The sequence below is a fragment of the Pan paniscus genome, chromosome 2 (genome assembly GCF_029289425.2).
Source record: "Pan paniscus chromosome 2, NHGRI_mPanPan1-v2.0_pri, whole genome shotgun sequence".
Taxonomy (NCBI): Eukaryota; Metazoa; Chordata; class Mammalia; order Primates; family Hominidae; genus Pan; species Pan paniscus.
Window position 1 is genome coordinate 110,503,439 of NC_085926.1, and position 144,179 is coordinate 110,647,617.

The 144,179-nt window shown below is 37.9% G+C and overlaps 3 protein-coding genes and 1 pseudogene across 9 annotated transcripts; 1 reads left to right on the plus strand and 3 right to left on the minus strand.

The window, feature by feature from the left end:
• Nucleotides 1-21,525: 21,525 nt before the first annotated feature.
• Nucleotides 21,526-29,123, minus strand: LOC106634594 (olfactory receptor 7E24-like; annotated as a pseudogene).
• Nucleotides 29,124-32,436: 3,313 nt separating this feature from the next.
• Nucleotides 32,437-61,217, minus strand: ATG3 (autophagy related 3). Of its 2 annotated transcripts, XM_003825094.6 has the most exons (12): nucleotides 60,721-61,217; nucleotides 57,647-57,688; nucleotides 53,232-53,281; nucleotides 50,132-50,202; nucleotides 48,468-48,575; nucleotides 43,999-44,048; nucleotides 41,734-41,815; nucleotides 38,064-38,098; nucleotides 37,653-37,808; nucleotides 36,409-36,536; nucleotides 34,201-34,269; nucleotides 32,437-32,707 (listed from the first exon to the last, which is right to left on the minus strand). In XM_003825094.6, the coding sequence occupies exons 1-12, from the start codon at nucleotides 60,790-60,792 to the stop codon at nucleotides 32,626-32,628; spliced, it is 945 nt and encodes a 314-aa protein (XP_003825142.1). In that variant the 5' UTR covers nucleotides 60,793-61,217; the 3' UTR covers nucleotides 32,437-32,625. The 2 variants fall into 2 exon arrangements, with proteins under 2 accessions (XP_003825142.1, XP_034812971.1); XM_034957080.3 differs by having other exon boundaries at nucleotides 32,437-34,269; nucleotides 60,721-61,119.
• SLC35A5 (solute carrier family 35 member A5) lies at nucleotides 60,234-83,040 on the plus strand. Of its 3 annotated transcripts, none has more exons than XM_024928471.3 (7): nucleotides 60,234-60,738; nucleotides 62,640-62,788; nucleotides 68,416-68,514; nucleotides 69,780-69,910; nucleotides 72,845-72,912; nucleotides 79,427-80,207; nucleotides 81,557-83,040. In XM_024928471.3, exons 2-7 carry the CDS (start codon nucleotides 62,659-62,661, stop codon nucleotides 81,620-81,622), a joined length of 1,275 nt encoding a protein of 424 aa, XP_024784239.1. In that variant the 5' UTR covers nucleotides 60,234-60,738; nucleotides 62,640-62,658; the 3' UTR covers nucleotides 81,623-83,040. The 3 variants fall into 3 exon arrangements, with proteins under 3 accessions (XP_024784239.1, XP_063458568.1, XP_008977045.1); XM_063602498.1 differs by lacking the exon at nucleotides 60,234-60,738 and adding an exon at nucleotides 61,282-61,528; XM_008978797.6 differs by lacking the exon at nucleotides 60,234-60,738 and adding an exon at nucleotides 61,303-61,494.
• A 21,063-nt stretch (nucleotides 83,041-104,103) lies between these two features.
• CCDC80 (coiled-coil domain containing 80) lies at nucleotides 104,104-141,906 on the minus strand. Of its 4 annotated transcripts, none has more exons than XM_014344334.4 (8): nucleotides 139,764-141,906; nucleotides 136,868-138,756; nucleotides 128,948-129,104; nucleotides 117,809-117,945; nucleotides 115,552-115,700; nucleotides 108,797-108,900; nucleotides 105,985-106,065; nucleotides 104,104-104,602 (listed from the first exon to the last, which is right to left on the minus strand). In XM_014344334.4, exons 2-8 carry the CDS (start codon nucleotides 138,743-138,745, stop codon nucleotides 104,256-104,258), a joined length of 2,853 nt encoding a protein of 950 aa, XP_014199820.3. In that variant the 5' UTR covers nucleotides 138,746-138,756; nucleotides 139,764-141,906; the 3' UTR covers nucleotides 104,104-104,255. The 4 variants fall into 4 exon arrangements, with proteins under 4 accessions (XP_014199820.3, XP_054966250.1, XP_034812973.2 ...); XM_055110275.2 differs by having other exon boundaries at nucleotides 139,404-141,906; XM_034957082.3 differs by having other exon boundaries at nucleotides 139,167-141,906.
• Nucleotides 141,907-144,179: the final 2,273 nt, after the last annotated feature.

The window sequence follows — 144,179 nt, forward strand, 5'->3', positions numbered from 1 at the left end:
ATGTTCTCTCTAGATAATAAAGTTCTAATCTAAAGGAGATCTTGAATATCAATTAAAGGAAATTTCCATTTTAAACATTCTTCATGCAGTTGTTGTCTCGATGAAGTAGAATAGAAACAGTAAAGGAAGAAATGGAAAAGTTCAAGATCAGATAGCACAGGCCACCATAGGACTGTTTTCTCCACATCCACTTGTAATAATTAGCTTAGCTTATAGTCATAGGAGCTAATCAAATTCACCTGCCATTTGAGACTCCAAATGAGAGATCTAGATTTGTGGCATTAGTGATCATTGACAGAAGTCGATTATGTAAGTTTTTTCCTCAGAGACTGATGATTTTATTCCAAGGCCAAACTTCAATGGTTTTAAGTTCAAGGAAAGTTTTAAGAGCAAGGAAAGTGTAGAGATTGCTGGCCATTTTGACCTGACATGGGAAACTGATGGGCAATACTTAATTCAGAGCTCCCAATTGAGTTGCCAAGGGTAAATTAAAATTAAAAAACAGTTATCATGTATTTATTGAGTCAAATAGACAATGTGCTATGGTCGGAGATGAATGATGAATGAGTTGCTATTGCTGATTTTAAAGAACTCGTTCAATCAGTATTACGACTTCCTCACATCCACCTTTAGTGTTGGTCTTATAATATAGTATAATACAGAGAGGGTACACATAGCCTTTTAGAATTTCTGTTACTAATCAAATAAACATCCTGGGAAATATTAATGCAGTATTTTCACAGCTCCTTCCTTTTCCTGTGTTCACAGTGAGTAAAAGCTTCTTGAGGCAGATGAAGCAAGGCTCATTGTCCCTTTAAAATGGCCCAGAGGTCAAAAGCCATAACCTTATGGCTTATGGGTTACATAAGCCCAAACCAGAGAGAGATCATATTAACTTTTTCTCAGCTTAAAACTGTTATGTCACTATTTTAAATATTTTTCATATAAAAAGTCCATGCTAATTAGACAAAATTTGGAAAAAATCTTATGTAGCATCTAATGTATTTTTAAAAGATTTATATATTTCTTGCTTTTATTAGCATGCCTAGCACTTTATCCCTCCACAGGTAGAGTCCTGAGTGTCCCACTGTAGATAAAACCCTGCCTCTGAACTCACTCCTGTCTTTGTTCTAGTTTAAAAAAAAAAAAAAAAAAAAAATGGAAAGAAGCCAGACTCAGAAATTTATTAGCTCAGTAACAAGTCAATCTTGCCTTAAGCTTATAACTTTTGTAATCCCATCATAATTATGTATATTGTTTGATCCAAAAATTACAATTTTCATTTATATTTGCAAATTTAAAGAGTTTACTACATTCTTGAAAGCGATGGCATTACATATTGAAACAATTTTAAAAACATGAACGTCTAATCAGTTTTATGTTGAAAGACAAAAAGGAAATAGAATTTAGTATCTTTAAACTCTCTTTACAAACATCTCAGGAACTACTTGGAGTGCAAATTTTTCAGTTCACTTGCAGACTCAGTTGCTTTCACAAATGATGAAGCAGCTATACTTTCTGCAATATTTTTCCCCCAGGTGATCAGAGAACCAGCAATCACAAAACACGACACAGGATCCTGGAAAAGTCTTGCCCCTGATGTTAGACAACCCCAAAGAGATGAATCTTGGTACTGATCTTTTTAACTTTCCCCAAAAACATTCCATAGCTTTACTGTAAAAGTAGTCCAGCATTTAAAATCTTTGACATTTTTCTATTTGATGTCATTTTTTCACTAATGTTATTGTAAGCAATAGTTTCTATACATTACTGTATTTTATAATCAACCTGGACACTTTTTATAAAATTGGTGGAATTTTTTAATCCTGTCCATTTCCACTGAATCAGAATCTCACAAGGTGAAGGCCAGATATCCCCATTTTCAGAAAGCTCCAAAGGTGATTTTGATATACTAGTTTGAAGGAATATTTAGAAACCAATTATGAGTTGGCAGGGGATATAAGCTTTTGAATCACATATGTGGTATCAAAGCTTTTTCAGTTACTAGCTCTAGAAGCTTTCATAGATTTTCTACGTTCTTAGAGTCTGTAGTAGACACAGAAATGCACTTCTCAGATCCCCCTTCAAGGATGTGTTTGTCCTTAGATGGGGGGAATGCAATAGGCAGAGTACATCCAACTGTAAACTTCTCCCAGGTCTGCTCAGTTGAGACACATCTTGACCAAGGTCATGCTTTCCCATGACAGCTTGCATCCAATGATGGAGCAAGGAAAGTGTACAGATTTCTGGCCATTTTGAGCTGACATGGGAAGCTGATGGGCAATACTTGATCCAGAGCTCCCAACTGAGTTGCCAAGGGTATATTAGGCCTGCATCACAGTTTCTTCCTCTGATCCCTTCCTTTCACAGTTGTTGATCCCTAATCTATCTATGTTTGCTTCCAGAGAACCAAATCTGCTCCATATTTCATTTTCCAGTTCTTTAAAACATAGTAACAATACCTATCTGTTTTGTTGGTTAACTGAGGTGATATATGCAGGGTAATCAGTAAATTGCAACTATGATCATTCTGCAACCAAGAAGCCCTGTATTAATAAGCCAAAATTTAATGATGGTGGAACAAGTTGAAAATGGAGCAAGTTGAAAATACTTGCTAATGGGAGTCATTGTTGCATAGAGATCAAGACTCTAAAGTAAATGCCATAATAAAGCTTTGATTAGGAGAGGAATGGTGTAGCTTAAAGATGGTCCAAATTAAAAAACATTCACAAAGGGCCTTAGGTCTATATGTAGCATCTCATAGTTCCATGTCTTATGAACTAAAAATCAAGTAATATGCACCCAACATTTCCATGATAGTGTTTAAAAAAATTTCATAAGAAATGTTTGATTGTTGAGTGAAGTATTATTTGTAATAATAAAACATAATAAAGTGAGGAAGCCTCACTTTTAGGACAATTGGTCTCCCCACATGAAGAAAGAATAGAGTATTCATAGTTCAAATTCTTATATAACAGTAATCAATTCCAATTGAATAATATTTAGCCCATTTTGATAAAAACTGCTATGGTTTGAGTGTGGGTGTCTCCTTGAAATTCCTGTGTTAGAACTTAACCCCTAAAATGATGGCATTAAGAGATAGGGGCTTTTGGAATGTGATTAGGTCATGAGGGCTCTGCCCTCATGAAGGGAGTTAATGTCCATATGAAAGAGCCTTCAGGCTGGGTGCTGTGGCTCACGTCTGTAATCCCAAACTTTGTGAGGCCAAGTCAGGAAGATCGCTTGAGGCCAGAAGTTCAAAACTAACCTGGGCAACATAGTAAAACCCTGTATCTACAAGAAACTTCAAAACTTAGCTGGATATGGTGGTATGTGCTTGTAGTTCCAGCTACTTGGGACACTAAGGCAGGAGGATCATTTGAGCCCAGGAGTTCAAGGCTGCAATGAGTTACGATTGTACCACTGCACTCCAGCCTGGGCAATGGAGTAAGACCCCATCTCTAAAAAAGGCTTCGGAGAGCTGCCTGCACTTCCATCTCTTCTACCATGTGAGGACACAGCATTCATCCCTTTTTGCCCCCTTCCACCTTGCTGTCAGGAGGCAATAAGAAGGCACCATTCTGGAAGCAGAGAGCAACCCTCACCAGATACTGTATCTGCTGGAACCTTGATCTTGGACCTCCCACTCTTCAGAACTGTGAGATATATATTTCTCTTCTTTCTAAATTACTCAGCTTTTATAGTGAGCTATGATTGTGCCACTGCTCTCTAGTCTGGGTGACAGAGCAAGATACTGTCTTTAAAAACAAAGGAACAAACAACAAACAAAAATTACTGTTTAAGGTATATTGTCTTACCAGCACAAATGGAAGAAGATAGTCACATAAGTTTCTGCAAAGATGTTTTCCAGGCCATGGTGCATCAATGGTCCCTATTAGAAAGCTACTTTAAGCTAAGGGCAAAAATGTCAATATGACTAATTTTCAGTTGTTAGGGAAATAATACATAGACACAAACACACACGTTCCTATTCAGAAAAGGGAATACAAGAAACATAGGTAGCCACTGGTCAATAGCCAGGGTGCCCTGCTGCAGCAGTGGGTGAAGTTTCTTAATTTGCCCACGCAATAGCCCCAGCCTCTGATCCTTGGAAGGTCTTTCTAGTTTTTGAAAATAAAGCTCAATGGGAAGCAGAATCTGAGGCAGAGACTAGTGTGCAGGAAGTTTATTAGGGTGTGCACTGGGAATCATTAAGCGTGGAGGCAGAAAAGAGAACCGAATTCAGCAGAGGGTAAAGGGAGACATTAGGATGTGATACAGTCTCAGCAAAGGCCTCAGCAAAGCAGAAGAAGGTCTGAAGCTGAGTTGATCCTTTATAGTTTTGAGTTTGGTCAAGGAGGTTGGGACTTTATATACCTGCAATGACCAGGCATTGGATGCAGGCTGTCTCCAGGAAAGGGGGTTTGCTTTTGGGTAAAGAACTTCTCTTCAGCAGTGGAAAATTCCCATACAAGACTGAAGGCTGAGGGCTCTTAGCCAGGAACACTCCCCACAGCTTGGGGAAATAAATTCTTCAGTCCTGAAGAGGATCTGAATGGTGCATCCATAGCTTCCACTACAGTAGCTCTCTTTCCTTGATGATCACAGCTGAGGTGGGCATTAGAGAAGATGGCTTTGGGGGATACACAGCTTCATCATTCTATTTCCTGGTTGTGCAAGTTAGGGTCCAGGTAGAGTTTTGGTGTTTAACATAGTCTATTATAAAATAGTCGTAGAGTTCTCTCAAACATCTGGTAGGATTTCTGTCTATTCTCTTTCAGTAAGTTCTGTGCACAAATAACCGCAGTTAAAGAACTTGTGCAGTCATGGATTTTTCGAGCCAAAGAGACTTACTAACCATTATGCTCTGCCCAGCCTCCAGTTCACATTATAATGATAGCTATCCTGAGACTATTTAAAATAGGACTTGGTAGAAAGGCAATTCTTAATCTTCTCTTTATGAGCGAGTTCCCACTGTCAGGCAAAGAACTCTTATAGAACTTTTTGGAAGAGAACTTGGGGTCAGAAACTTATCCTCCTTCTAAGGCTATAGTTTTACAATTGGGGTAAGGAAGCAGCTGGTAAAATAAAAAAATTTTATTTTTTAGGGTGGCTTTCACAGCAAAATTGAGTGGAAAGTACTGAGTTCTCATATAGTCCCTGCCCCCACACATGCACAGCCTCCTTCACCATCAACGTTGGCAGTAGTGTAATACATTTATTACAATCCATGAATCTATGTTAACACATCAGCATCACCCAAAATCCATGGTTTACATTAGGGCTCACTCTTGATGTTGTATATTCTATGGATCTTGACAGATGTATAATGACATTTATTCACTGTTATAGTAACATAAAGAACAGTTTCACTGCCCTGTGAATCCTTTATGCTCTGTCTAATCATCCTCCCTCCACCCTAACACCTGGCAACCACTGTTTCTATAGTATTGCTTTTCCCAGAATGTCATATAGTTGGAATCAATGCAGCCTTTTCAAGTTGGCTTCTTTCACTTAGTAATATACATGTAAGTTTCTTTCATATCTTTTCATGGCTTTGTAGCTCATTTCTTTTTAGTGCTTAATAACATTCCATTATCTGGATGTACCATAGTTTATTCATTTATCTACTGAAGGACATCTTTGTTGCTTCCAGATTTTGGCAATAATGAATAAGCTTCTGTAAGCATCTTTGTGCATGTTTAGGGGAGACATATGTTTTCAATTCATTGAGTAAATATCATAATTGAATTTTTTAACTGCAAGATACCAAATTACTGAAGTCTCAGCCTATTTAGATTGCGGACCACAGGCCCATAGCCTCTTAGCCAAGTCCTATTCCTTCTATCTTGAGTTTGAGTTGATCTCCATCTTCATCCTAACATTTTGGTTAATGTTTCAGGCTTAGTCAGCATGGGTTCTGCCATGTAAGGATTGTTTAACACCATATAACTAGGTTCACTAGCTTTCCAGGCTGAAAATTCAAACTTTTAGTATCTTTCTGCCTACTTCCTCCATGAAACCAAAGCCACAATTTAGATTATGATATACTTTGTATACAGTCCTGATAAAAATGACTAGTTCCTACAATAGTCTCTGACTAGTTTAATGAGAAAGGAGTCATTTTAAATTCCTTGAAGTGCCAGAAAATGAACTTAGATGCTATATAGTGAGAAGTAATACAGCAAAGAGAAATGTCCAACTATCCAACAGAGTTGCATTAGCAAAAATCATGCTGCTGCCTCTGTGCTCAGTTCCTATGAAGTCAGAAACTAAACCTTCACCCATACTGTTCTGGAAAAAATTACCTCCATGACAGTGCTATCAGAAAAGTCACAAGCCTCATGATGTCCACACCATATTCTAAGTCTTACCCAGCTGTGTGTTCAAAAGCTGTCACATGCAGACTCCCAATTGCAAGGGAGGCTGGGGAATGTGATCTTTAACTTGCCTGCTTCCAGGGTCCCAGAAGATTTGAAGATAAAAAGGAGTTGGAGTGGCTCTGAAACAAGGGTGGTTTTATCCCACAGGGAAATTTGACAATGTTTGGAGACATTTTTGCTTATCACAGCTGGTGTGGGGTTGCTATCAGCATCTAGCGGGTAGAGGCCAGGAATGCTGCTAAACATCTTACAATGCACAGGAGAGACCTCACACCAAAGAATTATCCAGCCCAAAATGTCAACGGTGCAAGGTGAGAAACCCTGGTGTAAAGTGAGCAGACCTACTGTATCTACCTCAAAGTCCCTCCCCTGATTGATTGATAGTCCTTGATGGCAGTGAAGGCCCTAAGATTCATTTCTGGAGACTCACAAAACAGAAATCTGAACACCACAGTCTTATGCTCTCCCCGCTGCCACCACTCCCTCTGTCACACACACACACGCACACACACACACACACAATCACTTATTTTAAAAAGCATTGAAATAAAGATAGAGACTATGTTTTATGACCACCTGAGTTTCAGTCTTCCATCCCACTTCCCACCTGCCCCTGTGTTATTGCATCTTGAATCTAGAAAAGCTTAGGATAAATATAAAACTCTTCTTCAATCCAAACTTGAAGAAATTGAGCATGTACCTACATCAGTCTCTCACCACACTCATCTCTAGTTCCGTTTTAGACTGGGTTCCCTCAGAAGCAACCCCCAGTTCAACGATTTGCATGCAAGTAGTTTATTTGGAGGTGTTCCTAACATAGTAGAGGGGTGAAAGAGTTAGACAGGAAAGAGAAGGAAGCTATTAATTGGTTTGTTCTCTAGCAGTGGATTACCATTGGTGGATAAGGCATTTAATCCCTACCTCTAGGACTCTGAGAGCCAACCCTGAACATAGGCTTCAATTATCCCACTCAAGGGCTGAGAGATTTCGCACATTTATGCATTTTATTAGTTTCTTAGAGTTCCTGTAACAAACCACCACAAATGTGATGGCTTAATGCAAATTTATTATGCAACATTTCTGGAAGTCAGAAGTCCAAAATGGGTCGTACTGGGACAAATTCAAGGTGACAGCAGAGCTGCATCTGAAGGCTCCATGGGAGAATGTTTCCTTGTCTCTTCCTCTTCAGCTTTTAGAGGCCATTTGCCTCCTTTTGCAAATAGAAGGTGTGTCCCCTTTATCTTCAAAGCCAGCATCAGAGTATCTTCAAATTTCTCTCTGACTATGACCTCCTTCTTCCACTTTTAAGGAAGAATCCATAGGATAAGATTGAGCCCATCTGGAAAATCCCTCAGCCCTTGAGTGGGATAACTGAAGTGTATGTTTAATGTTGGCTCTCAGAGTCCTGGAGGTGGGGATTAAGTGCCTTATCCAACAATGGTAATCCACAGCTAGAAAACAAACTAATTAGTAGCTTCCTTCTCTTTCCTGTCTAACCTTTTCACCCCCTGTTATGTCAGGAACACCTCCAAATAAACAACTTACACTCAAGTCCTTGAATTGGGGGTAGTTTCTGGGGGAACCCAGTCTAAAATGAAACTTGATATGAGTTTGGTGAGAGACTGATGGAGGTACCTGCTCAAATTCTTCAAGTTCGGATTGAAGAAGAAGAGTTTTATATTTATCATAAGCTTCCATCTCAAGATCATCACTTAATCACATCTGGAAAGTATCTTCGCCATGTGAGGCAACTTATTTAGATTTTGGGGATTAGGCTGTGGACATCTTTGGGTGGGCCTTTACTCTGTCAACTGCATATATCTCCTCTCATCAGTCATTAGTTGAAGACCGATTCCAAGGATAGCACTAGCACTTCAGCCTGCTACTCGGGTAAGTCAAGCAGGCTCTGGTAGTCAGGGAAAGCTCACAGGAAAAGAAATGCAGGTGCCAGCAACAGGAAATGAGGAAGTGTGCAGCAAAGTGAGAAGGTGAGGGATAGAGATGGGGATCAGCCACCATCTGCTGCAAAAGGCACAACACTTTTTTTCTTTTTTTTTAGCTTTTGTTTTGTTTTAAGAGAGGAAGGAAGGGAGACAGGACAAAAATCACAGGGCCTATGCAAAGTTAATGTTTATATACAAGAAAAGGTTATATAAGTGTGGAAGGGAGATGCAGAGTTCAACAAGCAAGCCACTGTATTTTTTAACTCTATAGTAAAAGAGAAACACAACTCTGAAGAATCAAAAAACTTTCTCCCTTGGAAAGCGATGTATTAAAAGAAACAGAAAATATTTTAGAAAACTTTCATGTTCTTAATATGATTCAATAGTTCACTATTCATTTTGAGAAGATGGTGGTGGCAGCAGCATAGTTTTTAAATCTTTCCAAATACTCACATCCAAATAAATAGGGTAACTATATAACAAAACCAAAAGCTCATGAATAATTTTTACAAAAAAAAAAACAGGTAATGAAGTATGTCACAGAGCACAATATACAAGTAGATGAAGACAAATTACCAACAGGCATAAATCTACATACAACAATTTCTGTGCAAGAGGAAGTAGAGGGATGCAATGGGACATCTGACAGAGATGAGAACAAGAGAACCCTCAAAATAGCTAAGAGGAACTCACTGCAGCATACAGTGGGCCAAATGGGTTCAGCAGCTGAACCTGGGAGGGGTGTTCCAGCCTCCATAAATTTTCAAAACTAAGCCACCATGGCTTCCTCCCAGGGAGCCAACACTGTATAGAAATTGCTGGGAGTGGCATCAAAATAGAAAAGAATAGTAATAATAAAGATGAAGAAAAGAAAACGTTATTAAAAGGTAGAAAGAAAAACAGTTCAAAAAGCAAGCTACTATATTTTTTTAACTCTCTAAAGAGAAAAAGCAAAACAGAAAATAGAGCCCTCTCAAAGTAGAAAAACTACCCTGTGTCATTCCACCTTCTAAAAGTTTGGAAAAAAAAACTAAGAAACAGGAAAGTGGTGAGGTCAAATCCCATACGAAGTTATTAAAAGAAAAGAGAATAAAGAACAGAATAATTTTCCTACAAACAATGAAAGCATGCCAAAAAGACATGTCCACAGAATAGATTCTTAAATTAAGTAACACAACATATGAAAGAACAACATAAGTTGGAATCCAAAAAACTCAAAACGAGGCAACAATTCAGAAAAGAATTAGAAATAAAGAAACTCATTTTAGAAACAAAGGCTAAACAATAAGGAACACAAGAATGACTCAACTCAACAGATAATGCCTTTATAAAAAGAGAAGGTGAAAATAAGACTTTTAAAAATGCACAATAAATTAATAGATAAAAAGGATTGAAAGTAACGAATATTGAAAGTAGGCCAAGAAGATTTAATATATGGTTAACAGAAACTCCTTATGAAGAAAATCAAAGCAGGAGAATACTAACAAGTATAATTTTTTAAAAAGCCTCGAATAAAAAAATAATGTTCTCCTAAGACCACTATGTGTGTAATGTGGAACAAAGTAATTGTGGAATCATCTACTTCTACCAATTGCTATGTCTTTGAGAATTATAATTCTCCAATTCTCCATGTAAAGAAAGGAAACACAGATAAAATATAAAGTTAGGTCAAAGACTCTGGAGAGTTGGATAGAATTGGAGACCATTAGGCTAAGTGAAGTAACTCAGGAATGGAAAACCAAACATCATATGTTCTCACTCATAATTGGGAGATAAGCTGTGAGGATGCAACAACAAAGGAATGCTACAATGGTCTTTGGGGACTCCGGGAAAAGGGTGGGTGGGGCATGAGGAATAAAGGCTACACATTGGGTACAGTGTACACTGCTTGGGTGATGGGTGCACCCAAATCTCACAGATCACCACTAAAGAACTTATTCATGTAACCAAGCACCACCTGGTCCCCAAAAACGTATTGAAATTAAAAAAATAGCCATTTAACACTGACTAGTTTCCTAATATCTATATCCAGCTGAACCACCCTGGGTAATGAAAAATGTCTATGTGTTCCTTCTATATCTGCCCTGATTCTTCTGACTTCAGGGAAAGAAAAGAGGTAGTATAAAAACCAAGTAGTAGTAGTAGAACCACCTTCTAAAGAGGACCCAAACAAGACAACAATTGTCCAAGGATGACAAAAGGTTTTAGGGCAGCCATAGTCAAAGACACAATTGACAAGGAAATTTGTTACCTCTGTGGCACACGACAATTTAGCATAACAATTGTAACTGTTACTGATAATGTATACCAAGTCATACCAGAATTATAGGAGTTTCCCATGATCTTGGAACACATATCAATAATACAGTTATACAACTACAGCCCAAACGAAACCAATCACCATTTCATATTTGACAACGCTTCCTGTGTAATTTTTATACTAAATATGCCAAATTATGTCATTTTTGGACTCTAGGGAACCTAATATCTTAAAGGATTAATTAGGTCAGAAAAATACATAATTTTTAATTTGATTTTGGAAAGTTTGTCAAATATCAAAGGTTTAAAACACTTGATATCACAGGTCATTGTAAAATAAGTCATTCATTTGACCAAAGTGATAACTCAAGGATTTCAAAAAAAAAAGGTAAGAACCTTTATTCTTTGGGAGAGGAGACTTAATTTTCAAAACAATAAACCCTAATGAAACAGCATGAAGCCTATTAAATTTGTTTTTCAAAATTTTATCAACAGTCTATAAAAGTTTAATCTTGACCATAAGATATAACTTCCATAAGCCTTTTATAAGCTTTATAACATTTATTAAGGAGTCAGTTAATGCTTTAAGAAAACCTTGTTAATCTGACTCAAGAGCCCATATGCTGGTCTTGCATCAGTGCCTTTGACATTAATGATTAACTTATAGAGAAACTGAACTTATTTTATCTCTCAAAATTGGCTATTACAATCTTACATCCCTACCTCTTCTGTGATAGTCCCAGGGCCTCAAGGAGTTGAATAGCTTTAATTTCTGGCCCTGTGTTTCAGGAATACAGTTTATTTTGATTGGCATCTTCTACTGGGTGTGAAAATGAGGCTTTCATTTTGGTCAGTGTTTAAGATTTAGCAGGACTTGGTGTCCTTTTTAGACCCAGGAGTCAAAGCCCTGTAACTCAATGTCACAAGGACTTTAAAAGAACATACAGAAAGATACATGAATGTAATAACCTTAATTAAAATTTTTTTGTTTCATTCTTCATCCTAAGCACACCAAAACTTAATAATAATGGCACAGGAATAGTTTTTATAAACCATAAAATCTGGTAGGCCAGTTACCAAAAGGCAAAAGAAAAGACCTTCTGCCCTCCACAGAACATTATGTTGGAAGAAAACATTTCCTTTAGATCTTTCAGAAAACATTGTTAGCATCAGGCCACAACAAACAGAACTCAAGGTAACAAATTTATATGAACTGAAAATGAGTTGAAGGGGAGTATTACTATTTTGCACCCTTTAAAAGGGAAGAGAAAACTGAAAATGGTGAGATGCAATAAAAGTTGAACTTTGAGTTTAAAAAATTAAAATATATTATAATTTATTAAGAGTAAAACAATCCCTTGGCTGGGTGTGGTGGCTCACACCTGTAATTCCAGCACTTTGGGAGGCCGAGGCGGGTGGATCATGAGGTCAGGAGATCGAGACCATCCTGGCTGACATGGTGAAACCCCGTCTCTACTAAAAATACAAAAAATTAGCAGGTGTGGTGGCAGGCGCCTGTGGTCGCAGCTACTCGGGAGGCTGAGGCAGGAGAATTGCTTGAAACTGGGAGGTGGAGGTTGCAGTGAGTGGAGATCACGCCACTGCACTCCAGCCTGGGCGACAGAGTGAGACTCCTTAAAAAAAAAAAAAAAAAGAAAGAAAGAGTAAAACAATCCCTTAAGAAAACTTCATTGTTCTAACCAAATATTTAGTGTATAAGTGTTTTTTTTTCTTACATCAAGCCTAATCTCTAGAAAGACCATTAGAATTTCCCTTTAATTATAGACAACTTTAACATATAAAAGTTTTTTGTAATATATAAATTCTCTTATTGTGACTTACACAGACTGTTCATGACATGTTTGGACTTTCTGGTTTGTGCTGAACATCCCTTTTCTTTAAACAACCTGTCATTTTATTCTAGGACTAAACTTACCATAAATGATTCTTTCTCATATAAAATTATGTCTCTTTAAGCTTTCTTACAGGAAAAAAAAAAAAAAAAACCTCTTTATTTTTAAAACTTTCTTTATATCTCTTTTATTTCCTGGTTCCTTTTGCCTTGTTTTATACATAACCTTTAAATAAGCTTTGAATTAGACAAAAATTGTTCACCTTTTAAAAAATGACACACTTTTGATTTTAGAAAGAATGCTTTCCTACAATATATTATTGGAAAATACCCAAACAATGGAATATCTATTATTTAATATAACTTTAGATTCTAAATTATAATGAGTTTGTCTACAAGTATTTATCCCATTACATTTGCCCAATTATTTTATTTTAATCATTTACCTAGATTGTTTATGAAAATTGCAATAGTCATTATTTAAAGTTATGGAACTGCCATTGCAAAATTATAACTGGGACAGTGAAAAAGATCTGACCTAACTGACTCCACCTTGCTTCTAACCTCCAACCTGTCCTTGTTTATTCCTGTGCATAGGCCAAACTAACTTTGGGAGGAACTTAGTTTATAGTTTAGCTTTGAAACAAAGATGGTAACAGTCCTTTTCCAAAACATACCTTACTGCCTGTGGACTAGACCTCCTAAAGCCACAAGACAAGAAGTTATGGGTAATCATACTAAATTCAAGATGTAGCTATTTTCATTAAACCAATATCAATGTCTTATTTATTAAAAATTACATAAGCAAAGATAATTCTGTATTAGGTCGGGTTTATAGTTTTGTAACCCCTGTGCCAAATTTTGACACCTTATAGAATTTGGCAGGGATAAGTAGGAAATTGCTTGAATAATAAACACAAACAAAAATGTATGCTGGCAATTTGTAAGACATTTCTAATATTAATTTAGCAATAATTTTAAAGCTAGCTTATTTATTAAAGATTTTACTTAAGTTATGTAAACTTGAAAAAGCATTTGACTAGTCCTTTTTCCTGATAACATATTTGATTCAAGCACTTTTATTTTCATAAGCCAATTAATTAGAGTTCATATTTTCAGTAGTGAAACATCATGTACACAATGCATAAATACATAGATGTATTAGGTATGCTGACAGAAGTACACTTTATAGATTCTTAAAGATCTTTTTTCCCTATCTTAAGACTTTCAAATTTTTTTTTGTTTCTTTGAGACGGAGTTTCACTGTGTTGTCCAGGCTGGAGTGTAGTGGCGCAATCTCAGCTCACTGCAACCTCTGCTTCCCAAGTTCAAACAATTCTTGTACCTCAGCCTCCTGAGTAGCTGGGATTACAAGCATGTGCCACCACACCTGGCTAATTTTTTTGTATTTTTAGTAGAGATGAGGTTTCACCATGTTGGCCAGGCTGGTCTTGAACTCCTGACCTCAAGTGATCCACTTGCCTCAGACTCCCAAAGTGCTGGGATTACGGGAGTAAGCCACTGTGCCCAGCCTCAATTTCTTGATAACCTGTTTTACTACCCTAGGCAGTTGTCAGCTAACTAGCCTTAAATTTGCATATTAAAGGAAACTGGTGAAAATCAAACAGCAAAATTTACATTATAAGGTACTGAAAGAAAAAGTCTCCTGTGCTAGAGGGAAATTAAAATGGATTTAATTGCCAATTCAACATAAAATTACATAAATTATAAAGGCCTTTTAAATATGCACGCACACAAACACACACACACACACACACACACACACACACACACAATCTTATAGCTTTTACTTCAGAACTTAAGCCATGAGGCAAACACAAATTCACCCGCTTGCAAACAAAAAGCTTGCTGAGTCCAAACAGTGCTTTGTATCTTAATAGAAAAATAACAGCAGATTTAAAGCTGGCAGAAAGGAAAATAGGGAAAAAAGAGAACTTAGGAACTCTATAGTTTGCAGGTTGACCTTAGTGCTCTTTTTCATTAACATATATATGCACAAATACCATATTACTTCCATTTCACATAAACTCTGGCAAGTGGAGGTGCCATAAAACCTATGGAGTGCTTGAAAGGGGATCATTCTCCTTGTTTTCTCCTCATTCTTAGATTATTATTTTCTCATTTTTTTTCTTAAAATAACTGAGCTGTGGCCTAGCGTTTTTGTGTGGTGATGTGGGCTGCTTGCACTCAAGACTCCACAGTGTGTTACCATTGAGTCATTTTCACCCTCTTAAGTGTTTCAGTTTCTCTCTCCAGAGGTCTATGACCTGTGAGAGGACTCAAAACGCCAGGTGACCAGCCCTTATATGCGTTTCCTGGATGAGCCTTTTTAAAAAATAATTTTTGTTGGGCATTTCCCTGTAGGGCTGCTGCACAGGGGTTCAACCCCCCTAATCCCTTGCTCAGATACACTCACAAGGCCTCTGGTCACTCAGCTGAGTCAAGTATGTACTACAGTTAATTTTGTGTAGTTTAATACTGCCTTTACATTTGTTTATATTTTTCTGAACTGCAAATGGCACCGTGTATGGTGTGTGTTTGCTTGTGTCAGTTTTGATAAATAACTTTTTATATTTTGTTATATGTTATACACTCATGACATAACTTTTTCTTAATTTTTTTGTTATCTCTAGGCTAAGTGGTTCATCTGAGTTTTTTCAAATCGTCACAAATCTCCAAAAAAATTTCCAATATATGTATTGAAAAAAATCCACATATAAGTCGACCTGCACATTTCAAACATTTCAAACCTGTGTTTTCAATGGTCAACTGCAATTTGGGTAAAGTGTATGGATTCCTGTAAATTCCTTTAAAATGCATTTTAAAAGATGAATTAATGGATGGGTAAAGGTACAGATAGAAGGATAGTTATATTGTTACTATAGTAAAATGTTAATGGTAGAATCAAGATGGTGTGCATTAGTGCTCGCTGTAAAATGAATTCAAACTTTGTTGTATGTTGTAAATAAAATGTTGGGAGAAAAGATGCTTTCACTTGTAAGTGCAAATAAAAACTAATTTTATTTTTAAAAATGCTAAATAATACATTCTAATATTATTAGTGACAGTGTAGATATATAAGAACTCATGTTTTTTTTATTTTTGTGGTGAGTGTATAAATCAGTATAAACTATTTAGAAGATAGCTTAGAATTATTGTACATATTAAAATAGTAAAGTGGCTGCCAACTTTGTATTCTTACTTCCAAGAATTTACTCCATGGGAATTATCACACAAGTGTGCAAAGATGTAATCAAGACATAAGTCTTGATTATAACAGAAAAAATATAAGCAAATTAAATGACCTGTTAGATGATTAATTGAACATCCATACAACTAAATACTAGGTAAGCATTGTTAATCATAATATAGATCTATTAATATATTTCTTAAAGAAGACGGTCCCCTCATATTGTTTAGTGAACGAGGATTACAGGAAAACATAAATGGTACAATCCCAGTTTTGGTTAATGCATACATATCCATATACTCATTTACATATATTCATGAACATATACATCTATATATGTATTTAGACACAAAGGGCTCATTAAAAGAATATTCATCAAAATGTCAAAAATATTAGCTCCAAGAGATAATAATGGACCTGATTTTTTATTTTCTTTTTTGTACTTGTTTGCAATTTTTACAATGAACTCATAATCCTTTACAAAAGCACTAATTATTATTTGAGGTTGTGTAGGGGGGAGTAAGACAGAAGGAGAAGGAAATATAGTCCAATAATGAAATAAAATGAAGCAGCCTTTGTGTGTTTGTATGGATTGATCTCCAAGATTTTTTATGTGATCATTATAGACTGAAGTGTGTTACACCAAATTTCATGCTGAACTTCTAATACCCAATACCTAAGAATGTGACTGTGTTTATAAATAGGGTCTTTAAAGAGGTAACTAAGTTAAAATGAAGTCAGTAGGGTAGGCCCTAATCGAATATGATTTATGTCCTTGTAAGAAGAGGAATTTTGTACAGATATTGACACAGATTCTAACTTGACCAAACTTCAGTCAGGCTCCCTAACCTTCTCCTAGGCCCATCTGTGCACCTCCTTGTAAAATCTGCTTTATCCAAAAACTCATTTAGCAAGAACCCCTCTCCCCCAGTAGCTGATCAACCATGATATCTGATCAAGTTCCTCATCCTCCACTATCCCACAGGTAATAAATCACCTTGTTCTGTTTTTAGCAAGAATCCTGTGAAGTTGGTTTAGCTGAAATCTTCCTCACCCCTGATGTTTCCTTTTAGTAATTTTCCATCCATTGACCCCCACACTGCTCCTTGGCTATAAATTCCCACTTGCCCATGCTGTGTTTGGAATTAAGTCCAATCTTTCTCCCACGCTGCAAAATCTCATTGTGGTGTTACCTATACCTATTGCAATGGTCCTGAATAAAGTCTTCTTCACTGTGCTTTAATAAGTATTATTATTATTATTATTATTATTATTATTGCATTTCTCATTTTCTTTGTAACATATTAAATGTGTTTGCTTTATGTTCTCTGTTTTACAATTTCAAGATCTGAACTTTAGTTTTTTATTTTATTTTACATTCCGGGGTACATAACCTGCAGGATGTGCAGGTTTGTTACATAAGTAAACACAGGTAAACATGTGCCATGGTGGTTTGCTGCACCTATTAACCCATCACCTAGGTATTAAGCCCAGTATACACTAACTACTTTTCTTGATGCTCTCCCTTCCCCAACCCCCACCCCAGGGTGTGTTGTTCCCCTCCCTGTGTCCATGTGTTCTCACTGTTCACCTCCCACTTATAAGTGAGAACATGTGGCCTTTGGTTTTCTGTTCCTGTGTTAGTTTGCTGAGGATAATGGCTTCCAGCTCCAACCATGTTCCTGCAAAGGACATGATCTTGTTCCTTTTTATGGCTGCATAGTATCCCATGGTGTATATGTACCACATTTTCAATCTATCCATCTGACAAAGGTCTAATATCCAGAGTATACAAGGAACTTAAACAAATTTACAAGAAAAAAAAAAACAACCCCATTAAAAAGTGGGCAAAGGACATGAATAGATACTTCTCAAAAGAAGTACAGCCAACAAACATATGAAAAAAAGCTCAACATCCCTTATCATTAGAGAAATGCAAATCAAAACCGCAATGAGATACCATCTCACACCAGTCAGAATGGTGATTACTAAAAAGTCAAAAAACAACAGATGCTGGTGAGGCTGTGGAGAAATAAGAACAGTTTTACACTGTTGGTAGGAATGTAAATTAGAACAACCATTATGGAAGACAGTGTGGTGATTTCTCAAGGACATAGAACCAGAAATATCATTTGACCCAGCAATTCCATTACTGGGTATATACCCAAAGGAATATAAATTATTCAATTATAAAGATACATGCACATATATGTTCACTGCAGCACTATTCACAAAAAGCAAAGACATGGAATCAACCTAAATGCCCATCAACAAGCATTATAAAATAATTTTTTCTTTAACAATATGCATAGAGGAAGAACACCATGTGAACATGAAGACAACCACCTACAAGCCAAAGAGAGAGGCCTCAGAGGAAACAACCCTGCTAACATCTTCTTATACTCTAGCCCCAAGAACTGTGAGAAAATAAATTTCTGTTGTTTAAGCCATTCTGTTCAATCTGTGGTAGTTTGTTATTGCAGCCTTAGCAGATTAATACAGTGATAAAAGCAAAAACTGTATCAATATATATAGCAGTGGCTTTCAAATTTTCAATATATATATAGCAGTGGCTTTCAAAATTTCAAATTTTTCACAATCTACAATATGAAATTAATTTTACCACTCTACCCAGTATGCATAGACAGACATAGCTGGAACAAAGAACAAAATTTTTTCTTGCTAATGTATGTTGATATTTTTACTTGTTTTATTGTACTCCATCATTTCATATTAAGAAAGACACAATAACTGATTTTGCAACTGATGAACTGGCCAAATGTTAAAAAATGCTAGACAAGAAATACTATTATTTGTTAAAACAACAACAAAGGCCCCAGCAAACTAGATTCTTTGGATAGAGGCAGAAGGGGCATTTGTGAGCATCTATTTTTTAACTTTTTTTTTTTTCAAAATAAAATCTTATGAGAAAATCCAATATATCAAACAGATAAATGCTGAGTTACTTTGGTAGACAGTGGTGGGGAGAGAAGTGGAGCCTTCCTACTTATCCCTGACAGCCCTGATGCAGCTCAACAGCACCAACGGCTCTTGGGTACAGGACTTAAAAACCAAATATTTATTCCACTCCTCTCATTATTTAGAAAGTGGGACACTGGGGTAAGGGACAAAGCTGTTAGGAGGGCCAGGTGCAGTGGCCCATACCTGTAATCCCAACACTTTGGGAGGCCGAGGTGAGAGGATCACTTGAGCCCAGGAGTTCTAGATCAGCCTGGGCAACATAGAAGACCCTGTCTCTATAAAAAATTTTTTTAAATTTAAAAAATTTGAAAGATGTTAGGTGATATGGTTTGTGTCCCCACCCAAATCTCATCTTGAAGAGTAGCTCCCATAATTCCCACATGTTGTGGGAGGGACCAGGTAGGAGGTAATTGAATCGTGGGGACAGTTTCTCCTATACTGTTCTTGTGATAGTGACTAAGTCTCACAAGTTCCGATGATTTTATAGGGAGTTTCCCCTTTTGCTTGGCTCTCATTTCTTTCTTGCCTGCTGCCATGTAAGACATACCTTTTCTCCTTCTGTGATGATTGTGAGGCCTCCCCACCCATGTGGAACTGTGAGTCCACTAAACCTCTTTTTCTTTATAAATTACCCAGTCTCGGGTATGTCTTTATCAGCAGCGTGAAAACAGACTAATACATTAGGAGATTGAGATTGCAAGTTCTAAGCGAGGATTGTACAGATATAGATGTACCATCATTCTTCAATAATTGGGGAAGTGAGAATCTCAAATATAAAAGAGGTCCATCAATAACATCCATCTCTTCTTTCCATTAAAATAAGAAATATAAAAGTAGAAATAATGCTTGGTAAATGTGACACATCTCCAGTAGGCTCATATACTAACTTAAATCTTGTGCTGTTCCATTGCCCTCTGCTGGATGTTCTTAGTATTTGTGGCCTCAAAACTAGAAGTTCTAGTAGTGGTAGTAGTCACAGCAATAGTGATTATTATCATTATTGTCATTTTAGCAGCAGCCCTGTCAAGGTCAAGCACTGTGCCACATGCTTTACATCCAAATCCTCCTAACAACTCTATGGCTAGATAATGCTCTCCTCATTTTGTAGATGTGGAACCTAGGGGTTCAGAGGTAAATAAACAAACCAAGGTTACACAACTAAAAGTAACAGACCCGGGAATTAAATATTGGTTCTAAAGCCTAGGCCTTAATTACTTGCTGTTCATTAAACTTTCAATCTGTCAGCTGTGTTGGTGATAAAACTGGAATGATATTACTAGTTGGGATCTTTTGACTCACTGATTATTAACAATGGAATCACAACGATCTTTATTCTAAAAAGCCAAAAATTATAATCTTCCTAAAATTACCAAAGAGGAAAAGCTTACTCCTCAACAGAGCAGGAGAGCATGTTTTCAGAGTTTCTCAAAGTGTGATTCAGGAAACTCCTGCATTGGAATCACATGAGGTGCTACTTCAGGACAGAAAATCCTATGCACCAGGATGTATTTTGGAGGTAGAGAGGACAGAGCTTGTTCCTGAGAGCTGGGATATGTGTTAGTGGAGTGAGTGTAGAGAGAAAGAGGAACAAAAGGTGGCTCCTAAAATTTTTGGCTCAGGACAAATTTTGAGGAGAGTAGTGGCATTAACTGAGATGAGAAAGATTATTAGAGGAGCAAGGGTTTTAATTGTTAGTTCAGTTGTGGTAGTTACTTTTTTGGCAGCAGATATAAAACCAGGAGTTTGGGTTTAGATATTATATTTATGTTGCCATATAGGTAACCAAATAAAAATGGTAGAGCTAACTACAAATAACTTTTAAAAATTCAGATCTATATTTAAGATCTATTCATGTTGTTTCACGTGTATCTCTTTCTAATTGCTGCATAATCCCTTGTAAGTCTATCAGTAGTAAGAGACCAGATTGCTTCCAACTCCTGCCACCACAACCAACACAGCAGTGAGCATCCTCCTATACAATCCTTTAAGGTCCTCTGCATGTATTCTTTTGTGGTATAAACTCAGGAGTGAGGTATACTCAATTGGATTCGATACTGCCAGGTTACTCCCTAAAATGGCTGTGCTGGTCTATACCCTATCAGCAGTGCACAAGAGTTCCTCTACCTTCACATTTCTTTGAATGCTAATAACTATCCAGCCTAATTTTTCACTAGATAAAGAGGCATCTTATTGTTTTAATACATATCTCTCTGAGAGGTTTGAGTATCTTTACACACTCGTTGGACTTTTGGGTTTCTGTAAATTGCCTATTAATATTTCATTGTTTTTCTTTCTTTGCCATGTGATAACTACATATTTATGGGATATATAGTAGTATTTCAATATATGTATACAATGTGTAATGATCAAGTCAGGGTAATTAAGCATATTCATTATCTCAAACATTTATGATGTGAACATTCAAAATAAAAATCCTCTTCTAGCTTTTTAAAAAATACACAATATTTCCCTTACAGTGCTACAGAACACTAGAACTTATTCCTCCTCTTTAGCTATAATTTCTTATCTGTTAACAAACTTCTCCGTATCCTCTCCTCCCCACTACTCTTCCTTCCCCACTACCCTTCCCAGACTCTAAAAACCACAATTATACTCTCTATGAGCTCTTTTTTTTTTGGCTCCTACATATGAGTGAGAACATGTGGTGTTTATCCTTCTGAGCCATCTTATTTCAGTTAACATGCCCTCCAGGTTCATCCATGTTGCCACAAATTAGAAGATTTCATTCTTTTTTATGGCCAAGTAGAATTCCATTTTGTGTATATACACCACCTTATCCATTCATCTTTTGATGGACATTTCATATCTTGACTATTTTTAACAGTGCTACAATAAACATGAAGGTGCAGGAATCTCTCTGATACATAGATTTTCTTTCCTCCGGATAAATACCCAGTAGTGAGATTGCTGGACTTTCTTAGCACTCATGTTAAAAATCATTTGAACACATAGGTGAGAAGTTATTCCTGGGCTCAAAAACAAACAAACAACAACAGACAACAGATAAGGATACAGCATGGGCCGGGCACGGTTGCTCACGCCTGTAATCCCAGCACTTTGGGAGGCTGAGGTGCATGGATCACCTGAGGTCAAGGGTTCAAGACCAGCCTGACCGACAGGGAGAAACCCCCGTCTCTACTAAAAATACAACATTAACTGGGCGTGCTAGCGCATGCCTGCAATCCCAGCTACTCAGGAGGTGGAGGCAGGAGAATCACTTGAACCCAGGACGCAGAGGTTGCAGTGAGCCAAGATCGCGCACCATTACACTCCAGCCTGGGCAACAAGAGTGAAACTCTGTCTCAAAAAAACAAAAACAAAAAACCAGCATGATTTCAGGAGCAGAAAGAGAATAGCTTAAAAACCAGCATAATGAGAAAGTTAGGAAGCTACTTACCAAAGCATCTGGAAGTATGCAAGAAATTCTTGTGAACTAAAATTTTCGTGCTGTACTAGCAAACACTACAACTCACTTATTCCATCCTTCTGTATTTTGGGACCCAATTATCCACTTCTCTTCATTCCCTATCCCACCCCTTTTCTTCCTAGCGTCTGCTAACCACCTTTATACTCTCCACCTTCCTGAGATTCCTTTTGTGTGTATGTGTGTGATGGAGTCTCTTTCTGTTGCCCAGGTTGGAGTATACAGGCACAATCCGGGCTCACTGCAACCTCTGCCTCCAGAGTTCAAGGGATTCTTGGGCCTCAGCCTCCCGAGTAGCTGAGACTACAGGCACGCGTCACCATGCATGGCTAATTTTTTGTGTTTTTAGTAGAGACGGGGTTTCACCATGTTGGTCAGGCTGGTCTCGAACTCCTGGCCTCAAGTGATCCGTGCAACTCGGCCTCCCAAAGTGCTGGGATTACAGGCCTGAGCCACCACACCTGGCCAAGATTTTCTTTTTTGTTCCTACATGTAAGTGAGGACATGTAATATTTGTCATTCTGTTCCTGGCTTATTTCACTTAATATACAGACCTGAAATCTCATCCATTTTTTCTGCAGTGGAGAGGATTTTAGTCCTTTTTAGGCTGAATAATACTTCATTGTATGTGTATACCAGTTTAATTGACACAAATTTCTAAAAAGCAAATATTTTTTAAATGTCTCAGAATGTGAAACTTTAGGGATACTGTGCCCATTTTATTCTTTTCTATTTCCCATTTTATGGATATGCAAGTGTATAATAAAACAGCAATCAATGTGTGTATAAATCTATAACTTCAACAAATGTAAAATGAAAATGCTAAGTGGTGGCTGGGCGCTGTTGCTCACACCTGTAATCCCAGCACTTTGGGAGGCCGAAGCGGGCGGATCACCTGAGGTCGGGAGTTCAAGACCAGTCTGACCAACATGGAGAAACAGTCTGTACTAAAAAAAAAAAAAAAAAAAAACAAAGTAGCTGGGCGTGATAGTGCATGCCTGTAATCCCAGCTACTTGAAAGGCTAAGAGAGGAGAATCGCTTGAATACGGGAGGCAGAGGTTGCAGTAAGCCGAGATCATGCCATTGCACTCCAGCCTGGGCAACAACAGTGAAACTCGGTCTCAAAAAAAAAAAAAAAAGAAAAGAAAAGAAAAAAGAAAAAAAGAAAATGCCAAATGGTAAGAAAAAACAGCATAATAAAAATTTGTATGGTGTTGAAGGACAATGCATTTGAAGATAATATTTGAAGAAATCGTATTACAATTAACTTCTGTTCTTACTCATTGGAGTTTGATGCCTCTAAAAACTTCATCACTGGAACCACCTCTGGTGCTTTAAAAAAAAAAAAAAAAAAAAAAATCCGCATACCCACACAGGTGCAAGTAAATCAGAATCTCAGGTCATGAGACCCAGGCCTCATCATTTGTAAGTGCCCCGGGTGATTTGATTCAAAGCCAAGATTGAGGACCGGTGACATGGATCTCTACACATAATCTGCCTAAATAGATTCTCTAGAAGCAGTTTATAAAGAAGTTCCACATGAACTCTGGAAGAGGATATGAATTTGATGTACAGTATGTCCTCACTTAACATCTTTGAAAGTCTCTTGGAAACTTCACCTTTAAACAAAATTATGGATAGTGAAACCACTTATTCCTCATCAACATTACAACTAAACAACTTTGAACAAAACAATGGTGTTGGAGTACCAGCTGTACATTGTTTCCATAAAGTCAATTTTCAGGGAATTCCAAAATGAAGTGAGGACTTCCTGTATATAAAAAGATGGTTGTGATTCCACATGGATGACAGGGTTATTGCTCAGAAACTAAAGGAGGCCGCCCAGGTATAGAGGATTCAGTCATAAGGTTTATGCTACACAAAGGATCCCAGAATACTTACCCATTCCAGTCAAAGACATAATGAAAAAAGCAATATTCACATAGGAAAAGTGGAAAGGAATAAAAGCCATCAAGCAACAAAAATAATGGGACTAAGGGGCAGGATTTGCAGATGTAGAGATTTAATGTGGTTGCCCTTTCTTACCCACACAAGAATAAGGATGGAACAGATCATGAGATTCGACTGTTCTGCTGCGCAGCCTCCACAGGGCGCTTTGAATGTCCCTGTTTCTCAGGCTGTAGATAAAAGAGTTCAGCATGGGGGTGCCCACAGCATACATCACTGACGCCACCACACCATTCCTGGGGGTGGTGACACAGCTGAAGTTAGGTACACGCCAATGCCTGTTCCATAAAATAAGCAAACAACTGCCAGGTGAGAGCCACAGATGGAGAAGGCTTTATACTTCCCATCTGACGATGAAATTCTTAGAATGGAGGCGACAATTTTATAGTAAGACAAAAGGATCCCTGAAATGGGAAGAAAACTGAACAGAATACTATCTAAATATATAAATATGCTATTGATGATGCCGTCAGAACAGGCAAGGTTGAGAAGTTGAGATGGATCACAGAAAAAATTAGAGATTTCCACATTCTTGAAGAAGGTGAATTGTAACACAATCCAACTGTGCAGCTGGGAATCCAACAGGCTAAGGAAAAAAGAAACCAAAACTAAGAAGACACAGAGGTGAGGATTCATGATGACTGGGTAGTGCAGGGGTGACAGATGGCCACAAATCAGTCATAGGCCATCACAGTCGGGAGCATGTCTTCTATACATGCAAAAAGGACAAAGACAGACATCTGTGTCAGGCAGCCCGCTTAAGAGATGACTCTGCTATGCGACTGCATGTCCACAATCATCTTGGGAACCGTGGCCGAGGTGAAACCAATGTCAGCCCAGGAGAGGTTGGAGAGGAAGAAGTACATGGGGGTGTGGAGGTGGGAGTCAGAGCTGACAGCCAGGATGATGAGCAGGTTCCTCAGCACCGTGACCAGGTACATGGACAGGGACAGCCCAGCGAGGACGGGCTGCAGTTCTGGATCCTCTGAGAGTCCCTGGAGGAGGAATTCTGAGACACCTGTGAGATTCTATGGCTCTGTGTGACTTGGACACCTCTTTTTTTGAGAAGAAAAGAGGATTGGAAAAATAAAAGATAAAAACCAGCCCTTAATGCTGTGTGTATGTTTTGGATACAAGCAATTCACAAGGAACATTTTCACATTTGAGGACCATACACCGTCAGCAATATTTCTCAGTTGTGACAAACCCAGAAATCTCAGAATTATTACATGATTTACTTTTTTGCTATTCAACTCTTTCTGTACATACTTTAGAGAAAATCCACTGAAGAATGTTAGAAGACCAAAATGTAATATATAACAAATCCATGATCTCAGTAAAATATGGCCTACTCTTTTCAGAAAAAATAAAATGCAAATAAAAATGTTCTTCTCTCTTTAAGAAAAAGATCTCAGTCTAATTGAAAGAAATTCAGAAGCAGTGAAATACACTTTATTTTATTCTGACACTGTGCTACAAATTCCTTTGATGTAGAATATTTAAAAGGACGATACAAGAGCTAGGACAGCATTATCTAAAAACGAAATCAAACCTTATACAGTTCTTAATCGGAAGACCTTTTAACATGCCAGTTACTTTTCATATTAATTATCATCCTTAGGTTTTCTGACGTCATTTCTTCATAAAAGTACATGCACACTCAAATATGGGAGCTGTGTTTCCAAATTAATTGAATATATAACTCTTGGCCGAGCATGATGGCTCACACCTGTAATCCCAGCACTTTGGGAGGCGGAGGCTGATGGATCACCTGAGGTCAGGAGTTCCAGACCAGCCTGGCCAACATGGTGAAACCGGTCTCTAGTGAAAATAAATTAGCCAGGCGTGGTGGCAGGTAACCCTAGCTACTCAGGAGGCTGAAGCAGGAGAATCCCTTAGAACCTGGAAGGCAGAGATTGTACACCCTGTGATATTATTTTTGATATCCTAGAGAGATATTGCTCCTGACATCAGAGTGGGCGTACACCCTGTGATATTATTTGTAATATCCTAGAAAGATATTGCTCCTAATATCACAGTGGGTGTACACCCTGTGATATTAATTGTAATATCCTACAGAACTATTACTCCTAATAATACAGTGGGTGTACACCCTGTGATATTATTCATAATATCTTACGGAGATACAACTCCTGATATCACAGTGAGTGTACACCATGTTTGTACACCCTGATCTTATTTGTAACAACTTAGAAAAATATTACAGCTAATATCAAAGTGGGTGTACACCCTGTGATTTGTTATATACTAGGTAGATATCACTCCTAATATCACAGTGAGTGTACACCATATGTGTACACCCTCTGAAATTATTCGTAATACCCTAGGAAGATATTACTCCTAATATCACAGTGGGTGTACACCCTGTGATATTATTTGTAATAAGCTAGAGAGATTTGACTCCTAATATTACAGTGGGTGTACACTGTGATATAATTTGTAATGTCCTAGGAAGATATTACTCCTAATATCAAAGTGGGTGTACACCATGTGTGTATACTCTGTGATATAATTCGTAATATCCCAGAGAGATATTTCTTCTAATATCACAGTGGGTGTACACTCTGTGATATTATTTGTAATATCCTAGAGAGATATTGCTCCCAATATCAGAGTGGGTGTACACCCTGTGATACTATTCATAATATCTTAGAGATATATGACCTCTAATATCACAGTGGCTGTACACCCTTTGATATTATTCATTAATACCCTACAGAGATATTATTCCTAATATTACAGTGCGTGTACACCATGTGTGAAGACCCTGTGATGTTATTCGTAATATCCTAGGGGGATATTACCCTTAATGTCACAGTGGGTGTACACCATGTGTGTACACACTTAGATGTTACTCGTAATACCCTAGGGAGAAATTACGCCTAATGTTACAGTGGGTGTACACCATGTGTTTATATTCTGTGATGCTATTCGTAGTATCTTAGAAAGTTATTATTCCTAGTGCCACAGTGGGTGTATACCATGTGTGTACACTCTGTGATGTTATTCGTAATATCCTAGGGAGACAGTTCTCATAACATCACAGTGGGTGTACGTCATGTATGTACACCCTGTGCTGTTACTGGTTATGTCCTGGGTAGATATTACTCCTAATATCAGGGTAGGTGCACACCATGGGTGTACATTCCGTGATGTTATTTGTAATATCCTAGGGAGATATCACTCCTTATGTCATAGTGGGTGTACAGCCTGTGATATTATTTGTAATATCCTTGGGACGTATTACTCCTGTTATCACAGTGGGTGTACACCCTGTGATAGTATTTGTAATACCCTAGGGAGATATTACCGTATACCCTGTGATATTGCTTGTGATATTTTAGGGAGCTATTTCTCCTAAAGTCAGAGTGGGTGTACACCCTGTAATATTCTTCCTAATATCACAGTGGGTGTACATCATGTGTGATATTTTTTCTAATATCCAGCTGGGGAGAGGATAATATTGCTTCCAATATCACAGAAGGTGTACACCCCCCCTGTGATGTTGTTCCTAATATCCAGGGAAGGAGAGGATAACATTATTCCCAATATCACTGGGGGTGTACCACCCCCCGCCGTGATATTGTTCTTAATATCCAGGGGTGGAGAGAATGACATTAATCCCAATATCACAGGGGGTGTACACCACCCGTTTGATATTGTTGGTAATATTCCGGGGGGGGGGCAGAGAATATTACCTCCAATATCGCAAGGTATGTAAACACCCCCTGTGATATTGTTCCTAATGGCCTGTGAAAGAGAAAATATTATTCCCATTATCGCAGGGGGTGTTCACCCCTGATGATATTGTTTTCTAATATCCAGGGAAGGAGAGGATATTACTCCCAATATCACAGGGGGTGTACACCTTTTTGTGATATTGTGTCTAACATCCAGGGAAATAGAGGATGATATTACTCCCAATATCGCAGAGGGTGGACACCCCCCTGGGATATTGTTCCTAATATCCCAACGGGGAGAGGATATTTCTCCCAATATCGAAGGAAATGTACGCCACCCCTGTGATATTGTTCCTAATATCCAGAGAGGAAAAGAATGATATTACTCCCAACAGCGTAGGAAATGTATACCCGCGCTGTGATATTTTTCTCAATATCCAGCGGGGAAGAGGATCATATTACTTCCAATATCACAGGGTGAGTACACCCCCTCTGTGATCTTGTTGCTAACATCCAGGTTTGGGGAGGACATTACTCCCAATATCGCAGGGGGAGTACACCCCCCTGTGACCCTGTTAGTAATTTCCTGGGTGGAGAGGATGATATTCCTCCCAATATCGCAGGGGTGTACACCCCACTCTGATATTTTTCTAAATATTCAGGGCGTGGGAGGATAATATTACTCCCAATATCACAGAAGGTATACATCCCTCCTGTGATATTGTTCATAGTATCCAGGGGAAAAGGGATGATACTTTCAAAATAGCCAGGGTTTTCCACGACCCCCGCGCCGTGATGTTGTTCCTAACACCCAAGTGGGCAAAGAATCATATTACTCCAAATATTGCAGGTGGTGTACAACCCCCTTGTAATGTTGTTCCTAATATCCAGGGAAACAGAGAACGATATTACTACCAATATCGCACCAGGTGTACAACCCACTGTGATTTCATTTCTAAAAACCGTGGGTGAAAGGATATTACTTTCAAAATCGCACAGGTGTACACCCTCCACCCCGTGATATTGTTCCTAATATCCAGAGGGAGAGAGGATGATATTACTCTTAATATCACAGGGTGTTTTACAGCAATATGGCAGGGGGTGGACACCCCCCTTTGATGTTGTTCCTAATATCCAGGAGGAGAGAGGATGATATTACTCCCAGTATCGCGCGTGATGTAAACACCCCTGTGATATTACTCCTAATATCCAGGCGGAGAGAGGAAGGTATTACTCCCAATATCGCAGCAGGTGTACAACCCCCATGATTTGGTTTTTAACATCCGGGGGCAAAGGATGATATTACCTCCCATGTTGCAGGGAGTGTACACACCCCTGTGTTACTCTTCCTAATATCCAGAGGGCGACAGGACGACATTACTCCCAATATCGCAGGGGTGCACACACCCCTGTGAAACAGTTCCTAATATCCAGAGGGAGAGAGGATGGTATTACTCCCAATACCGTACGGGGTGTACATAGTCCTGTGATACTCTTCCTAATATCCACAGGGAGAGAGGATGATACTACTGCCAATATAGCAGGGGGTGTACACAACCCTGTGATATTGTTTCTAATATCCAGAGCAAAAGAGGATGATATGACTCTCAATATCGCAGATGGTGTACACCCCTCCTGTAATATTGTTCTTAATACGCTGGGAGGGAGAGGATAAGATTACATTCAATATCGCAGGGAATGTACACCCTCCCCCTCTGATACCCTTCCTAATATTCAGGGGAAAAGAGAATAATTTTACTCCCAATATCGCAGAGGCAGTACACCCCACCTGTGATATTGTTCCTAATATCCAAGGGGGGAGAGGATGATACTACTCCCAATATCGCAGGGGTGTTCACATCCCCAGTTACATTTTTCCTAATATCTAGGGGAGAGACAATTATATGACAGCAAATGTCACAGGGTCTGTACATCCCTTCCTGATATTGTTCCTAATATCCAGGGGGGAAGAGGATGATATCAAATATCCAAGGGGGTGTACACCTCCCTCCCCCTACGATATTGTTTTAATATTCATGAGGGGAGACCATGATATTACTCCAAATATCGCAGGGGTTGTTCACACTCCCTGTGATATTGTTTCTAATATCCGGGGGGGGGGAGAAAATAATATTACTTCCAATATTGCAGGTGGTGTATACCCCACCTGAAATATTGTACCGAATATCCAAAGAGGGAGAGGATGGTGTTCATACCACTATCGAAGTGTGGTACACAATTGTTGGCGGGCTCATACTACTCTATTTCAAGGTTTACCACGCTAATCAAGGTGGGGTGAAGGGCAGGCGTGGTGGCTCATGCTTGTAATCTCAACATTTTGGGAGGCTGAGGCAGACAGATCACTTGAGGCCAGGAGTTCGAAACCAGCCTAGCCAAAATGGCAAAACCCTGTCTCTACTATAAATACAAAAATTAGCCAGACGTGGTTGCACATGCCTGTATAATCCCAGTTACTTGTGAGGCTGAGGCACGAGAATCACTTGAACCAGGGAGGCAGAGGTTGCAGTGAGCCGAGATCGCGTCGCTGCACTCCAGCCTGGGTGACAGAGCAAGATTCTGTCTCCAAAAAAAAAGGGGGGGGAGGGGGGTGATATAAGCAAAAGAATAGGCACATCAGTAGAACACTACAATAATAATTGTTTCAGGCAAGATTCATTGATGAATGCTAAAATTACTAAACGAAATTTAATGAGAAACTGGATATTTTTATTACCTCAAAATATCTCTCCCAAAATTTACTGATTACTGCTGTGGCAGTTTCTCGGTTTCTCCAGAAAGCAAAGATTAATTCTTTTCCCTTGTGGCTATAAACTTCTATAGACTTAGTGACTCACTTCTAACAATGGAAAGGAATAAATATTAACTATATAGAGTAGAGAAACCTAGCAGACACCACCTTAACTAAGTACTACAGACTTAGTAGTACTAAATGCAATGAGAAAGGCATAACGCAAAGGGAAAGACACGTAACTTCTGTGGTATGCTTCCCCAAAATTCATAACCTCAGGCTAATAATGAGGAAACAACGAACAAATAAATGTAAGTTCAGGAGCACTGTACACAATTTCTGACCATTACTCTTCAAAAGTATCAAAGTCATGAAAGACTTTACACAGAGAAACTGTCACAGATTAGAAGAGACAAAGAGATATGACAACTAAATGCAATATAGTATCGTAGTTTAGATTATGAAATAGAAAAAAAATAGTTGGAAAACTGAGGAAATGTGAATAAAATCTGTAGTTGATAGAATCAGTGTTAATTTTTTAGTAAAATATTAACATACAGAAAGCTGAGGAGTATACAGGACTCTTGTGCTACCTTTGGAACGGTTCCATAAATCTTTATAAAATTATTTTAAAATTAAAAGTTAAAAAAGTTAATACCATTTATTATGTATGTAAATCAGATGTTTTAAAATACTATAAAACTAAAATTAGAAATAAACTCAAAGTGAAAATTTGTAAGATTATCCATAATCTGAATTTCAAGCGTTTCCAAACAAATCTATTGTTCATCAAAACTCAGTTTTCAATGAGTGCTATAAATCTGAACTCATAAAAACACATTTATACCATCAACATACCAGCTTTTGTTTATACACTGGATAACCATACAAATATTTCAGTTGTAAAAAAGATCCTGAAATTTAAAAGGTTTGACCAAAAAATTATTTATGCCACCTAGTGGTGACTGAGATAAATATGACCACTTAACAACAAATGAATTGAGGGATTGAAGATGCCTATACTTTTGACAAATAAAACAACTGGGAGAAAAATGCCGACAATGTGATAACATTTAATATTTGAGATCATGTAACTTAAAGATACTCAAAAATAAAACATTCCAGTAAAATCGGTTTAAAACATCAATTTAAGAAAGGAGAGCAGCTTTCTGGCTACATGAGCAAGCACAATATTTTCAAGTATATTAGAGGATGATGTCCATGTTTATTATCTCCATATTATACCATATCAAACACACAATACCTCCAAATCATTATCTTCATTATGGAGATTTTCTTGCAATACAATAATTGATTGGAAAAGGGAGGAAAATAAAGAAAGCAAGGAGGGTATTCTTAAATGATGAGGAGAAAATAAAACAAAACTATGGACAAGATTAGCCATTCCACTTTGTGCAGACTACTGAAAGAACAAAGATGAAGCATGTAGTGGTATAAAGAGAATAAAGGGCTTAGGTTTTCCTCCTTGGCTTGCAGTATGTATCCTAGAGCAGAAAACTTGCCTTTCTAAACTCCTATACCAAGATCTATAAACTGACATGACAGAATAAACTTATTATCCCTTTAAATTCTAGTATTCTCCAGGCAACCACAATAAATATTCCCGAATCCTTAATAAAAAATAATTTTGGTGATATCAATATCAACTTAACACAACAATTAGGAAACAATAGTACTTAGAGTTCATGGCACACAGTAAGCGCTTCATAAATATTAACTATTAGCAGAACAGGAAAAGGTAAGAGAAAACTAGCACACAGTATTTTCTAATCCTAGTTTTGAGACTATTACACACTTAATACCTTCCTCATAAATGTAAACCAAAAATAATCTGTCATCATTCTATATAAGACAGATGTCTTCACTTATTGTTACTTAGGGGAAATCAAATCATAACCTTTTAATAAGACACAAGAAAAACTCTCTTTGCACTGATTTTTATTAAACAAGTAAGGCTGGTAGTGGAACATATTTTTATTTAATGCATAAACATATAAGTCCCTTATTAGAGAAACTGTATATATTGATGAATATGGTCAATGGTCACATCTATGGGTTAATTCTTTAAAAATCAGAACCAATAATTAGGATAGATTTTATGCTCTCTTCATTACATTGTGAAGTGTCTTGTGTAGTCATATTCTATTGTTGGAATGACAGCTTGTACAAATTTCAAGAAAATAAGAAGATACCTAAAGGTTTTTAGCTAAGGAAAATAAGATTTGTAAATAGTTCTATGTTTTAAGCCCATGTTGTAATTATCCATTTTATTAAGCCATTAATTTCTCAAAAAAACCCCACAAAATCTTAAATTAAGTCTATTAAAGAATTCAACTATGCAAATTTGTGTCTATTTAACATGAGGCTCTTTAAGACTACCTGACCACTCATTCGATTATTGAATTTGAAACTTCTTAATGAGTAGGTGTTCATATAAGCACAATTACTTTGACATAAAAAGGACAAAGCTATACATGTTTAAATGAGTACAAAATGTACTCATTTACTAGACTCCTTTAAGTTTGCTAGAGTTATGTCAGAAAATGAGGCAGAATAGACTATAATAAAGTACTATAGCAAAAGAGAAAAAAATTAAATAAAAATCCTGTATAGTAGACTGATTCTAGGTTAGTGTATGTATTTGCCAAAGACTCAGCTCTACTGGACTGTCTTTAATTAAATTCTGAAATTTTTTTATGGTCATTGCACTTAAAAACATTAGGAGCTTACTTTTCATTGGGGGAAACCAATTACTATTATGAATTATATATAGACAGTCTTCCAAGTTGCTACCTAGCATCCAGCAGAGATGTGCCAGTTAGGCATAATAGGACTTCAGGAGTAAATATGGTTTGGACTGGAAGTTTTTGGTTTGTTTCAATATCAAATCAGTTCAAAGTTCTTCTTAGGGACACACTTTATTAGCAATGCCCCACAGTCTGATTAGACGTGGCGCCTTAGTCTCCACATCTAATCTAACACATAGTAGCAGAAACCACCACCAAGTCAAGTATTAACCTAGCATCAAACTAATTCAAGCTATCTGGCATGTAAATCATTGATTTTGACTGTTTTTGATAAATCTATGCTATGAGTACACGTACTTTAGGATCCAACAGTTTGCTTGGGCATTAACTTGAATTTATTACTTTTGTCAATCCAAGAAAACTGAGTAGGAAAACTATAGTAAGATACAAGAAAGGTGCTACTGTCTTGAGAAAAATGAACGTACTATATTTTAAGAATATCTAAAGCACTTCACGTAGTACATTACCTTTTAATTAACGTATTTGTTTAAGCTGAATTATTTGCTTCAGAGACACCTCAGATTGACACAACCTAATTTTACTTTTACCTGATGGGAAAGTACATTTTTGGTAACATGTTAAACTGGAAATGTACATAAGAAAAAGATACTCATATTATTATTCTAAATTAGTAGTTACCTCTGTAACAAGGGTGAGCTACTGCTACACATGGGGACATGTTCTAATCAACTAAGCAAGGCATAACTATCACAATATAACATTTTCTAAATAAATGAAAGACTTCCACTAGGATTTTCAGATGAGAAGTTAAAACAAGTTATAGCTACTGTATCATTAAGGTTACACTAAATTTCTCAAAAAAAAAAAAAAATCGTAACAGCCATTTTGCCACTAATCTTACATACAGGGAAGGATACATATGAACTCCAAGTTCTCCCCCTCCTTCTGCAACAGTCTCAATGATTTTCTTCATCACCTCAGCATGCCTAGAAGCCAAAAAAAAAAAAAATTGTTTAATGTAGATCGATTAGACCAAAAGAAGAAAAACATATTTTCATTTGTAAAGAAATCGACCCTATTACTCTCAGTGAATTAATTTTTAATAGTTATAAACTATCTCACCCACCACTCCCCAATAACTATAAAATATTTATTAAAATAGTTAAATTATAAAATATCTCCCCTCCACTTCCGAAACACAAAAGATAATAGATTGTTATGCCATGCCAACAGTTTTACCAGGGGAGGGCATAATCTTAAAAAGCTATGGTAGTCACAGCAGACACCATGGCATTAGTTAGTGTTCTGATAATTGGGAGAGACAAGGAAGGCAGAAAACCAGAGAAGAGGAAATCATTCCAGGAGAAAATGTGGAATGATAGCTGTTTGCTCTAAGAAACAAAAGAGTCATGCCAGGCAAATTAAAAAAAAAAAAAAAGACACATGGTATCAGTTGGACAAAAAAGCAAAGAGGTATCTATAATCTTGTGATCTGGGCTGTTTATTTAGCTGAGAATAAGCCAAAACTGAGAGGGTTTAAGAAAAGCTAATTGGTTAGAGTTGAGAGGTTTGTATTTGTTTCTTTGTCCTAATGGGTATTCTAAAATTTATCCAATTCTATGTAAAAATAAATTTTTTGGCTTATAAGAAGAAAGGTATTTATTTATATGAAGTTTTTGTCCTATCTATACATCTTTTCATGGCTAACTGTTCTCTCTCCTGTACTATAGAAAAGAGTGATATCAAAGTTAGTATCTAGGCACAGAAACCAAGAAAAAGACAATTTTTAAAGAAACAGTCTTTTTAACATACCTTGGCTTAAATAATGCTGTTTCAGTTTTTACGACTATAACCTTCATGACAGAGACAGTCAACTTAGAATATGAGAGTAAATGTATCATTCCAGAGGATTTGAAGGCACAATCTGAGGCAGCCCATGGAATGGTCTAAAATGTCCTTGAAGTTTTATTTTATAGGCACTCAGATTTTTTTAAATACTTATGTCCCATTCCACAATACAGTCATCTATTTTATTAAAATGTTTAACATAATTACCAGTTAAATTATTTTTCCCCCAACTGAGTAAAGTTTATACCTCAGAGAGATACGCTTCAGTTTGATAAGCACCTAAGACCTTAAACCATAAGAGGAATCAAGAGAATAACTCTAAAAACTGAAAACTTTTTAGATTACATAATTCAACACTAAAACTAATGGCTCCTAAATTATTTTTCATAGTTAGCAAAGTTTCAGACATAATAAAACTGAAAAAATGAGCAAGGTCTTCCACGGAGTTAAAGTTTGAGAGTAAAGAGGTTGCAGAATATGAGAAGAAAATATTAAAGGTTGTTTTTAACTAGAGGGAAGAGAAAACAAAATGTTTCATCTAACTAGTCAACAGAATATGAGTTTCACTGAAAAATATTGTTACTAGTATGTTACCAGTATTTTCCAGTCAACTGGGAAAGTTATCTATTAGAAATAACCAACCTAAAGAAATTGGCATGTAGTAACTGTTTTTTAAGAAAAATTCTGAACTAATCATGTATATAGGTTCAGCTTCACAGATTTGGCTCTGTGAAAAAACACTGATACAAAGAAAATCCCAACTTATAAAATGCACTTGACTTGCTAAGGCTGACGAGCTCTCAACTGAAGAACATACATCCATATATCTCCCTTCACTAATCAATAAAAGAAAGCAAATAGGTCACCTAGAAAAATCACAAGGTTAACTCCACAGTCTACATTCACAGAAAGGCAGTCACAACACAGCAAACCATATCTAAATGATGACTATTTCTGAGTCAAAAACAGAATCTTCCAAACTGTTCTGGAAGCTAAAAAGTGTAGTAAAATCACAAAGATCCATCTATTCTATAAACACCCACAGAGAACAAAAAAATTCTTAACATATTAAACTTAAAACAAATTGGTAAGTTTTTTTTTTCCTTTTTCTTATATATTTAAGCACAAGAAAATTTCTAAGGAGGACAAGAGAGAATTTTACTTTTTAGTAAGAAAATTTTTTTCTGTTAGGGTTCTATGTTTAAAGATTCTCAAGTAATAAATCCATGAAATATACAATCACATCAAAAAATATATTTATCTCTACATATACAGACCTGCATGGGTGAACTGAACACATGGGAGGTGGTGGCAGATGAGGGTGATTTTCAATGGTCACTGTTTTCTTCACATGATCCTGACTGATGTCTTCATACATGTGCTCAACTGTTAAAGGCTGCCGTTGCTGAAAGCATAAAAAATGCTTTGAAATTACTATTTAAGGCCGGGCGCAGTGGCTCACGCCTGTAATCCCAGCACTGTGGGAGACTGAGGTGGGCGGATCACATGGTCAGGAGATTGAGACCATCCTGGCTAACATGGTGAAACACCGTCTCTACTAAGAATATAAAAAATTAGCCGGGCAGGGTGCTGGGCGCCTGTGGTCCCAGCTACTCAGGAGGCTGAGGCAGGAGAATGGCGTAAACCCGGGAGGCAGAGCTTGCAGTGAGCTGAGATTGCGCCACTGCACTCCAGCCTGGGCGACAGAGCGAGACTCCATCTCAAAAAAAAAAAAAAAAAAAAAAGAAATTACTATTTAGAAACTTTCAGCCTAAATCTCAAGGTTTATAATATATTTAGTTCTCCATCTCACATCACCTGCAATTTAGAATTCTAGACTGTTTAGAATGATTTCTGGGAAATTTTACAATTTATTAATATCAAGGGAGGGACAGGAAGGAGTCACAGCCAAGCTCTGTGACAGCTACCCCCAATGCAGAAAAAAAAACCTCACAAAAAGACAAGTTTGTGGCTATCAAAACATTTTATAACTTTGTGGCTCATCTTTTAGACTGATTTTATTTTCTTGTTTCCCATGTATAGCCATAAGAATGACAGGTTAAACAAGTTGATTTCCTGTCAATTATCCTCTAATTCAATTAAGTAGATGAGTTTTCTGTCTTAAGGGGAAAAATACATACATACAACAATCCACTCTCTTCACATGTGACATGGTCATTCTGTAAATGCCTATATATCCAACTGATGTAATCCCAAACAAAATTTAATAAAATAAACCAAGTTAAATTTCCCTCACATTTTGAAGGCATAAGCCTTCAAAAAAGGAATATGTAATAGATTATTTCTGTTTATGTCTTAGCATTATTGTTGTTACACTGAATAATTCATAGTTCATGCAAAATAAGAAAGAATCAAGTTCAACATTAATCATAAAACTGTAAAACAGATGATTTCCAAAATGTGAAACACTGCAATAAATACTCATGGACCTAATGAAGAAGAAATTAAAACCCAACAATTTAAAATATTGATATTAAAATATAATGCTTTTCATTTTTACCTCATCATAGCCAAACAACCATAATCGTGGAGTCTGGTAATATTTATCATAAGTGATGTAAAGGTCATAAGTTCTGGTTTGCAAAATAGCATCTTCACCGCCAGCATCAGTTTTGGCTTTACAGGCTTCTACTATTTTCCTTGTATCTAGGGTAGCCTGAAAATAATAAAAGAGAAAAATTTACAACCATTAAATCGGTATGAATGTGACATTCTAGAAAACCTATTTTTTCCATTCTATATTTTGTTTTCTTAAGAGTAAATGAACTTGGAACTCAAAGCTAAGTTTTATATGCTATAATCAATATGAACAAATTAGAATGTCTTTGAAAGATCAATATATTATTAGTAAGAACATGCATCCCCAAGTTCATCCATTAAAAATTAACTAAAGAAAACTCAATTTACAAACCTCATCTGTTTCCAACAATCCACTCTCTTCATATTCTGTTATAAAAAACAACAAAAGATTAATCAAGTTCAAGAAAATTCCCTAAACCAATTTAAGTATTACTTCATAGTATCATTCAAAAACTGGGGTTTTGCCTTTGTTTTTAAGTGAAGATATTGAATAGATAGATATAAGTGAGCTAATTCTATACTTCCAAAGGCAAAAGCCCAGAGAAAGCCAGCATGTTTAAGGCTTGACATAATAATACTGTAGAGTCCTCAGTGGCTCCACAGTGTACACAAGGCTACTTCTATAACTGCGTAAACATGTTCATTAAAGTCATCGGTGACCTCTTCTTTGCTGAATCCAGTGGTAAATTCCCAGTTTTCATCTTAATTGACCTATCAGGAACACGTGGCATGATTTAGTCCCTTCTCCTTGGAACATACTTTCTTTCCTTGGCTTTTAAAATATTTTCCTGGCTTTCCTCCCTCATCACTGAGTGCTGTTTCAGTATCTTCTATGCTGGTTCCTCTTCATCACCTCTACTTTAAAAAGAACCATAAAATCAAACGCTGCAGTAACCAAGGGCTCAGTTTCTGGACCTTGTCTCTCCTCTAACCACACTTATTTCTGTAACGATTTCATCCAGACTCAGTGACTTCAAATATTGATGACTTTCAAATTTATTCCCTGCCTGCGGACTTGGATTATTTATTTTACGTCTCCACTAAATAACTAATGAACACTGCAAATATCACGTCTGAAACTGAGTTCCTGACTCCCTCTCCAAAGCTAATCACTTTTGATTTTTCCACATCTCAGTTAATGGTATCTTTCTAGAAGCTCAGGTCAAAAACCTTGGAGTCACCCTTGACTATTCCACTTGTCACATATGACATCCAATCCAGCAGCAAATCTCTTTGGCTCAACTCTCAAAGTATTCCAGAATTCTACTGTTTCTCATCCCTACCAATGTTACGACCCTAGCCCAAGCAACCATCATTTCTTGCCTAGATTATCAAACAGCCTCCTGTTGTCCCTTTCTCCCTTCAGTCTATTCTCACCACTGCACAGTGATTCTGTTGAAATGTCACTCCTCTACTTGAAAAACAAACAAACAAACAAACAAAACCCTCCAATGGCTTGTCTCACTCTGAGTTATGTCAAGACCTTATAGAATCTGCTCCCTGGTTACCTCTCTGACTCCACCCTTTACTACTCTCCCTTCTCTCCTATCTGGACATAAGCATACCTTACAATATTTTACATAAGCCAAACATGTTCCCACCTCAGTACCTTTGCACTCTTCCCTCAAATACCTAGTTTCATTCACTTCCTTCCAGGCTTTATTTAAATGGCGTGTACTTTCAATTAGGTTTTTCTTGACCAATTTATTTAAAAATTGCAATACTCTTTCCCACCCCAAGATTCTCTATCCCCTTTCTTCCTTTATTTTTTCCTTAACACTTACAACTAATACAGTATATATTTTGCTTATCTATTTTTTGTCTCCACTGATTAGAATATAAACTCCATGAGATCATGTCTACTGCTTTATCTCCAACACCAAGGACAATACCTGATAAATACTGTACTGCCCAATAAATATTTGTTCAATAAATGAAAATTACCTTTATATTAGATACCATTAACACAATTGTTGAGCAAAATTACATATATAGCAATTCTTTAACTCTATCTAGGGGGAATATAATAAACATACTAAATGACTATCAGATATTTAAGGCAATCCCACAGCTTGTACTTTGAAAACAGTGCTTTACTCGAAGGGTTCTATGCTACCCCACCACCCCAACTTGGTCAACTATGTCATTCAGAGACAGATGAAATTCAGAAACAATATTTGTCCAAGAAAGTGATGTCAGTTTCTGACAACTATGAGACATCCAGGGGGAAATGAAACTGAAATACATCTGAAGTTGAGAATATCTAGGTTACCTCTAGATATGGAAGTCCCTAGCATACAGATGGTATGTGAGGCTGCTGTGATCAATTTTGGTTACAAGGAATTCATTCAGATTTCCTTAAGGAACAGCAGTTTACCATGAAAATAAGGACAAGAATCTCACTAAAATTTAGGAACAGACATAGCTAGGTTTCATGGGGAATTGAAAGTAATTTTGAAAACAAACAGAAAGGTACTTTTGATCTAGCAAGCATCACTTGCCATTACGGTGTTTCAACTCTACTTGGCACCATCTTCTACTTCTGCATGCTACAAAACACAATCTATCTCACTCTAAAGTCTATGTATTTTTGGCATTCAGCTGCCTTACAGCCTTCAATGCCTGCCTTTTTTTCATATTCCTTTCCTTTTTCCAACTTCTTACACATGCACCCTATTTACATATATAAATATATTCATATTTCAACTCTCACAAAGTACTGGATGTAATTTATACGCTATCTTTCTTGTTGCACAAATTTTCATGCCAAACTACAGAATGCCATTATAGAAGAAAAAATCTGGGAGTACAGAGAGTAAGCAAGGGAAAAAAAAAAAAGAAACCCATGAAACAGTAACATTTAATAGCTGAGGGAAAGAAAAAGAATCATAGAAGATGACTAGAAGAAAGAGTCCAGGAAAGAATAAGAAAACCCAGTGTTATAGAAACCAAGAGAGAAAAAAAAAAGAGGAAGATATGGTTAACAGAATCAATGCAGAAAAGTTAAGTGTAATAAAGATAAACTGGATTTAACAAAGAGGTCACCCTGGTGACAGCAATTTTTTCATCTACTTTTAAATATCTGAGTTTTCAAATGTATTGAAAAAGATTATCATGCTCATGAAATACAAAGCTTTGAATAACCATGTGCTCACAGACCCATACTGCTCTGTTCTAGTGGGTTTCTCTCTCTTTTAAGAATGATTCACTAATGCAGTGATTCTCAACTGGCAACTCTAGGAGGAGGACTTTTCAGAATCTTGGGAAACTGATGGGATTCTGTGTAGTTCAAAAGGCCCCATTAGCCGAGCACAGTGGCTCACACCTGTAATCCCAGCACTTTGGGAGGCCGAGGTGGGCGATCATGAGGTTAAGAGATCGAGACCATCCTGGCCAACATGGTGAAATCCCGTCTCTACTAAAAATACCAAAATTAGCTGGGTGTGGTGGCATGCACCTGTAGTCCCAGTTACTCAGGAGGCAGAGGCAAGAGAATCACCTGAACCTGGGAGACGGCGGTTGCAGTGAGCAGAGATCGCACCACTGCACTCCAGCCTGGCGAGAGTGAGACTCCGTCTCAAAAAAAGAAAAAAAAAAAAAGGCCCCATTGAAACTCACTATCTTCAGGTTTTAATAGAAAGATGCCATCAAAGAGGGAAAAGAAAATACAAAATGCATAATAAGCAAACTTTGTTCTGCTCTGAAATAATTCAGTTAGGAATTAACATCTTGCAGCCGTATCCAGTATTAAATATTTATGACTAATAGTTATTCCAATAAAAATGATATTGTCCAAGACTATGTTTGGAGTAAAATAGAAGAGTCCAAGATCAAGATAAGTTTTACACTAATGAAATTTATGAACTAAACATATATAAAACACTCACTAGGCTGCTAAATGCTAAACTTACAACTCAATGAAGAATTCTTAATCCACATAAATTACAAATATTCTAAATCAATATTCTAGTGGAACTGAAGCAAATCTAGAACAGGAATACCTTCCATATCTGCAGCTTCTCCTTCATCTTCATCTTCTTCCTCTTCACATAGTGCTGAGCAATCTTGAAGTCTTATATTGTCCTTTGAAATTAATTATATTTAAAATCACTTAAGTATATACATTAATTTGAACACTGAACACCCATGTGCTAGCACAGTGGTAACCACTGTGAAAATAAGAATGACAAGGCAGTTCTTGTCCACAAAAACCTTAAACTCCAATGAAGATAATGAATTCATATATCAGTCATTAAAAGTAACGTGCTAAGTGCTGTGACTGAAAAATAACAAAGGTTATTATGGGAGCAGTAAGAGTCATCTAAGCTAACTATTTAAAAATAATTGCCAGTTGCACTTCCAATAAAACAGTATTTTTGGTTAATCAATTCATTAGTATTAGAAAATCAGTTCAAAATTATATTAACTTGTGCACTTATAAGGGGAAAAAGTGCACATATCTGTAAATAAAATATAAGCTAAAATATAAATCAAACACTATTACATTCTAATTTGTTAACAATATCTTAGCTGAATTAGGCAAGTTATCAGACTTTACAGTTATTAAAATGCACAAGATATCAGTTCAATTTCTTAACTATATTAGCTCTAAAGTGAAAGAATATTGATGGACAGGTTTAACATCTAGGTATCGTTTTCACAAAATTAATATTCTGAAAATCTGAAGTCAACATAATAAGTGGATAAACTGAATATTTAGTTTTACCTAGGTTACATTTTACTTAGGGGTGGTTTAATTTAACACTAGAAACTTAAGTCATATGTTTAAAACTTAAATCATTCTTACACCCAAAATTGAAACCACAAAACCACAAAACCATCAGTGTCGGAGTAATTATTATATGAGCTAATATTTAACAAATTAATCATTAAGAAAAAGTTTCATCATATTGGTGATTTTTATACTTGATAAAGTAGAATAGAAATTGACAACCAAGATTAATACTTCTGTTTGGATGGCAAGTATTCTAAGTTACAAAAAATACTAAAGGAATTACCATAAGCCCGTCCAAGAAAAACACTACTATCTACACTACTGTGCCATTTATCATTCCCAAAGTCTGAAGCATATATAGTAATGGTCAGAGTAAACAAGATCTTCTGAAACAGCAAAGCAATTTGTGTTATTTCTCCGTAAGTCATTCAAACACTCCAAAAAGTCTAATTTCAAAATGATGAATTCTCAGGCCAAAGAACTAAATCTTAAAGCATAAAACTGTACATAAAAAAACAAAACAAAACAAAAAAAACTTGTCTTCGTTTCTATCACTTTCTGTTAAGCCCCAGTAACAAATCTAGAAAGATCCAAATGACAAAAACACACAAAGAATATCTTTAGTAACTGTTGTAGCAAAAGTGTCATAAGACTAGGAACACAATTATTCCATTCAAATAGTCTATCCTCTAAGTGATCTGACGGTTAAAAAAATAATTAAGACAAGGGTGAAAGCATTTTATATTACTTTTTCATATCATTTCAAACAACTACAGGTATATAAAAACATGAAGACAACTGCAGTTGATCTCTCTGAGAAATGAAAAGCTAATCTAATACCTACAATAGCCTAAAATAACTCAAAATTTCCAAGCAAAAAAACTCTACCCAATTATGTTTTACCCCCATAAATCATGGAATAAAACTTAACAGATTAAGCTTCTATTCATTCAAAATGTCATGAATTTGAATGATGCAAGCTAAAGTTTGCTTTCAAATTTTCAAAAACAAATAAACCCCAAATTACCAGTAATTGAAGAAAATACAGAGAGAATGATTAAATTGCTTATGGCACTATTTAAGCTATAAAATTTAAATGTTAATATATCATTAGCATCTACCAGTAAGCAAGTAGTTAATTCCACCCCAACATTCTCCACTTATATGACATTTGGTACTAAATACATTTTAAAACAAAAAAGTCATCTCTTTTAAACTAGCCTAGAAGTTGCTCCAGTCAGTGAAAATTAGTAGTTTGTACAAGTTACAATCTAAAAGCTGTTTTACTTAACCATACTACAAATTAAGGAAAATAAGAGATGCATTAGGCAGCAGTAGTGTTTTGGTGTGTTGAGACAGAAAAATGAATGGGGAAGAAAATAGCTGGAATTTAAAAGAGCTTGATAATAAATAACCAGGGTTTTTATAAGAAAGATATGGTGATTATATATGTGTGTGTATAGATAGATAGATAGATAGATAGGCAAATAACTACTCATTAAATTTAAAAATATAACTAATTAACCAGTACCTTATTTTCCAGTGTGATCTCTTTAACTGCTTCCGTTATTCCTGTAATACCTATGTAAAATTCGGCAGAAAAGAATAACTAAAATTAAACTGTAAACACCCTATTTACTTATTAAAGCAATATAAAAATGCTGAAAATTCTCACAATTTCTCTGAAATAAGGAGGAAAATAATAGTAGTATCTTTACAAATGAACTCTAATGAGAATAGTCACAATGACACCTCCTCAAATTTTGAAAAACTCATTAATATTTTACCATGAATTACTTTCCTTGTTTGAATCTCTATCACAACACTTTCTCAGAAACAGAACAGTTTGGCCAGGTGCGGTGGATCACGCCTGTAATCCCAATGCTTTGGGAAGCTGGGGCGGGTGGATCATCTGAGGTCGGAAGTTCAAGACCAGTCTAGCCAACATGGTGAAACCGTTTCTACTAAAAATACAAAAGTTAGCTCAGCGTGGTGGCGTGTGCCTGTAGTCCCCACTACTTGGGAGGCTGAGACAGGAGAATCGCTTGGACCCGGGAGGTGGAGGTTGCAATGAGCTGAAATCGCACCATTGCACTCCAGCCTGGGCGACAAGAGCGAAACTCCATCTCAGGAAAAAAAAAAAAAAAAAAAAAAAAAAGGAAAGAGAAGAGTTTAAAAAAACTACAGGACTCGTATGTACATTTTAATTAAACTTGCATCAAAATTTTCTCAAAAAGCTATTAGTTATCCTAATATAGGCTGATTATCCCTTATCTGAAATGCTTGGGACCAGAAGTATTTCTGATTTTTTTAGATTTTGGAATATCTGCATACTTACTGGTCAAGTATCCCTAATACAAAAATTCAAAATGCTCTAATGAGCATTTTATTTGAGCATCATATCAGTGCTCAAAAAGTTTTGGCTTTTGGAACATTTCATTTGGATTTTTGGATTAGGGATACTCAATCTGTTTGTTATTTGCTTCAGAAATGTAGGATACCCATATCATATCACATTTATATGGGGCTTTCTACTATTTCCACATCTTATTTAATCCTTACAATGACTATCTTATGAGGAAGTTACAGTAATAATGTCTTCCTATGAAGAAATGAAGTCACTGGAGAGATGACTTGCTTGAGTGTTATACCCAGTCAAATGATGAAATTGGGATTAAAATCCATACAAGCTAACTTTTGGTTCAATTCTCTTGCACTCTATGGGGCAAATACCTCAAAACCTACTTGTCTCAAAGAAAGCCTTAAGAAGGTGGCAGCACCACCAGTCAGCTAGATAACATTTCTACTTCAAAGTACCTGTCAATGTTAACAAAATAGTTTAACAAGAATAAGAAATATAGTAAAACAATAGCATCTAAAGTTACTAAAGAAAAAACCTAAGTACAGAATATGCTTAGCTCCTTTGTTAATCTTCTAAAATTTTGAGATGTCTGTTCAACATGCCTAAACAAAATAAATAGCTCACTTTCACAAATAAAATAGGTCAAAATCCACAGGTCTAGCACAAAGCTTTTACTTCAGTTTTTCTAGAAATTACTATATAATAGGTATGACTATTTCATAACAGTAAAACCCAAATTTTAACATACGAATTGACTGCGGAACATAAAAACAAAGCAAATCAACCTCTTTGTCAAAATATAATAAGTAGTACGCCATTAAAACACTTCTAAAAGTAGGATACAGTTGACAAAGAAAAAGAAAGCTCAAATGACTCTAATGAGAGTAATACTCTAAAGGGTTATGATAATTAATTTTATGTCAACTTGGCTAGGTTGTGGCACCCAGATGTTTGGTCAAACACCATTCTAGATATTGCTGAAGGTATTTTTGAGATGTGATGAACATTTAAGTAAGTAGACTGGATAAAGCAGATTACCCTCTACAAGATAGGGGGATATCATCCAATTAGTTGAAGGCCTTGTAAGAAAAAGACTGAGGTCCTCCAGAAGGAATTCAGCCTCCAGAACGCTTTAGGACTAAAGCTGCAATATCAACACTCCCTGAATCTCTAGTCTGCCAGTGTGCCCTGCAGAATTCAGACTTGCCAGCCCACATAATCAGATGAGTCAATTCCTCTAAAAAAAACACAAAAAAACAAAAAACAACAACAACAAACAAAAAAAAAACCTATCTACCTATATCTATACCTATACCTATGCAATAGTCCTCACTTATCTGTGGGGAATACATTCCAAGACCCCCAGAGGGTGTCTGAAAGCACAGATAGTACCAAACCCTACCTACGCTGTACATGACGGTCGACCTGATAATCGAGTTGGCTATTAAGTGACTAATGGCTGGGTAGCATATACAGCATGCATACACTAGACAATGGGATGATTCACCTCTTGGGCAGAACGGATCAGGATAGCAGATTTTATCATGCTACTCCCAACAGTGGGGGCAAAAATTAAAACTGATGAATTATTTCTGGAATTTGGCACTTAATATTTTTGGACCATGGTTGACTACATAACTGAAACCACAGAAAGCAAAACCTACTCTGTATACATCCTATGGGTTGTTTCTCTAGAGAACCATGACTAATACACAAGCTAATAGAAGAAAACGCCCAGGAAAAGCAAGGATAAAGCAAGGGAAACTGAGTTGAAAAAGGAACCAGTATCTGGCCTCATAAGTCACTAACTTGACATCAAAAACAATGCACAATCAATGGTTCCAGTCAGTCAACAGAGAATTTCCTACTGATGTGTTGCCAACATCTTCCAGGCATGGAAAAATCAAAGCAGAAGAGTTAAAAGACTTTCACTACTCAGTGGGGCGGGGGGAAAGAAGGATGATTTTTGAAATTACTTTTAAAAGTTTTTCAATCTGTTATTTCCTTTAGGCTTTGATATAGCACTTGACTCACTAATAAGCCAATAAATTTCAGATCAAGGAGCCCAAGTCCTGAATCTTTGCCTATAACTCCATAAGGAAAGAGATGGCAGTATCCTTTATTCAGAGTAGGGGAGAAACTGACCTAAGAAGGAACTTTTACCTGGGCAGATACTTAGCCCTCTGTCTACTGCAGTGAGTCTCAACTGAAGGCAGCAATTTTTCCCCCAACAGAACATTCAGCAATTTCTGGAGGCATTTTTGGTTGTTAAAACTGAGGGATGCTACTGGTATCCAGTGGTTACAGGCCAGAGATACTGGTAAGCATTCTACAATGCACAGAAAATAATTATCCATTCCAAAAAACAGTGCCAAGGTTGAGAAACCCTGTTCTATTACTACTAAGGATATACCTCCTAATCTCTAGGACTCGAAGGGAGAAAAACGTATTTAGTATCATGGACTTAAACTTAGAGCACATTTTCCATTCCAAAAAACAGTGCCAAGGTTGAGAAATCCTGTTTTATTACTACTACTAAGGATATAACTCCTAACCTCTAGGACTCAAAGGGAGAAAAATTTGTTTTTAGTATCATGGATTTAAACTTAGAGCACATTTTCTTCATCAAAACTAAGTAATAAATGGTAGTTAGCTTCAGCAGCACATGATAATATGCATGTACATAGTTATATAAATATAGTGGCAAAACAGTGTTTTAGGACTTAGAATAAAAAAGTATATTCAGGGTTTCAAATAACTCATAGAAACACTTATAAAAACCTTGCATTCAACTCATTTAACAAATATTTACTGAACAACTTCTACATCATACACTGTGATAGATACTGAGAATTCAACAATGAATCTTTACCTTCATGGAGCTTACAGTACTGAAAATTTCTTTTAGTTGTTATTTAACAAATAATTATTAAATACTTAATAGATGTCAGTTGTCTGGGTAAATGTGAATACAGTATAGTTCCTGTCATAGAGGAGCACATAATCCAGCAATGGAATGACAATGACATGTAAGCAAGAGACTGTAAAGCAAAGTAGTATGCATATTCAGCATCTCTGACGGTCTTTTTTTTCCCTCTCTGTATTTAGAAACTAAGAAAATAATATTTTCAAATTGCAATGGGAAGTAGCAGGTATTATAGAAATTTGGCATACTCTGGCCGGGCGCAGTGGCTCATGCCTGTAATCCCAGCACTTTGGGAGGCCGAGGCAGCCAGATAACGAGGTCAAGAGATGGAGACCATCATGACCAACATGGTGAAACCCCATCTCTACTAAAAATACAAAAATTAGCTGGGCGTGGGGGTGCGCACCGGTAGTCTCAGCTACTCGGGAGGCTGAGGCAGGAGAATCGCTTGAACTCGGGAGGTGGAGGTTGCAGTGAGCAAAGATCGCACTCCAGCCTGGTGACAGAGCAAGACTCTTGTCTCAAAAAAAGAAATAAATTTGGCATACTCTAAAGGCTTCTTTTTTAAAATTTGTCCTCCTGCTTTTTTCATGTAAGTCTATTGGGACAAAACTATGCCTTATGTATCCTCTTTTTTAAATCAAGGCTATTATAAAAGATTGTGAAAGAGTTTAATTTAAACTAAATATATGTCATTTTATTCTCCTCTTACCTGTGTTGTGATATGTATCTACCCATCCGCCATCACCATCATCTTCTTCAATGATAGCTTCCAATTCATCTGAATATTCCATCTGTTTGCACCGCTTATAGCACGGCACTATAAAAAAAATGGTAAATACAGTTAACTAGCACGTAATCTGCTAACCATAAATCCATTAGAAAGAAGAGAGCTTAGTCCATAAAATAGGGTGTTTATACCACCAAAGTACTAAGTGAATGTTTCACTTTTAAAGGTGAGTAAGAGTTACATTCAGCTCATAGACACATAATTATTTGGCTACATTTTCCTTTTCCTAAATTGCTTTGTCAGAAGACAAGTAGAAAAGCTCTATTGGGAATGTTCTATGCATTCCTTTACCATGATGGTCTGTGAAGAACAGCAGGCTGATGTCAGAGATATATATCATAGTTCAATTTCAGTCTAATGAATAATAATACCTTATTTTAATGGCTTTACTTTCAGAACATGGAGCTACCAGCTATCATATTCAGTGGTGGTAAAGGTGAACTCTTGTTTTCAAGGCTAAAGTAACTTTCAATATAAATTTTATAATTCATATTTAAGTTCCAGTTATTCACAATGGATAAAACAGTTTAAAATTCACCAACCTTCTGATTTTTACTTCTTTATACCACACTAGTAAGTTGTTCATACAGCAAATGTGTCAATTAACAGGTATTATTATTCATAAGCCTAAGATTGGGTAATTATATGGTAAAAGCATTATGGTATAAGGTCAACAAATTGCTTTTTAATCTCCTGATTTTTTTAAAACAATCAGGATATAAATTATCAGCCTTTGTAAAAAGAAATATGCTGTAGAAAAGAAAAACTGCTGTTCTGTTCACTTTATTTTCCCTTTCCTATAATGAGTAAATTGGAACAGAAATCAATGTATTGTTCTGTGATTAGTTAGGAACTATAACAACCTTTTGATGTTGTTTTTAAATTTAACTTCATAAATAAAACACTACCTGTTTCAGCCAGGCGCGGTGGCTCACGCCTGTAATCCCAGCACTTTGGGAGGCCAAGGTGGGCAGGTCACCTGAGGTCAGGAGGTCGAGACCAGCCTGACCAACATGGCAAAACCCTGTCTCTACAAAAAATACAAAAATTAGCCGGGCGTGGTGGCAGGCCTGTAATCCCAACTACTTGGGAGGCTGAGGCAGGAGAATCGCTTGAACCTGTGAGCCGAAATCAGGCCACTGCACTCTAGCCTGGGCAACAAAGTGAGACTCTGTCTCAAAACAACCAAAAAAAAAAAAAAAAAAAAAAAAACCACTACCTGTTTCAAAATATTTTTGTGTCCTTCAATGACACAACGGATAATAACATCGTCAGCTCTGAGCTTTTACATGTCATAGGTAGTATGAATTTCATTTGCCATACAAAATTTCAGTCTAAAGAAGATTAAAATCAAATACCTAGAAAGATTATTATGAAGCCAACTTCAAAAAAATCCACTTAGAAGTCTAACTTTCCTTAGGGCCCTCTTCCTTCGTATCTTGACAACTATATGTTTTTGGCAAAAAGAAATAACAGAAAGAGGTGATAAAACTAAGGAAAAAATTTTCAAGCAACAGAAAAACCGAGAGCTTCATTTTAATATACCTCTACGCAAAATTTATTCATATACGCAACATAATTCTTACCATTTTTGGTCACCAAAAATTGTTTGCCTGTTGGTAGGTATGCCTTCACTTTCAATTCTTCCCCCGTAGCCCTTTAAAAACAGTGAAAAGCACCAAAATACAAAACATATTTTAATAGGCAAATATACAGCAGAAAGTATTGCATATAAATCTCAAAATGATATAATCCATAATTCTCAGAAAATTGGTTTAAAATTGATTTGGGAAGGACTCCATTAAGTAATACATGTCAGGGCATGGAGAAAAGCGCAACAATAATCTAAGTGAAATATACTAAGAGATGCAGATAGACCCAAGAGAATTTGGATTAAATATTAGACAAAAAAGGTAGAATAATATAGAACTATTAAGCAACTAATATGTTTGCCTCTAAACAACAATAAAATATGCTGCTCCTCAGTGAGTTGTAGCCCACTGTATAATCTCTCACATTTTTAATCCTAAAGTACTGCTGCTCATCTTGAGAACAAGAAAAGGCAGAAAAAAAAGCTGCATGACATTATGTAACACTGTAGGTGGCTGGCAAAATCCCTGTTCCTATCACTGGATTAAAATCAGAATTAAGAGATAAAAGATGCTCTGAATCATAAAATGACAATATTCATAATTCTTGAAAACAAAAAACCTTTTATTGAGTGCTTATTGAGTATAGAATTTAAGTCTCCAACATGTTATTTTCAATTAGTCTTCATAACTCTAAACAGTAGAAAATATAAATATCCCATTTTATAGTTAAGTAAACTAAAGATTAAACAGATCAAGTTGCTTATGATCACAAAACTTGGTGGGAGCGCAAGGGTCAAAGCCAAGTGACTTCGGGGCTCCTACTCTTAAACACTGCTCCCTCTGTGGGTCAGAGCCAACTATCTACAACATTTCTGAGCTGCTCTGGCACCTCTTCTTAAGAATTTGTGGGTCATCTGAAAACGGTGAGAGGTGGAGTGGTATGTGGTGCCTTTCACAAACATATGAGCATAAATTTGGAGTTCAGCTGTCTTTTCAAGCTTCAGTCTAAAGTTCAAACCATAGATCTGGGCACAAGGTAAAGTCAGGAAATGCCCTAATATTATTTGACGGCCTTCTAGACTTCTTTTGACTAGTCCCAAGTGTCAAATTCAACAATGTCATGGCAACACCCGAAGTTCTGAGGAAAGAGTTAAAATAAGGTCATGATAGCACTTGTGCACGTGAAGGCATAAGCATGGAAATAACCTGGCTCTAGTGCTGATTTAAAATGAATTTTTCCTTTGGTCCAGGAATTTAGCCAAAAGTGTGGACACCGAAGTGGGGTATAATTCAGTTCTAAGTTACAATAAAAGTATTTAAATCACTCTAATTCATAAAATGGAATAAAACTACTAGTACCTGCTAAAAAAAGATCCCGTCCATATATACAAGCCCCTACAACAATGCTATAAATCAAATACCTAAACTACTTAATTAAGCTGGTAGAACAAAGAAATCTCAATGAAAAAAATGCTTATCATATAGAAAAAAACCTGAATCAGTTATTTTCACAAAATGAATATTACTGTAAACCTCATTTCCCTATTTGACTTGAAATACATATAAATTATAGACCAGAACCTAGCTAAATATAGTTTTAATAGAAAATCTGGAATACAGAAAGAAAAAAAAAACACCTTTATTAAATCAGAGATCTTCTATGACATGAATTTAATTTTAAATATGGAACAAAAAACACATGTAGGAGAGAAAAATACATAAAAACAAACTTGAAACTTTAGTCTTTTGGTACATAAATAATGCCCTACAAAATAAAGAGTAATTGAAAAAAGCAGTGACAACTGTTTCAGCAACACGGTAAGTATTAAAATGCAGGAGAATAACAGGCCACAGATGAAAGAGTTTGAAGCTCTTTAGATATTAAGAAAAACATTATCAATTGGAAACTTATTAATTACAGAATTCCTATCCCCAGTCAAAACTATACCTTTCAACTACAATTGAAAAACAATTTTTAAGAAAAAAGATATATTAAGTTGAAGCACCTATATACAAACAAGGTGATAATTCCAAACAATCCTAGTTTAAATAAAAGTTCTGCCAATATTGAGATCATTTTTTCAGCTACCAACAGGGAGTCTTTATCATGAGTACTTGGAAGTAATACAACACTGTTATTATTCAGAATATTTTAAAATATAGATTGTGAAAACTGCTAAATTGCTTAAGGTACTTTAGTAATTAAAATAAAAGCTATTGAAAAAAATAAAAACTTAAAGCCTCTTAAAAGCAGATTTATAATGAAGGCCTTAATTGGTATCATAAACCTTTCTTTTAGCTTTAGCCAGTTTCCTAAAGATGGAGCATACTTTTGAACCTAACAGAAAACGTTTATGTCTTATATTTTAAAGAACATAAAATTGCAAAATCTCTGCATTTATTAATGCCACAAACATGTTCAGTAAATTTTGTTAATTTGAAAAAAAAAAAACCTGTTCAAAAATTTTTTTTTTTTTTTTTGAGACGGGAGCCTCACTCTGTCGCCCAGGCTGGAGTGCAGTGGCATCATCTCCGGCTCACTGCAAGCTCCACCTCCCAGGTTCACACCATTCTCCTGCCTCAGCCTCCCAAGTAGCTGGGACCACAGACGCCTGCCACCATGCCCAGCTAATATTTTGCATTTTTAGAGATGGGTTTCACCATGTTAGCCAGGATGGTCTCCATCTCCTGACCTCGTGATCTGCCCGCCTCAGCCTCCCAAAGTGCTGGGATTACAGGCGTGAGCCACCGCGCCCCGCCAAAAACCTGATCAAATTTTATTAAACTATTTATTATTCAAAGAACCAGAAGGTCAGACTTAGACACTATAAAGAAAAGAAATAATAGTAAAGGAAGTAAATGCATTTTTCTCAAATTAGTCCATCATATTGTGCTAACATAGCCAAATAACATAGGTATAACACCCACTTGTTCTTCCTTTATTTTGAAGAGGCATTGTTTAACAGAAGAATCTGCTGGGGGGAAAGTTAAACTGGTCATTCTAATTTTCATCCATTAACCTATTTTGCAAATTGCTATAATTCTGAAGCCATGCATTTTACTAATTTTCTATTCTTTACTCAATATTACTTACCATTGCCATGTTGGACAGTGGTGGACTAGGTGATCTCCAGCTGCCACAAACTATTCAGGATTTAAAAGTAATATGAAAAAAAGGAAAAAGAAAAATCAAACATCACTTAATGTGCAAGGTGGCAAAATACCAAACTGATGGCACTAGGTAACACTGAAATCCAGTAAGCAATAAAAATATAAACAGCACCAAAGCTGCTCTACCAGCCTCAAGATTTATTTTTGATTATGACTAAACTGCAATGTTTTCTAATGTCCATAAAAAAATTCAAATTAATCTTGGAAGAAAAAACAACAAGTGCTGTTTTTTAAAAATTCAGTTTTTATAATTGGATTAAGTAATGCCAAAAGCAGTATAATGAAATTGATAAAGGTAAGGCTATCAGATTTAAATTGTCAAAATCCATTTTAAGGATACAAAAATGTAGACACATTCTTGCCAATGACTGAAAATACAATAAAAATCTGAAAAAAATTACTAAATAGATACAAGTCTATAATGTAAGTCTATTATATCACAGGGCACACTTCTTCCTCTTCCTCTTTTATTATTTTTAAAAATTTAAGTGATTTTGAAAGCTTTTTTGCACTTCTAAAAGAGAAATGCAGTGTCAAAACAATGGGAAAAAGTTAGAAGCTTTTTGGTCTCACTCTGAAAACACCTACAAAATTAACAAATTGAATTCTCTCTAACAAACCTTAGACTTCCTAAGTGGGCTGAATATTGTACAAGTTTTTGTTTTTCTTCAGAAATAAAAACCAGATTCAGGGAGATAAACTTCAACCATTTGAGAATTATCAGTTTACACGAACATGAGCTGATCTTACTGGCGAACAGAAATCCTGCTTATTTCTGAGGGCAGAAAATTTAAGTCTGTTAAGCATAACTGCAGTGTCCCAACTCAAGCAGGATGTGCATTGTCAGGCCTCTGAGCCCAAGCTAAGCCATCATATACCCTGTGACCTGCACGTATACATCTAGATGGGCTGAAGCAACTGAAGATCCACAAAAGAAGTGAAAATAGCCTTAATTGATGACACTCCACCACTGTGATTTGTTTCTGCCCCACCCTAACTGATCAAGGTACTTTGTAATCTCCCCCATCCTTAAGAAGGTTCTTTGTAATTCTCCCCATCCTTGAGAATGTATTTTGTGCCATCCACCCCCTGCCCGCAAAACATTGCTCCTAACTCCACTGCCTATCCCAAAATCTATAAGAACTAATGATAATCTCACCATCCTTTGCTCTTTTCGGACTCAGCCCGCCTGCACCCAGGTGAAATAAACAGCCTTGTTGCTCACACAAAGCCTGTTTGGTGGTCTCTACACACGGACGCGTGTGACACCCACATACTTGCTAAATTACTTCTATTTTGCAACAGCTCTAGCTTAAAATCTTGTATTGTTCATGGGTTTATTACACAGCAAAAAATTACAAAATATTTAATCTCTAATACCTTTGAGAAAGTATGCCTATATAAAATACTCTAGTTTAATTTGAGCACATAATTCTATCAAATAAGAATTCTAAGAATAACCTCTTTTAAGATGAAACATTAACAAGATATAGCAACTGGATTCCTGATAGAAACTTTATGTTTCTGTTCTTTTACTTCGAATAACCTTATTATTTAAACAGCCTAAGTAAAGACAAAAACCAAAATAAAAACAATAGTCTCTTCCCCAAATTTTGAGCACTTCGAGCTCATTGCAACCAGATGCTACATTTAGCTCTGTGGTTATCAGGAACTAATTTATTAGCATTAAAAGTAATAATTTAACTAAATGAAAGCAAAATAATTAAAAATAAAAAATTCTTTCATTGTATTGCCTTGAGGTAACAAGACTAACATTTTATCTCATAGTCCCTATAGTGTCTTCTATTTAAAAACAAGAACACTAGGAGGCAAGAAAAACGAAAAACAAAAAACAAAAACAAAACAAAAAAAACACAGACTCGCACTGATAATACATGTGTACATCTGCCCTCATTAGCAATGGCCATCGTAACTTGCTTCACGTGTTCAAATGATGCAAGATTCAAATTTCTAAATGATCAATATTGCTTGCAATAGCTTTCTCTTAGAGACTAAAAATGTTCTCTTATTATCTTTATTATCAGTATATAATACTGACCAACTCCAACAAGAATCAATATTTACATCTTGGTGAGCAATTCCATTCCTCAAGCTAACCTCAATTAATAGTATTCTACTTAATCAAGTCATACATACATCCAACATTAGTTTTTTCTTTGTTTTTTTGACAATACAGTATCAGATACTAGCTGCCCCTCTTTTTAAGCACAATACTGCCACACCTCTGAATGAAAACAAAAAGATAGCTGATGTCTGGCAGAAACTCAGAAACAGCAAGAGGAAACAAATGAACAAATCAACTCAGTATATAATATTTACACAAAGCAAATGATGCCTTCCCATTTCCTCCTCCAGGCTCATTCTACTCTAACTCAATCCTGTAATTGTGCTCTATCCCAACCCTGCATTATGTAATAGACAGCCAGCTGGGCTAATTTGGCCTTGGATTTTTTTAGAGAGGAAAATTCATAAATTGATTGATGTTGTAATTAAGTGTAACAGTTATTTATTCTAGGATGAATTCCTGTTTTGAAACTGCTTAATTCTATCCAATGACCACAGACTTTGCATCTCTAACTGCAACTATATATTCAACAATTAGTCATCTTCACAGAGGAAATAAAACCAAAGAGTGCAATAAGAACAGCATACTTTCATCTCCGCTCTTGATTTCAGATAAAGAGCCATGTTCAAATTACACCGCTGTTTGGCAAGAATGTTAATGATATCCTTAAAATCAAAACTTAGTTTTATTTGGCATTTGAGGTAATAAAACCTAAGGCAGAATAGGATCTTTACAGAATGTCTAGCCCACAACCGTTATTTTATAGATGAGGAAACATGAAGCCTCGGCAGGGATAGTTTAACTGATTTCCTCATTAGGAGAAATTACAGAAATAGGTCTAGAAGGCAGGTCTCCTAGGTTATTTCCATACTACCATGTGTCTTCACCAAAAACAAAAGACAATTTTAGAGAAAAGATTAGTTATGCAAACCATTTTTTTTTTTTCAGACGGAGTCTCGTTCTGTCGCCCAGGCTGGAGTGCAGTGGCTCCATCTCGGCTCACTGCAAGCTCCGCCTCCCGGGTTCACGCCATTCTCCTTCCTCAGCCTCCTAAGGAGCTGAGACTACAGGCGCCCACCATCACGCCCCGCTAATTTTTTGTATTTTTAGTAGAGACGGGGTTTCGCCCTGTTAGCCTGTGTTCCGCCTGCCTCTGCCTCCTAAAGTGTTGGGATTACAGGCGTGAGCCACCACGCCCAGCACAGAAACCATTCTTAAAACTCACAAGGAGCCGGGCACAGTGGCTCAAGCCTGTAATCCCGAGGCAGGCGGATCACGAGGTCAAGAGGTCGAGACCATTCTGGCCAACATGGTGAAACCCCATCTCTACTAAAAGTACAAAACTTAGCTGGGCGTGGTGGCACTCACCTGTATTCCCAGCTACTTGGGAGGCTGAGGCAGGAGAATTGCTTGAACCCGGGAGGCAGAGGCTGCAGTGAGCCAAGATCGCGCCACTGTGCTCCAGCCTGGCGACAGAGGGAGACTCCGTCTCAAGAAAAAAAAATTTAAAAAACCACAAAGATTTGGAACTAGACAAATTCCATCACAACTGAAAATTGAAAGATCAGTTAATTCTCCAGCTCCACACCTTGGACCTTAACAGCAGCAGCCTTATCATAAAATAAGGCTTAAAACGTTTGTTTCAAAACAGTGAATAAAGTTCTATTGCCAAAAAGTGGTGTTTTCATTGGCAGAAAAAAAAAAAATTCAAGCTTAAATAAATTGTCTCTTATTAAGAACAACATAAGTCTGATAAAACCATAATTATTCATAAAATTGGAGCCTGAAAAGGTTTTTAGCCCAGTATTTACTTCTCTACCGACAACGAAATAGAACTCTTAAGAGAAAACAATATCTAAGTAGTAAGCAAAGTTTTCCAATGAAAAGCATGAAAACTCACATTTGATGTAAACAGAACCAAGACACCACAGACATTACAGAGCTTACTGCACAGCTCAATATAACACCAATACAAGTCAAGGATAAGTGACATAGGACTCATTTTGATCCCTTCTTTCACCCTCATTTCTAAATAAAGAGGAACTACAGAGAAATATGAGAAGTGGCAAACTGACGGGGAAGTTACATCTTTTCTTCTATGGGAAGTAGAAATTCCCATAAATCACAGTCATAAAACCTAATTTTACTCAAATCAAAATTAAAGTTCAAGATGTTTTCTTATGAAGCAGAAAAGCCACCTAGTTTAGTATTATTGTAAAATAAAAAGACTTCAGTATATCTTCAGCACTCACCTCTTCTGGGGTAATTACACCCGTTTCCTTAAACTTTGATTCCTAAAAAAAGCAGAAAGAAAAACAATATTATATCATGTTTCACTATCAATTAAATATATTTTGGGGGCAATTATTTGCCTGGTGCCCTTCTAGGCAATAGAGCACATACAAAAAAAAAATTAGTCTATCTATCTAATCTATAATCTATCTAATCTACCTATCTACCTACCTCACTGGTATCTATCTATATCTATCTATCTGTTTCACTCACTGGTAATGACCACAGGAATATACAAGTCTAATGTAGGAAACAGACATGAAAATAATTATAATACTATCAGATCAGTGCTATAATAGAGTAAAGCTCTATGTAGAAACATTCTTTTTTTTTTTTTTAAGATGGAGTTTCACTCCTGTTGCCCAGGCTGGAGTGCAATGGCGCCATCTTGGCTCACGGCAACCTCCACCTCCCGGGTTCAAGCGATTCTCCTGCTTCAGCCTCCTGCCTGTAGCTGGGATTACAGGCATGTGCCACCACGCCCGGCTAATTTTTGCATTTTTAGTAGAGACAGGGTTTCTCCATGTTTGTCAGGCTGGTCTCGAACTCCTGACCTCAGGTGATCCACCCGCCTCGGCCTCCCAATGTGCTGGGATTACGGGCGTGAGCCACTGCGCCCAGCCAAGCTCTATGTACAAACATTCTAAGATTTAAATAAAAATAAAGCCTTACAGTGATTCTGTGAAATGAACAAATACCTTTATTTTACAGCACAGCAAAAATGTCTTAAAGATGTTTAGACATCTTACAATTCAGCCAGTCTTATTTAAACTGAATAATGTTAGAAACCAAATCTAGAAATTATTTAGCATTTTCCCCTAATTCTCATCTCCACCAAGATACTGACACACTATTCTCTAAATTTTTCTAAACTTTATATGTAAGATTTTCTGGTAGAGTCTACAAAAATGAAAACACTCATTTATAAACATTATTCATTCAACAAATGTTTACTATGTGCCAGACACTATTTGAGGCAGTGGGGACATTTGGGGGTGAATAACATAAATACAAATTTATTCTTGCCCTCATAAGGAGTTTCAACTCCAGTTGAGGAAGAAAAGCCAAATGGTAATGAATAACATACCATAAAGAAAAATGAAGCTGAGAGGAATCTGTGGGGTGGCTGGGGAGAGATGGCCATTTAAAATAGAATGGTAAGAGAACAAAGACTTCACTGAATAATGACTTAAAAACCTTAAGGAAAGGAACATGCCATAAGGCTGTTAAGTGCGAAGCGCGTTTCAGATAGAGGGAAGAGCACATGCAAAACCCCAAACCAAGAGTGTGCTTAACAGAATAATAAAGAGATCAGGTTAGCTTAAGCAAGAGCAGTCAGGGGATGGAGCAGATGAGATTGGGGCCTCTACCAATTAAGCAGAACCTTAGAGATGATTGTAAGAACTTCAGTGTTTACTGCATGTACATACTCCAAACTAAACATGATTTTTCTTAATTTTTACTTGCTAGGAGAAGGCTATTACTTATTTCCTGAGGATTTTGTTCTTTCTCCTTGCCCTCCCTAAGCAGGAAACTGTAAGGATTCTCTCTGTAAACAACAGTTTGCACAGGAGTATCAAGGAGACGGTCATTCATTCTTTCCTTTTTACTAAAGACATATACCATACATACTGACATGCCAACAGTTCCTTTTCAGTTTGGTGAGCAAGTATGAGGGACTCCTGAAAACATAATTCTACATCATACATTTTATATTTCATTTGGGCAGTCTCTTGCTCCTCTCTCCCGAAAACTAAAAAGTTGTACAATGGTGTATTATTAAAATACTGTATACCTAGGTAGATATGATATTCTGAAAAGTTAACATAATTATGTAAAAGCATTTGATTCAAATGTGAAAATTATTTTCCAATCTTAGTTTGACTGAATAATCTTAAAATGACTTTCACAGTAAACAAATGTAAGCAAAGCAACAGTTGAAATTCTCATTTATAATCGCTGGTTTATTTCTTACTTGGCCAATAAGTTATTCTTTTAAAAGGAGCTTTACAAAAACGTATTTGAAAAAGTATAGACCTAGTACTTCCCTTTGTCATGGAAAGGGAGCAAAGCAAAACTCTCCACTATTCTTAGCATATTAAGGTATTTCACCCCCACAGTGAGATTGGTACATTCTAACTGAAAGCTTAAAAGCAACTAGAAAAAAAAACAAAAACTAAGCAAGAACTTCCCATTAATTTACTATTCTTGCTCACTTTTCAGAAAGCAAAAATGAAGTTACAACAAAACACTCCAAAAGAGTTATAAAATAAAAGCTTGAAGGCAGTTGTAGAAATTTACCTTTAAAAAAAATCAGTCACTACTGTAACAGCTAATGTGTCACAATTTTTTACTTTAAAAATGCTGTACTGTTGCCAATATATTTTTAAAAATTATACAGCCAGGAGGGTCAAACCGTGCCTTGTTATCACTAATAACCAGCTACGGCTATCTGAAAAGCTTGGGAAAAAGGTTTTGCTCGTTAGATGGGTTCAAGGTTACTGAATGAGATAATGTTGCCAATTTCACCTCGTTCCTCTGAAATCTAAACGAGTTGGGATCGCAGTCACAACTTCCCCACTACAGCGGACTTTCTATGAAACTTAAAGGAAAAGTGACCTCACCTCAGGTCTCTTTTGACCTCTGTGTCAAACACTAAATTCATTTTTTAAAGAGAAGCAAAATCCTTGCTTAAAAAGGCTAAAAGACTTCCAGTGTTTGGATTTAACGTTCTTCAATCTACTCAGCCTCCGAACACCCTTCCAACCCGACGTACCCGACCGCGCAGAGTTATGACGGAAGAAGGCAGGAACACGCACAGAGCGTCGCTCCAAGTTTACCCCTGAGGAGTCAGAAAGCCCTAACGAACAGCCGGTTAAGACTACGGGTAGGGGCTGCACACTTCCCTGTGTCTCGAGCCCTACTGCCTTCCTACACCTTGCCCCGCCGGAGAAAGCGGGGACTCCTGCGGCGCCTGGTCCCTGAAAAGTCGAGCATGTGCCTGACAGCTCCCGGCAACCCTGGCCTGGCTTACCTTGAGGACCGGAGTCAGGTACTCAGCCACTTCCAGTGCCTTTCCCTTCACAGTATTAATCACATTCTGCATCCTGGGGCCGGAGTAGCGGCCGGCCCCGCGACGGGATGGAAAGTGCAGCCGTGTCAGGGGCCAGGGAGTCAGAAAATGTCCTCGCTGCCACCGACTCGCATCAGCACCCGGCTGGCAGCACCCGAGGGGACGGGACGCGACGGGACGGGCGGGACGAGGGGGCGGGGCGGCAGGCACCGCGCGCGAAGACGGGGTGCGCGATCCTCGCACCCCAGGCAGCCCGCGACGGACCGGACCCAGCTGTCACCCAGCCGCGAGGGAGGGCAGCGGGGCCGAAGGGAGACCTGAGGTGAGAAGCGGACGCACATGCACCCCTCGCCCTCTGGGAGCTGTCTGTCCTCGCTTTGCTTCACTCGCGCCCCTTCCGGCTTCCCTTCTCACTCTCTTGCCGTAGCTACGCCGCCACCGGGGCCTCACGTGACACTAGACTCTCCCGGCACGTGACGTGAGAAAGGGGCCGGGCTGGGGCGGGATAAGCCGCTTCTCCCCTCCTTCCGGAAGCGTAACACTGAACGCGCCTGCGCAATGGGTGTCGGGTCCGCTTTTTCCCAATCCGGACGTAATCGTGGTTTTTGTTCTGCCATAGGCGGCTTAGAGGGAGGGGCTTTTTCGCCTATACCTACTGTAGCTTCTCCACGTATGGACCCTAAAGGCTACTGCTGCTACTACGGGGCCAGACAGTTACTGTCTCAGCTCTAGGATGTGCGTTCTTCCACTAGAAGTTCTTCTGAGGGAGGTAACCGCGCCCCGCGGGCAAGGAATTGCGCCTGCGTCTGAGGGGAGGGTGCGCCAGTGAAGAGCCCTACTGCGCATGTGTGACTAGAAGGGTATTCCCTGACTGTGAAGGGAAATCTGGCCTCCTCCTGTCGGGGAGGCGTCCTGTAGGCGTGCGCCCAATGGGGCTGTCAGTATTGGCATTTCTCCCCACTCCCCGCAGGCTCTATGCGCTATTCCTACAGTACGCTGGGAGGCTTTGGGCAAGTTACTTACCCAACCTGGGATTTAGTGTCCTCAGCCTATCAAAAGAGGGCCTTAGATTCATTGATTTCTACCATCTCCTCCGTTTCAAACACTAACTAGTTCAGTAAAACTTTACAGCAGTGTTTCAGACATTTCCATTTTGGTCGTTATTGTAATGAAGTCTGTCCTAATAAGCTTTTTCCTCCGAGGGAAAAGAGGAGGAAAATACAATTCTGAAAGCCTTATCTTACAGCAAAATTATTTACTAATAAGAGTAAAAGCGAGGCCGGGCGCGGTGGCTCACGCCTGTAATCCCAGCACTTTGGGAGGCAGAGGCGGGCGGATCACAGTCAGGAGTTCGAGACCAGCCTGGCCAACATAGTGAAACCCCGTCTCTACTAAAAATACAAAAATTAGCCGGGCGTGGTGGCGGGCGCTTGTAGTCCCAGCTATTCGGGAGGCTGACGCAGGAGAATCGCTTGAGTCCGGTAGGTAGAGGTTGCAGTGAGCCAAGACCGCGCCGTTGCACTCCAGCCTGGGTGACAGAGCGAGACTCCGTCTCAAAATACATAAATAAATAAAATTTAAAAATAAAAGCCAAAATTGCTTTGAAGAATTCTTTTCTGCTGTTGCAAAGTGTCATTTGCTCACCTGCTACCTTTGTCAGCAGGTCTAATCTGGTTCTACGTTTTCTGTCTCTAGAGTACTCCCTCTTATCAGATTTTCACTTTCCTTTTCTCATAGTTTCTTTATGCCTCAACTTTCTTGGTGCTGATATAGTCATAGCCAAAATTTTTTAAAAATTCCTCTTTTGTCCTCACAATCAATGGTATTTGCGTTTAGGGTCTGCCAACAAGGTCGTTCATAAAAGTGTTTTTCTCTTTAAGGTAATTAAAAAACAGTGGAATGGAAAAACAGTGCTGTAGTCATCCTGTAATATGCTCCTTGTCAACAATGTATACATTCCTGCTAGGTGCCATATTCATTGCTTTAAGCTCAAGTCGCATCTTACTAGTGAAGTATTCTGCCAATGAAGGTAAGTTAAGACTTGGTATATGCATGGAGCACTTCCATCTAATCACACATCTCTCTCTTGTCTTTGGTTCTCTTATATATAACATGGAGATAATAATGCCTTTTGCTTCATGTGAGTGATAAAGCATGTTTAAACTTGATTATTTAACCTTGCATTCCTCGACAAGAAAAAATGTTTGATAATGGATGAAATGTGAGTCAGTCAGATACAAAAATCAAACCCTTTGGTGAAGAACCAGTCGTAACATTTGACTGTTAATTCAATCAACAGGTGTTTCTGGACCTATAGCAAAATGTGTAATTGCGCCTTATTTTGAAGTAGAAGGATATATTTGTTTGGTCACTTGGCATTTGTGAGGTGCTTACTATTGTAATTATTGTATCAATGGTAAAGTGTCAGCATTATATTGTGCGGTCATATTGTATCAACAGTATAAATTATAAGCTTTGATAAGTATGTATTTAAGAAATCTATTTTTTTATGTAGGGATTTAAGCAAACACTTTAATTCCACAAAACTGTATTGAGTACTTCTTACTAGTTATTGAGTGAAGGGGTGGGTTGCCCCTCCACATCTGTGGGTGTTTCTCGTTAGGTGGAACGAGAGACTTGGAAAAGAAAGGGACATAGACAAAGTATAGAGAAAGAAAAAAGGGGGCCCAGGGGACCGGCCGCTCAGCACACGGAGGATCTCTGCCAGCCTCTGAGTTCCGTTTGTATTTATTGATCATTATTGGGTGTTTCTCGGAGAGCGGGATGTGGCAGGATCATAGGATAGTAGTGGAGAGAGGGTCAGCAGGTAAACACGTGAACAAAGGTCTCTGCATCATAAACAAGGTAAAGAAGTGCTTTGCTTTAGATATGTATACACATAAACATTTCAATGCCTTAAAGAGCAGTATTGCTGCCCGCATGTCCCACCTCCAGCCCGAAGGCTGTTTTCCCCTATCTCAGTAGATGGAATATACAATCGGGTTTTACTCCAAGACATTCCATTGCCCAGGGACGAGCAGGAGACAGATGCCTTCCTCTTGTCTCAACTGCAAAGAGGCGTTCCTTCCTCTTTTGCTAATCCTCCTCAGCACAGACCCTTTACAGGTGTCGGGCTGGGGGACGGTCAGGTCTTTCCCTTCCCACGAGGCCATATTTCAGACTATCACATGGGGAGAAACCTTGGACAATACCTGGCTTTCCTAGGCAGAGGTCGCTGCGGCTTTCCACAGTGTTTTGTGTCCCTGCGTACTTGAGATTAGGGAGTGGTGATGACTCTTAACGAGCATGCTGCCTTCAAGCATTTGTTTAACAAAGCACATCTTGCACAGCCCTTAATCCATTTAACCCTGAGTTGACACAGCACCTGTTTCAGGGAGCACAGGGTTGGGGGTAAGGTTACAGATTGCAGAACAAAATGGAGTCTTCTATGTCTACTTCTTTCTACACAGACACAGTAACAATCTGATCTCTCTTTTCCCCACAATTGAGGATACGTACAATCATGATATGACCTTTAATGGTCTACTACTTGGAGAGTCAGATGTGTACCTAAGTCTCTACTGCAGTTAACATTTACCTGCCAGGCACTAGGCTAAGTATTAGCAGCAGGTTCAAAGTGCATAAGATATAGACCTTGTCCTCAAGACTTAGTTTATTAGGAGAGACATGAATGTAAACACATCATGAAAATCCATTATAATAACTGCAATAATTGATATATCCTGAAGATGCAGAGATTGTCTAGAGGATAAAGTTATATATTCTGTTTGGTAGGGGATGATGTGGAGTTCAAATGGATCAGAGAACACTTCGCTGATTAGAAGTCAGTTGATCCACTAGAAGTCAAGGTGAACAAGGGGATTCAAAACAGAGGCAACAGCCTGTAAAAGGGAACAGAGGCATAAAAAAGCAGGATATGTTGTGAGAACATGTAGTTTGAAATTACCAAGCAAAAAGTTTAAGGACTCGTAGCCAGGCGCAGTGGCTCATGCTGTAATCCCAGCACTTTGGGAGGCCAAGGCCGGCGGATCACTTGAGGTCAGGAATTTGAGACCAGGCTGGCCAACATGGTGAAACCCATCTCTACTAGAAATACAAAAAATTAGCTGGGTGTGTTGGCGTGTGCCTGTAATCCCAGCTATGAGGGAGACTGAAGCAGGAGAATGAACCAGGGAGGCAGAGATTGCAGTGAGCCGAGATCATGCCACTGCACTCCAGCCTGGGCAACAGAGCAAAACTGTCTCAAGAAAAAAGAAAAAAAAAGTGTAAGGACTCAGAAGAAAGAGAAGGAGTGGTTGGCTGGAGAGAGGTTGGTAAGTCTCAGATTTTTAAGGACTTCGTATTCCATGGTAAGGAGCTGGGACCTTAGTCTCTAGGCCAGTCTGAGGGATAAGGGATACTTGAAGGATTATAAATGGGAGAGTAAAATGAGGGACTGTTACGGTAGCTGGATGGCAGTGGAAAAGACAGGAAGCTCAATAGCCAGTTAAGGGGTTATTGCAAAGTAAAGCCATAGGTGATGAAGACTAACTTAGTGTTTTGGAAGTAGTAAGATAAATAAGGAGTATTCAGAACATAGAAAAGACAGGATTTGGAGAATGTATTGAATATGAAAATTAAAAAAGATAACATATAGCTCCAAGGTTTCTGGTTTGAATGCTGAGTGGGTTGTTGCTGTTCTTAGCTGAGATGGAGACTATTGTAGGTTGGGCAGAGTTTGAAAAGATTATAGTTGAAGAGGTCAGGAGCTATGTCCCTACTGCAGTTTTCTGCAGTATCTGGCATGTCATGCACATGAGGGAAATGCCAATTATATGAATAAATAGGAGGTAGGTTTTTGTTTGGATATTTATAGTGGGCAATAAGTTAAATGTTCTAGAATATAGATTTGGGGACATTAATGTCAAATTGATATTTAAAACTTAAGGAACAGAGAGAGGACTCATGCAGAATGAGAAAATAAAGAGGGCCAAACTCCGAGGAATGCCAGCATTTAAGTGACATGCGGACACCAGAAAAGCATTAAGGAGACATCATTAGCGATATGGGATAACTAAATGCACATGACTCATAGAAAGGAAAGAAAGTTTGAAGACTGAGAAAGAATGGCAACATCATGATAAGCTAAAGATTAAAGGATACCCTTTAGAGTTAAGAATGAGAATATGTTTGATAATCTCAGAAAGGAGTTAGTTTCAGAAATCAGATTACTTGGAGATAAGACCTGAATGGAAAGTGAGTAAAGGGCAGATAAAGAACGTTGATACTGTTTCAGGGAGAGATGGAGAAGGTATGGTAGCTAGAGGAAGTAGTATTTTATATTTTGTTTTTCAGATGGGAGAGTTTTGAGCATGTTTATAGGCCAAGGGCAGTAAGCCAGTTAGTAGAGAGGAAGATAAAAAAGATACACTGGGTGTGGTGGCTCACGCCTGTAATCCCAGCACTTTGGGAGGCCGAGGCGGGTGGATCACGAGGTCAGGAGATCAAGACCATCCTGGCTAATACAGTGAAACCCCATCTCCACTAAAAATACAAAAAATTAGCCGGGCGTGGTGGCGGGCACCTGTAGTCCCAGCTGCTTGGGAGGCTGAGGCAGGAGAATGGCGTGAACCTGGGAGGTGGAGCTTGCAGTGAGCTGAGATCACGCCATTGCACTCCAGCCTGGGCAAGAGAGCAAGACTCTGTCTCAAAAAACAAAAAACAAAAACAAACAAACAAACAAAAAGATACACTAAAGCCAAAGGAAATGGAGCCAAGTATCTGAGAAGGGAAGATTTGTTTTGTTTTGAGTTGGAGTCTCGCTCTGTCTGGAGTGCACTGGTGCGATCTCAGCTCACTGCAACCTCCACCTCCCAGGTTCAAGCATTCTCTTGCCTCAGCCTCCCGAATAGCTGAGATTACAGGCATGTGCCACCATGCTCAGCTATTTTTTTGTATTTTTAGTAGAGACGTGGTTTCACCATGTTGACCAGACATGGTTTTACCATGTTGGCCACTCCTGACCTCAAGTGATCCACCCGCCTCGGCCTCCCAAAGTGCTGGGATTACAGGCATGAGCCACTGCACCCAGCCAGAAGGGAGGGTTTTAAAGGGGACATTGGATTAATAGTCGGGCCTTAGCCCCTTCCTCTGGGGCTGAAGGGAAACCAGTGAATGCCATGTAGAAAGGTCTGTTAGTGTGGGCAGGAGATGTGTGGAGGGAAGTCACATACCATGTTGTCATATGGTCTGGGATCGGCCATGAAAGGACTGCAAGAAAACCACTGAAAAGCAAGAACAAGCTAAAGAACAGTGACAAGGGTTTGAAAGTTATAATCCAAAGTCCCCCCTTCTTATATGCACATGTTGGCTTATGTGTATCATGATGGATCATGAAAAGTATCATTGGAGGATAACAGAGTGTGAGTTAAGTCTAGCATTTAACTGAGAAAAAGGAGATGTTTTGACTATGCTTTGAATGATGGGGTAAGTTGAACAGGCAGATATTTAAATTCAGGTAAACATCTATTAAGTGCCTGCTAAGTGCCAGGTATATGAACGTGACAAACATGGTCCATTTCTTGTAAGGATCTTCCATTCCATTTCACTTCACACACTTCCAATGAGACAAGTAGTGCCACAGAGGTTTAGAGGTAGTGCTATAAGAACAGAGATGAATAAAGAATTGATTCTGATTAGTTTGAGAAGGTCAAGGGAAACCACAGGAGAGTGGAAGAAAGTGTTCTGGATAGACAGTGTCCACTTGGCTTTTTTTCCCTACATTTGGCCAATTTTGGTTTAATGTGACTGAGAGAAGCAAGCAAATGTCTTCAAAAGTGGGGAAAATGCATTCCTGAAAATAGTACCCAATAAAGTTTATGTTTATCCTTGGCAAAATTGTAAAGCGAGTTGTTTGTAAGCATTTAGAAGAGACGGGTAACAGTTAAGATGAAGTCATACCAACCAAACCTCACTTCCTAATTCTATTGATTTGCAGTTTAGGATGTAGCTTTCCAACTCATCAGTGGGTTTGGATGTGTCCAAGTATTTCCTCTCAGCCCTAAAGGTAGCAGAGCCCTAGGCCAGTTGCCTCTTGCCTTAGATAGTTTCCTTCTTTACCTCAGTGTACCATTTATCAGAGTGCCAAACAAATATTAACGTTTTCTGTGTGTACCGTGATATAAAACAGATTGGAAAACTCTTAAGGGGATGTCATAGACAGAGTGTACCTCAATTTTAGCAAGGCAAAGAAATCACAAGAAGAATTATGAGCTGAGTAATAATTCAGCAGGTCAGTTCATAGCTGTTGCATGAGTCGGTGTTGATTGATGGTCAATTTAGCAGGCAGCCTCTGATGCCATGCCACAGAGCTTTCTTTGCCCTTAGTCCTAGCCTCCTCAATGTATTAGCAACTTGGATGAAGACATGAGAGGCTGTTTAACAAATTCAAGGATAATAAAAAGCCAAATGGGATAGGGATAGCTAATACATTAGGTGAATTGATTAAAATATCCAAAGGAGCAAAGGCAACTGGAAGAATCTTAATATAACCAGTAGTAAATCCAGCTTTTAAGTTTTAAAACAATTATGTTATACTGTATATAAACATACATGGAATAAAATATATAGTTAAAAAACATTTCTGTTACATTTCAGAAAACAAGTATGATTATCTTCCAACTACTGTGAATGTGTGCTCAGAACTGGTGAAGCTAGTTTTCTGTGTGCTTGTGTCATTCTGTGTTATAAAGAAAGGTAAGTCTTGAAATGGTACTATATACTATCATAGGACCAAAAAAATGTTAGAACTGGAAGGAACATTTTGTATCATTTAGCTTAGTCCATTAAATTTTATATGAGGAAGCTAAGATACAAACATAAGTATGTTTTAGAGGTGGAGAAACAAGCTCAAAGAGAAAGTGTTAATGCAGAGCTGCATAGGAAGGGGAGGAGCTGGGACACCAACTCATGTTTCCTAACGCCCTTCCTATTACTCTATCTTGTTACTTGTTCTGTGATAGTTTCATGCAGTAAGTTAGTTTTCATTCAAATTAAATATTTTCTAAATCATGTGCTAACTTGAGATGTATCATATTTCAAAATAGTTCCCATTTCCTGCAGGGAAGGTAGCATAGTGCACAGGCATCAAAGAGACTGTTCTGGGGCAGATTATTTTCTCTGAGCTCCAGTTTTCTGAGCTATCACATAGGGATACTAATTCCTTTCTCAAATGCAAAGTATATAGCCTTCCATGGAATGTATATGCTGTTTAATATACATTAATTCTTCACCTTAGTTCCCCAATTATTGCGCCTCCGCTCCCTCTGCCTCTTTCATATACCTTCACACATGAGGTAAACATAAACTTTAGAGCATTAAAGTGTTTGCCCAGCAAGATGTCTTTTCATACTCCAGGGTTTCAAACTTTGCAGTTTCTCGTTAGTGACTACTTTTCTTAATCTCATAAAACTCAATGCATTATTTGCAGGGCCTTAAACTGCCTTTGTTTTCTTTTTGTTTTACATTCTCTCTGCTACAGTGCCTAAGTTTTTAGAAACCTAGAGATGGAATAATAACTGACTAGGATTACTAAAAGTTAACTTTCTCTAGTTCCATATATATAAATTTCGATTTAGTATCCCCCTTCCTGATTTGCCCTGGGGGGCAAAAATTCCAGTATGAAGCCTTGATTTTTTTTTTTTTTAACTTATTTTAACTTTTTGATCTCCCTCTTGGCCTTATGCTCTTACAGCAGCAAGAGAAACCACATATTTATTCTGAGTTGCCTTAAGTAATACTTCTGTTATCTCAAATTAACAGGAATTAGTATAACCAGTAGTCCTAAGGTTGTTGCTGATTGTCAGTGATGAAACTGGTGGGTTGAAGAGAGACAGTAATGAAATGGAGGCACGTTTATAAAGCTCCCTTTAAAGAATTGTATCAGTAATCAAGTGCAGTGTAATTTCTCTAAAAATGTGGGCATTCTCATCAAGGTCATTTACACTGTGTTTCTTTCTAAGATCATCAAAGTAGAAATTTGAAATATGCTTCCTGGAAGGAATTCTCTAATTTCATGAAGTGGTCCATTCCTGCCTTTCTTTATTTCCTGGATAACTTGATTGTCTTCTATGTCCTGTCCTATCTTCAACCAGTAAGTAAATATGAAAAAATACCATTGAAAAGATACAGAGAAATAAATCCCAGAATTTTTTTTTTTAATCATTTTTGTTGGCATTGTTAGTTTCTCATTGTCCTCACTGGCCTTCCTGAGATTTCCCCAGAATTATCTGAGCCCTGAATTATCAATATGCATGCCAGGTTCTTTTAAATGGTCAAGATTACTGTATTAAACTGGGCTGACTACCATGGGGGAGTTGCTCCCTAGACCAAGAAATCTGAAGCCACCTCTTTTTATGTAACCCTAATTAGTATGCCTATTTTCTGAGACGTTCTGTGGCCACTAACCTCTAATAATCTCAGCATCCAGGACCTCATCCAAGAAAACTTCCCTGATTAACTCAGAAAGTTAAACACTCAATGTACCTTTCTTACACCTGTTTTAATGTAGTTTATATGAATTTTATTTGTATGGTTTTCTTTTCTGTTAGTCATGTCATTTAACCAACAAGTTCTTCAAGGGTAGGGATCATGTCCTCCCAACTAGAAATGCCATCTATAACTGATAATGCTGGAAATACTTCTCATCTTTCTTGGCATCCTTTGTGTCAGTTTAGAAAGCCATTAGTAATCCGAGCTGGAGTTTGGTTTTTCTGCTTTCACTTATTACTCAGTTTGGGTCACAATAGGTCACATGTATATTTCCCTTTAATATTTTATAAAATGAAGATTTCTATTGCCTTTATTGCCAAAATGTGTTTTAAATTTCTTTAAAAAGTAAATTCAGGCATTTGATTATAAATAGGATTTCTATTGCTACCAGTCTTCTCTGTGAAGTTTCTTAAATATAAGCAAATCAGTTAGAGTGGGATGAAAAGGAGGGCTCAAGATAGAACTGTATTAGCCTGTTCTCACACTGCTAATAAACACATACCCAAGACTAGGTAATTTATAAAGGAAAGAGGTTTAATGGACTCACAGTTCCACAAGGCTGGGGAGGCCTCACAGTCATGGCGGAAGGCGAAAGAGGAGCAAAGTCATGTCTTACATGGCAGCAGGCAGGAGAGCTTGTGCTGGGGAACTCTCATTTATAAAACAGTCAGATCTCATGAGACTTACTCAGTACCACGAGAACAGTATGGGTGAAACCTCGCCATGATTCAATTATCTCCACCTGGCTTGGCCCTTGACGTGGGGATTACAATTCAAGGTGAGATTTGGGTGGGACACAGCCAAACCCTATCAAGAATTATAGTAGAAAACAGGTGTTTGACTTTCCACAGTTTAGAAGCTGTGTAACTAGGCAGGCCCAACTGCTTTAAGTTTCAGTTACCCCCTCTATGTATAATAATACATATATATTATTATATGTATTATTATATGTATTATATGTATTATATATATAATAAATAATAATAATAATATACTAGTTCAAAGGCAGGGAACTGGGCCAGTTGATCACCTGAAGTTTTCTTTGGCTCTATAATGCATGTTGCTAATAAGTGTCCAGTCCACCTAGGATCTGTTCTCTCCTAAATTCTTCCATTTTTGAGAATTGCTGTCCCCAACAAAATTATGCAAATTAATACATTTTATTGTATTTTATCACAGATTCACTCTAAATTTGTGTCTCTTTTCTGTGTCCCCCAGTACCAAAGCAAAATGGCAACTTCCTTATTTTTCTTCCAGCTTATTGCTTTGCTCTTCCTTCCTGATTGTGAACAACCATATATCTTACAGAATAAAACACATGCATACTCTGTGTATTGCTGTGCCTGAGCCTATTGAAGGAATTAAATAGAGATGCATGGAATGTTTGGGCCAAAGAGCTCTGATGTTTTTATTTTATCCTCTTGCACGGAAAGAGTATTCAGAATTTTCAGAATTCATCAAGCCAGTCAGGCTGCGTGGTTAGGCACTTTTGCACTGCCCTTAATGTGATTGATCAAGGCCACTATTTCCACACTTCACAGCCACTTTCCTCTTTTCCTCTTACTCATCTCCTAACTAGGGGTTCACAGGCATTTGCCTACAGAGAAGTACACTGAGAGAACCTTAAAATGGTGGTTCCCATAAGAATTTAATAGAAAAACAATGTTATATTCTTGGAGTTGTTGCCATTTTTCATTGAGTTTTATCTTTAATTTAGCTGCATATTAGCCATGTTTGTTTTAATTAGTGGGTATATATGACTGTTAATATCTTTTGGGGTTTAATCACCTTAAAGTGATAGCAAGCAGGAAGGCAGGGTGAAGTACATCCTAAGATTTGCATTAAAAAATTATTACTATTGTCAGATCTAATTATGGGCAGCAATGATGGAATTTCATGCTTTCTGAGCATAATGTATACATGTTCAGATTAATACTCTCATGTGTGAAATAGGACTGAATTCGTAAAAACAAATGGTTTTAAAATCTGGCTGATACATTTCTAAGTGTTTACAACAACTTGAATCAGTGCGCAGGGCTGTCAAGTATGAGTTTGGTATTGAGTTACTGCAGTTCAACCAGGAAAATTGATACAATTCCTAGAATGGTAAAGATGCTTAAAAAAATCTATACTTCAGTTTTCTTACTATATTAATGGGCCATACAGTACCTGCCTTCTATGTGACCATAGAAACAGTGTTAAAAATCCATAAGGCGCTTTGAGAACTTTGAAAAGTAGGCTTCATAAGTATAGCAACTGTCATTTCTAAACCTAAACCTTTAGAATTTATAAGTAATTTCAGATCTGTATATAAAGATTATTTACACAGGCAATGCCTGGACAATAATTTGATCATATCTACGTAAATTTGACAAGCGACAAAACTGGAATTTAATCCTTAGTTGAAATTGCTACCTTAATAACCCCTCTGTTTTTTGACCAAAAAGCTTTTTTTGTCAGGTGAACTGCCAAGCTAGGACATTTCTGAGGTCAGTACTTCATTTGGATTGTAACTCTATCTTCTCTTTCTTTCTAGGCCATGGCTGTTATCTTCTCAAATTTTAGCATTATAACAACAGCTCTTCTATTCAGGATAGTGCTGAAGTAAGTAACTTGCTGTGAAAACATATATCATACTTTAAAATAACATAGCCCGGTTTCAAATGATATACCCAGAACACTGAGCCATCAGAATCCCAAAGCCAGGATTTTGTTCCTAATTGACTTTGTGTACTGGGCACGTTTAAGCCATGTAGAAAGCAGCTCCAGTGCTAGTCCATCTAAATCCTCTGTGATCACATGAATGAAAATGTCTTGAGCATCTTAAAAATAAGATAATTGACTGTGTTATAATTAGTATTTTCATATTTAGTGCCAGATTTTCAACAAAGAATTAATGAGCTTTTTATGCAAAATCTTTCTGCACTAATAGGGAAGCAAATGGTTCCTAAGATTGTTAATATATTTGTAATTTGGAGTTTGGAGATGATAGATAATGGCCAATTTTTTATTAAACTATTTGAGATGAGGACGTGATTTAAGCACTAATTAGCAGAGTGTGTGAAGAATCTAGTCAAAATTATAGTTAAGAAGGATAGGTTTTTAAACTTTTAAAAATGTTATCACCAGTTTTTACTATCTCCAAGAGGACCGTTGAATAGTATAAACATTTTTAAGTAAATTAAGCTCTCTTCAAAGCAAAAGCCAGAGTGTCCTAAGGCAGGAAGATGATACAGGATCTGGATACTTAACTTCAGTTTAATTTCTTACTTAATGATAATAATTAAAAAATAAAATTAATTTCTTATTAGATTTGTTGTTTTTTTAAATTTTACATTATCTTTTTGATTTATTGATTCTCAGTGTGCTGTGTGATAGTATGTTCTTTCATAATTTGTGTATATGAAAGGGTGACTGGCTTGGTACAAAGATTTAATTTGTTGAGTCCATGATATACTTAAAATATAAATTATATAAGATTCCTGATATATTTTCTTTTACCCTGAGGAAACATTTAATTTGATAGTTAATGTGAGAGATAAGGAAAAAGTGAACATTACATTTAGCCCAGTTTAAATGTTAGAGTACATCGAAGTTTGTTCTATGTATCTGTCAATTTATTTGTGAATTGTGAAAATAATTCTTTAACTAAAAAAATGATATTCCAAAAACATTTTGAAGTCTTTGAAATCAGTTTGAATCTCACTTTGTAGTATAAAAAGTTGACTTTTGAGAAAATGTAAGCAAGCAATAATATTTGTATATTGATTCCTGTGATAGATTAGCAATGTACTTCTGTGAAGATAAAATGGTTCCAAGACCATTTCCATATTCCAAGATGATAAAAGGATCACGATTTAATAAGGGAGTACGGGTCTCAAAAACATGTATTTTTAAAGTGTTTGTCATTTACTTTAAATGAGTACAGATGGCATTATACTGAAGTTGTATAATATAAAAATATTACATCAAAATTACATCAATTTCAAACTGAATTTACTAAAGACTAAAAGTATGTATTGCCTGATTTGAAATTGGCCAGTAGCTTTAGTCCTATCCTATAATAAGTATTCCTTGTTAAATTTTTAAGCATTTAACTATTTGTATTAAGAAAGTTCATTCTAAGTTTAAATCTAAATCTATTTATACTATACATTTTAAATATTTGCTTTTAATGCTAGTTATAATATTGATTGCATTTTGCTAATTTTAATAATAACTAACACTGGTATGAATTAAAGTTCAAAAAAAATTTCTACGTACTTTCTTATTTTCAGAGGAATAATAATGATTCTTAGACATATATTTGCTTTGTTGTTAGCATCTCTCTGTTTTGAGTCCTTGGAAAATAACATGCTAATAATCTAATATTGTCTTTTATGAGAATGCTTTTAAGTATTTTATCACTTTTTTTTTTTTTTTTTGAGACAGAGTCTTACTCTGTCACCCAGGCTGGAGTGCAGTGGCACCATCTTGGCTCATTGCAACCTCCTCTTCCCGTCTTCAAGCAATTCTTGTGCCTCAGCCTCCCAAGTAGCTGGGACTATAGGTGCACACCACCACGCCCAGCTAATTTTTGTATTTTTAGTAGAGACAGAGTTTCACCATTTTGGCCAGGCTGGTCTCAAACTCCTGACCTCAGGTGATCTGCCCACCTTGGCCTCCCAAAGTGCTGGGATTACAGGTGTGAGCCACTACACCTGGCCTTATTACATTTTTTAACTCTTTTTTCTAATTGTGAAAAAAAAAAAAAAATTTGCCATCTTAATTTTTTTTTTTGGCAGCGGGGGTGGGTACGGAGTCTTGCTCTGTCGCCAGGCTGGAGTGCAGGGTTGCAATCTCAGCTCACTGCAACCTCCGCCTCCTGGGTTCAAGCGATTCCTCTGCCTCAGCCTCCCAAGTAGCTGGTGTTACAGGCACGTGCCACCACGCCTGGCTAATTTTTTGTATTTTAGTAGAGACGGGGTTTCACCTGTTGGCCAAGATGGTGTTGATCTCCTGACCTTGTGATCCACCTGCCTTGGCCTCTCAAAGTGTTGGGATTACAGGCATGAGCCACCGCGTCCAGCCCATCTTAACAATTTTTAAGCATACAGTTTAGTAGTGTTAAGTCTATTCATGTTGTTGTGAAGTAGATGTTGAACTCTTTCACCTTACAAATTTGAAACTCTAAGTCCATTAAACAACTCTCCTTTCCCCGCCTCACCCTAACCCCTGATAACTACCGTTTCACTCTCTTTTTTTCTTTGAATTTGACTACTTTAGATTCCTCATATGAATAGAATCATACAGTATTCGTCTTTTTGGGACTGGCTTATTTCACTTAGCTTAGCATATTGTCTTCACGGTTCATCCATGTAGCATGTGACAGGATTTCCTTCCAATTTTTAAAGCTGAAAAATATCTCATTGATGTATATGCTTTTATTACATTTTGAAGTCAACTTAACTTTGTTCTATTTTGATCTTTTTGGAGTTGGTGGTGTGCATTGGTTTTCCCTATTTAATTTACTCTTTGTGAATCATTTGATGGTCTTTTTGCCCTTTGTGATTAAATTTTGACCTAGGAGTAGCAGCTTAATAGTTCTGTCACATATTCTTTGTTTGCCACTTTTCATTTAGAATATTAAATCTGTTGTCTTATACTTGATTGTAGCAGAACTATCAAATACCTTTCCCATACAGGTAAAGAATACAAGGCTACAAAATAAAATAAAATAATTAAAAAAAAATTTTTTTTAAGAAAAAAAAAAAAATAATTTTTTAAAATTCTTAAAAAGAATATAAGGCTACAAAAGCAGGCAAAAGTAAGTCTGGTAACTACTGCAGGGATTACTTGGAGGAATTTGAAAGTGGGAAAAAAAATATTATCATCTAAATGTTCTATTGCCTTTTCTAAAAAGAATAAAATACCTAAAGGCATTCTCATAAAAGACAATATTAGATTATTAGCATGTTATTTTCCAAGGATTCAAACTTTATGTGAATGTATAGATTTGTTCTTTGAAGTATAAGCCACTGGTTCATGGTAGAAACTGGTAGCAGGCATTATGCCTTGTAGCTTGCTTCCCTGGTTTGCTTGTAACCTAAGCAAAGTTGCACAATTTTGTTTGCTTTAGCTTTGAGAAATAATACCAACCTAAACATTGAGATTGGAGGCAAAGGATAACCAAGACCAGCACTTATTTTTACCTAAAAAATGTATATAAGTTTCTCTGATTTCCTCAAAGAGAAGGTATGGAAAAAATTATTTAAAAATACATTTTGAAACATGGTGGATGTCTAGGAAGTAAGGGTAAAGTTTCGTTACTGTCTGAAATAGCAGAAGAACAAAGAGAAGTGCCACTCAGTAGTAGTACAAGCATTTCTCCAGAATCATTCATTCAGTTGATAAATTTTCTCTGTGACTTCTCATTATAAATCTGCCCCTTGTCACTCTCTTTGTGCTACTAAGAAATGTGTTTTGTACAGTTTCTTGAGAAAACAATTATGTGAGTCTTTCCATTTAATTGTCTTCATACCCTGCATTAGTTTACTACCACCATTATAGAAGTGCTCTTATCTGACACAATTTGAACCTATTGGTTAGTTGCTAGGAAAACTTATAGTGGTGAATCATATACATAAGTATATATAGAAAATATCTAAACAATTCATTTTAACTTAGAATATGTAAATATACATGTATTCATCATTCTTCTAATGTTGAACTAAAGCCCCCCCTTTGAGTATGTGTTACTGATTGAAGTTCCTTAGCTCACCTATATGTTATTAGAAAACAGCTTTTTATCTTCTGAATGATTTACCTTCACTTAGTCTTCCCAAAGTGTTCAACTTAGTTTTCATAAAAACAGCTTCTTGTCTTTTACTCATAGTTTATCATTTATGTAATCTTTATGTAGTGACAACAGTGAGGTCACCTGGCAAAAACATGTTTAGGAACAGAGATTCTGTGGGCAAACAATTCACTTGGGAGGAGAGGCCCTCAGGAAGAGTAGCCTTCTAGCCACAGGCATTCGGCTCTGAGCATCCATTACTACGTTTTACCGAGGCAGTGGAGAGATGAGTGAAGTGAGCTTCCACTGTTTTGTATCAGTTAAACTGAAGAACAAATTCGGTCATGCAGACTCAGTTGTCATTTCAGATTGTCAGCTGACTTTACAGGGTAATTTATTAAGCTTTATTTTCTTTCCTAAAAATCTACCATTTTTAATTTTTAGCTTAATCCTTAATAAATTTTACGTTCCTTAGAGCATTACCTTGAATGAGTAATTGTTTACAGAAGGTGTTGTTTAGCTTAAGGATTTCTTTCTTTTTTCTTAATATTAGTGAAAAATGTATAGCTGCTAGAAAACTTTTAAAGGAACTATAGATTATATCATTGCCTCACTTTTATGTGATTTGCAATAATTAATTATGGAATTTTTTTTGTAAAATGGACACCCATTTTTTATCTCTGTGGTCATTCTATTTGTTTTCTGCTACGTAATGTGTACCAGCTGCACCTTCAGAAATTTAAGTGGTTAGTTCACAGTTTCTCACCTGATGGCATAAGGCTGCGCTAACGCCATCAGTAAGTTCTAGATCAGGCTATTTGAAAATTACATACATATGAGAAAGCATATAATAGTGTGCACAGGTATGCTGCTATCTAGGCTAGTCTGTGCATTTAGCAGTTTCAGAGCATGAAGCTTTATATGCACACAACTTCCTATATGTGCATCCTGGAAACTTAGAATTATACTTAGGAGGTGTGATGATGCAGAAGGAAGACATACAAAACCATGGATCCGATCCCTTCTTTAGTGTTTAAGTACATGACCTTAGGGAAATCTGTTAGATTAACTGTTTCCTCCCTTAGAGCGGAAATGCCTAAGTGTATGGTAGGTGCTCAATAAATGCTCCAATGATATAAAAATTCTCATAACTTCTGGTTCCCACCTATTGCTTTACACTTCTGCATTTTTTATGTTCCTCTTTTTTTCTCGGTGTTCCCCTTCTTTGCCTAACTAACTGATCTTCAAACATCAAGATTTTGTTCCCCCAAGAGGCCTCCTGACAACGCCAATGAGAGTGAGATATTCCTCTTTGTCAACATTGTACATTCTTGTTGCCTTTGCATAGAGACTCTTCCCTCTGCCTGGATATATCACCACCTCCTTTTTCACATGATAAACTTCAATTAATTTTTCATCTTTTAGCTCAAGTGTCATTTCCTCTTTGAAGCAATACCTGACTATTTACAGATTCTAGTGTTCCTCGGTTTACTCCACTTGTCCCATTAATCACTTTTCACACATACTGAAATCATTTAGTTTCATTGTTTTCTCACTGTTAAAGCATAAATTCCTTGAACATGGAGATAAGTCATCTTTATCGCCCCAGGTTGCCTGGCACGTAGTAGCTGCTTATTAAACATCTGTTGAATAGAATGAATCAGCAAAATGGAATAATAATAGTACATGTCCTTTATTTCTCACAAGTTTGTTGCTAAGGAAAATAAGTAAAGGATTGTTAGGACTTTGTAAACTGAAATACTGCCCAAAATAACATTTTTCTTTGGCTTGTCAGCCAGCAGTTTGCTGTTTAATGCTCTACGATTAGGCCATGGATCTAGAGCTAACCTTCTCCTTTAAATCTTTTTTGGGTTATGGACACCTTTAAAGATTTGACAAAGCTTTGCAGGATCTCCTGCATAGGGGGAAATTCATCTATACACAAGATTTCTGAAGCTCATCTACATTCTTTCTGGTTCTGGGAAAGCAGGTTGAGAATCTCTGCTGTAACTTTATAGTACGATAAAAGTTATTGTGCCAGAGGTCCAAGATACCTCTAGAGGTAGAAAGGAGGCAATGTTAAACTTGTAGGTTAAAAGGAAACCTACACAGAAGGGAAATGACTTGAGCAGCCTTAGGGGATAGGTGTTATAAAAATGAATTAAAACATTAAATTTGAGAGACAGGCACCAACAGTTTTTCTCTGAACTTGAGTGGTAGGAAATGCTGGCAAAAACTGGGTCCAGTTTATTCAACCAAATACTCAAGTGTCTGCGTTTTCAGTAGAAACTATTGATATGGGGGGAAAACAGTAGTAAAATCTTTTTTTTCATCTTTGAACAGGAGGCGTCTAAACTGGATCCAGTGGGCTTCCCTCCTGATTTTATTTTTGTCTATTGTGGCCTTGACTGCCGGGACTAAAACTTTACAGCACAACTTGGCAGGACGTGGATTTCATCACGATGCCTTTTTCAGCCCTTCCAATTCCTGCCTTCTTTTCAGAAGTGAGTGTCCCAGAAAAGACAATTGTACAGCAAAGGAATGGACTTTTCCTGAAGCTAAATGGAACACCACAGCCAGAGTTTTCAGTCACATCCGTCTTGGCATGGGCCATGTTCTTATTATAGTCCAGTGTTTTATTTCTTCAATGGCTAATATCTATAATGAAAAGATACTGAAGGAAGGGAACCAGCTCACTGAAAGCATCTTCATACAGAACAGCAAACTCTATTTCTTTGGCATTCTGTTTAACGGGCTGACTCTGGGCCTTCAGAGGAGTAACCGTGATCAGATTAAGAACTGTGGATTTTTTTATGGCCACAGTGCATTTTCAGTAGCCCTTATTTTTGTAACTGCATTCCAGGGCCTTTCAGTGGCTTTCATTCTGAAGTTCCTGGATAACATGTTCCATGTCTTGATGGCCCAGGTTACCACCGTCATTATCACAACAGTGTCTGTCCTGGTCTTTGACTTCAGGCCCTCCCTGGAATTTTTCTTGGAAGCCCCATCAGTCCTTCTCTCTATATTTATTTATAATGCCAGCAAGCCTCAAGTTCCGGAATACGCACCTAGGCAAGAAAGGATCCGAGATCTAAGTGGCAATCTTTGGGAGCGTTCCAGTGGGGTAAGTTTGTGAGGGTGCTCCTTTTTGCTTGTTCTTCCCAAATTTAAAGCATAGTTAATTCAAGGAAAAAAATAAAATCAGTACTGATTTGTCAAAGAATGTATTGGATCTCTGACTTTTAAAACCAAATCAACAAACATTCCTTTTACTCCTGATGTTTGCAAAGGCTCATAATCAATGCTGTCAGGTGTAGAGAAAAAGTATAAGTCAATCTCAAGGACCTTATGTGTTATTTCATAGAATACTATAGAATTATACACCTGGAAGATACCTCACAGGTTGTCTTGTCCTGTCTGCATAGTTTTGCAAGAAACAGGCAAAATGGTTTACAGATAATAAATGAAAGAACTGGTACACCTATGTCTGACTCCAAGTCCCTTTCTGTTTCTATTCCACCATAGTTAGGGAAATAAGCTCATTTGTGAGAGAAGCTGGCCTTTCGTATTAGTAAGTCTTGTTGAATAGAAAGCCTGGCTCCTCAGTCCTTGTGGTTATTCATAAGCCAGTATGCCAGAAGGGCAGGGTTTGTTTATTTCACTAGAAAGGTAGTTTTCAAAAGGATCTTTGCAAGGCGAGTAGGAGGAAAATATTTTCTAGAAAAATGCTTATGCAATTATTCCGAATATCTCCCAGTGGCTTGCAATTGTTTTGGAAGGCTCTGTCAATCATTTTATTGGCATGTTAATGATCTCTTTGAAGATTCAATTAAGGAGTTAAATATATGTTTAAATAAGTGAAATAGACATCTAGCTTTAGATTTACAATTTTCTTGAGCACATAAAATATGAAATATTTTATACAATGAACATTTCACTCTTTGGGAAAAATAATCTATTGCTTAATAACATTCATAGCAGAGCTTCCCTGGGTGTAATGCCTCTGTCATGATTCAACAGATTCTAAAGATGAAAAAATTAGGATCTTGAGTTTCAGATACCCTGCTCTTAGCCAGAGTGTATATCCAGAAGTCTTTTATTCTTTTCCAACAGCCGATAATGCCATTTGCTCTAATTTTTAAGCAAAAGAAAATCTATATAGGTAACAAGGCCTATGAAGACCTATTTCTCTAACCTTTAATCATTTTTCTGCAAGACCAGCAGGTGGTGCTCCTCACTTTGCTCATGTTAGCTTTGAAATTTTGAGTACTGAGTACACTTCACTTTTTTATCCTCTCATACTTCTATAGTTAACTTTCCAAGAACATAAGTATTTATTTAATTTGACCAGATTATATCTATAGCTTAATGAGGTAAGACCAGTGATTTGTTAGTAAGGTTTTCCCTTAGTAATCTTTAAAAATGCTACATTTCCAGTTTTGTTCTAATTACTGCTTTCATGTTTCCTTTTAGGATGGAGAAGAACTAGAAAGACTTACCAAACCCAAGAGTGATGAGTCAGATGAAGATACTTTCTAACTGGTACCCACATAGTTTGCAGCTCTCTTGAACCTTATTTTCACATTTTCAGTGTTTGTAATATTTATCTTTTCACTTTGATAAACCAGAAATGTTTCTAAATCCTAATATTCTTTGCATATATCTAGCTACTCCCCTAAATGGTTCCATCCAAGGCTTAGAGTACCCAAAGGCTAAGAAATTCTAAAGAACTGATATAGGAGTAACAATATGAAGAATTCATTAATATCTCAGTACTTGATAAATCAGAAAGTTATATGTGCAGATTATTTTCCTTGGCCTTCAAGCTTCCAAAAAACTTGTAATAATCATGTTAGCTATAGCTTGTATATACACATAGAGATCAATTTGCCAAATATTCACAATCATGTAGTTCTAGTTTACATGCCAAAGTCTTCCCTTTTTAACATTATAAATACCTAGGTTGTCTCTTGAATTTTGAGGCCCTAGAGATAGTCATTTTGCAAGTAAAGAGCAACGGGACCCTTTCTAAAAATGTTGGTTGAAGGACCTAAATACCTGGCCATACCATAGATTTGGGATGATGTAGTCTGTGCTAAATATTTTGCTGAAGAAGCAGTTTCTCAGACACAAAATCTCAGAATTTTAATTTTTAGAAATTCATGGGAAATTGGATTTTTGTAATAATCTTTTGATGTTTTAAACATTGGTTCCCTAGTCACCATAGTTACCACTTGTATTTTAAGTCATTTAAACAAGCCACGGTGGGGCTTTTTTCTCCTCAGTTTGAGGAGAAAAATCTTGATGTCATTACTCCTGAATTATTACATTTTGGAGAATAAGAGGGCATTTTATTTTATTAGTTACTAATTCAAGCTGTGACTATTGTATATCTTTCCAAGAGTTGAAATGCTGGCTTCAGAATCATACCAGATTGTCAGTGAAGCTGATGCCTAGGAACTTTTAAAGGGATCCTTTCAAAAGGATCACTTAGCAAACACATGTTGACTTTTAACTGATATATGAATATTAATACTCTAAAAATAGACCAGTAATATATAAGTAACTTTACAGTGCTACTTCACACTTAAAAGTGCATGGTATTTTTCATGGTATTTTGCATGCAGCCAGTTAACTCTCGTAGATAGAGAAGTCAGGTGATAGATGATATTAAAAATTAGCAAACAAAAGTGACTTGCTCAGGGTCATGCAGCTGGGTGATGATAGAAGAGTGGGCTTTAACTGGCAGGCCTGTATGTTTACAGACTACCATACTGTAAATATGAGCTTTATGGTGTCATTCTCAGAAACTTATACATTTCTGCTCTCCTTTCTCCTAAGTTTCATGCAGATGAATATAAGGTAATATACTATTATATAATTCATTTGTGATATCCACAATAATATGACTGGCAAGAATTGGTGGAAATTTGTAATTAAAATAATTATTAAACCTATGTCTTGTGTTGCCACTCTGTCATTTAGGGTGGGATGTGGAGTACTTTTAATCTTAAAAAATAGAGTGAGACAAAAACCTACACAACTTTTAAAACTTTCTCTTTAAGTAGATCTTTACTTCTAACAATAACAAAGGCATTTTCATCAGTTATGTGAAATACGAAGATTATATCTATTATGGCGATTTATTTTAAAGGTAAGGGAAATGAGGTACAGCAGGACCTTTTTAGGAAATGTGGCATACAAAACATTTTTATCTCATAAAACATAAAAATTACAAAAATATTCTTACAAAGGTATCACATACAGAATATATTAAATAGCAGATTTCAGTAGTGCATGGAGATTGATTTTCTTATTTACGATTACTTTTTTTCCTCACCTTCCTCTTTGGAAAGCATTTTTTGCACAAAGTTAAGTTTACTTATGTTAACTTGCCACTTAATGAGAGAGGAAGAGAAAGAGTGAAAGCACAAGATCATGTGCTGGAACTAAAAATGTTCTATTCAACCCAGCAATCCCTCTACTGGGTATCTACCCAAAGGAAAATAAATCGTTTTATCAAAAGGACACTTGCACTGGTATGTTTATCACAGCAGTATTCACAGTAACAAAATCATGGACTCAACCTAAGTGTCCATCAGTGGTGCCTGGAATAAGAAAATGTGGTACATATACACCATGGAATACTTTGCAGCCATAAAAAATAATGAAACCATGTGCTTTAAAGCCACATGGATGCAGCTGGAAGCCATTATCCTAACTGAAATAATTCAGAAACAGAAAATCAAATACCACATGTTCTCACTTATAAGTGGGAGCTAAACAGTGGGTACATGTGGACACGGGATTCCAAAGTGAGAAGGGTGGTGTATTAGTCCATTCTCATGCTGCTATAAAGAAATACCCGAGACTGGGTAATTTATAAAGAAAAGGGGTTTAAATGACTCGCAGTTCTGCATGGCTGGGGAGGAGGCCTCAGGAAACACAAGCATGGCTGAAGGCGAAACAGAAGCAAGCACCCTCTTCACAAGGCAGCAGGAGAGAGAGTGCCAACAGGGGAAATGCCAGATGCTTATAAAGCCATCAGATCTCATGAGAACTTAACTATCATGAGAACAGCATGGGGGAAACTGCCCCCATGATTCAATTACCCCCACCTGGTTCCTTCCTTAACACCTGGGGATTATGGGGATTACAATTCAAGATGAGATTTGGGTGGGGACAGAAAGCCTAACCATATCAGATGGGAAGGACATGAGGGTTGACAAAATATGTATTGGGTACAATGTTCACTGTTTGGGTGATGGGTCCACTAGAAGCCCAAACTTCACCATTATGCAATGTACCATATATACGCAATGTAACAAACCTGTACATGCACCCCGTCAATCTGAAATAAAAGTTGTTTTTTTTTTTTAAGATGCGAAGTTCTGATATGTATCCACTGGAGGTCTTACGGGCACCACTGGTTTAAGAAGGTCAGAAGTCTGGAAACCATATCCTACATGCCCCTGAAATGAGGATAGTATAACCTGGAGAGGAGCAATTGTCATGTGAAAAAGGAAGTAGACATTTTTCTGCTCTGGAGAATCAAACTACAGTAAGATTTATATGGTAGTGATTATTATTTTATTATAATGAGGACTTTCCCAAAATAGGTTACTTTTCAACAGTTAAAAGAACCTTCCTGAAGAGTAATAGAGAATAGTAGTAAATTATCACTGAAGTTTTTAGGAAGAGATTGTGTCATCAGGATGTTTTAGAAGAGATTCCTTCATGAGTGTAGAAGTTGGACTGATTTCTAAAGTCCCTTTCTATTTTTAGATTCTCTTCTGCACAGTTACAACCTACACATAATGCACTGAATCTGTTCCCTTGATAGTTTCTGCATAGGCTTTGGTTGTGCCACAAGTGTGGCCTGCAGTGAATGACCTGGTCTAACTCTGTCATTGGTCCTAGGACTGAACTGTCCAGGAATATGCCTAATCCTGAGGGAAAGCATCAACATGGCTGTTGGTTATAGAGAGAAAGATGGCTTAGACTCAAGATTTCAAATCCTTGTCCAGCTGCATCTTGCTGCCATGGGTTTTCAAGATCCACATACAGAGGGGATAACTTGACAGATTACTCTATAACTCTAAGGCTTTTTTTGCTTCTGAAGTCCCATGTGGAAGCCTTGTCACTTGTAAGCTGGACTAGACTGCGTAGATCTGCAGAGAATCTTTTGCTTTTCTTTATAGACCCAATAGGCTCGATTAAATAGGCCATATCCTCCTTGGCTCCTTTTTCCTTTACCTGTATCCTGATTTTTCCCAAGAACATCTACCTTTCCTGTGGGGAGAAGAGGCAGAGGAAGTCAAGCTCAATGAAGTGTGATATATTTTTCTCTAAAACCTAGAGCAGAGTTTCTTAAACTTCCTTTTAACGGAAAAACAAATGTCATAAATGTCAGCATGGACTTTTTTCTACTTTACTGTTATTTAAATACGTACAAACATAATATGAAGTATAAACTGCTTATGCTTTTTATCTGAAAACCGAAACATTTACAAATTAAAATACAAAGCTTTACAACCAATAAATTTCTATTTCAAATATGAATGTAATGAGAAAGTGATACTTTGCTCAAATAGAATCATAACAGACCCCCAACAGTCCTGCAGAACTTCTGCCCTCACTTGCTGTTTTAATTCCTTCAAGTACCACCCTATGGCTGTCAAGATAACAGACTTATTGACTTTGCAAATCATGCATTTAATCCTGCTGTGGATTTATCAGCTCATGTTCCTAACAATCCCATATGGATGCTACTAACTCCCATTGGCCTTGGTGCCCTGGAAAGATTTTTAAAATATCAGCTTTATGTGTTCCCTGAAGTTCTGAAAGAACTCACTAGTAAAATTGCCTAGGCTTGGCACTTTTTTGAGATACTTTATTTTTCCCTCTCACAACATTCTCTCTCTCTCTTCCTTTTCCTCTTCTTGGTTCACTCTTGATCATTTGTTTTGCTAAAAAAAATCAGCCATTCATACAGATTTTTGAATTTATTTGCATAGGAATTTATGATTTATTCTCATAATCCTTTGAATTTCCCATTGGTGTAGTTCTGTTTTATTTCTCATTCTTAATTTTTTGTCTGAAAGTTTTTTCTATTATTTTGTAAAAATATAGGTCCTAACTAGCTATTTCTAATTATTTTTTTCCATTTTTATTGTGGTAAAATGCACAGCATAAAATTTCGTGTCTTAACCATGGTAAGTGTACAGTTCAGTAGTTATTAAGCACATTTTTATATTTATATTATGCAACCATCACCACTGTCTACCTCCAGAACCCTTTTCATGTTGCAAAACTGAAACTCTATACCCATTAAACAGTAACTCCCCATTCCTCCCTGCCCTCAGTCTATGGCAGCCAACATCCCACTTCCTGTCTTTATGTTTTTGACTATTCTAAATACCTCATTTATAAGTGGAATCATACAGTATTTGTCCTTTTGTGACTGACTTCTTTTACATAGCATGATGTCCTCAAGGTTCATCAGTGTTGTAGTGTGTCAGAATCTCCTTGCTTTTTAAGACAGAATAATATGTCATTTTATGTATATGCTACATTTCTTTATCCATTCATCCATCAATGGACACCTGGGTTGCTTACAGCAATTTAGCTCTTGTGAATAACGATGCTATGAACATAAGTGTACAAATAATCTCTTAGAGATCTTGCTTTCAATTCTTTTGAGTATATATACATGAAAAGTGGGCAAAGGACTTGAATAGGCAGTTCTCCAAAGAAGATATACAAATGACCAACGAGCACATGAAAAGATGATCAACATCACTAATTATTAGGGAAAGACAAATCAAATCTACCATGAGATATCACATCACACCCATTAAAATGGCCACTAAAACATACACACACACAACAGAAAACAACAAGTGTTAGTATGTGGTGAACTTGGAACCCTTGTATACTGTTGGTGGGCATGTTGGTGGGTATAGCTGATGTGTATATACACACACACACACACACACACACACACACACACCCCTGGATGTGGAATTACTGGATTATATGGTAATTATTTATAAATTAAAGGGTACATTTTTAATTTTTTGAGGATCTGACATACTGTTTTCCTTAGAAGCTGTATCATTTTACATTCCCTCCAACAGTATACAAGGGTTCCAAGTTCCTCATATACTCACCAACACTTGTTGTTTTCTGTTTTTGTTTTTGTTTATTTAATGGCCATGGTAATGGGTGTGATGATGTAGACTTGATTTCCCTTGCGCTAATAATTAGTGATGTTGAGCATCTTTTTATGTGCTTGTTGGTCATTTGTATATCTTCTTTGGAGAAATGCCTATTTAAGTCCTTTGTCCACTTTTGAATCTGGTTGTTTGTTTTGTTGCCATTGTTGAGTTTTAGGAGTTCTCTATATATCTTGATATTAATCCCCTATCAGATATATTATTTGCAAATATTTTTCCTAATTCTGTGTCTTGCCTTTTTACTCTGTTGATAGTATGTTTTGATGTACAAAATTTTTAAATTTTAATGAAGTCCAAATTGTCTATTTTTTCTTCTATTGCCTGTGCCTTTGGTGTCATATCCAAGAGATCATTGCCAAATCAAATGTTGTGAAAATTTTTCCTTGTGTTTTCTATTGAGCTTTATAGTTTTAGGTCTCATACTTAGGTCTTGTATACATTTTGAGTTTATGTGAGTTTATTTTTGTACATGGTGTTAGGTAAGGGTCCAGCTTCATTCTTTGGCATGTGGACATCCAATTTTCTCAACACTGTTTGTTGAAAAGACTGTCTGTTCCCCCATTGATTGATATTGTTATCCTCGTCAATAATCATTTGACTACATATGTGAGGGTTTATTTCTGGAATCTTTGTTCTATTCCATTGGTCTGTATGTCTGTCTTTATGACAGTACTATACTCTTTTGATTACTATAGATTTGTAGTCAATTTTGAAATCTAGAAGTATAAGTCCTTGGCTTTATTCTTCATTTTCAAGATTGTTTTGGCTATGCAGGGTCCCTTGATATTCTATATGAATTTTACGATGGGTTTTTCTATTTCTGCAAAAAAAGTATTAAGATTTTGATATGGATTGCATTAAATCTGTAGATCATTTTAGTTAATATTGACAGCTTAATAAAATTGTCTTCCAATGTACATACATCTTTTCATTTATTTATGTCTTTAATTTTCAGAAATGTTTTGTAGCCTTCGTTGTACAGGTCTTTTAGCTCCATGGTTAAGTTAATTTCCAAGTAATTTATTCTGTTCTTTTTGTTTTTGTTTTTGTTTTGAGACAGAGTATCACTCTGTCATCCAGGCTGGAGCGCAGTGGCCTGATCTTGGCCCACTGCAACTTTCACCTCCCAGGTTCAAGAGATTTTCCTGCCTCAGCCTCCCGAGTAACAGATTACAGGCATGTACCACCGTGCCCAGCTAATTTTTAGTAGAGATGGGGTTTCACCATGTTGGCCAGGCTGGTTTTGAACTCCTGACCTGAAGTGATCCACCCACCTTAGCTTCCCCAAGTGCTGGGATTACAGGCATGAGCCACCGCACTCAGCCAAGTAATTTATTCTTTTTGCTGCTATTATAAACGGAATTGTTTTCTTAATTTGCTGTTTGGATTGTTCATTGTTAGTATATAGAAATGCAACAGATTTTTTGTGTTGACTTTGTATCCTGATACTTTGCTAAATTCATTTATTAGTTCTAGTGGTGGTTTTGTGGAATCTTTAGGGTTTTCTGCACATAAGATCATATCATCTGCAAACAGATAATTTTACTTCTTTCTTCTCAATTTGAATGCCTTGCATTTTTTTTTCTGCCTAATTGCTCTAGCTAAGACTTCCAGTGCTATGTTTCATAGAAGTGACAAAAGTGGAGATCCTTGCCTTGTTCCTGATTGTAGAGGAAAAGCTTTCAGTCTTTCACCATTGCTTATGATATTTGGGGTGCGTTTTTTACGTATGGATTTTATGGATTGTTTGTTGTATATATGGATTGGATGGATTGGATGTTGTAGTTTTTGTCTACGTTTCTAAGGGTTTTTATCATGAAAGGGAATCAAATGCTTTTTCTGCATGAATTGAGATAATCACATGGTTTTTCTTCATTCTGTTAATGTTATGTATTGCATTGATCATTCCAGGAATAAATCCCATTTGGTCATAGTGTATAATCTTTTTAATATGCTGCTGAATTCAGCTTGCTACTATTTTGTTGAGTGTGTGTGTGTGTGTGTGCATGCGTGCATGTGTGCACATGTGCACATGCAGTTACTCTAATAAAAGTAAATGTTTTGGAGCATAGGCATAGTGTGTTTTCTGATTCAGAGATTCTATTTTGTTCTAGTAGGACCTTTAATTTTTACCAGTTTCTTCATTCTTACCTTCATCACAAGTTTCCAGAGGATGCTACCTTGGTGCAGATCTCACTCCTTTCCTCAGCAATCTGCCTTTCCCAACATTGGCAGCTTTGATCCTCTGTACCATGAAGTCCCTTCTTTTCAACTCCCCAGAAGTCAGTATTATTAATTAACCAGGTCTCAGGCATGTTCTGAGTTTATCTACACTTGCTCTCTGTGGATGATGAGGATTTTTACATGTTCATAAGAGATATTGGTCTGTAGTTTTGTTCATAAGAGATATTGGTCCGTAGTTTCGTTTTCTTGTGGTGTATTTGCCTAGCTTTGGTATCATGGTAATCCTGGCCTCTTAGAATTAGTTAGGGAGTGTTTTCTCCTCTTCAAGTTTTTGAAAATGTTTGAGAAGGATTGGTATTAGTTCTTTAAATGTTTGTAAAACTCACCAGTGAAGCCCTCCAGTCCAGAGCTTTTCTATGTTGAGTGTTTTTTTATTACTGATTCAATCTCCTTTCTAAGTCTACTCAGGCTTTCTATTTCTTTGTGACTTGGTTTGGTAGGTTTTATGTTTCTAGGTATTTGTCCATTTCATGTGTGTTATCCAATTTGTTGGTGTACAGTTGCTGATAGTACTCTCTTATAATTCTTTTTATTTCTGTAGAATCAGTAGTAATGGCCCCACTTTCATTTGTATGTTTTAGTAATCTTCTCTCTTTTTTCTTAGTCCATCTACCTAAAGGTTTGTCAATTTTGTTGATCTTTTCAAAGAAACAACTTTTGTTGTTTTTATGGATTATTTTCCTATTTTCTATTTCATTCATCTCTGCTCAGCTCCTTTCTTCTGCTAGTATGGGGTAATTTTGTTCTTTTTCTAATTCCTTAAGTTGTAAAGTTAGGTTTTTCATTTCAAATCTTGTTTTTTTTTTTAAATGTTTCTATAGCTATAAATGTTCTCCTTAGCATTCCTTTTATTGTATCCCGTAAGTTTGGTATATATTTCCATTATCATTCATTTCTAAATATTTTTAAATTTCCTTTGTGATTTCTTCTTTGATCCATTGGTTAAGAGTGTGTTGTCTGATTTCCTCAAATTTGTGAATTTTTCAGTTTTCCTTCTGTTATTGATTTATAACTTTATTCTGTTATGGTCAAAGAAGATACTTGTATGACATCTATCTTTTAAAATCTATTGAGACATAATTTGTGACCTATGTATGTTCTATCCTGGAAAATGCCCCATGTGCACTTCAAAAGAATTTGTATTCTGTTGTTGATATATAGAGTGTTCTGTACATGTCTGTTAAATCTAGGTAATTTATTGTGTTGTTCAAGCCCTCTATTTCCTTACTTATCTTCTGTCTAGTTGTTCTATCCATTATTGAGAGTGGGATATTGAATTCTGCAAATATTATTGTAGACATTTCTATTTCTCCTTTCAATTCTGTCCATTTTTGCTGTGTATTCTTTGATGGTCTGTTATTAGATACGTAAATGTCTGCAGTTATATCTTCTTACTATATTGAACCATTTATTAATATATAATATCCTTCTTTGTCTCTCATAATCATTTTCGATTTAAACTTTATGTCATCTGACATTAATATAGCCACCACTGCTCTCTTTTGGTTATTATTTGCATAGAATACTCTTTTTCATTCTTTCACTTTTAACCTATTTGTGCCTTTAGAACTAAAGTAAATCTCTTGTAGAAAGCAGATAGTTGGATTGTGGTTTTTAAAAAATCCATTCTGCCTATGTATGTCTTTTGTCTATGTCTCTCCAGTTTAACCTATTACATTTAAAGTAATTGCTGATAAAGAGGGACTTACTTTTATCATTTTGCTATTTGTTTTACATATGTCTTAAAGCTGTTTTCCTCTCGTTTTTTGCATTAATGTCTTCTTTTGTGTTAATTTTATTGTGGTGAAACATTTAAATTTCTTTCTCATTTCCTCTTGGCTACTGTCCTTCCTTTTCAACTTACAGAACTTCCTTTAGCACTTCTTACAGGGCAGGTCTAGTGGCAACAAACTCCCTCAGCTTTTGTTCATTGGTGAATGCCTATTTCTCCCTCACTTTTGAAGGACAGTTTTGCCAGATAGAGAATTCGTGGCTGGCAGGTTTTTGTTTTGTTTTGTTTTGTTTTTCCTTTAGCACTTTAAATATATTAGCCCACTGTCTTCTAGTCTTCAGAGTTTCTGATGACAAATCTGCTAATAATCTTATTGGGAATCCCTGTTTATAATGAGTTGCTTTTTTCTTGCTGCTCTCCAAATTCTCTGTTTGTCTTTGTCTTTCAACAGTTTAGATACAATGTATCTTGGTAGGGGTCTCTTTGGGTTCTTGCTACTTGGATTTCATTGAGTTTCTTGGATATTTATACTCATGGCTTTTATCAGATTTGAAAAGTTTTCAGTCATTATTTTTTCAGATACTCTATGTGGCCCTTTCTCTTTTCCTTTTGAACTCTTATAATGAGTGTGTTTGTCTGCTTGAAGATGTTCCATGGGTCCCTTGGTCTCTGTTCAATTTTCTTTAGTCTTTCTGTTCTCAGACTCAATAATTTTCATTGTTGTGTGTTTAGGTTTCCTGATTCTTTATTCCACCTGCTCCAATCTGTCTCTGAGTTCCTCTAGTGAATTTTTTATTTCAGTTTTTGTACCTTTCAGCTCCAGAAAGTTTCCCAAAAGGGAGGAAAGAGAAAAATTGAAGTGGATGGGGAGAAGGAAAAGGGCCCCAGCCTTTTAAATCCCCTAGAAGTCACTTCAATCCAAGAGAAAGTGGCTTAGAACAGTGAGAGGAAGTGTAACACCATTAGCTGCCACCATTTTGTCTGCTTTTGTGTGATCAGAAGCAGCAATCAGTGATCAGTGCACAGATATCCAATATTTGGATGACAGGGTAATTTTTTGCAGGATGCTCTCCTGAGTCCTATACCATAAGCTGTTTGCAGGCTATTTTAGGAACACAGGCATAATTACCTGCCTCAGGGGTAAGGAGTGTTGAATGGGAAGCTGTTGCTGTGCTAAGAGCTGTAATTGACCAAAATTTAAGATAATTTACAGTCCAAGCCTTCCCTTGGAAATTGTAAGCAGTGAGTAGACTCCAGAGTTGCAAAACAGCCATATCAAACAGATTCTGCCAGTGCAGTACTGTTGTCTAAGTGGGGAGAGAGATTTCCAGAGCTTCTTGCTCTGTCATCTTCCTAGAATCCTCTCTTTAGTTAATTCTTGCTTTATTAAAGTATATCTTGTTTTTTCCTAGGGTTTATGCTCTAATATCTTTTATGTGTAGTTGAAATACATTTTTTTCTTATTTATTAGTTAATATATTTATAACTAGTAGAATCATTGCTTCAAGTATGTATACCTTAGGCCAATCTTCAAAGACTTTGAAATATAATATTATTATTATCATTATTTTCCAACTATTCTGTTTCGAGTCAAGGGTAGTGTGTTTGAAGTTTTTATTCACAATAACCTCAATTTTTGTTAATGATTAATTTCTAGTTTTTATATCTTTGGTTAAAGGGTGATATCTATAGTCTATCTTTTATAGAATTATGACTATTTCCTTTATGACAAATTTTGTGAATGTTTCATGAGCATTTAAACAGAAGATATGCTCTCTGTTTCTTAGCACAAAATTTATTATAAGGTTATTGTTATTTTCCCCTTGTATTTTATTTCTGGCTATTTTTATTTTGTATCATTCACCATTTTTTTTTTTTTTTTAGGTGCAAAAAGCTTCATGCCAGTTATATCTTAACTGATTTATATATGTCCTTAATAATTGAAAGTTACCACTTTTTCCCATCTAATGCTATTTAATATTAAATTCTATTTGTCAATATTATTATGGATAACACTGTTTGTATTTTTTATAATGTAAATATTATATGACAATATTGCTGATGTTAATATAGTGATACTAATGTTAATATTGGTATCATTAATAATGTTATATTAATTATTATTACTTGCATATTTTTATTGAATTATTAGGTGTAGTTTGGCCTATCTTTAGTACTCAATAATTTTTTTTGAGAAAGTTGGTATTGGTTTGGTATTTTGAACTGGTCTGAAAGCTTTTTATAATATTTGAAATGTATTACACCTATACTCCTAGTCTGTTTTATTACTAGTGATTAGTTTTACATTTTTAAAAGCAACTTAGAACTAAATGATGTTATCAAGTTCAAAAAATAAAATTATTAATGTACTGTCTTCACTGAAAGATGAGGAACTTAGGATGTGTTTCCTCCCAACTCCCAGTTTGTCTTAATAAGCTCTGGGTATTTTGTCCAGGTCTATTATCCTCTATTGCATCAATTCTAAGACTCGTGTTTTAACATATTACTATCTCTGAAATTGGGATGTTTTAAACAATCGCATGTTAAAATAGCTGCTGCCTCGTGATGGTAGTGATGAAGCTGTCTTTGCCTGTGCATGCAGGTATTTGGCATGACTGAATAAGTACAACTTCTTGACATTTCAGTCAACACACCACTTAAGGACCATTTGAGGAGAGAATAAAGGTGTTACTTGTCTGAAAATCTTCCTTTGATGCCTCCTGTTAAGAACAAGAACATGACAGCCTCAAATTATACAGAATGGGTATCGATAGCTTAGAGAAAAAGTCCTGGAGACAGCAGAGAAACTCCCTTAAGAAATTAGGCATCATCATCAGTTCTCTCAGTGGTGCAGAGAACTATTCTGTGTGGAAAACTTCAGACATCTACAGCAATGAATCAAATAGTGATTCAAAAGATTCTGGCTTGAAATAGGAAAATGTTTTAGGAATAGCTTTATTAATTTATTTAGCTTATTGTTTCCCTTTTATGTTATTAGAGAGTGATACATGATAAATCAGTCTTTAAGCACACTTTAAACAAATATAAAATAAAAATTCTAAGTAATAAAAAGGCATTGTTTTTAGTTAGCAGCATACTTTCTTAGTGGGATATAAAATTGTGGTGCCACTTGGAATTTATGCTGTCATAATTTGTTAACTTGGAAGTTCCTTTTAAAAAATGTTTTACTATATATAGTTTTTTTTTCAAGAATGAATAGTTTGCCTTTTAGTTTATTAATCCCAGTTATCACAACTAATTAAACTTAATTTGTTCATGACATAACTTCCTCATTCATAACTTTTTAATGCTAATTCATCTATCAGCTGGAAGCAGTCTTAAAATAGATTTTTCTTTTCTGAAAAGAGTTTTGACTGATAAATTTCCTGAGGTTTGGTATATATATATATATATATGTATATGTCTTCAGCATCTAATAATTATCTACTAACTCCAGATTTTTTCTATTCATCTTACTACTCAAAGAGGTTTTGCATTTTTTGTTACTTTCTATAGCCATTTAATACAAGGGACAGCTTGTCTGGAAAATGATTTGAGTCACCCTTTTTTTCCATCAGAAATTAATCTTTTTTGTTTCATGTAGAATTACCAAGATGTTAAAGGTTTCCCTGCTCTATTTTAAGTGTGTGTGTGTTTTCTTTGTAGGTAAGCAATTTTTTGAGTGTTTGTATGCCTTTTATATAGGCCCTTTATTTAAGGTTCCTGTGTACTCATATTTAAACAGAGTTTAACATTCCAATTGGGCCTAATATTTGCCAGAAAAAAATAGCATAGATAGAATCTTCCTTACCTAATCCCTCTTTTCCTGAACAATGTTTGAATGCCATCTTTAACTTATTCTAAAGGGCTGGAAGCTACTTCAAGGATGTGGAAGGAAGGCAGGAGCCATAGAAAATTGCAATGAGGGAATTTTGTGGGTGTGTGCTTTTCCTCTACATTGCTTGAAACTCTTGCTTTGAGAGCCAGTTCCACACAGATACAATTACTACTGTCTCCTGTTTGTGAGGAGGGAGTATCAGTTGAATTTTAGTTTCTTCTCTTGTTTTAGATTAAGCCCCCTAATTTGGTGAGAAATCTGGTTAAGTGAAGTTCCTTGAAAGCAGCACACAACTTTTCTCTAAAGCTGTGAAATTGGTAATTAGAATTTTTTATATTTTATACTTATAAATACTATATAATATTTTATATGTTTTATATTTATGTCTTATACGTTTAACGTACAATATAAACTATTTTAACATTTTAGATTTAATATTTTGTATATATGTTAATATATATATTCTGCCCTGCAAAACCAGACTCCACACAGCATAATCAAATAAACCTTTTATTTACAGGCAAAGGATATAGTACAAGAAGAAAAAGAGAATACAGATGACATTGGGGGTCCAAGAGACATTCCATATTTAAGCTTCATAATGTCCTTATTTGCACACATATACCACACTGCCTTCATTTTCTCCAGCTGATAGATTTGTGTAAGAAATCTTGACTTTGAGAGTTCAATGTCATTCCCAACAGGGTCTTTATGTCTGTCTGGTCATGTTATCAGCCAGTCTTACTTAATGTATTAGGCCAGTTGGAAACCATCATTAAAGAAACTGACCCTGGTGATCACCAGAGTAGTTTCAGACTATAAACAACACATCATAAATCCCACTGCCCTTATCTTGGCCAAGAGACAAAACTGGACATTCTGATGACCCCAGAGATTATGACAGTGTTTTCTGGTCTAATTAAACCATAGTCTTCATATACCTTTACCACACCTCCTTCCTCCAATTAGGAAGCTAAGTGGGTAAGAAAGAAAAAATAAAGGCAGAGCATAACGATGTCACCCATCTTTGGCCTCTTAGCCGGAGCTGATCCTTACATGGGCAGTAGACTATAAGTGTGTTAATTATTTTTCCTACTGCAGAGCTTCTTCACATTGGAATGGTGAATAGGTACACATTTCTCAAAGCTCAAAGTGCAAGTCTAGGGATATTCTCTAGTTTCAATCTTGGTGAAATTTTTTTCTATGAATTCATTACTTTTTAGTTTATTTCAGGGAGGGGGTGGTGTTTTTTAATGAATTAATACAAGTGTCAGCATCTTTCATGGACATCCAGACAATTTCTTAAAGATGGGAGAGGTAAAAAATCTTCAGGAGAAACTGTGCCTGAACTGTGAGTATCCAGAAGCCATTGACCATGTTAATGGTGGAGCCAATATGAAGTACTTGCTAAATCATGTGGTGCGTGAAAGGAAGAGCAATGTTATAATTGCATCCTCCTAAAGACTACATAACCATCATCATCTCTCCCTGGTCCCTTCCACCTGCCAAACCCCCATAAAAACCCATAATTGATGATACATATTAGTTTATAATTAACGGTGTACCTAACTGTTCTCTACTAGTCTGAACCTCTGTACAGAGAAATGTCAGTTTTGTATTCCTGGTTCCTGGAAAAGTACATATAGAATAGTATAAATACAATAAATGTTTGAATTATCGTGTAACTTGAGTCTAAATTTTAAGTTAGTATCCTGTATTAAGAACTGGGTTGATCAAATGGTTCTTTGCACATATCAAGGCTTTCGACTATTCCCAACCAGGTCTTCCCAAATTTGGGCATATTCCTGCCTCTGCCTACCCTGTTCTAATTTGGCACTCTAAAGATAGTTCATAAAAAGCAAGCCAAAGATAGAAAAGAGAGCTAAGGCTACAGGAGGAATTTACTCTTTAACATTTGGGGGAAGGAAAATGAGGCTTGTCTACAGCAGGGACTGGCTGTCTTCCAGAAATGGTTTCCCAAGGTGTTCCCTACCTCTCTTTTTCTTGGATATCCTTTTGCATTATAGATAGCCTTGGGAAGGGTGTCACCTTTATCCTATCAGTTACACCTAATCAATTGTAGTCATCTGAGAGCCAGAATTATTATTGATAGAGGGGCCTGGGAAAGGAGAAAAGGACCAGGAGAGAGGAAGGTATACTTATTGCAGAGGAGAAAAGCCAAAGAACGTTTGCCCATGGGCAGTCTTAGCTATTTAAAATCACCCACTTCTTCATCCGGCTCCCTTGGCACATGTATCAGCCCATGGATTGGGAGGTGTAGGACCATTCTTTTTCTTTCTGGAAGGAAAGCACTGACATTTAATCTCTGTGCGGTCTGCTCAGGGGCTGCCCAGTTTGTCCAAGCTTTAGGATATTAGAGAGATTACGCATTTGTGGTCTCAAGTTAGGAAACTGTGTTGAAGAACAAATATGTCCCTTATTAGAGGGACTCTTTAGATGTTTAGGGTGCTCACAATCCTTGCCAACCTGATGTCCTTGGAAGCTCCAGTCTGGCTGTAAGGAGATGATGAGGGGTTCTGTGTGTTGGAGGTGATGACCTCATTGAGTCTCAGCCACAGCAGGGCATTATGCAGGAAAGAATTCAATGGAGTTATTTAATACCTTTCCCTATTCCCACAAAAATCTGGAACTGGGTTCTGAACTGAGAAGTCTGGGTTCCCTGAGAATTGGACATCAGTTCAACCACAGGAAGCCTCTAAATTTAGCACTCTACTCCCAGAGGGCCAAGAAAAATTCACAAATGTCACAAACTTAGGAACTTAGGTATCTAGTCTTCTCTGTCATTTTGTAATGAGAAACTGAGGCCCATAGGTAAAACATCTCACCTCCAGTCACACAGGTAAGTACATGGCAGGGCAAGGACAGGCACCCAGGTTTCCCAAGTCCAGTGGCCTTTTCATGATACCCATTTCTGTGTATCATTTCATTGATTTCTGTGACAGCTGGCCCTTTGCCCCTCATCACCAAATCTTAACTCTTTGGACTTTAATAATGTGCAAAATTAAGAGGAAGTCTGGCATCGGGAGCTTTACACAACTCAGAGAGAACTGAGGAAAGTAGTTAGCATGTTAACTGTGCCTCACCTTGACCTGAAGTGAAGAGCACTCACCAAGCCACAACCTGCTATCTGCACACCCCACACCATGAGGTAAAGGACAGCCAAGGAAGAGAAAGGAAAGAAAAGCAATCCGGCAGGGAGATCAGGGAGCGAAACGAACAGAGAAACGAACAGAGGTTTTTTCCAAGGGCCTTCTATTTTTCTACAATCTCCACACATTCAGTACTGAGACACATTAAGAAGGGCCCACTGAGGCCATCATTCACCCTACTCTCGGGCTGCTTCCATCCTCCAGGCTTCTAGAAGTTGAGAAAGCATGAGCTTCATTGTTAACTATATTACAGAAAATGGGACCAGCTGGGTTGCACCCACTCCCCTGTGTCTGGACCTCCTGCCTATGTAGCAGAAAAGGATCTTTCTGCTGAATTAATATTCACCTCAGAGCCCTGGGAGATGTCTGATGAAAAGTAGTTTTTGAAGAGTCTTGTGACAACCAGCAATTTCGGCAAAGCTATGTCCTCAAGAGTCTTCCAGATTTCCCCAACTCTACAGAATGCTTTTCTTTTTAAATACCATAATCCCATAATCTTTCTCAAAAATTATAAAACTGTATTTTATTTTTCTCATTTATTTGGGAGTTTGGTAAGAAACGTTTGGGAAGAAATGCTTTTATGGAGAAACTACTCAGATTTGAAACTACCTAGTTTATACTACCAGAAGACAGAGATTCAGGTTAGCTAGTTTGCTAATCCTCACAGTTTCAGAGATATGCCTTGTATTTTTCCAGATTATAGGCTTTGAGGACATTCACCAATAGCATCCTCCTCTGAATGTATTTTGGTCCTTTTGCTAAGCTATGGCTTATTTTATAGTCCTCCAAATGATGATCTATGACTTCTCTGCCTGCTCATTAGAGGAAGAAAAGCTCAGATGCATTGCTAACTATTATTTCAATGCCAGTGGAACTAGAGAAATGCTTGAAAAAGTAATCTCAGGTTGTAAAAAAGTACTATCTTTTTTTGGTTGCAGGAGCTAGAACCCTATTATTCTGAGAGTAAATTTTCTATTATTCCTATCTAATTCATTTTCTTGGGAGATGAAACTCCCTCTTTTTTTTGGTGGGGAGACAGGGTCTCAGTCACCCAGGATGATGGAGTGCTGTGGCGCGATCATGGCACACTGAAGCCTCAACCTCCTAGACTCAAGCGATTCTCTCACTTCAGCCTCCTGAATAGCTGGGACCACAGACACACACCACCTTACCCAGCTAATTTTTTGTATTTTTTTGTAGAGACAGGGTTTTGCCGTGTTGCCCAGGCTGGTATCGAAGTCCTGGGCTCAAGCGACCTGCTCACCTTGGCCTCCCAAAGTGCTGGGATTACAGGTGTGAGCCCCTCACTGCTCCTGGCTCCCTCATTATTATATTTCCTGAAGTTGAGATTATTTGGGTCCTTTACTTAGAAATTGTCATCACACAATTTCAGAAAGAAAGGTAAAGAAATCCATTTTTATTGGCAACTTTGGGCTATGCTTCATCCTGGCAAAAATTTAAAAGCAGTACACTTCGACGTGGCTCACTTTCCTGCACACCTCAGGCAGCTTGTACAGACTATCCAAGAAAAAATGAGGAGGAAAGTGCTCCATCAAGGAAGAGGGATGAGATGGGAGCATAATTCACACACTAAGAACTGAGTTCTAAAGTCACTTGAGCTTTCTGGAGCTCAGTTGCCTGTAAAACAAGGAAGAATGAATGGTCTTTATGGAAAATGAATGGCAGAATAAGTGATTTGTCAAGTTCATTGAACTATAAATTCCATTTTTACTGTCATTTATTTATAACAAAGTTCAGATATAAAGAAAAATGAACATACAATAGGCACAGATAAACCTATAGCAAATATTCACATGTGGTTTGAATGCATTTATTAATCTCTGTACTTATTAGAATTAATAATAATACTAAAATGATATGGAGAATTAATGATTAATTACAGTGGAAAATAGCCTTCCCATTATTGTTAGAGGATGGTGCCATCATGATGCTAAATGCCTATCTGAGGGGAAGCTCATAAATATTACTTGACAATATTACTTGATAAATATTTGTTGAAAAAAGAAATGTAGTAAAGAAGCAAGGATGGCTGGGCATGGTGGAGCATGGCTGTGGTCCCAGCTAACTTGGGATGCTGAGGTGGGAGGATTGTTTGAGGGAAGCCGAGTTTGCAGTGAGCCAAGATTGCACTACTGCACTGCAGCCTGGGTGACAGAGTGAGACCCTCTCCAAAAAAAAAAAAAAAGAAGAAGCAACGAAAGGAGGGAGGAAGGGAGAAAGTTTACTTTGATATGCCATATGATTGAAACAAATGCTCTTTTTTCAAAGACAAGGATTATACTCCTTTGCATTCCAGCTACTTTGGTCCATTGTAACTTGGTAACCTTTGCCTTGAAAACAAAAAGAATCCCTGGATATAATCTCCTTCCTTGTAATTTTTTTTATAAGATGCCAGTATGGTAATAGGTCCTTAGCAAGTAAGTACAGGCACATCTTATTATACTTCTCAGATACTGCATTTTTTACAAATTGAAGGTTTGTGGCAACCCTGCATCAAGGAAGTCTGTTGACATCATTTTTGCAATAGCATGTACTCACTTTATGTCTCTGTGTCACATTTTGGTAATTCTTGCAATATTTCACACTGTTTCATTATTATCTCTGTTATTAAAATCTGTAGTCAACGATCTTTGATGTTGCTATTATAATTACTGGGGGCACCATGAACCACACTTATATAACACAGTAAACTTAATAAATGTGTGTATGTTCTGATTGCTCCAACAACCAACCTTTCTCCAATCTTTCTCCTTCTCCTCAGGCCTCCTTAGTCCCTGAGACACAATATTGAAAGTAGATCAATTAATAACCCTAAAATAGCCTCCAAGTATTTCAAGTGAGAGGAAGTTGCAATCGTTCACTTTAAATCAAAAGCTAGAAATGAATAAGCTTAGTGAGGAAGGTGTGTCAAAAGCTGAGACAGGCTGAAAGCTAAGCCTCTTATGCCAAACAACCAAGTTGTAAATGCAAAGGAAAAGTTCTTGAAGGAAATTAAAAGTGCTACTTTGTGAATACATGAATGATAAGAAAGTAAAACAGCCTTATTGCTGATATGGAGAAACTTTGAGTCATCTGAATAGAAGATCAAGCCAGCCACAAAATTCCCTTAAGCCAAAGCCTAATTCAGAGCAAGGCCCTAACTCTCTTCACTTCTATGAAAGCTAAAGGGAGGTGAGGAAGCTTCAGAAAAAAAGTTTGAAGGTAGCAGAGTCTGGTTCGTGAGTTTTAAGAAAAGAAGCCTTGTCCATCCATAAAAGTGCAAAGTAAAGCAGCAAATGTTGATGTAGAAGCTGCAGTAAGTTATCCAGAAGATCTAGTTAAGATAATTAATGAAAGTGGCTACACTAAACAATAGATTTTCAAAAGAGATGAAACAGCCTTATATTGGAAGAAGATGCTATCTCAGACTTACGTATCTAGAGAGGAGTAGTCAATGCCTCACTTCAAAGCTTCAGCCAGCAGGCTTACTCCTTGTTAGAAGTTAACGCAGCTGGTGACTTTAAGTTGAAATCAATGCTCATTTACCGTTTCCCCAAATCCTATGACTTTTCAGAATTATGCTAAATCTAATCTGCCTGTGCTCTATAAATGGAGCAACAAAGCCTGAATGACAGCACGTCTATGGACAGCATGGTTTACTGGATATTTTAAGCCCACTTTTTGAGTCTTACTGCTCAGGAAAAAAAAGAATCTTTTAAAAATATTGCTGTTCGGGCCGGGCGCAGTGGCTCAGGCCTGTAATCCCAGCACTTTGGGAGGCCAAGGCCAAAGTCAGTAGTTCGAGACCACCCTGACTAACATGGTGAAACCCCATCTCTACTAAAAATACAAAAATAAGCTGGTTGTAGTGGCGGGCACCTGTAAATCCAGCTACTCGGGGGTCTGAGGCAGGAGAATCACTTGAACCCCGGAGGCAGAGGTTGCAGTGAGCCAAGATCGCACCACTGCACTCCAGCCTGGGTGACAGAGCAAGACTCCGTCTCGGAAAAAAATATATATATATATTATATTATATATATATATTTTATATATGTATATAAAATATATATAAATGATCAGTTCCAGACCACCATAATATATATAATATATATATATAGCTGTTCACTGACAATATACCCAGTCACCCAAGAACTTGGATAGAGATATACAAGGAGATTAATGTTTTCGTGCCTGCTAACACAATACCTATTGTGCAGCACAGGAATCAAGGAGTCATTTGCACTTTTCGTGAGGCTATAACTGTCACAGATTGTGATCCCGCTAATGGATCTGGGCAAAGCAAATTAAAAACCTTCTGGAAAGGATTCACCATTCTAGATGCCGTTAAGAACATCGCGATTCATGGGAGAAGGTCAAAATAGGAAGATCAACGAGTTTGGAAGCTGATTCCATCCCTCATGGATGATTTTAAGAGGCTCAAGACTTCATTGGAGGAAGCTCTGCTATAGATATAGTGGAAATAGCAAGAGAACTGGAATTAGAAGTGGAGCCGGAAGATGTGACTGAATTGCCGCAATCTCATTTTGTAATGAGATTTTTTAAGTTAAACTTTTGTAAGTTTAATAGATGAAGACTTGCTTCTTATGAATGAACGAAGAAAGTGATTTCTTGAGATGGAATCTACTCTTGCGTAAGTTGCTATGTACATTATTGAAATGACAACAAAGGATTTATAATATTACATAAATTTCATTAATAAAGCAGCAACAGGGTTTGAGAGGATTGGCTCCAATTTCAAAAGAAGTTGTACTACTGGTAAAATGCTATCATACAGCATCACATGCTGCAGAGAAATCTTTCATGAAGAAAAAGTCAATCGAAGTGGCAAACTTCATTGCTGTCTTATTTTAAGAAATTGCCACCATCACCCCCAACCTTCAGTAACCACCACCCTGATCATTCAGCAGCCATCAACATCAAGGCAAAAAGATTATGATCATTAGCAATTTTTAGCAATAAAGTATTTTTAAAATAAAACATGTACATTTTTTAGACATAAAGCTATTATACACTTACTAGACTACAAAAGAGTGTAAACATAACTTTTATATGCACTTCTTGAGAAACCAAAAATTTTGTGTGACTCACTTTATTGCGATATCCACTTTATTATGGTGGTCTGGAACTGATCCTGTAATATCTCCATGGTATGCCTGTGCTGTACAGGGGGTAAAGTGTGAGGGGTCAAGAATTTTCATGCCAGAAATTCCATAGCAGCCTACTAGAACTCTGGAAGTATCGCCTTTGGCTGCAGTGCCAGATTCTGGTGAGGATTTCCTGGACCCCGATTTATATCTGAAAAAACACTAAAAATAACAGAAGCAGGGCAGGAAGTGGCTGTGATAACAAAGCTGGGCTTGGTACTTTCTCTGGCTTTTGTGGCCAATATTACTGGACTCCCGTGGTATCAAGTTTCATAAAAGAAACTCATACAAAGCAGAGAGATCTTAATTATTTTCAGACTGGCATTTCAAAAAGTGTCAATTTAAGTAAGTATTATAAGTTATTTGTTCTTTGTTTTATCTTTTCAGATGTTTCCTGAAAACATTGTGGTGTGATCTTTAACAGAGTTTTCACTTACCAATTAATACAAAAATAAGAAAAAGCTTTAAATACATATTTTATAAAATTTTATATGCCAAATAAGGTCCTTTATATAAGAAAAGGAAAATAATATCAATTTTCAGTACCATTATTTAGCACTAGAGCCCCTCCACTTAGAAAAACAATCCTTTTAAATGTCTTTATGATTTAAGGTTTCAATAATAACTCATGAATAGGTGAAAGTTTGCTATTTATTTAATCTTAGAAAAACACTGAAAGAAAAAGGCAGGAAATGTAGTACGCAGTGTGGAAGAATGGAGCTGGCCACATGTAGTTTTAGCAGCTGCAGAGGAAACTGGCTGAGTCTAAGGTTACATATTTCTGTTCAGTAAGGGTATCCATGGTGATAACTCTCATGATGACGGTAGTCATCCTGGTAACCATCCTGGTATCCTTGGTGGTAACTATGGTAACCATAGCCTGCATACTCATCTTCTGGGCAGCGCATCCCCAGTGACTGCTGAATCGCCATTTCCTGTCTCCGAAGTTGCATCGAATCAATTAAATCGTACACAATCACCATGGACCACATTGGGGAAGGATACCAGGATTTGACATTTCCGTCTTTTCCAACTAGAAGCATGGAGAAGTACTCCGGGCTCACTTGAAAATAGTTACGAATGTCTTTCACCAAATGGGCTGGTACGTCTTCTCGCTCAACAACAGAGCTCCCTAGAATAACATTGGAATAGTTATTGTTAGTGGATTAAAGAGTCAGAGCCCATGAAAACATTAAAGTGTGAGGAAATTACTGTGAGAATAGGGAGGACCCATGAGCCTCTTCTCTTTAGTTCAAAATCTAATTAAAGAAGTTTGCTGGGGCTTTTTCTACTAGAAATTAAATGTCCCTGCTTTCTGCAACACGATTAGGGTCAAACTTTGGGGCACACGATGTGTCTTTTGTAGGAATGTTACAAAGTATAAAACCAATTCCTTAATTTAATCCTGGCAAGACTAATTTCTTTAAAATTTGTCACTAACAAGGATTATATAGTTTATATTTCTAAGTTTATTTCCAATTAGCTTAGTTACTTCTCTGTAACTACAGCTTACCTTTTGACACATCTTTATGATAAAAAGCTTATTTCATTGTTAAAAGTGAAAATATCAATTCTGTTAAGATCTAGAGGAATATTTAAACTATTGTGAATAGTGAAAAGAATAGAGGGGAAGGAGAAAAGGAGCTGACACTTTCAAGTCTGCTGTGTTCGGCATTCTGCCAAGTATTTTACACACATTATTTAAAGAGCTTGGTCTTGGAAGAAAGGACTGGATTTGCTTTCTGAAAACTTCAGTCAAGAGTCTTGTTTTGTTTTGTTTTTGAGATGGAGTCTTGCTCTGTCACCCAGGCTGGAGTGCAGTGGTGTGATCTCGGCTCACCGCAGTCTCCACCTCCGAGGTTCAAGCGATTGTCTTACCTCAGCCTCCCAAGTAGCTGGGACTACAGGCGCATGCCACCATGCCTGGCTAATTTTTGTGTTTTTAGTAGAGACGGATTTTACCATGTTGGCCAGGCTGGTTTCGAATTCCTGACCTCAAGTGTTCTGCCCACCTCGGCCTCCCAAAGTGCTAGGATTACAGATGTGAGCCACCGTGCCCGGCTTCTCTGAGCCTTTTAGTGTATGTATCTTTCAGCTTCTCTGAGCCTTTTAGTGTATGTCCTTATCTGTTGAAAGGGAATCAATGAGATATGACCTATGTGCCTCACAAAACTATTGTGAGAATTAAATGATATAAAATAGAAGAAAATGCTTTGTAAACCATAAGGACCTATACGGACCCCCAAAAAGCACTATTTTAGTTAAGAAAAATGGATATTTTTACTGTTACTTGGAATGGTTTATATTAGAAATAATATTAGTCCCTGTACTCCACACCCCTTCCCCTACATATCCCGTGCACACACAGGCACACATGCACAAATGCATGAAGTGGGAGGAGGATTCAATGAACTTTGTTCACCTTAGAGATACACGCACTGCTTGCATATAACTTAATGTAATTTAACTGAACTTAACACTAGTTCATACTATTTCAAGATAACAACACATTACCATTAATTGGGAACAGTTCTAACACTCCCCCAACTTCCTCTCCAACGCCTAAAAGCTTCAGAATGGTTATGTGGCGCAGACCTGAGAGAAAAAAGAAAACCATAGGATTAGAGGAAAGGATTAGAAGTTATCTTTTACTTCAAAGCCCTGATATCTGACAATTAAAAATCTCTTAAATTTAAAAACAATATAGAGCATAACCCGATTGAGAAGAATAATCCATTTTAAATTTTTACCATAAGGAAGCAAATACTTTCAAAACCTCAAAGAAGATGAACTGTGATTCTCATTCTACTAAATGACAAAAAAGAAAAGAAAAGAAAAGATGAAGCCATGCTAGGCGCGGCGGCTCATGCCTGTAATCCCAGCACTTTGGGAGGCCGAGGTGGGCAGATCACGAGGTCAGGAGATAGAGACCACCCTGGCTAACATGGTGAAACCCTGTCTCTACTAACAATAAAAAAAAATCAGCTGGGTGTGGTGGCACGTGCCTGTCGTCCCAGCTACTTGGGAGGGTGAGACAGGAGAATCACTTGAACCCGGGAGGCGGAGGTTGCAGTGAGCCGAGATTGCGCCACTGCACTCCAGCTTGGGTGACAGAGAGAGACTCGGTCTCAAAAAAAAGAAAAGATGAAGCAATTCATTGGAACATTAAAATATCTGAGCTGATCTAAGCTAGTTAGTGTTCTGAATTTATAACAGCTTTTAGGATAACAACTTTCAGAGAAAAGACTACAGACTCCATCAATTGTGATGGTTAAAGAAATTGAAATTGTTCTGCTTCCTCACACAAAACTGTAGTGGCTTAAAAGATATGTTTTTATCACTAATTTAGAGGATTAAAAGGGAAGACATTTAAGCAAGCACAGCTTGCCTTCATATCCTCTGCTAAAGTTTCAGGACAGGAGGGAAGGTCATGCCTTGGTAGCTTGTTGGAATTCTTTTGAAGATGAAGTGGATATGAAGAGATTCCAGAGAAAGAAAATAGGAGGACAAAGGGGCTGTCAAGCCATCATATCAAGCTTTCATAGTTTTAAATAAAGTCCCAACCTAGTCAGGATAATAACTTGGAACTAATAAGGTTGTTGGTGATGTTTATTGTCCAGGAGAGAAAAGTGAACACTGCCATGGGAGGGTACTTCTAAGGAGAAGCTAAAATCTAGGCAAAATGCTATTCAAAAAAATTTTTTTTTCACCTTTACTCTTTTCCCAGAGAAGTGAACTATTCTGTTCTACATATTGGTTAGTCATGTTTTCAAAAGGGAAGATCATCAATTTAATTATTCATTAATTAATAAATGTGAACATGACTTGTTCGCATTTTGGGTATAGTACAAAAGAGTTTGCTTTCACAATGTGACATAGGATCTGTGTGCAGAGATTTAAAGATAAAGTACCACCAAATAGCTGCTACAAAAGCATCTTTGGAAAATTTAAAAACTGTGGCTTTATTTATATTTTTCTTGTAAAGGTTCTTAACTGCTGTAAGAATTTCTATCTTAACTGGCCACATTGGTGGCTATAAATAATTTAAAGTGTGCTTAAGAATACTGGCACAATCAAATTTATATGTTAATATAAAGTCTTAAATTATTAACCTTGATAATAGGAGTACAAATACAAATTTCTGAATTTTCTATTGTTCTTACTATTATGAGTTTGGTTTTGGCCTTCCTTTGAGTTATTTCATATCTTAAAATTAAAATGTACTTATAATTTACACATACTAGGTCATAACAAGGACCTTGGCTCTGTTAATGCTTTACAAAATTTACCCTCCTCCCTTTTAAAAAACAAATCAAGCACAGTTTTGTAACTAGTAGATGATTCTTCCTCCTAATAGAGGCATCAAAATAATGGTGATTCATCTATGTTCTAATGGAGAATTTTTTACTTTGTTGCCCTTAGCTACTTCCCCCTGCCCCTGCCCCTGCCCCTGCCCAGTGAATCTCTCAAAATTCTTCTTCTGCAGAGGTATATCTCATATGAGATTTCACTCATGACTTCTACTTTTGAAATTGTAGTCATCTCCTTGATTTATCATTGAACTTAGTAGTAAGTTCTATATACTATTCATTTTACTGCCTATATATCCATATCCAAAATGACATTAGCTCTCTCAGGACACTAGAATAAAAATGTTCGGTAAATAAAGCATATATTCGTTTTCAAAATTCTGAGCGATTCACTACAAAAAAACAGTAAACTATGTTTTTCTTTGGCCTGCTTGTCTTTAAAATAAGGTTTTATTTAAGAGATCTTGCTACTTTCTTAGTGCTCAGTTATAGATAAAAATCCTTTTTTAAAAAAAATTCTTTCACTAAGTCTTCTGAGTTTTGAAGATAAAAATCATTTTTAAGAGAAGGGCAATATAGTCTGCTTCAATTAATATATTATTCCCAGAGCCATTCCTATTTTAAAAAAGACATTTAATCTATGGAGTATCCAGTGATGGTATGTAAGTAGATATTCGAGTATTACCTAAGTGAATGATAATACCTAAGTGAGACAATTTAAAAAAAAACTGAAGATAAATGATACAGATCATTAAAAGTAAATCAGAAGATATTTTCAAACACATGAATGAAGAAGAACTAGAGAGGAGAGAATATTGAGGGAAAAAAAATCCACAGTTGACTAAAGCTCCAGTCTAAAAGCAACTTTATACTCAATATAGTAGAGTATGTGTCTGGAAACCTGAACAGTCTGAACTAGGAATCATTTTGATGATCTAAGGTTCTATGTTCCATTTTAGAATTGACCAGGAGGAGAGTGGTATGGGAAAGCAGTAATGAGGTGGCTTCCCACTCACCAAAATTGCATGCCTGACCACTGAGGGCAGAGAGCTGCTGTGAATAGGCCCAGTCTTCATCGTTAGGAGCAGAGATCACCAGCAACCTCCTCCTCCACCGGAACCTGGAAAAAAAAGCAGGACACCATTACTGCTTACTGCTTCAAACAATAAAAACCAATGTAGGAAACCAGAGTGACTCAGTCTAGCAATTTTTTTCTGTGCCCAGAAAAAAAAAAAAGAAAAAAACACATGCTTAGAACTGTCCCATGCTTCTCAAAGACATTAAACTGCATTGCTACACTCCTGTAGTTTTGCTGTTGTAACTTCACAGTCTTTCTGCTTTGGCATTTGCATGACGTGTCAAGCATGAGTCTGTGGTCACAATGCCTAATGAGGTCACTTGGGGAGAGACAAACTCTCAGATGCAATGAAGACAGGCCAAAATTGTACATTAAACTGTAGCAATGGAAATGAGAAACTCAGAGGACAACTGAAGAGAACTCGTCTTAGTGGAGTTACTGCTAGAGTTTAGAGGGGGTTAAGAAATTAATATACGGAAAGGAGATAGAGTAGAAAAAGATAACTGTATTTTAAGTAGATTACAGTGACAGGAAAAAGGAAACTGGGAGAGTGGTTTGAAGGTTCAAAGAGGATTCCTGGAAAAACAAAACCCTGTGTACCTTCCTCAGTAGCCAGTGGTTCTTCCAGAGGCAAATGCAATTTCTAAAATGTACCCTATTATTAATAAGCACCAATGCTTACAAAGTACTTCTATAAAGTGGAATGATATTAAGCCTAGAACCATAAGATTTTAGAATATATAGTAAACTTAGTTTCTGTTTTTACAGTTCCAACACAGTAGAGTAGCAGAAAAAGCTTTTGTCTTTTTGGGTGTCGTTGAGCATGTCACTCAATTCACCAAAGTCTCAGTTTTTCCTTATTTCTTTTCTTTTCTTTCTTTCTTTTTTTTTTTTTTTTTTTTTTTTTTGAGACAGAGTCTCACTCTGTCACCAGGCTGGAGTACGGTGGCATGATCTCGGCTTACTGCAACCTCCACCTCCCAGGTTCAAGCGATTCTCCTGCCTCATCCTCCCGAGTAGCTGGGACTACAGGCGCGTGCCACCACACCTGGCTAATTTTTGGTATATTTAGTAGAGACGGGGTTTCACTGTGTTAGCCAGGATGGTCTCGATCTCCTGACCTGGTGATCTGCCCTCCTCGGCCTCCCAAAGTGCTGGGATTACAGGCGTGAGCCACTGCGCCCAGCCTTCCTTACTTCTAAAATCAAAAACAGCAGTATGTTGTTCACAGGAATGTTACAAAAATTAGACTCTCAAACCTATCAATGCAAGTTATCCACATGATAACATGGATATAGAGGATTATGTCTTAATCTGCAGGCTTCTGGGTGTAGAACTTTATCCATTAACAGACGTTGACATTATCCATCACGGCACCATCAAATAACCTATTCAGTCCTTAGGTTTGTGTATCATTTTATAGCTCACTTTCACCAACGCAATATGGTTCTTCATTAGAGCTCAGTGAGGCTGTGGATTATTTTCCCCATTATGCAGATAACAAAACAAGGCTTAGAGAAGTGAATAACTTGCCCAACTAGTAAATCTAAGAGGCATTACCAAAATACAGACACTTCTCTGACTCCAGGTCCAGCAGTTTCCCCGATCTACCACCCTCAGACACTGATATTTTGGCTGGTGCTATCAGGGTCTGCAAGAGGGTATAAAAAGAGAGAGGGTATGCATCTAAGGGGCAACTGTATAGCGTTGTCTCAACTTCCATCTTCACTGGTGTTTTGCTTTTTGCCTTCAGTGCAGGTGACCGCAGGGTGTTGGTGCACTCACAGAGCTGACAGCCAGTTAATTTTATTCATGGCTTCGATCCCTGTGTCCCTTCTAGCATCAGGAGTGAACATGAGAGTTTTCAACCCCAAAGAAAATGGCCTCTTGAGGGAATAGTGGTTTGGGTGAATAAGAGAAAATGATAGTTTGATGAAATACAACCTCTGAATGGATGCCTGCCGCAAGGCTCGCCAAGTATTGCTTGCTGTGACATTACATTCACTTCCTCTGCTTTTTTTTTTTTTTTTTTTTTTAAAGGGAAAGAAAAACTAAAATCTCTACTGAGGACAGGGAGCTGAATGTGTCTGGCACAAAGGACAAGAAAGGAGCCTCCGAGACTGTCCAAGGTTTCTTAGGAAAGGGAACAGTAACTGCTGTCGGATCACAAACACAACAGTCTCAGGTACTTCTCCTGCTTCCTTAGGAGGCATGCCAGACCAGCGCTGGCCCCCTAGCCAGCATCCAAACCAGACCAGCCTTCCTGGCCTCACACAGAGCTGTAGGGTGTCTTGGAAGGAGCTATTTTGGGTGAGGTCTATTTTGGTTTGTTTACCTATGTGCACACTGAATGCAGTCCTGATTGGAGAGGGATGGGATGTCAGACTCCCTGTCCCAGACACAACTGAGAGAAGGTCATTTCCCCTAAGTCATGTTTCAGCTTCCCACAGACCTTCACATTAAGATACAAGGTCGCAGCTCATGACACGGAAGGAAACTTCCAAAAGATGTAACAAGAGTTATGAAACTGACCCAGACCCTTATTTTAGACAAACTGTTTTTCTGTCACTTTAGCTTCCCAGTAAATAAAAACTTTACAAGCTGTGAATGTGTTTGCTTCTCTTAACTGGTATGCCCAAATTAGTATGCATTTGCCAACTCTTTGGGGTTTCTGTCTCAGGGAAAGGTGATTATACCCTGAACCAAATGAGTGCTATTGAAGACTAGACTGGCTTCAGGGTCTGGTCAGCTGAAACTAGCCTGTGTAAACCCATCAACCACTCAGCAAATTTGAAGGAAAATTCCCATTTGGATACTGGTTTAATTACAGGACTGTAATTTTTTTTTTTTTTTTTTTTCATTTCTCTTTGCCTGGGTTTCAATTCTGGAGTATTTACTAAATCTCTTTCTGGTAACTCTTCCTGGATGGCAAAGTTCTCTATAGGACCACAATAACTGACCCTAGGACTACTAATAAGTAGCATTTATTGACTACTTGCTTTGTACTGGGTCCTGGGCCATCATTACCTTTAGTATTGAATGTACCCTTCACAACAGTCTTAAACAAAAATACACTTACTATGTTCATTTTACAAATGAGAAAACTGAAGCCCAGAGTGTTTAAGTAATTAGCTCAGGGTCACACAGCTAGTAAATAGAGGAACCTGGAATCAAACTCATTTTGTCTTGCTTGTGCCTTTAAGTAGTACACTATTCCACTTTAATCCTTCAAATAAATTACAATTATTAGCAGAATGATTTTATGAGTTATGACCACAAGTCAGGCACCGCTATGGGACATCCAAATTGTGATTATATATATCTCTGAATATCCATAAAAGATGTATATTCCTATAGTAGTAATGAAGATAAGAGCCCATAAAACTCTTACATTAGGTGGAAAATACATTTACATATGTTAGGACCCCATCTAGTACAAAAGACTTTATAATATTTGTACTTCCTTAAGAATAAAAAAAAATACAAAATTTAAGTAACCAACCTACAGGAGTATTACAAGCTTTTGTGAATGAAGAAAATTGAGATAATGTCAGCTTTCCATTTCAAATTTTGAAACCCTTGACAGAGTGGTTATAAAAAGACACTCTACCTAGGGATGGTGAGAAGAATCTCTGAGGATGTCTGTAGCTGCCAGTCTCACGACAGATCTCTGGTTTTAAGTAACATCAATGAACTGGATGATAACTGTCTGCTTTATAGGGTGGGCAACCTGAGTTTACTGGGATAGATCACTAACCCTGGAAGATTTAGAATTAAGAAGAAAAAGTTTCCAAAGAATCAAAATTATAGTAATATAGTAATAATTATATATATGTTTGTATATATCTATAATTCTGGTTATATATGTATATGTATATAAATATATTACTGTGAAGCTTAAGAGAATTTGGCCTAATAAAATGACAACTTGAAACTCCAAATTAGAATGTGTAATTAAGTAATTGGTTTAGGCATGCAGGTAAGTTGAAATCTTACAGTGTATGCAGTTTTTAGAACATCTGAGAGAACGTTAGATTCACTGTATTTGTAAAATTAACTTATTAACTTACAGATCTTTAAGTACTCAGAAAGATTTTGTTTGTTTAATTTCAAATAATTGAAAGAAATGTATGAAATGTATTAAATGTATAATGCCTGTGTGAAATGATGAAGTTGTTTAATTACTGGGTTTATAAGCAAGATCGAACATTATTCAAAGCCCTCTTAAAAGTGATGGCAAAAATTTGCTAGGTTATAAATTGGAAAATAAAATTTCGAAGCCTAATTCAGAAGTTTGGGAACTGAGGTCTTGAATTTGTAACTTGAAGTATATTTAACACTGTTAAAATAAAAAATAAACTTCTAAAGAATTTTTACCTCAAAAAGAAAAAAGAAAAGCACCTCAAGAGCAAAAGAAAAGCTCTTAGCATAAATCTTTTCAATTATCGTCATCTGGAGTGATGATCTTGGATCAGAAGTTGGTGTTTTAATACCCCCGAGACCAGACAAAGAGCCATTGTCCAGTGAAGCTCAGAGCCCTTTCTCAGTGGAGGCTGCCCCTATGGCTGAGTTGATTTTAAGTCCTTATGAAGGTGTGTGCCTTCTGTTTCCATTTCAGATACTTGTACTGCATTGAGAATTTGGATGAAGGAAGAGCCTTGGGTTCCTTTCAGGGCCGAAATTCTGTGGTTTTAAGAGTATCTTCCTTTGTTTCAAATTCTAGGCCTTTAGGTTCAGAACTAATAATAATTCACATTTTCTAAAGGAGCATAAGATAAGACGATAGATTTGGGGAGTCAGATTGTCCCAGGGTACTGATTCCTAGAGATGACACTAGCTCAGTGATGAGAGAAAGTTACTTAATCTCCATTGGCTTCAGTTGTCTCTCCTGCAACATGACAATAGTCACAGTATTTAGATCATGGGATTCTTGTAAGGGTAAAACTAGGGAATGAAGGTGACATGCTTGGCACAGAGATTAGCACACAAAAAGTGTTCACAGGTATAATGGCTATGTGAAATGGAGATGGATGGAGATAGAGCTGCTTGCTATCGTTTTTAATTTTATGGGTGAGAGATTTTTGAGGCAGGTTAATTGAAAAGGATCAACATAGCTAGTAAGTTACAGACTCAAAACTTGGATGAATGGTAAGTTCTGTACCGTTTATATATCACAATGTTACATCCTGGAAGACCCAAGCCTCACACATCTGTAGAAATTCGGTTTATCCACTTACTAATCGTATCCTTCTTAATGCTGTCTCACATATGGAGAATGTGCTTTTAGAGACATGAGTAAAGATTCTGCTTGGAGGCTCAAGCACTAAATGTGTATTACATGCTTGCTTGGTTTCTGGAACCCCTTAACCACACAGTATAGTTGGAGTGGTGTTTATACTGGGACCTCTGTAAGTTTGTTGTGTATAGTTTTCTGCAGCTTTGCACCTCCTAGGGCCCCAAAGTCTCAGTAGAAGTTTCATCCTACATTGGGGGAGGGGAGGAGAAGGGAGAAAAGTGGATTTGGCAGAGGCGTTTAAACCAAAGCAACTCCATCTTAAATAGGAGCTGGGTAAAATGAGGCTAAAATCTACTGGGCTGCATTCCCAGATGATTAAGGCATTCTAAGTCACAGGATGAGACAGGAAGTCAGTACAAAATACAGGTCATAAAGACCTTGCTGATAAAACAGTTTCCGGTAAAGGGGCCAGCCAAAATCCACCAAAATCAAAATGGTGATGAGAGTGACCTCTGGTCGTCCTCACTGCTACACTCCCACCACAACCATGACAGTTTACAAACGCCATGGCAACGTCAGGAAGTTACCCTATATGGTCTAAAATGGAGAGGCACGTACAATCCACCCCTTGTTTAGCATATCATCAAGAAATAACCATAAAAATGGGCAACCAGCAGCCCTCGGGGCTGCTCTGTCTATGGAGTAGCTCTTCTTCTATTCCTTTACTTTCTTAGTAAACTTGCTTTCACTTTGCACTGCAGATTTGTCCTGAATTCTTTCTTGCGCGAGATCCAAGAACCCTCTCTTGGAGTCTGGATTGGGACCCCTGTCCTGTAACAGATGGAGTTGTTTTTACACTTTTCTCTGGGTATGCTCCTCCCCCATGGACACTGGGGTTGCCACAAGATGGTCTTCAATAAACGACAGTGTCGAAAAATTCATGAAACTGGGTCAAGAGGATTTCTCCTTTTGAGGTCTTAGTGGGGCTTTTGTTGTTTCCTGCAGAGTTGGAAGGAAGCGGAAAATCAAGCACAGTGTGCCAAATCCTGTTTGGAACCAGAAGGGGCCTAATAAATAAATATGTAAAATAAAAATGCTACATGCAGAGATCTCCAGATTTACTGACTGAGTAAATTAACTTTCTTGGGAGGTCAGGATTCTATATTCCGTACCAAAGAAAGAGAAAAAAGAAAAAAAAGAAAAAAAAAAACAGAGAAAAGACCTATCCTGAGTCACCAAATCAACATTGATGCTTGGAGCTGCAGCCAGCCAGCCTTGTAGCCAGAGACATTTCAACAGGACAAGACTAAGCTCAGTGGCCAGAGATGGGTAGGTTTTTCTCCAAGGAGGATTACTCTCTGTAAACACATGTGGGATCTGTGTTTCTTTGGCGTTTTCATGAGCTCACTCAGAACAAATTTGCACCTTCCTCTTTAGCGACTCCAAAGGTGATGTACCTGGATAGGAAGTTCTCCAGGGACTGCTTTTTGTCCTCTTTGCAAACAATGCCCTCCTTCTTCTGCTTCTCCATATCTTTGATTCGGGACTGGAAAGTATCGATCAGATCAAACACAGACTTCATTGTTATTGGTACCTCATAGTATTGCTGTTTAAGAAAAAACAGAATTCATTTAATGTACAAGTGCATTTCTTCTCTCTATTCAGAGGATAGAGAACCTGTGAGAATTCAGAGGAGCTCTGGGGAAATCTTTGAAATCAGAGCCTAGAGGATTCATTGCTTCATAAATGCTCTCCTGCAATAGTACCCTTTGCTGATGTTTTGAGAGTTGGAGTCCATAAAACAACTGCCTCTTTTACAAGGAATTCTTAACTACGCTCCTTTTATTGGAAAGGGTCCATGCCTTCCTCACCATTCAAGTCCTAGGTTCACCTCTCTACCTTTGGGACTAAGCTGGTTCTTATTTACTAACAACTGGAGAAGAACTGAGAAACACTGTACCTAACACAGGAAACTAAATGGAATGACATGTTCGAGTGTGTAACCTGAGCAATAAGAGTAGTTTTCCACCAAGGCCTGTTCTGTGGTCCCAGGGATTGTTTTACTGAGTAAACATCACTTAATATTAAGTCATTTTTGTTCACCTATTCTCAGAAATAAGTTGGGATCCAACTTAAAGACAATGAAATTCAGATTCCTGAATCATAGCTGCCTGGACTTACAAAAGCAACCTGAGATGGATTTAGGGGCTGGCTGAGCGTAATCAGCATAAACTGGAGAGCAGTCTGGACATGGCTCGAAGCTCTGCCCTCTGTGGGAATTCAGTAAATCACAGAATGTGAGAACTGGTAAGGACCTTAGAGATTATCTGGCCCAACCTCTCTCATTAGAGATGAGAAAACATGTGTGCAGAATTAACTAATGATGCCATTTCTCCAGATCCAGAAATATATTGCATGTTGGGTCAGCTATTCTGATAGCATAGACAGCCTTTTTTTCCCCTGAAGATTCTCACACAAGCATGGTATATGAATGACTTTTTCATGAACATTTTTTGTGTTCCCCATTTCACATGGTTTCAGAAGCCTGGAATTTTAAAAGAACATTTTGATAAGTTGTTTTAAAAATTGTTTAGGGAATGCTTTAAAGAGGTATTAAGATAAACTTTAGTAAAATGTATTTTCAGTGATATAGTGCCAGTATGCCAGAATTGTTAAGACAGTGGGTTCTGGAGCCAGCCTCTGTGGGAATGAAGTTCAACACTAACTGCATGATGACCTTGGGCTAGTTACTTAACCATTCTGGGCCTCTGTTTTTTCCTCTGTGAAACAAAAATAATGTTAGCATTTATCTTAGACGTGTGAGACTAAGGATTGCAAAGGGTTGAAGAAAGTGCCAGGCATAAGGAAAGCACTTGATAAAGTGACTATTTTTGTTATTGTTATTATTACATGGTATAGTTTTTCATGGTTCAGAACTTTTGTCCGCAAGCATAGAAAGAAAGTAGGTGTAAAACCCCAAACTTTTGGCAGGGCGTGGTGGCTCACGCCTGTAATCCCAGCACTTTGGGAGGCCGAGGCAGGCGGATCATGAGGTCGGGAGATCGAGACCATCCTAGCTAACACAGTGAAACCCCGTCTCTACTAAAAATACAAAAATAAAATTAGCTGGGCATGGTGGCGGGTGCTTACTGTAGTCCCAGCTACTCGGGAGGATGAGGCAGGAGAATGGCGTGAACCTGGGGGGTGGAGCTTGCAGTGAGCCGAGATCACGCCACTGCACTCCAGCCTGGGCAACAGGGCGAGACTCTGTCTCAAAATAAATAAAAAAAAACACCCCAAACTCTTGTCCACATTGGATCAGGAGGCACACTTCTAGACCCCTCTGAGATAGGCCTATGTTAAATATGGGTTTCTTGAAGGCAGAGACCACTCTTCACCTTTTATCTCCAGGACCTCGCACATCATAGCTATTTAACTAGTGTCTTATGAATGTAAAACATTGTTGTTAGAAAAGAATTTAGTCTGAGTCAAGTAGCTGGGCTGTGGGAAGTCACTCCAACTCAGTCTTTGTCAGAGACCACATTTCTGGATGCAAATTCGTAGGACAACATGGAAAATTTGGCCCATCTCAAAACTTTCCCATTTATAAAATAATTTATGCTTACTCGTACATTGAATGGACTGTTTAACAAAACAATTCAGATTTGCTATTCTAAGAAATAGCACTACATTATTCAAAATAAGAAACTGTACCTTGACTCTCAGATCCACGTCTGTTAGCACCATGAAGAAGTCATTGTAGGTCATTCCGTACTCTTTCCTCAGCTCGCTGATGAGACGCTGGTCTACCAAGTCTTCATCATCCACCACTCGCATGGGCTTCTCATTATCTTAAGGGAAATAAAATGTGAATGAATATGGGTGTGGCAAGGCAGAAATCATTGGGAAGTGAATGGGTGAAGACTCTGGGCCTAATCACACCAGCCTTCATTAGTTTTATATATTCAACTCACGTTGTGTTTGAACAAAAGTTTTCAGAGTAAATTAATAAATGTAGAAATAAACACATGAATAAAGTTTTGAAAGCTACTCTTCTATAGATGATCAAGGCTCCATCTCTGTCCATCCTGTTCGCAGCAAACAGGAACAAAGGAACAAAGTGAGAGTGGAGACTGCTGAGTCATACCTAGGAGAAGACTGCAACTCACCCAGGGAGTGAGTCTTCACCCTAACTCACCGGGGAACTGGACCGACCCAGACAATTTGTTAAGTTCTGTTTCCATTAAACATAATTCTGAGTCTAAAACCTGTGTCCGTTCCTCTTTTTTGGTATAGAATTAACTTTGGGACCCAGTAAGCATGTCATATCTCTAGAGAAAAATAGAGTTTCTGTTGAAACCTAGTCACAGGTTCATGTGGGCTCCAAAAGAAGTCAAGCTATTCATAATGCAAATTTTGTAAGTGAACACAGTTTAAAACAAAATGTGACAATTTATGGAAATTTTAAATCACTATATGTTTTTTCAATCATCAGCCTCCCCAAATAAATCCTTATAATTCAGAATGGTTCCAGAAGGTGTCACTGGATTAATGGGAAGCATGAAAATCAAGATACCAGTGGCTTTACATGGCAACTTGTATGTCAGGAAAGCATTTTAATGTTTTCAAGGACAGAAGAGCTTTGTTTACTTCCTCCCGCTCAAACAAGTCACAGTATATCTCTCAACCCTACCTAAGATTTTATCTGCAAAATAATCCCCTATATTAAAAACAAATGTGAAAAAATTAATGTTAGCAAATATATGATAACAGGAAAATTACCAATGAGGGCCTATCACTTATTACCAACATCACTACCTAGTGACTAGCACTGTACTACAATACTATATCACAGTAAAAACAACCACAATTTTGCAAATAAGATGTTATAATTTGAGTACCACAGACATTACTCTTCATTAATAAAAAGGGGATGATTACAATTTAACTGTTACTTTTATTTGATTAGGATTGCTGAAAGTGTATAAAGAAGGAGCTTTATTTCTCCAAAGCAAATCAAAATGAGAGGGGAAAGAATCAATCTGTTTTCCTTCCCAAAGTCATAACAGTGCTTCATGGAGGTGGTCCAAAGGAAAAGGAGCTGAGAGCCTAGATGAGAACCAAGCACTGTCTGCAACATAAAAAGTGATAGGCCTCATGCATATAAACTATTTTTCAAATGTACATTTTTGTTATTAGAAAAAATTTAAATTAATTTACAATTATTAGATTTATATTTTTAAATATATCTTGTTGAGTATTAAAAACAAGTTGCAAAACAAAATGCATAATATGACTTTATTCCTGGTTATAAGGAAATAAAAACAAAAGAAGATACATTCATTTGGAAATACACATAGGAAAAAGTCCACAGGAAAAGGTGAAGTGAAAACTTTTATTGTTTACTCTGCATACCTATGTTATTCAAATTTTAACAAGGAACATATTTTACTTTGTGAATAGTAATACTAATAATAAAGAAAATCATTCAAAAACTGCTTTTTAAAAAATGTTCTTAACTAATTTTCTGATTCTAAGACTTTACAAACCAGATTTTATCTTATATTTGGAAATTACAATTTTTAATTCCCAACATACATTCATTCTTGCTTTTGTTCATTCAACGAAATATTTATCACTAATGCCCAGAGTTTGTTCTGTGCTGAGTGCTAGATTCAGAAATCAATAACTTGGACAGAGTTCAAGCTCCTAATTAGAACCAGAATTAGACCACTAGCATCTACTTAATGAACAAAGTCACAAAATCACTGAATGGCTCAGATGGAAGGAAGTTGGAGATTGTAGTAGATTTTTAATATAACACCAATTCTTCCCCCCTCCCTATAGCTATACCCTTTGCCCAGTAACTACAGCTTCTTCCTATGGGAAATGGGTTGAGCCATCCTGCCTCTTGACTCTGAGCGCATCTATATCACTTGCTTTGGCCAATGGGATATTAGCACAATGACACAAGCAGAAGCTAGAAATGGGCTTATACATTAGGGATTGTTCTTGCTTCTGCCATTGCCATGAGAATATGCCCACACCAGCTTGCTGGAGGATTAGTCAAGCCAAGTTACCCTGTTCTCATTCTAACCAAGGCTACCCAGGTTAGCTGACAGCCCACTGACCCCCAGCATGCGTGCAAGCCCAGCCAAGATCAGCAGAACCTCCTACCCAACCTATAGCTGACCGCAGATGCATGAGCAAACCTAACCAAGCCCAGCCCAGATCAGCTGAACCCTAGAAACTTGTCACTAAATGAATGCTTACTGTATGTGCCACTAAGGTTTGTGGTCTTTGTTACCTCACCTTATTATGGCAATAGACAACTGAATATAGACATTATCTGGCTCCACACCATCACATTATTAAGGTTGAAACTAAGGAAACTGTAGTGGACGCTGTGGTGTGCTGTCCAGTTGCTACCTTCACAACTAAGGTTGCTGTCAATATAAGCAGCTAGATCTCTGACAATTGATCTACTTAGAAGGGAGCTACCTTTCCCCAAGCCACACCCCTACCATGGGACAGCTCACATTAAATGGTTGATGTAGTAAAAGAGGGGATAGATATAAAAGCTATCCCCTTTGTCTCAAAGTGGACAGTTTGGAAGGTCCAATTCTACTGCAGCTCAAATTTTCCCTGTCCAGTCTTGTATCTCTCACCCCTCATAAATATTGTTTCTGTGTTAACTGCCTGCAGGCAAAACTCAGAGTCTCAGACTCTGTCTCTCAGAAAACCCAATCTGTCACAGACACTGAGAGGAGGAGTGACTTGCTCAAGTTCACATTGCAGGTTAATGATAGAGTGAGGTTAGGACTCAGGTGACATTACCTCACTCCCACCCAGTGTTCTCTCTGCTATGCCAAAATGCCTCACACTCAAGGGTAGAAAGGACCCAGGACCAAGATTAAAGGCAAACTTTGCTTTACTAGTATATGGCAAGAAACCAATTTCAAAGCCGCTTTTCTTTCAACAAAAATATTTTCTGAAATATTTCAACCAAACATTAGAAATAAAACATTTTGCACTCCCAGATTATAGGAATATCTACATGTTTGTGCTGAGTAGGAGAATCTGCCAAAGCAAAACAATGAAAGTCCTAATCAACACTGCATCAGACTAGGGTGGTGGCAACTCTACAGCAGGACAGAGTCCACTCTAGGCCAGTATGTGTGAAGCTACATCCTGTCTCAGCTCCTGCTCCTGCCACCGGTCTTTCTTGAGCTCTGCATTCTATCTAAATCAGGGCTCAGTGTTGAGGTTCTCTTTAGTCTGGAAAAGCAACATAGACTTGGCAGGTTCCTGTTAAATTTATCCAAACTCTGTTTAAGCTCACTAATGATTGTAAGGATTACAGGGCTTAGAAAGAAAAATTCTTTTTTTAAAAAAAATTATTATTATTATTTTTGAGATGGAGTCTTGCTCTGTCACCCAGGCAGGAGTGCAGTGGTGCAATCTTGGCTCACTGCAACCTCTGCCTCTGCGGTTCAAGTGATCCTTCCACCTCAGCCTCCTGAGTTGCTGAGATTACAGGCATGTACCACCATGCCCAGCTAATTTTTTTTTTTTTTTTTTTTTTTTTTTTAGTAGAGACGGGGTTTCACCATGTTGGCCAGGCTGGCCTCACACTCTTGACCTCAAGTGATTCACCCACCTTAGCCTTCCAAAGTGCTGGGATTATAGGCATGAGCTACCACGCCCAGCCAGAAGAAAAAAATCTTTAGGAAACATTCTCTAAACTGTCTACATACTCCTGATCCATCTGAAATGCTTCATAGATTCAAGCCCATTTGCTGGGATTTGGACCTAAGATTATTGAGGTGAGGGATTCCCAGGGAAGGTGAACTCTGTTATGTGCTGATAAGGTCTGGCCCTAGTAGTAGGACATTTGCCTAGAGTGCTATTCTTTAAAAATTCCAACCCCAAACATCAGCAGTCAAATTCAGGTGGTACTAAATTTTTTCATGTATTTGTTCTTTCGTGACTAACCATAGACAGCAATGACACTGCAGAAAATTCAGCTTCAGTTATAACATATTAAACACCAAATGTGTGCTAGGCATTACGCTTAAAGCTTCCATCTGTAACTGCTTTCCTTGTGACATCCGTGGATTCTCCTCCTCCAACCCTCTCTTGCCTAAGTTCAGGCAATTCCACTAATGCCTGGACTACTTTAGCCTCTCGCATTCCTTTGAAAGTTCCCAATCTCTTCTAGCAGTTTGTAAAAGTACGATCCACTATCCACCTTCATCACAGTCACCAGGAGTGCTTGTTAAAATTACAATTCTTGGATCCAGATCAATTGACTCAGAATTACTGGTGGTGAAGCCCAGGAATCTGCATTTAAAAAATTTCCTGGGTAGTTGTTATGCACTCTAAAGACAAAGAGCTACTGTCCCAGAGGACAAAATCTAAATCCTTGTCATAGCATACAAGATCATTTATAGCATTATAAACTTATCTATTAACTCTTCCTCCACACGTTATGCTCCAGCCCCCTATTTTCGGTCTCTAGAAATGTGCCGTCTCTTCCTGGAATGCTGTCCACATGAGTACTTCTTATTGTCTCTGAAACCTGTCTTCACCTCACTTGTGCACTCAACATTTTGGCCTTCTTCTGTAATAATGCTAATCACCTTGCACTGCAACCAGTTGTTTACATATCTGTCTTCCCACTAGATATGAGTAATTCAACAATAGAGACTGAGTTTTGGTCACCTTTTACATCCTTTCAGGCTGGGCACAGCTCCTAGCATACAACCCCAGCATTCAGTAAAGATTTGGTAATCACTAGAACTCTCCCATAAGAAAGATATCATGTGAAAAAGACAGTAATAAGGTATAGATAAGGTGAGTGATTCTGGGACTGTGTAGAAAACCCACCATAAAACCTTCACACTTTCCTTTGATCTTGTGAACCCGCAACACAGTCTAATGTAATTTGAGAAAACACATTCATATATATTTTTTTCTATAATTGGTTTTGCATGCATTAGGTCTTTTAAATAAAACATATTTGTAAGGCATTTAAAATATGACTATTCTTTTCAAGAAGTCAGTAGGGGCCAAAACTCTCTTGGTTGTGCTTTGCATAAGCCAGGAGGTAGATGCCAGCAGAAGCTAAATTGCTTTTATTCTCAAGAACATTGCCAGGAGTGCTGAGCAGTCCATGGCAGGTTATTTCAGTTAGGATAACCATGGCCTCCAGCTTGGAACTTATTTCCTTTTGATTGGAAATGGATAAGTTTAAATTACTTTGCAATTGATCTGCTTACTCCTCTTTTACTCTATGAGTGGGTCATTTTCCTATCTACTACCCCACTGTGAGATGAGTGACCTGATTAAATTGACAGGTGGGACTACCCTGGCCATTCCTGATCACTTTTTCTCTAGAAAGAGCAACTTGTCTTATTAATAAAGAGTGTGTCCTGTCCAAGTGAATTGCTGTCCTACAGATCGACTCCATCAAATCTTAAAGTTATAAATATATTTGAAAAATATATTCGGAAATATTTAGTGACTTCACATGGTTTACATATAAAGTTTGAATTCTTTGTCTTGGTATTAGAAATCTAATCTCAGGTGCCAAACTACATTTCTAGCCCTCTCTTCACCTCTTATCCTCTACCTAGCCTTCTGCTCTAGATGAAATCTAATAGCAAATCAGAATCACCTGAGCAACATTTTAAAATACAGATTCCTGGACCTCATTCCTAAACAAATGAGTCATTATCTTGGAGTAGAAAGGGGAGGTGGGAGTCTGAATTTTTTCCAATTTATATAGAGTACCTATGCATTGAGATGAAAAAGATGACAACGCAATAGAAAAATGGGCAAAGAACACTAAAAAGGAAATATAAATGCTCTCTAAGCATGAAAATGTGTTCAATCATACTCACAACATGAGAAATGCAAATCAATACTACCCTATACTGATACCATTTTTCAAATATTACACTGGTCAAAAGCATCCAAAAGTTTGATCACGCACATTAATTGGAGAGGTCTGGGGAAATAGACACATTTAAACATTGTTGTTGGAACTGCAACATGATTCAACTTGTATGGAGAGAAATCAGGAAGTATCCACTCAGACTACATTTTCTATTTAGTCTAACAATCCTGTTTCTTAGACTCTATTGGAAAGATGCACACACAATTTCACAATTTAATCGTAACCTTGTTCATATATAGCTCTATGTATGTGTGATATATGTATAAGAACAAAATATTGAAAATAGTCCAAGTGTCCATGGACAAAATGTTTAAACTATGAGAGAATCTCACAATTTTTTGATAAGAAATGGGGAAGATTGCTATATACTCATAAAGAAAGATCTCCTAGAAATATTTTAAGTGAAAAAAGCAAGGTGTGGAACAATATATATAATATGCTATATTTTGTATAAAAAGAAAAAATATATAGGTATTTATTTGTATTTGTCTAAAAAAGTACTAAATGAATAAATAAGGAATTAACAAAAATGATTACCTGTGGGTGCAGGGAGTAGCAGGGTAAAGGGGTCAGGAAGGATACAAGACTTGTCTGTGTACACCTTTTTATATAGATTTGACTTTGAAAATTTAAAAAAAGTATTTCTTTGAAAAATTAAACAAAAACAAAAATACCTTGATCTAGTCATTACTCTATCAAAAGAAAAAAAAAACCTACTCATTTTTCAAGGTCCCTCCATTAAATCAACCTACTTTTCAAAATTCTCTGATATTTTCAATACCTTATCTGATGACTACAATTGGAAGAGCCGATCCCTCCATTACATTCTTCAAACACTTGTTTTGTACATTTGACATATCAGGCACTTTTCCCCCTTGGAATGTCAGGGATTGGTCTTGACACTGATATGCTTGATGTTGGAGGCAGCAAGGGCAGTGGACTAAGAAGACTGAGTAGGTTAGGAGACAGGCTCTCTAGTCTCTAGGGCACAGAATGATTGATAAGTAAAGACTTATCAAAGCAGAGGGGGACACACAGCCACTGTGTGGAAGTCTGAGCACTCATCCTGCCTCTCCTCCCAGCTCAGTGTTGCAGGGTCTAGAGAAGGCAGCTGCCAGGCACTGTCACCACTGATGAAAGGAGAAGTTGGGGGCAAAGGGTCTATTTTTCAGGACTGCCCCAGAGGCAAAGCAGCATTTTTGAATTGTTGTGGATCCTGATGACTGTGAGGCTTCTCTAGAAAGAACAATTCTCTTCAACAGGATCAGACAGAAAGGGTATTTTAGACTGATTTGTATACTATCATTCTCATTTTGTTTATTTATTGATTTATTTATCTATTTATTTTGAGACAGAGTCTCACTTTGTCACCCAGGTTAGAGTGTACTGGCATAATCTTGGCTCACTGCAACCTCTGCCTCCCAGGTTCAAGAAATTATCCTGCCTCAACCCCCCAAATAGCTGGAATTACAGGCATCTGCTACCACGCCCAGCTAATTTTGGTATTTTTAGTAGAGATGGGATTTCACCATATTGGCCAGGCTGGTCCCGAACTCCTGGCCTCAAGTGATCAGCCCACATCGGCCTCCCAAAGTATTGGGATTACAAGAATGAGCCACTGCACCCGGTGTACCATTCTCATTTTAAAAATTGACTTATGAAGTCATTAGATACTAAGAAATCAACATTTTCTCTCTCCTTGTTGCCATATTCCACCTCCATGAACTTTGCTACCTCTCTTGATTACCCTCAAACTCTCCTTTCTTTGAAAGAAGCTATCAAAAAACTTCCCTTGCCCTATTAAATGTCCTGTGTATTCTAGCTCTTAAAATTTGGTGATAAAATGCCAATGTTAAAATATTTTTCATCTCTAAATATTGCTAAGAAAGAAACATGCTTGCTGTGCATTTCCCCCCACTTCTTTTTTCATTCTGCAATGAAGTGCCTTTAGCCAGCAACTTTTTCCTATCTGACAAAATTTGTCTGTAATCCATTCACTAAACATACACACCCAACATTCCTATCCTAGACTGACATTTTAGATATCACTAACAAGAAAGAATGCCTTTATGTGTTAGGCCATTTTAAACCCCACATGCAATATACTCTGTGCTGACAAAACCAGATAGGCATTGGAATTTGCTCAAGCATAAATAACTTTATTTACATGAAAGCCTAAAATCTTAAGGTAAGTTTCTTGGCGTTTGTAGGTTCATCAGTGATGTCCAAATACTTTTAGCAAGATGGACCAGCTGGTGAGTACGGCCCACACTGTAGTTGGATGTGTGCCCCTGCTTTCAAGGCCCAGTAAAAGTCTGGAATAGTAGGCAGAGCTTGATTTATTTTTAAGGAAAAGTAAGGCCATCTGATAGATTTCCAGCTGAAAGTCAGTCAAGGCTGGAGTTTTTTGGTTCACTGAGCCCATGGCTCATGCCAATTCTTTTTTTCCCATGGCCGACTCCCAGTCTTGGCTGAAAGTGCTATAGCCTTTCCCATAAGGGTAACCTGGGACATGACACAGGGAAAGAGAGGCCTTCCAGGAATTAGATGAGAAACAAAATAAAAGATCTCCCACCCCAAAATCAGGTCCCGGCTACCATTCAGTGAGGAAAATGCCCAAATCATAATACCTGATTTCCAATAAGGCAGAAAAAAAAAAAAAAAAGACCCACAGCCCCTCTACAGTTCATATTCAATCCAGATGTCTAGAAAACAGTAGGATTATGCTAAAAATTTGCCAAGGCAGTACCAGATGCTTATAATGGGACCATATAGAAGTTGAGGTGGAAGATGTAATGATTTTTCCAAGCTTCTCTGAAATAAGGAATGAGAACACTTTGTGAAAGTGTTGGTAGGTAACACATTTGACACTGGGAACACCTGGTTTGTGAGGGCTTTCATCACTAGCCAGCACCAGTCTTTGTGCTGGATTGAATACTTACTTCCTTTCTGGACATCTGGAGTGTAATTAAGCTCACTGCCCTCATGCTATTATTTGAAAAATCCAGGAAACAAATGGCTGAATCCTAGTTAGCCAATAAATATGTGGCTTTGTAGTATTAGTCTCTTGGGCTTCAGTTTTATCACCAAGAATAATAATGCAGCCTGATCTGGATGAGCTGTTGTGAGGGTTCGTGTGTCAACATTCTGTAATCAGCACAAAGCAATAACAAGTATTTTGCCATTATAGGTGCTCTAGTGACAACTGTGACAGCTCATTGATCTCCAGATGACTACCAGATCAAATGGTGATGCAGAGGATGACCACATAATAGTGCCTATTACCTGACTGGCATTTCTGTATACTATCTTATTTAATCCTGTGAAATAGATATGATTATCTTCTAAACTAAGACTTAGGAGTAGCTTGCCCAAGGTCACACAACAAGTAAACTGTGACCCTGGATTTAAATCTGTCTGTCTCCAGAATTCATTTTGTGTCTTTTGTTTGTATGATCATTATTGTTGTTTTGGTTAAGAAAATTCCTTTTTTGCTTGTTCTCCCCCTAAATTATACACACAGTGCAGGATAAACGTCTAAAAATAAATCATCAATCCACAATAATTTATGATGGGACATTGGAAAAGATGCTATTTATTTTTCTTTTGTAGCCACCTCAGAGGAAGGTGGGCTATTTAAAGTAGAGAATGCATAACTGATACTTTACCCTGAATCAGCTCTAGAGATCTGCTGTACAATATTGTACCTATAGTTATCAATACTGTATTGTGCACTTAAAAATGTATTAAGAGGGAAGATTTCACGTTAAGTGTACTTACCACAATAAAAAATATGATTTAGAAAGCTAGACCATATTCAAATCAAGTTGACATTATCGTGACATAATATAACTAGTATGTCTTCAATTACACCAAGATCGTATGTCAGAAAAATCTGTGTGATAATGTTATGTGTATTGAAGTTAAATGTTGACTAACAAATAATTAGTTATATATTACTAAATATATTTTATATTCTTTCAGGTGCCTTTAGATGAAATATATTTTATGGAAACTATGCAGAATATGCAAACAATGGAATATAAAGGATTACTCTAAGGGTTTTTTTTTTGTAGTTAAACCATGAACAACAACAAAACAGTAGAAAGTGCATATAAGAAAAAAAGCTTTTTAAAAAATAAAGCCCTAGAGATGCAATAATTATCAAATAAACTGGGTGGGTCATATTTTGGGCTTCTGACTATGAGGCTTAACTAATCACAGTAAATCTTGCAACGTTCCCAGGAGAACTGCAATGAGTTAGATCTCAGCTGTCCAACACTGGGCTGTACGCCTCATGAGTCTCACATGCACCATTCATATGTAAAATTGCGAAAACTCTAAATTCAGCCAAATTCTTCTACTCTCCAAAAGGACTTGGGTGCAGTTCAGTCCATATTTTCAGTGACTTTTCATTTATCTTAACAGCTTCTCTCAGTTCTGGTTAATTCCTTCCTCAGGCTTGCCAGAGTCAAGTACTTCCGAGAGTCTGGCAAGTCCCATCTGTGATGAGTCACCTGCAGCGGAGAGTCTGCAGGAAGATCAGATGGGGCTGCTCACAGGGAAGAAGACTCAGTACCCAGAAAAAGTGTCTGAATGCCTCTCTGATTCTCTCCCACACTGTATTACTTTTCCCATTTTCTTCCACCTTACTGACTTTCAGACAATAGAGTGTTTGCGTATTTTTCTTTTATACAGTGCTTAAAACTTAAACGAGAACCATCCTGGAATGGCTATTTAGATAAGCAGGCAAACTGACCTGTGTTATCACAACCAAAGAGCCCTCTGAACATCTGCATTTTCTTTTGGATCCCCCATGTACCTCTACCATAAAGTTTGTCCCACCTTAGATATGAGAAAAACAATAATATAATTAAAATGTTTAAGAGAACCTAGCTGAAAGTGGTCGATTTTCATGGTGCTGTTGTTGACAGGGCCGAAGATGGTGATCACAGAGATTTTCCTGGTGGCCATCTTGCAGAAACTTTCCAGATATTCATCACGTTGTTGCACATACATATTGTTCTCAGCCTTGGGAGCGGTGATCAGCTGGAGGTGGGTGAAGACAAACAAATACTCATTTATAGTGATAGTTTCACACTGGGGCAAAACCCAAAGAGATGATTTGGAAGAGAGGGCTGGTAGTGACTGCATCTAAGCTACAGATGTTCTGCTGAACAGTTAGCATAATTAGGACCAAAAAGGGCCATTTGGAAAGGCCTCTTTTTGTCTCCAAGACAGCTTGGAGTTTTCTACTCACTTCTATTATTTACCTCCGTTACTAGTCTCCATATGTCTCAGTTTTCTTATTTGTGAACTCTGCAAAGGAATACTTATTTTGCAAGGCTGCTGTGAACATTACATGAATACTTGGCATGCAATAATTGTTCAATAAATGTTATTTTCCTTCCCTAATTTTGATCTTCATTATTCACACTGGCTGATTAGATATTGGTTAATTCAGTGGTTACTACTATTATTCACATTTCACAGGGTTAAGAGAGTTTCATAGCCAGGCCCTGGGCACTACGAAACATTCTGTGATTTAGAACTTTTAGTAGAAAACCTTGCAGAAAGGTTTTATGATGACTTTTAGGCCTACGTTTTGTCACATAGAATATATTCACTGTCACATTCAGCCTGCACAGAGTTGGTGGTGTTTGTCTTTTGATATTGCAGTTTTCCAACAGGATGTTTTTTACTCTAAGTTTAGCCTTCTCTTTAGTTCAGACCTGATATTTTTCACCTAGCCCTCTGTCTTTCATCCTCATTCTATGACCCCTGTCTTCTGGGGAAAAAAAAAAAGAGTAAAGACAAAGCAATCAAAAGAAATACTTTAGCCACCAGAAATCTGAGAAAATATAATTTATTTTGGATACAGTAAGGATAACCCTACTTTTAAGAGGTCCTCTTGAATCTTTTCTCTGAGAACGTCTCACTATTTTTATCTAACCTAATACAAAAGCTTCTCTACTCTCTTGATTAATTTAGCTGCCCTTCCCTGAGCCTTCTCCAATTTTACCAATTTTACTCAATTCTTGAGCTGAAGCTAGAACTCTGTTCCACATCCCACAAGCTAGTGGGCATAGTGCTGCTTACCTTGGAGGTGGGAGGATGTGAAATTTTATTGTGATGATGACCAGGTCTTTGTTGAGATCCTTGATCCCAAATAGATCACCGGGCTGATGTCTGCAATGAACGCTGTCTATTTGCCCTTTGTTGCATCATCACTAAGCTCAGAAGCAAACCTCTATAAATCATTTTTCTGTAAACAACTTTTTGCATTTGACTAAATACAAATTTATCAGCCAATTTTCTTGCATTTGACTACATTCAAATGTATCAACCAATTTTCTATTTATCCACCTAACCTTATAAACTATTTCCGATATTTATGACTATTAGCTTGGCATTTTTCAGAGGGCAAATCACCAGGCTGTGTACCTCTTCCAAATATTTTATCAAAAATTGTTAATAAATCTGGTCTCAGCTTGATCCTGCTGTTTATTTTTCTCTGTCAGAGATGTCTGTATTGTTACCTGCAGGCTTTCCCTTCTAAGAATTCTCCCCACATGACAAAATACTCTCCCTCAAGGAAATTAAACGTGTTCAATAGCCTTTGAATGGAACGTTAACAAAGGTTTTCTGGGATGAAGTTTTTGTTTTGTTTTGTTTTGTTTTGTTTTTCAGATCATAATTAATTTTAAATAGACATGCTTTAGTTTATTTTTCATGTGTTTCTATGCCTGCTCATACGGACATTCTGGGTAGGAAATGTTTGTTTTAGGAACACAATTTTTCAAGGGGAAAAACAAAATTTCTCCAAATTTATTCATTGATTCACATTAGCCTTAAAACAAGATTAAAGGCAGCTATAAAAAGATGTGGTGATGGTATTTTTAGTTGCTTGGTTTGTTTTTAATTAGCTTTATGGCATCTGAAAATATTTCTTCGGATCTTGATGGGAGCGCAGATACTGAAGTTTTATTTTAAGTTGGTATATTTTAGGTCTTTTTTTCTGACTGTTTTGTGCTCAAAAACACACTATTCTGAAATAAATAAAATGAATGTTTAAGTAAAAACACAAAACAGTAAAAACAAAGGTAAGAGAAAGGGACTTACTGTTCATGGTTTTGGACTCCCTATTCTAAATTAAGGATAAGCCATATTTAGAATATATTTAGAGGAGTTTCTAGGGCAAAGCTGCTTAGATGTTAGATGACAGAAAATTACCTGTTTCTGTAACTTTAAATTCATACATAGATTCCATTTCATTCATACCATACTTTGCCATAGACCCTTACAATCTGTGGACAGATCACAGTATGACAGGATTTTAAGAGTCCTCAACCCTCCTCTAGTCTTCTCCCCCTTGTGTATATTAACGATATCAGACAGTATGTAATCACACAGAACCTTATTCTCCCCTGTGTGGTAGGTTCTCCCACATAACTCTATACACAGTGGCATGAGGCCATGGATACCCAGTGGGAATCTCATTTAAATAAATAAGTGCCTCTGATGTTTATTTTCACTGCAGACCCTTTGTCCAAGAATGCCTTTAACCACCAGTGGGGTGACATTCGTTTTGCAGGACTCATTCCCTGACTTCCGGCCCTCCACGTTCTGGCCCCGGGCTCTCTTTTGCTAATGTCCTCCTATACCTCCCTTACCTGACCTCTTTACCCCCTAGAACCAGACCCAGTCTAAATTAGGAAATGAAAGGAATCTTGGGCAGAGAGGCACAGAGAAAGAGTAATTGCAGTCAAAGTCAGGGGGCTGTCATTTCGGTCCTAGTTCAGCTCCTGGCTAGCTTGTAGCCTAAATAAATCCACTTAATCTTCTGAAGCTCAGCATTGTCATTGTTATAATGAAACAACTTTCCTGCCAACCTCATCACATTGTGAGATCTGAGCAAAAGTAAATATATCTGTATATCTTTATAAGAACATAACATGAACTTATTACAGATTGATTTATTCTTAATAAATAAATATGTGTCCCCCAAGCACATACAGGTATGTCGCCTCTGAATAATTCACCCACAATCCTTCCTCTGTCTTTGCCCAAGTCACTCCTTCTACCTCAGAAACCTGCCCCCTCCCTTCTCTAAATCTGATTCTTTCTTTCAATGCATTATCCTCCTTAAAGTCTTTTCTAGCATGCAGGGATCACTTCCTCCTTTTAATTACTGTTCTTTTTGTCTGCCTCGCCCACTTGGAATTTAAGCATTTCCTTCATTTACTATATAACTGTCACGTCTCCCCAGGCAGAATGTAAGTTCCTCAGACTCTATTACTGTCCTGCAGATGGTGGGGGCATAAATGCTGGCCAACGCTCCTCAGGTTATATAGATCACCCCAGTCAGAGGAGAGGAGAGGGACTCAGGAACAAAGGGGTCCCCTGGTTGTTGTGAATGTCTAGATGCAGGCTACGACTTTACCAGTTGGTAAAAACATTCTCCCTTACATTTAATCTGCTCCTCAAGTTTGCAACAGAGAAAACAGAGAAGACTGACCATCTGAACCCATTTCAGGGACTCTTTCCCTATGTTTTGACATCTCCATCCCATTCACTTTCTAGTTGGGCAGTATTTCAGACAGTGTTTAAAATGAGAACCATTTCCAGTCCCCTCTTCCTAAAAAGAGCAGCTTAGAGCTCCTCAGTAAACACTATCTTCTGTCACTTGGCCTCTTTCCAGTTTGATGGCAATAAATCAGGGCATGTATCATGAATTTAAACCTGTGTTGTATTTCTTTTTCATGGCTTCTGTTCCAACTGGTGTGTTGGCTCAATGAGCCTCAGAGGATAAGGAAGCCTGTTTGCATAAGTAAAGAGAGCAAACAGCAATGGAAAAAAGCTAGAGGGAAGATACTTTAAGTCTCAGATTATTCAAAATACTGTGTTAGGCTCAAAACGCTAAATTTTTTTTTACAGGATTCTGAAAAATAACTTTCAAGCTAATAGTCAGCCTTAGTACAGCAGGAAACCTTAAATTCTTTCCTAAAATTAAACCAAATAAGTGGATGGTTGTCCCAATACACAGATGTCTGAAGTAAAGTTGGAAATATTAACCCACTTGAATTACAGGAGAGTCAGTCACCAAAGAATTCTTAAACTTGCACTTGAATTCATTGAATTCAGCATTTGAGGTCCCTTGTTAATTGACAAGTGAATAGATCTCAGAGCGCAGAATGATGGCTTCTCAGCTATACTCCCTATAGTACAATGTTTTGGTGATAAGCTTACCTATAGTCTCACTATCGTCAACCTCAAACTGACACCAAGCAGTTTGAAGAATTAGGTTAACTGGAATCCAATCTATTGTTTTTGACTGACTGTTTGGAAAGCCAGAGAATTGAGTGCAGAGGACTAGCTGTGTATTAAAGGCAGAAACTCCACATTTATGCTTAGCAATCCTTTACCACTTATCTGGGTGACTCAAGGTTGAAAATGAATTTTTAAATTTATTTGTATTCATAAGTATTAATTTTTTAAATTCATGTTTATTAACTGGCAAGATCATTCCTCAGTTTCCCCTTCACTTTATGGCATATCCCACAGGAAGTTCATACCCAAAAGAATTCAGAAAGGGAGATTGGCCTGAATTTGAGTTTTCAACTCAAACAGATCTGAATTCTAATTCCGACTTCACCACATATTAGCTATATATCTTGGGTAACTTCAGGTTCTGTTTTCTCATGTGTAGAAAGGGGTAAATAAATCATTCCTTGAGGGATTGTTTTGACAATTCAACCACACAGTCTCGGCAAAGTACCTTGCAGGATGTGCCCTTCTTCATCAACAGGTTTAGAGGCAGGAGGTTTGAAAGAGTGAACACTAATCTAAAAATAGGACACCTGGCTCCACCTGCAGCTCCTGTGAAGGCCTATAGGAAGCCATCAGCCTGTGACCGACATCATTGCTGTTAGCGTTTCTGTAATTGTTAAGTAGCAGTTATGTGATATGTCCACATCTAAAGAATGCTATAAATAAAGACAAAGCACTAAGGGTTTACAATAAATGGCAGTTAAGTACCAGGTTACTGAAAAGCTGAGAAGATGAGCTGAAAGTCCTGCAGAATTTCTTGGAATGTAAACCTGCTTTCAGTTTGAGTATACTGGGTTAAGTTAAGGCCAGTTGGAGGTAGTTGTTCTCAGCCATACTTAAACAGCTTGAGAGCACTAAGCCTTAACGAATAGTAATTGAATCACTGAGCTTCCTGAGTAACATTAGCCAAGTTTGATGGGAAAAGTGAGTGGAAAAGGCTAAACAGCACCAACAATGTTTTTCACCCATTGGTCTCCTCTCTGGTGAAAAATTCTTTTCTCTCCATCTTTTGCTTTGGTATCATGTCTATTTCATTTGGTCTTTTCTAATCCATTCTTACTTTAGATATCATTAGCTCTGCAGAAGACGCATTTCTGATACGATCATCAGTTGGGCGCACACAGGATCAAAAGTCTGAAAAGCCTTCTGTGAGTATTTTGTTTCTAATAACAAACCTGGTTCTCTCACTAGCCCAAAGAACCAACACTGCCAGGAGCAATTCCAGCTGGTTTCTGTTTTGCCTCACATGACATCAGCAGAAGCTGTCATTTGAGTTTCATTTGCTAGAAATTTATAAGCAGGGATACTGTTAAAAGCAGGATTGGCCCAGCTGGGCTTTCAGATCTCCCACTAAGGGAGTGGGGAGAAGGAGGGAGAAATGAAAAGTATGACTAATATCAGGGATACACTGTGAAAACCCCCTTTTTTGACTCACAAACTAGCGGCAATGGGAAATATTTGCCAGAAGGGTGCACAATTACAATCCTGACATTTTACCCATGATTTTGTTTTTAAAACCTGACCATGAGGAACATTTTGCCTGCCCTGTTGGCTAAATGAACAGAGTTGGGTGATGTACTTTAGTGGGCTGGACAAAGTTGTAGGTACTCAGGTGGAGAGCACTGGAGCAAACCACTAATTCTTTCCCATGCCCCAGAGAGAGCAGTTTGCCCCCACAGGCTCCCTAACAGACATTCAAGTATCAGGTAGAGTTTTACTCTGAAATCTGATTTCTTTTTTGTTCTAATGGGAACATTCCCATTTAAATATATGTACTCTGAGAATATCCAAGCAACCTGATAACCTAAGTTTATATAGACACATTAAGGCTCTGGTTAGATATTCCACCAATATACAGAAAATATATAACAAAACACACACAGGCATACACACAAATCCTTAGAATCAACCAGAGCTAGGTTTTACTCTAATACAGAGACCTACTATCAATGTAAACAGCTAAGAAAATTTGGGATATGTCCCACTCATGATAAACATCACAAAGAACTTTGCTCTGAGTAATATTTCAAATGCACATTTAAACTTTCTGAAACAACATATGATAAATGGGCACCAGAGTTCCTCTGCCCAGATTATTAACCGAAATTTAGGCTAGCTTGGAAAACCTAAAAGATCCTCTAAAAAATGCCTTGAGAAAAGAGTGTCTGTCTCTTTTGGTGGGGGAAATGCAGGGTGTGCAGTTACCTTGTGCCTTCAAGAGGATGGGTGCTGCCCTCAATGGCATGAGTTGATTCTCTCACCCAGGCATCTGAGAAAATCATTCCTGACTCACATTACCCAACATCAATTTATTGATCTTTTACTCAGAATTAATGGTAACAACATCCTTTTCCTCCTTGACAGCCTGGAGTAAAAAGCTAGTCTTAAGATCCAGGGATGGAAATTTTGGAGGGGCAGTAAAAGAGGGAAAGAGAAGACAAGAAGAGGAGAAGGAGCCATTTGCACATCACTGATAAAAACTGCCCTTATATTTGGCTCACTCCTGCCCGAAGCCCTCATTTGGTGGTGGCAAGTGATGGCCAAAACAGAGAGTTGCTGAGATGAATCTGTGCCTTACTCAACACGAGTGGCACAAAGAACTGCAGACCGAGGGCAAGTAGGGACAGCTTGTCTCCTTTTTCACACACTGATGCACAGGCACATGCACATACACATTTTACAGAGCCCCCGGAGAAACTGACATCTAGATTTTAAATTCAGGTGTATCTCTAGAGTACCGGAAATTGAAGCAATTAACCCAGTTCCCCACATTCCACTCTTTGGCTCTTCCTAGTAGCTGGACAGAAATGGGAGAGGTAGGCTTTAAGGGGAGAAGATTTCTGCTAGCTCATTTTAAAAGGATCCGTGAGGGTCATACCAACAAGGACTCTTCTCTACTCTCAGTCATACCCACTCCCCACCCAGGCTGCCTTACTTTCCTCTTGGAGCACTCCAATGTTGATATAGACCTAATTAGTGAAAGACGGGACCTCTGCTATTGTCCCATAGACATGATTCTAGTTCCTAAGTCAGACAGACAGAAACCCTTTTACTAAGATGTAACTGAAGTCAATGCACTCCCTTTTAGGAATTTCATCTTTCTTTTCATCCTTTGGACTTGGTAAAAGAGAGCTTTGTCCAGAAATATCCCTTGGAAGAGAGTGGTAGAAATGGGGGAAGGGTCCCTACAGGTCTAGAAGAAGCTGACTACAGGTGCTCTCCTGGGCTCATGTGTAGGGTCCCCAGCCACTGACTTTGTACCACAGGGCCATGAGTTGTGTGAGCAGAACTTCATAGGGCACTAAACCAGAAGGAGCTACTGGCCTGCTGCCCTCTTTTGCCAGACTTCTGAGCTTCTTGACACAGTACAGGTTCAGCCACAGTCTGGCATCTAGCAATATGATTTTTACAAAACTAACAAGACAGACGTTAACATGCCCTGCCTCAGCCCATAAAAGAATGCCAAGGAGAAGGCTACTTACAAGGAGTCTTCGTTTGCCTTCAAAGGACCCCAGCAGGTCGGCCACTGACTTCTTGGGACTCTGCGTGAAGTGTTTGTTGGTGGGTTTCTGATAGCCATCCTGTTCTGTTTTACCTCCTTTTTTCTTCTTGCTCTTCTCTTTCTCTTGCTTGCTCTTTTTCTCAGACTTCTTCATTTGCTTTTCACTCTTAAGTAACTTGTCTGCGTTCTCATTCTTCATCTTTTTTTTCTTCTCCTTCTCGGGTTTCTCAAGCTTTTCATGCTTTTTAGACTCCTTTGCTTTTTTAAGGGGAACATTCCCCACCTGCAGCTCGTCCTCCAGCTGAGAGGCAGTAGGCCGGCTGAGGTCATACTTCTCCTCATACTCATTACTAAGAATTTTGTCCTGGGCCTTCTTTTTGGGAGGTTTCTCCTTTGCTGGCTTGGGAGGACCTGGCACCACATTTGGGTCTCGGTGGCCATGTTCCCGCCTGTCCATGCGGTTGTCCCGGAAACGGCCTGGGCCAGCAGCCCTTGTGCTGGGTTCTGAGATGGTGGTGGGAGGGGCATTTGTGAAGCTCTCCAAGCTGGTGGCCTTGCTGGGCTTCCTGGTTGTCTGTGGCCTCTCCCTGTGCTGATCCTTCCGGGATGGAGGGTAAAGATTCTCTGAAACTGAGGGTCTCCTGGCAGTGATCACCTCAGTGGTTGTAGGGGGCCTGTGGGAGGGTGAGGGGGTCCAGGGCCTCTGCGTGGTGGGAAAGGCAGTGGTGGTCATAGGTCTTGCAGCAACTGTTACCGCCCGGGACGTGGACCGAGTCACTGTTGTGGCTGGGGCAGGAGGAAGGGTGGTGGCTCTGGGGGTTGAGGGAGGTTGGGGCAAAGCTGGTGCAGTGGCGGCCAGTTTTCTCAGGACCTTCACCCGACTCTCTCTGGTTGGTGGGACTTGTGCTCTCCTTGGGTCCTCTTTCTTCTTCTCGCTGCCCAGGCTTGGCCTTCCTGCTCCCCCTCCACCGTCATTCCCCTCCGCCACCACCTGGCCCTCTACACCAGAGGCCTTACATTTCTGGACAAAGCCCTTCTGCCTGATCTTCTCGATCCTACGGATGGGGCCTTGGTCGATGACCTCGTACATGGCTTCCAGCCTAACGGGATATGGATAGCGCTCCTCCACCTGCAGCGTCTTCTTCAGCAGCACCATGCCAAACTTGCCCTTCTCCAGCTTCAGGAAGCTCATCAGCTTAGGGATGAGGCTAGGGTCCAGGGGCTGCTCCAGGATCTGGCCCTCGCTGGTGATCCTTCTCACCTTGCCTCCTTCCTCACCTGCCTGGTGGAAGAGCACAATCTGTTGGATGTGCCTCTCCGCCAGCTCACAGTACACATCGTCCTTCAGCAGGCTCATCATGAGGCGGTAGTAGCCTTCCGAGGCATGAGGGGCTGAGATGACCCATACTCTGTTCTTCCCTGCAAAGCTGGCAAGGATGTTGGGAGAGCTGGACCCCGAAGGGAAACGCAACATTCTTGACCGAGCTGAGGACCCCTCATCTCTGATCATCTCACGCGGAGAACCCCTGCCTGCTGGTCTTTGCTCAGGTCTCACGGCGGCCCCATTGATGTCCGAGCGGGCTGGCGGCTCTGTTGGGCGAGCTAGTCTCAACACGGGCACACTCCTCCTTCTCTGGAGAGGCTGAAGGTTTGGTTCCTCCAGAGTGGATCTCTCAATTCCGCGAGACCTCCCAGTGTGCCTCAGAAACCGAGCTGGCCTACTGCTGTCCGGAGCAACCAAAGGCACTTTCCGCCCTCCATGGCTGCCTCTAATAGTGGCATGGGGGTGGGGTTCTGATCCACACACTAGCCACATGGCCAACAGCATAGTGAAACGGGGTCCCATTCTCCATGTCATTGTGTAATCCACTTTGCGATGCACGGAGGTCATAAAACAAAGGGGAGGGGGAAAAAAGAAAGAAAATTATTTAACTGGAAACAGAGCTGGTCATTTTCTTTTTCTGTATCTCAGCCAAGGGGAGGGGAAAAGGTTGGTTAGAGAGAAGGAGGGAGGTCAGGAGATGGAAAATGGGATGAGATCCTGTTACTTTCAATCCCCTATAATTTGTTAGTGTTTAACAGAGACAGTTACATTAAGCAGGAAATCCAATTCAGTTTCCCAGTCAGCATGCTTGTACTGTTTCAACTAATGCTCTGGATGCTCCAAAGAAAATGCAAACTAGCATATTAATTATGACAACATTCACATTTCATTCCTTCAAAATAAGCAATAAAGAAACAAATAAACAGATCAAAGACAGAAAGGATTACACACTTACATGGTGGCTCATAGAGATGGAATGCAGAGGGTTGCAAAAGAAATCAGAAGTTTGGTTCCCAGGACAGTTTCCTAGATGAACTACTTTTCCTCCCAGCCCTCTCTCTCTTTACCGAGGGTGAGCAATACAAAAGGGGTGTGCTGCAGCTCCAGCTTTCAGAGTACCGCCACAGATCCACAGCCTGTCCTGATCTGAGAGCTGAGCCGATGCCTTTTCTTTCTGGCTGTGTCTTTTTACCTTCTGGACAAGTAGGATGAGGTGAAAGGAGCTGTCCTTCTAAGTCTTTGTATCTCCATTTGTCTGCAGTTTCTCCTCGGTCTCGTGTGTCTGTGTGTGCCAGTCCCTTGTGCTGACACAGGACGTCCCTTAAAGTCCAGTCCTGGCGATTTCTGAATCTCACTCTTTCCCTCTTTAAAGTTCCAGGATCCTTCTTATCTCCCTTTCCCCCACAGTCTGGCTTAGTCTCTTTGTTTCCGGGCGTAAAAGCACTGAGATTAATATGTTTTCCAGGCTGAGGGAAAACACAGGAATGTGATGTCGAAAAGGGACTTTTTTTTTCTTTCACTATGCTTCTCTCCTCCCTTTATTTCTCCCTACCTTTTTCCTCCTCTTTTTCTTCTTCTTTTTCTTCTTTCTCTTGCCTGGATTCAGTCCCAGAAATGTTAGGACTACCTCAGTTTTGCTCCAAACCAAACTCAAACAACAGCAGCCACTGGAAATCAAGGAAACTTCACTAAGAATTTAACAGATCAGCAGAACACCGCCTCCTTCCCATTTTAGCACGTTCAGAGTGGACTCAGTGAGGAGTGAGAGGGCTGTTCTTTGGGGTGGGGGAAAGTTTTTAAACTCCACACATCATCATAAATCACTTTAGAAGAGGATGACTGGTGCCTTAACCCCTTCCAAACCAACTAATCGGGGTAACTTCTCTTCCAGTCTGTTCTTACACTGTACTTTGGAAGAAGAAAATTCTCCGATTTCTGCATCAGGCTACATGCTTTTCTTAGAGACAGATACTCATTTGGGTCAGGGTGCTTGGCTGTGCCGACACAGACAGTATATATGTATTTATAGTTCCATGTGTATATTCTTATATCTTTCTCCCTGCTTTGTGCTTTTAGTTTGAGGTTGGAAAAGCCCATGGAAAACATGACTAGGTTGTTTTTATTTTATGCTAATTGGGGATCATATTACTGTGTTCTTGGTCCTAGTTTCTCCTCGGCATGGAAGGAAGCTGGTAAAAGGTTAGAAATGCAGGCAATGGCTGCAAGTCGAGATTGCAGTTGACTATTACATCAGGGAACAGGCATTATGATCTCTAGCTTCAAAGCTCTGGCTGCAGATGGTAGACTAAGGGCTCCCTTGGAGGTCCCGAGTGTGTGTGTTTGTGTGTGTGTGTGTAGTGCAATATTTTCCTCTGCAGAGACTTTAGATGTCTGAAGGGCTTTAGGCAATCCGTAGAAGTAGACTTATCAGGTTCCGAAAGAGAGAGTGAGGCAGCTTTGGGATTCTACCTCCTGAGTCTGCCATAAGGATTCAGTGGAGAAGGAAGGGGTCTCAGGTTACGTGGATATTTCTTCCGGCCATGCTGGGCGAGCTGACTCTCCACGTCACTATTAACTGCCACCAACAGTGGCAAGCCAGGGTTCTCAGAAACCTCCTTGCCAGCTCAGTCATGCTAATAGCGTCCCTCACTGGATCAAACTTCATCCCTAGTTGTTATGCCTTGATCAGCCCCATCTTGCCCTGGTCACATTTGACTTTTTTCACATAAGCTACGAGCATGGAACTGAGAAAGTCCTGTATAGAGGTTAACTATAGAGTTGCCCGGCCACACTTTGAAGTCCCAGGGGTACCAAGAAGGATGGCCAGCCCTGCTGTGGCATTCTCTCAGACACTTGTAAGGATAATAACAAAAGTGGGCTTCAGGCAGAGACCCTCTGTCCACTGGAGTCATAGATTGCAGCCTTCGTGGTATTCACCTGTTGGGTTGATCAACCTAGCCTTGTGCTAAGTTGGAGGGTCCTAGATGTTACTTCCTTTCTCATAATTTTCTAATGCGTCCTACACTATCCTTACTGAGCTTTCTGCCTTCTGGCTTTTCATTTCCTCTTCTCTTCTCTCTGCTTATAACAACTACCATTTATTGAGCATTTACATGTGAAGCTTTGGGCTTAGTATTTTTGTGAATTCTTTTATTTAACCCTCACAGTATCCTTAGGAAGTAAATAGAATGATCCTCATTTTATAGATGAGCAAACTGAGGCTTGGTGAGTTTAAATAAATTGCCTATTGTCCCACAAAAGGTAAGCAGTAGCTCTGAAATTTGAACCCAGGTTTAGAACAGCCTACAAAGCGTGAGGCTATCTTGCCTCTCTCTTTAATTTTCTACTCATACCTTCAGTTTCTTCCCTTCCTTCAATTCCTTTTTGCATTTCCCACATTCATAGAAGAGTTTCATTTATTTGTTCAACCAGAGTACTTACACTTTTAGAGTCCTACCGTCTGGGATAATTGTGTAACTGTACTTTTTGCTTTTCTCAATAGGTCCTTAAAGCCCTTTATTCTTTTTCTTGAATAAGTCATGACTTACACAAACCTCTCCATGATATGCACAACATTTGTCACCTGTGCGCTGGTAAAGCTGAAATACAGCCACTTTAGCAACCTCAAACTGACGGTGAGGAGCCACCCCAACCCTGAGTTGTGCCTGTCTTCCTAGGACCTCAGGCTTTCTTCCCTCTGTGAGCTTCAGTCACCAGATGGCGCACTAAACACACACACCAGAGAGGACCTAACACTCCACCACGTCCGTTAGTCCCCACCCCACACCCAACGCCTTCCCCCAGTCTCTTCTCACACACAGATACATACGCACACACTGGCAAAGTGGGGCTTCTCATGCTTGTTTTCATCTCAATGCCTAAACGCTTACCTGGGGCTTCAGAAAATCCTCCTGAAGAAGTCTTGGAGGCACGTACCTAATAAGAGCAATGATAAATTCTCATTCATTCATTTCCGGGGAGACCTATAATGATTAATGGCTTGTAATAATTCTCAATTCCAAGTCCGTTATTTAAGAGCTCCATATTTTGTAAGTCCTCCATTTAGATCTTTCTATTTTTCTGCAACTGAAGAAACAATTAACCAATTAGTGCTAGGGGTTGGGGGAGGGTGGTGGGGGTTGGTGATATCTGAAAGGAAGACATTGATGTTGAGTCAGAAAAAGGTGAAAGGAAGAAAATGTTAAAGTAGACTTTAGAAATGCTAATTTGGGAATTAATTGATAGGAAACTACCTGACACTGGTTTTGTAGTAATTTGTGGGGAGGAAAGGAAAGAATGTACAAACTAGAACTGCTTTAGAGAAACTAGGGTGGGGATAGTTATTTGACGAAAGCTGGAGTGAATGTAAGAAGGCATCCAAAAAGGAGTGTGCTAACTGGTCAGACCCACACTAATCCAAGACTTCAGCAACCTGGGACCAAGGCTCAGGGTAACACGCTGTGCCAGGCACGCTAGAGAAACCAGGGTTTCTGTCACATGCCGTTGGTTCTCTTGCACAAAGTAACACTCAGAGATGTTACTGAACTGAATTCTATTGCTAAAATAAAAAAGCATTTGCTTAAGAAGAAACAAGAATAAAAAGAAAAGGAGGGGAAAACAGCATGCTGTTCAGTGTGGTTTTGGAGGGAAACCACCTCTCCTGCTCTGTGATCATCAGTATCCCCAGCAAGAAAATTAGCTGAGCCATTTTATCACACCTTTGTGGCAGAGGCACAGATAATACTCACACTGAGGAGGCTGCTATGTGTTTTCCTTTCCATTTGCAGAACTCAGTCAAATGTTCAGTCTTAGGCTGCATTTGTGTCCTTCAGAATTAAAAAAGAATTCTTCTCTTTCTCAGTATTTTCAATGTAGGACAGACTAAAGAAATAAGTTGCCAGGTCAGAGACAAAGCCAAGGATGACTATTAATGCAGGGTGCTGCTGCAGCCCAGGTGATACCAGTGAGCTGGGGGTTTCCCAGGTGCCGGTGGGACCTTGACCCCAGCCAGTGTCCAGGCTCTTGACACTGTCAAAAGAATGAATTCAAGGATATTCTAATCTGCCACGTCAAGAGTCTCCTCAATTGTGTTGACCATGCCTTTTATGGGAGCTGCCGGGGACCTCAAGCCCCTTCAGTCTCAGTTATGGCCATTACGGCACTGGGTGTCCTCCTCTCCCTTCAGAGCTGAGAGCAATTCCTTTTCCAATGTCCCTCCTGATTGCAGTGAGGACAGGGTCTGGGTGGGCTCCCTTGTCTGGGACAGTCCTTTCTCCAGTGTCCTGAATTCTCACACTTGGAGCAGCAACCGTTGCCTGCAGGTTTGCTGTTGAGCCTGTTTGGTCTGCGGTGAATCGTCTTCCTGGGTGACCCTGAGGTTGCAGGGCACTGTTTACAGTGACTGCTAATCATTTGGGCTGGCTGTCTATCCCATTTTTTGCCATTCTGGGTCATTTCAGCCATTTTAGCTCTGTCCCTACTATTGAATACCCCAAAAGCCATGTCAAACATTTCATTAACAGGTGTGTAGAGTTCCAAAGCCAATTTCTGTAATGTTCTTCTTATGTCAGGTTCTGACTGGCTAATAAAGTGTGTCTCTAGAAAAATTTGGCCAGCATCAGTACTGAGATCAATGTTAGTATATGTTCTTAGGTCCTCCACAAAGGTGCCCCTGAAACAAAGCTGAGTTTTCATCCTTTTCTTATTTCTCTTATTTTATTACAGTTCGCAGGCTTAGTGGTATATTGTTTCATTCCCTCCACCAAACAAGTCACCATATGATTTTTCTTAGATCAACCTGGTCCTGTTGATAGTTCCAGTAAGGGTCATTGCTAGACACGGATGTGGCCCCCACAGTATATCATTCAGGATCCCCAGCAGACAAGTTGTAAACATAAGCCTGGGTGCTTTTTCTTTATTCTTTTTTTTTTTTTGAGACAGAGCCTCGCTCTGTCCCCCAGGCTGAGTG

Excerpts from the sequence above, each read along its gene's own strand:
- ATG3 (XM_034957080.3), bottom strand. The coding sequence starts at position 60,792 with ATGCAGAATGTGATTAATACTGTGAAGGGAAAGGCACTGGAAGTGGCT. Across the intron at positions 50,203-53,231 it reads CACTGTCCAACATGGCAATG|GGCTACGGGGGAAGAATTGA; the intron begins GTAAGTAATATT and ends CTGTTTTTAAAG. Across the intron at positions 48,576-50,131 it reads ATTTTTGGTGACCAAAAATG|TGCCGTGCTATAAGCGGTGC; the intron begins GTAAGAATTATG and ends TTTTTTTTATAG.
- SLC35A5 (XM_024928471.3), top strand. The coding sequence starts at position 62,659 with ATGGAAAAACAGTGCTGTAGTCATCCTGTAATATGCTCCTTGTCAACA. Across the intron at positions 69,911-72,844 it reads TCCTGTCCTATCTTCAACCA|GCCATGGCTGTTATCTTCTC; the intron begins GTAAGTAAATAT and ends CTTTCTTTCTAG. Across the intron at positions 80,208-81,556 it reads TTTGGGAGCGTTCCAGTGGG|GATGGAGAAGAACTAGAAAG; the intron begins GTAAGTTTGTGA and ends GTTTCCTTTTAG.
- CCDC80 (XM_034957081.3), bottom strand. The coding sequence starts at position 138,778 with ATGACCTCCGTGCATCGCAAAGTGGATTACACAATGACATGGAGAATG. Across the intron at positions 129,105-136,867 it reads AAGGCAAACGAAGACTCCTT|CTGATCACCGCTCCCAAGGC; the intron begins GTAAGTAGCCTT and ends ACCCACCTCCAG. Across the intron at positions 115,701-117,808 it reads ACGTGGATCTGAGAGTCAAG|CAATACTATGAGGTACCAAT; the intron begins GTACAGTTTCTT and ends TTTCTTAAACAG.